The 116,938-nt window shown below is 33.8% G+C and overlaps 12 protein-coding genes and 3 long non-coding RNA genes across 16 annotated transcripts; 10 read left to right on the top strand and 5 right to left on the bottom strand.

Annotated features, from left to right (window-relative positions):
• Positions 1 to 2,578: 2,578 nt before the first annotated feature.
• LOC140036160 (E3 ubiquitin-protein ligase BRE1-like 1) lies at positions 2,579 to 13,854 on the top strand. The gene is made up of 13 exons (XM_072077461.1): positions 2,579 to 3,132; positions 6,808 to 6,969; positions 7,089 to 7,200; positions 8,032 to 8,289; positions 8,403 to 8,564; positions 8,987 to 9,180; positions 9,261 to 9,344; positions 9,447 to 9,566; positions 9,664 to 9,850; positions 9,948 to 10,108; positions 10,216 to 10,287; positions 12,000 to 12,076; positions 13,752 to 13,854. Exons 1-13 carry the CDS (start codon positions 3,022 to 3,024, stop codon positions 13,852 to 13,854), a joined length of 1,803 nt encoding a protein of 600 aa, XP_071933562.1. The 5' UTR covers positions 2,579 to 3,021.
• A 179-nt stretch (positions 13,855 to 14,033) lies between these two features.
• LOC140036905 (E3 ubiquitin-protein ligase BRE1-like 1) lies at positions 14,034 to 18,712 on the bottom strand. The gene is made up of 3 exons (XM_072080006.1): positions 18,152 to 18,712; positions 14,315 to 14,476; positions 14,034 to 14,195 (listed from the first exon to the last, which is right to left on the bottom strand). The coding sequence occupies exons 1-3, from the start codon at positions 18,260 to 18,262 to the stop codon at positions 14,049 to 14,051; spliced, it is 420 nt and encodes a 139-aa protein (XP_071936107.1). The 5' UTR covers positions 18,263 to 18,712; the 3' UTR covers positions 14,034 to 14,048.
• A 3,489-nt stretch (positions 18,713 to 22,201) lies between these two features.
• On the bottom strand, positions 22,202 to 28,626 carry LOC140036904 (uncharacterized). Of its 2 annotated transcripts, none has more exons than XM_072080004.1 (9): positions 28,257 to 28,626; positions 28,042 to 28,111; positions 26,499 to 26,631; positions 25,668 to 25,926; positions 25,112 to 25,240; positions 24,972 to 25,021; positions 24,366 to 24,463; positions 24,006 to 24,293; positions 22,202 to 22,854 (listed from the first exon to the last, which is right to left on the bottom strand). In XM_072080004.1, the coding sequence occupies exons 2-9, from the start codon at positions 28,090 to 28,092 to the stop codon at positions 22,366 to 22,368; spliced, it is 1,497 nt and encodes a 498-aa protein (XP_071936105.1). In that variant the 5' UTR covers positions 28,093 to 28,111; positions 28,257 to 28,626; the 3' UTR covers positions 22,202 to 22,365. The 2 variants fall into 2 exon arrangements, with proteins under 2 accessions (XP_071936105.1, XP_071936106.1); XM_072080005.1 differs by having other exon boundaries at positions 28,286 to 28,626.
• A 595-nt stretch (positions 28,627 to 29,221) lies between these two features.
• LOC140037237 (type III polyketide synthase A-like) lies at positions 29,222 to 30,432 on the bottom strand. The gene has a single exon (XM_072081423.1). It carries the CDS (start codon positions 30,324 to 30,326, stop codon positions 29,394 to 29,396), a length of 933 nt encoding a protein of 310 aa, XP_071937524.1. The 5' UTR covers positions 30,327 to 30,432; the 3' UTR covers positions 29,222 to 29,393.
• Positions 30,433 to 35,127: 4,695 nt separating this feature from the next.
• On the top strand, positions 35,128 to 38,179 carry LOC140036903 (uncharacterized). The gene is made up of 2 exons (XR_011840477.1): positions 35,128 to 35,703; positions 37,528 to 38,179. It is a non-coding gene; the product is annotated as an uncharacterized lncRNA (long non-coding RNA).
• Positions 38,180 to 39,422: 1,243 nt separating this feature from the next.
• On the top strand, positions 39,423 to 41,105 carry LOC113731735 (probable 2-oxoglutarate-dependent dioxygenase AOP1). The gene is made up of 3 exons (XM_027257138.2): positions 39,423 to 39,904; positions 40,024 to 40,345; positions 40,620 to 41,105. The coding sequence occupies exons 1-3, from the start codon at positions 39,531 to 39,533 to the stop codon at positions 40,863 to 40,865; spliced, it is 942 nt and encodes a 313-aa protein (XP_027112939.2). The 5' UTR covers positions 39,423 to 39,530; the 3' UTR covers positions 40,866 to 41,105.
• Positions 41,106 to 44,425: 3,320 nt separating this feature from the next.
• Positions 44,426 to 46,577, bottom strand: LOC140036902 (uncharacterized). The gene is made up of 3 exons (XR_011840476.1): positions 46,185 to 46,577; positions 45,970 to 46,039; positions 44,426 to 44,559 (listed from the first exon to the last, which is right to left on the bottom strand). It is a non-coding gene; the product is annotated as an uncharacterized lncRNA (long non-coding RNA).
• A 572-nt stretch (positions 46,578 to 47,149) lies between these two features.
• LOC140037236 (type III polyketide synthase A-like) lies at positions 47,150 to 48,360 on the bottom strand. Its single transcript, XM_072081422.1, has one exon. The coding sequence runs from the start codon at positions 48,252 to 48,254 to the stop codon at positions 47,322 to 47,324; it is 933 nt and encodes a 310-aa protein (XP_071937523.1). The 5' UTR covers positions 48,255 to 48,360; the 3' UTR covers positions 47,150 to 47,321.
• Positions 48,361 to 53,055: 4,695 nt separating this feature from the next.
• On the top strand, positions 53,056 to 56,107 carry LOC140036901 (uncharacterized). Its single transcript, XR_011840475.1, has 2 exons — positions 53,056 to 53,631; positions 55,456 to 56,107. It is a non-coding gene; the product is annotated as an uncharacterized lncRNA (long non-coding RNA).
• A 1,248-nt stretch (positions 56,108 to 57,355) lies between these two features.
• Positions 57,356 to 59,033, top strand: LOC140036900 (probable 2-oxoglutarate-dependent dioxygenase AOP1). The gene is made up of 3 exons (XM_072080002.1): positions 57,356 to 57,832; positions 57,952 to 58,273; positions 58,548 to 59,033. Exons 1-3 carry the CDS (start codon positions 57,459 to 57,461, stop codon positions 58,791 to 58,793), a joined length of 942 nt encoding a protein of 313 aa, XP_071936103.1. The 5' UTR covers positions 57,356 to 57,458; the 3' UTR covers positions 58,794 to 59,033.
• Positions 59,034 to 67,675: 8,642 nt separating this feature from the next.
• On the top strand, positions 67,676 to 69,245 carry LOC140004368 (probable 2-oxoglutarate-dependent dioxygenase AOP1). Its single transcript, XM_072080001.1, has 3 exons — positions 67,676 to 68,134; positions 68,251 to 68,572; positions 68,856 to 69,245. The coding sequence occupies exons 1-3, from the start codon at positions 67,770 to 67,772 to the stop codon at positions 69,099 to 69,101; spliced, it is 933 nt and encodes a 310-aa protein (XP_071936102.1). The 5' UTR covers positions 67,676 to 67,769; the 3' UTR covers positions 69,102 to 69,245.
• A 7,937-nt stretch (positions 69,246 to 77,182) lies between these two features.
• LOC140036899 (probable 2-oxoglutarate-dependent dioxygenase AOP1) lies at positions 77,183 to 78,766 on the top strand. Its single transcript, XM_072080000.1, has 3 exons — positions 77,183 to 77,681; positions 77,807 to 78,128; positions 78,397 to 78,766. Exons 1-3 carry the CDS (start codon positions 77,308 to 77,310, stop codon positions 78,634 to 78,636), a joined length of 936 nt encoding a protein of 311 aa, XP_071936101.1. The 5' UTR covers positions 77,183 to 77,307; the 3' UTR covers positions 78,637 to 78,766.
• Positions 78,767 to 84,820: 6,054 nt separating this feature from the next.
• On the top strand, positions 84,821 to 86,658 carry LOC113731736 (probable 2-oxoglutarate-dependent dioxygenase AOP1). The gene is made up of 3 exons (XM_027257141.2): positions 84,821 to 85,412; positions 85,532 to 85,853; positions 86,147 to 86,658. The coding sequence occupies exons 1-3, from the start codon at positions 85,039 to 85,041 to the stop codon at positions 86,384 to 86,386; spliced, it is 936 nt and encodes a 311-aa protein (XP_027112942.1). The 5' UTR covers positions 84,821 to 85,038; the 3' UTR covers positions 86,387 to 86,658.
• A 9,866-nt stretch (positions 86,659 to 96,524) lies between these two features.
• LOC113731737 (probable 2-oxoglutarate-dependent dioxygenase AOP1) lies at positions 96,525 to 98,323 on the top strand. The gene is made up of 3 exons (XM_027257142.2): positions 96,525 to 96,997; positions 97,133 to 97,457; positions 97,758 to 98,323. Exons 1-3 carry the CDS (start codon positions 96,621 to 96,623, stop codon positions 98,010 to 98,012), a joined length of 957 nt encoding a protein of 318 aa, XP_027112943.1. The 5' UTR covers positions 96,525 to 96,620; the 3' UTR covers positions 98,013 to 98,323.
• A 15,209-nt stretch (positions 98,324 to 113,532) lies between these two features.
• Positions 113,533 to 115,884, top strand: LOC113728729 (probable 2-oxoglutarate-dependent dioxygenase AOP1). The gene is made up of 4 exons (XM_072077460.1): positions 113,533 to 113,550; positions 113,806 to 114,191; positions 114,327 to 114,651; positions 115,636 to 115,884. Exons 1-4 carry the CDS (start codon positions 113,533 to 113,535, stop codon positions 115,882 to 115,884), a joined length of 978 nt encoding a protein of 325 aa, XP_071933561.1.
• Positions 115,885 to 116,938: the final 1,054 nt, after the last annotated feature.

The raw sequence follows: 116,938 nt of genomic DNA, 5'->3' as shown, positions 1-116,938 counted from the left end.
AATTATATATCCAAATATATTATTACTAAATACTAAATATATACATAAATTACAAAACACAAAAATACATCTAAAAACTCTTTCATGAGCTTTCTTGAGAGCCAATATTGGTAATGCATAACTAAATCTCTAATTTTTCTTATTGGTTGAGTAAATTTTTGTATTGGCATAATATTGATTGATTTTTTTTTGGCCTACAAACACAAAAATCATCAAGCATATTTTGATTTAAATCACAAGATTATAAAAAAAGTTTCAACTTTTAAAGATGTATTGGCTTATGATCGCATGTTTTATTACTATTTTTCATGCATTTTGAATGGATTAAATATAAATATTGTTGAAAATTTTTTGGTTTATATACGTTTTAAGAACTATTATTTGTTCATGTTTAGTTTTAATATTATAGTCTTGTAAATGTTAAATTAGTTTTACAACTTAATAGTTATAGTAATTATATTAAGAAAATTAAGGAATAATAAGTGAGTTTGGGCTAAGCCTGATTAAGGCTCACAACCCGAATATTATGTGAGTTGAGTATGAGCTTCACATTTACGAACCCGAAGCTCATAGCCCGAAGCTCGAAAATGATTCAAATTAAATGAGCTGAGCTTGAACTCATCAAAACCCGGCTCATTAGGCCCGATTGACAGGCCTACTTGCATCGTCAGCACATTTTTTTAATCATCTCTTTATCTCACATATATCACATTAAAAAAGTACTACCGTATTGTTTTTTTAAAAAATTATCCTAAATAGTCTACTATCTAAACACAAATATTAAAAAAAAGGATTATTATCACTTGACCCCCTTAACATTTGGTGTCACTATCAATTTCTCCTTTAACGTTATTTTTTAATCATTTTACCCCTAAAACTAATTGTCAAACTTAACAGAATGTATTAATTTAAGTGATAAGACATGTTTAACCTTTAAAATTATTATCACTTTACCCCCATAAACTATAACCTTATTATCAATTACCCTGCAGAGTTATTTTTTAGGCAATTTATTTCACCATTAATCCAATTTAATAAGTTAAAAAACTTTATAAGATAGTACCTTCTCTTTTGTATAATAAAAATAATAAAAAATTTAGAGTGGCTCTTCTTATTTTTAGTATCAAGAAAAAAAGTCAAAACATTAATCTCTTCCTTTTTGGTAATCTTATTAATATTGAAAAAAAATAGAAAAAGAGGGGAGGGAAAGAGAGAGCTCAATTCTTTTTATTTTTTAATACAAACAAGAAAGAATTCAATATTTTTATTATTTTAAAATGACTTTATTTTTCTGTTTATTACCCAATTCCAATCCTAATTTCGAGGATATTAAAGTAATACAATAATATTAGATTCTTCCTTATTTTCTTTATTTGTTAAATCTATTTCTGTTTTCTTCTTTCTTATCTCCTTTTCTTTTTCAAGTATTAATAAGTGTAGAAAAAAATTTGAAAAAACCCTTTTATTTTTATATTTTTGGAATCTTAGTGTAAAAAAAAGGAAGAATAATTATTCCAACTTTTTTATTTTTAATTATATACAAAAAGGTAAATACATTTAAACATTTTTTAACATACATTTTAGATTAATGATAGGGTAACATATGTAGAAAATAATGTTAGAGAGTAAAACGATTGCATTACTATAATGTAAAGGAATAAAGTGATAATAACAATGTAGTAATGCTATAAAAAATAAAAGGGTATTTGTCAAAATTTTATTAAGATGCTAAGTTGAATGACCTATGGGGTGAAGTAATTAAAAGATAATATTAGGTGGTAAATTGATAATTGTGATATAGTTTAAGAAGATAAAATGATAATAACCCTAAAAAAAAACTAAATTTCTCAAAGAATCAAATGATCCTAAGAGTTTAGGGTTTATTAAGCTTTTAACATTTAGTTATCAGTTTGGCTAAGGTGCTAAGTTTTTTGGAACATAATAGTTTATTTAAAAAGTAACTAAATATAGGAAATATAATAGTTATAATTATGTGTTTTTAAATACTGTAATAAATTATGTACAATATATATGTGTTAATTAATATTCAATGGACACGAATTAGCAAAAATTCTTTAACTGTGGGTCTTCATGTTGGGCCATTTTCTTCTCTCCTTACACGCCCATTGAAGTTCTGATTCCCCACATTAGGCCTGCCATGAGGCATAATAGTAAATCTCTTTTTTGGGCATAATAGTAAATTACTTAGCTACACTGGCACACTCAACGCTAAAACTGGATCACTGGAGTCGAGACTCGAGACCCAGAATTTTGACCAAAAAAAAAAAAAAGAGTCGAGACCCAGAAGAAGGACCCAATTGTGATTCCATTACTTTGACCAATCCCCTCGTGCGGTGACAGATATTCCATACCCAACATGTTACTTGATCGCCGTCCTTCGTTTACTGGGATTTCTTGAACAGCATCAAGCGAACAGTTCGTAAGGTTTGGCCCATTGGTCAGATTGACAAATTTACCCTTCCGAATATTTTTCAATTCCCTTCTTGTTCCAATCCGTTTTTTTTCCCGAAACCCCCCCTCCTTTTTATTTTTTTTTAAATGTCTTTCTTTTCCATATATCAAATCCTTTTTGGAGAGAGAGAGAGAGAGATTCTCACTTCTCAGACGACCTCTTCTCTGTAGAGAGAGATAGAGAAAGAGAAAGGACACAGATGAAAAGAAAGGCTACAAAAATATAAATTCCTCTTTTTTGCTTATTCTTTTGACAGCACTTAATCTTCAGAAACCTACGTTTTTTTTTCCTTTTTGTTTCCTTTTTTTTTTTTTGTAGTAAATTTGGATTAAGTTGAAGTTTTGACAGTCATAGGTAACCTATGCATGTATATATATGTTTGGTGTAAAGATAGGTACATATAGGTTTGAATTATATCTATCTAATTGATTTGGTTTAATACTTTTTAGGGTTTTTGTGAATTTTGGGTGGTTGAATGGTAGTTTTAGGTTAGGGGAAATTATTAGAAATTGCTAGGGTTTTCAGTTGGGATATTTTCTAAGAGTATAATGGGGAGCACAGGAGAAGCAGATAGAAAGCGGCGTCAATTTAGCTCCATATCACCTACTGGTGCTGCTGCCAAGAAGCATCCTTTTATGCCATTATCTGAGGATAAAAAGGTGAACTTTTACAATTTATGTATTTCTTTTATTTGGGCATCTTTTTTTTTTGTGGCTGTTTAAAGGTCTTGATTTTGCTGGCTTTTGAAGTGAATTTGGGTTGTTTCTGGCTCTTTTTGCTTAAATTCTTGAAATTTTTTTTGACTATTTGGATTTTAGACTAAATTTAGTTTGGGGTTTGCATGATATTTATGTTAAGTTGCAAAATTTCTTCCGAAATCTGATTGGAATTTCTTTGATTTTTCAAATTTTGTATGCCAAGTTGCTGTTTCGATTGAACTTGTTATAGGGTTTGCACAAAGTTCCATTTTGTGTGCTTCTCTATTTGCTAGCTTGAATACTCTCAGTGGTTGGAATGAGCAACCCTCCTCCCCCTTGTTTTCTTTTTCCAAATCTTGTTGCCTTGTTGTTGCTAGTCAGCGAGAATTGCTGGATGAACTTTTCAATTTGTGTGTTGCTTGGTTAGTATCATCTGCCATTGAAGTCACTGGGGGAGGCTATAAAATTTGTCCCTATTAAATTTATTTAGATGTGCTTCTTAGCTCTTTTTTTCCTGATCTGATTACTACTGACAGTTCGGAAATCATCTGTGGTAAATCTTGAATGATTTGACCTCGACAGTTGCTTTTGGTAGTGGTGAGATAGAATAGTAGCAGATGTTATGACATCACATTTATTGAAAGGATGTTAATGCTGAGTTGCATGCTGAGGCTGTAAACCAGTTTCTGTTGGCCAGGGCAATATTGTTTGATGTGATTGATGCACTTTTAGCACACAAGGGGTTTTGGTTATGAAGCTAGCATCTCCTTGTAAATATCTCATTACCAAAAATGGCATGAGTTGGATTTATTTGATTGTTGTTGCTGACAAGTTTGATTCGCCTGCTGTGAACAGCCATTTCCTTAGATTTTTGTTTCAGGAAGTAATGAGAACTTGTTTGAAATTAGAGTGAAATATTTTCCAGATCCTTTCTATTTCAGAAAATTTCAGAAACATGAAAAAATTTAGTGGAAAAGGTGTCAAGATTACATTTAGTCACTAAAAGGTAATTTCATTTTTCTTTAGTGTCAAAATCACATTTAGTGTTCTACTCTACTCCTTTTGGTTCTCTTCTTGTCATTTGCATGAGTTTGGAATTGTTTCTGATGCATGAGTTACCATGAAGATTCGCTGTAATCGCTTTAAATTTAGTATGCTACTGCATTTATGTAATGCTGGTTGGAGATCTCAGTGAACGAATGTTGACATTATGCTTATTGGGAGTTATTTTACGTTGGATTTCATTTTTGTGGGCCCAATACTATAGCTGCAAAATAATGACTTGAATTTAAAATAGAAGACTGGTCATTTGGAGATCATGAATTCAGCCATTTGTGGGATTTGATTTGATGACATGGATTATTAGTCTTCTGGTTACCTCTAATGGATTGGTGATATAATGCACTTGAGAGTGGTTTCAATATTGTCCTTTGCCATGGTCATTGTGTGAAAGCATTAAATGTTGGATTCGTCTGTGTTCATTGAAATTTGTTTATGATGTAACCTGGTGAAGCTCAAGCTAGTAATTGAAGCTTGCTTTCAAAGCATCCAATTTTGGATTTAAAGAAGCTGAATTTGTTTGGGCAAAGGGGCTAGTTTGTTTGTTTGCATTTTTTAAAAAAATTTAATATCCTCACAAGTGGTGAGCATTTTCTTGTGGGGTCCTCTGATACCTTGTAACTGGAAACAGACATTTAGCTGTGTCTTGGATCCTTCTATCTTATTGTTTGCATAGTTCTGGAAGCTGTAAAACGGATGGCCAGTTTTCAGTTTTCTTGAGGTTGAGAATAATTTTTTCCCAATTGAGTGAGTTAAGGAGTCCTTGTAATCTCTTGTAGCTTTGCTGTTATTCTGCAAAGCACATTCAAGTTTCAGTCTATGTTGTTTATAATTCAAGTCAACAATAGTTGCTCGTTTTCCCACCCATTTAGCATTTTGTGTGTCTTTTGGCTTTTATTGTTACCATGTGTTTTCTTCTCCTCCTTTACAGTTCATGAGTATCCCAATCATCTGTTTTTGAACTTTATAGACATCCCTCTCCCCTTGTAGTTTTGCTTATAACGTAGAACCATATTTGTAGGTATTGTTATTGCTAAATCCAAGACGTGGAATTGCGACCCATGTTTCTTATCCAATGAAGTTTCCTGTTTAATTATTTATCTAGGCTAAGTTTGTTTAGGGCTAGGGTGCATGATACTATTTGCATAAACAATGATATTGCTAGTATCCAGGACTTATACGTTAATAACAGTGGAATATGTTTTGGCTTTAGTATGCAATTTTTATTGCTTTTCACCTTTTAAGTTTACATATTCTTCTTTGATCTTCATTTATGGGGCATATGAGGAGGAATGCATGAGGACATGTGGGATTCTTTTCTTCTCTATGCATTCAGTGGAGAGTATTGGGTAGGCATTTGTATATCAGAGATGTGCATTCTGGTTCAGTGCTGAACATAAAATTTTCAGTTGGCAACTAATCCTGGTTGTAGTTAAACTCGGTCATAGATGTCTTACTGATTATGCTGGAAATTTATTACAAAGACCCCACATTGACAGAATTTCCACCCCATGGAGTTTTAGTTTCCCTCAGAAATCATTCTTGAGTTGGAGTACAAGGTTCACTTATTTAATGTTGCCGAATAGTTTTTGTTGTTAAAATGATGATTTAAAGGGGTGGTGAGGTTTAAAGGATGCAAAGAATTGAGCCTCAATAAATTGTTGGGCTTGATTTGTTTAAGGCCCTATCTGCAATTGAAGTTTTCCAGGCTCAAGCTCAAATGTGGCTTTGATTTTAGTTATCTCAATTATTGGAGCTGGAGCCTGAGAAAATAAATACTGACCGAGATGTTGTGAACCAGGATCTGGAGTCCTTTTGAGTGTTTTCTGTTGTAGATGCATATTTTCTAAGTTGTGTAACCTATACTTTCTGCATTTAATAGGCTTTAAGTAATAAATTAGATGGAATATTTCTTTTTATGAATAAAATTTTTAGGTTTGAACAGATAAAGAATGTCTTATGACTAATATAGAAGAAGAAAGAACTAAGTAGAGCATTCTTGGCCATCTTGTGCCTTAAAAATCTAATCTTGAATAGAACTTATGCTTTATTGAATTGGTAAAATTGAAGCCCCAGCTAATCTAAGTGAATTTGATTAGGATTGCTTAGGGTGTAAATGTAGCGTGGTCAGCCTTATAGATTTTGCTTTGCAACCCCGTGGCCCTGAAAAACACAGGACAGAAAAACGAGGGGAAGAGAATCTTATGCTACTGCTTAATTCTGTCCTTAATTGTTTGTTCCAATAGGGTCCTCTAACATGCATTATATGTTAACTCAATCAGTTAAAGTTTTGAGGACTTTAATGTGGGGAAGTCTGTCCCGTGTACATATGTACACATTTATATTTAAACAAACACAAACACAAACACCTAGACATGTATATGCCCACATGTATACATATGCATATATAGATAATTACGTGTGGGCACTTTATTTGTATATTTCACATGGCATGTGCGGTAATTGTCATAATAACTTTTGCTTACTTGTAAATTGCCAATTGCACCTTTGTTTATTCATTGTTTTGGCAGATGTTTATGGTCTTCCTTATTGTCCTTTATTCTTTCGATCATATAGCTGGATGCGGCAGTGCTTAAATTTCAAAATCAGAAGCTCGTTGAGAAATTAGAAGCACAGAAAATCGAGATTATTGATTTCAAGGAGAAAATTGGTAAGCTGACGGTGAAACAACTGCCATATGAGAACGTTGTTGCAGTTGTCAGTAATTCCTGGGAAGAGGTATCCATCTATCTAATGTCCTTGATACTACTTTTCCAGTGTTATGTCTCATATGTCTGGACTCTAGATGGTAAGGTTTGACTCCTATTCTAATCTTTTCTTTTTCTTCTGTCTTGCAGACTGTTAAGGACTTGGAATCACATTCTATACACACAAATGACTGTGCGAAATGTGAGCGAGGTGTCAAAGATCTACTTGTCAGAGATGGTGCAAATCCTTTGCCTTATAATGGTATCTTTCCCTTTTTCCTTTTGCCTTCTTCATAGTTGTTTCAAATATTGTCCCCATTCAGTATTGCTAATTGTTTAGCATCTCATAATCTATAATACTTGTTGGTTGTAAGAATATTCTGCCGTGTAATAGTTTGATCAGGAACTTGGAATTTGAATGGACAGTTGTCAGGTGTCATCTAATAACCTTCTTTCGATCTGTAATAGAGATTGATTTCAGGTATATTGTTTCAGGTTGTTTCAAGTTTCAAACATGCCAATTTAGGATAAGGGTTGAGATGTATTTTTCTCAAACTTGCTTGTTTGTTAAGGTGCTTGTCATGCTCTTAGAATTTGTGATATTTTCCAAATGGTTAATGTTGCTGAGCTTTGAGGATTGGCCATAGTAAATTAAAAACCATGCCATCAGATACCGACCCTGGCAAATTTTTTGCTGTTGCATACCTCTCACTGCCTTCTTTACCCCCACTCTATGTTGTAAAAACAGACAGACATCTGCACCACATATTATTGAATTACTAAATAGCATATCCTGTTTACCAGAAATTCATGCTTTGTCTCCAGTACTTTTTCATGTTTTCCGAGAGCTTATTATTTTCTTTTTTTTTTTTGGTTTTTGTTTTGGGGTTATGTATTAGTTTAATTTATTCTTCTGTGATACAGTTCATGGAGAATGAAAATAAATTATTTCTTTTCATGAACTTTCTGCTTATGTTTCTGATTTAATTAATTTTATATCTTCTTTAGTTTCATGTATGCTGCTTTGATGTTTGAGTGGTTGAGCTGCATACATAACAAAGCTGTTGCTGATGTGCATTGTTCCTTTTCTTAGGCGGTGGTTCTTCTCCTAGTGACACCTTTTCTTCAAGGGATGCTTCACCTGATGATGCTTTGTTAAGCCGGCTTTTAGTGACAGGAGCAACTGAAAGTAGTTCTACCTGTAACGTCACAAACAATACAGAAGAGGGTAATCATGAAGACAGCAAAAAGATCAGGAACACATTGCATACAATTCTAGCTGCCGTTGATCATCAATGGAAGTTAAAGGATAATTTATGCAGTACAGCTTTGAGTGCATTTTCTGAAGATGGTAAGATAAATTCTATGTACTGTTTTACTTGAAGATAATCCAACCATGTTGCTTTACCAAAATTTTCAGGGTTTAATGTGTTAATCAAGACTAGATGTCTCCCTCTACTTCAGGATCACACCGGCAAAGGACATCTCTAGACTTGCAGGCAGAAGTTAAGAATGTAAGAATGAGTATAGGCAATCTTCATTCAAAGCACAAATCATTGGCTTTTGAACTGCAAAAGCACAAGGATTCAGAGGCAAAGAGTAAAGCTGAACTGAAGCATTTAAGAGGTGCATTTTGTCTGTTTCATGGAGATATAGATGTTTTTCACTTTTTTGTTGGCAATGTTCCAAGATCTTTTTGATTCATCCAAGCGGTTTACTTACAGTTATACTTGGCTTTCTTTCTGATTATCCTTGTGGTATGGCATTGATGGATTATTTATGTTGAGAGTACCATGAATAGCTCTTTTTGGCTTTATGTTGTTCCTCGTTTATGATTATCTTGTGACCTACTCCATATAGATTGTTGGGAACATTGTATTCATAAGTTAGGGCTATTAAAGTAACTTTATTTCTTTTTTGTATAAAATGATTTCCTCCTTTTCTTTTTTGTTTCCTTTCAACCAATAGTTACAGGGATACATGTAAAATATCTTTTTGGTCACGAATCTTTTTTGTAGTGATTCATCTTTTTGTTTGTCTATGTAAAGAGGAGTTGGAAAGTACTATAGCAGAACTTGAGGAAAGTAATCATCAATTAGCAGTTCTAAAAGCAGAAAAAGATGCAGGAAAGGGGCCAATTTTCCCCATCCTTAATCTGGGTAATAAGGCTGTTGCTGTTGACAAGTCCAGAGATAAAGAAAAGGATCTGCAGGACATGGAGTCAGCACTTAGCAACTTATTGGTAATCCACCATGCTTTCTATATGACGTGTGGTATTGGGCAACTGGTTAATTATATTTGACTCATTTGATATGTGATCAGGATCAATCGTCTTGTCGGCTATTAGAACTGAAGCGTCTTCATGAAGAAAGGATAGATGTATTGAAGCACTTATCCACTTTGCAGGTTTGCTGGCTTTTTGTTCCACTAAGAAATTGCAAAATTTTGATCTTGTTGGTTTGCTCTTTTCCATTGTACTCACTGATGAATGGATTTTAATCTTAGCAGAACACTTTGAAAAATATCAAGTCAATTTGCTCTTCACAAGCTTATCTCCTTTTGAAAGATCAAGCTACGAAGGTTAAAGCAGATATAGTCCAATATCAAGCACTCTATGAGAAACTACAGGTTGTAGCTGGTCGGTAGTTTCATTTACATCTCATTTCCGTTTTTTATCAAGAGGAATTTGCTCTTATTCTGGTTCTTTACTTGTTCTGACTATTAGGTTGAGAAAGACAATTTGGCCTGGAGGGAAAAGGAAATGCATTTGAGAGTTGAATTGCTCGATATTAACCATCGATCTGCCTCTGTTGCTGATTTGAGGATCACTGAGCTGGAAAAAGGGATACAGAAGTATATAAATGAAAAAAATCTTATTGAAGTCAAGCTGGAAGAAGCATTAAGAGAACCCAGTATGAGGCATCCATTGTTTCTATGAAATTCATTTCTTCAGTGATTGGTGTGTCTTGTACAGCACAGATAATTCTGATTGATATTCATTCCTTTCAGGTAGAAAAGAAATCATTGCAAAGTTCAAAGCTTTGGTTTCTTCATTTCCTGTGGAAATGGGCCATATGCAGAGTCAGCTGAGTAAATACAAAGAGACAGCTACTGATATTCATACTCTACGTGCTGATGTTAAATCTCTGTCTAGTATTCTTGAGCAAAAGGTGGCTATTATTACATTGTAGTCTTGTACTTTCCTACCCCTCACATGCGCAAGGACCCCAAAATTTACCGATCGTTGAATTTTATATGTTGCCTTGCATTTATGTAGGCCAAACATTTGGGAAAATTGTCTGCTAGGTCAGCTGAGCAAGCCGCTAGCATTCTAAAGTTACAGGCCGTAGTAAGATATCTTCTTGTAAATTATGTCAAACTTACTTCCATTTCGTCAATATGTCTGGGCCAAATATATTCCTGCTGTGTGATTTCTGGTGCTAATTGTTGGGTCTGTCCTGGGCCTAACATTTGAATATTTTTCATTAAAGATGCTGTTGCCTGATTTACTTTTTGGTAATTCAGTTTAGATTTGGTCGATGCTTCTAAAATAGCCCGGTGATTTTATTGTACTCTTGCAATATATGTTTCTGGTTCTCTTGTTAGCTAATTTTTTCGTTAAAAGTGGTAAAAGAAACACTAACAAACTAATTCTGACGGGAACTTTGCAAATGATTTAGTTGCAATATATGATCGTCTGAAATGAGGTGGTTGTTACCGGTGTGTTGTTGATTATGGAGATAACCATGGTAGTAAACCTTCCTTAACATGTGGTGCTTTTGGTGAATTGAGTTACTGAATTACTGGGGAGCTTCCAAACAGATATTAAATTATAGAAAAAGAAAAACATAGTGTGTGTTTGGATATGAGATTATTTGGAATAATACTATAGCACTTTTGTGATGTGATATATTTGAGATAAAAAGGTTCTTGGAATTTGTGTTTTTGATGCGAGGATAATATTTAAAATATTTTTTTCCTAAATTATGCTATCCAAACAGACCTATAGTGTTGTACAAGTCTATGGAAGAGGCATGTTAAGGAATGTAAGCATGAAAAATGTTAATACACGTACTCATAAATTAAAAAGGAAAAAAAACTACTTGCAATCTTAAGTATGTATCGTAGCTTATTCATCTACATTACTTTTCCCCTGAGATGAGTTGGTTATTTGTATGACTAAATGATTGTGGATCCAGGAATGGAATTGCAAGTAGTCTTGGTCTAAGGTGGATTACTGAGAGGGGTATCTAACTTTTTATATTGCTTAGAGACGAAGGAACAGTTTTAATTGAAGGAACTTTTGAGCTGTAAACTTCACATCATTGAATAATTTTAGTTCCATGAAGGGTCTTGAAATCTGCCATTAGTTTGTGAAAATCTGTGCACTTTCCGGAATGTTGTGGATGGTCAAAGATGAGGGTGTTGTTCATCACAATGAATGTTCAAAAGTAATACAAAAATTGAAAGAGGCTTTTGGGCGGGTGTTTTTCCATCTTGATCTGAAATGGGCAGCCATCCTGATGTTGTAAATTGTGAGAGGGTGAGAGATAATTAAAATTAAGAGGCAATGTATGAAACATATTTGTCATGATATATATCTTTGATATCTAAATGCAAAATCTACCAGCCATGATGGTCTTATGAAAGAATGGAGATAAAGTAATTGTGGCAAGTTTTTTCAGGAGAAAAAGGAAGATAACATCAGTAGAGAATCATATCGAGTCTAGTCTTAATCTTCATTGCCAGTTTCTTTTGGTTTTTTAGTTCTGTTTTCGCGTTTAGTTTGTTTTTGACATGTTGCTTATGCTTGCAACCTCCTTGGGGGACTTTCTCCCTCATTTTTTCCCCGCTTATTTATGCATACCTCGTATATTTCTCTTTCAATGAGTTTTGGAAAAATAAGTTTCTTCTCTTTGGTTAATGGGATGTTGCTTTTCAAGTTTAAGGAAAGAGTTGAGGTTGGACAGTAGGTATACTTGCATTCATATTCTAGAACTTGTGGAGTTCCTTTTCAACAAATATTTCTTGTTGCATGTAACAGAAAGTTTCTTGTTGCAGGTCCATGATTTGAAGGAGAGTGATAAGGAATTGAAACTCATTTTGCAAATGTATAGACGTGAATCAATTACTTCAAGGTTAGTGTGTCTTGATGAGTTACTTTTCATTTTTTTATATCTCATTGTACTACATTGGAGGTTTTCTCTGCATTAGCTTTTTATCAGAAGTCAGCTTTTCTGATGGTAACTTCTATTCATTGATAAAATTAGAGAACTGAAAGTTCTTCTCCTTTTGAGATCAGGCAGGTCAAGTGTTAAGGCTTAAGGCATCAGTTTGGATGAAAATCAGATTGCACTCATCGAGATTAGTGTTCTTGTCAATGAAACGAGGATACAAGTGGCCACTTTGGTTTTCAATAAATATTTCAAATGATCAATGTGAAATCTCTCTCTCTTAGGGTTTCTATAGTTGGTTGTATAATGATTGCTATGCTGTCTATTGGGCTGCATGTTCTTATAGCTGTTAGGGCTAGATGGTAGCATGTTGGAGCTTCCTATAGATTAAGTATGAATTGATGAGGTAGCTTTGCGGTGATTAGCTCATGGAATCAATACATGCCAAGAGCCCGTGTCGGTAAAATGGGTTAAGGCTGTGAGAGTTTTCTTTTCTAGAACCCATGATATCTAAACAATGATGGCTATGCTGTCTATCGGGCTGCATGTTCTTATAGCTGTTAGGGCTAGACGGTAGCATGTTGGAGCTTCCGATAGATTAAGTATGAATTGATGAGGTAGCTTTGCGGTGATTAGTTCATGGAATCAATACATGCCAAGAGCCCGTGTCGGTAAAATGGGTTAAGGCTGTGAGAGTTTTCTTTTCTAGAACCCATGATATCTTAACAATGATGGCTATGCTGTCAATTGCCTGCATGTTCTTACTGCCAATGATATAGGGGCTAGATGGTAACTATAGAAGCGTCACAGAAATTGTCGAGTATGTAATTGATGAGGTAGCTCTGCAGGAGTAGTTTGTGGAATCAGTACTGCAATGACCCTGTGTTGTTATAAGTGGGTTAAGGCTGTTAACAGTTTGTCTTTGCTAGATCCCATGATTGTTTGAGAGGGTACAGGTTATCTTTTTAATGCTTTTTCTGGTCCTTTATTATAAGAAAATTTTCAGTGTTTGGCCCTGAATATGGTACTCGGTCTCAAATTGTGCTGTCGTCTGACCAGGCTGTGAGTATAAGCGAAGTGAGAAACTTGCTGTTTCCATTACAATAATTTGTTGAATTGAAAATCTATAGGTGTAGATGGTTGGCCAGTTACTGTTTTCAGCCCATAATTTGTACATGTAAGTGAATTCTGTTGCAAGGGATTCTATGAAAGGATAGCATGTTGATATCTGACGAATGAAATATGATATCAAATTTTTGAATTTATCACGGGGATGCTAGTATGATTCCTGCCAATTTTTAATTGACAAAATACATTTCTTCTATATCTTGGTTTAAATATTAAGTTATGGCTTTTTTCCCTTTGCTTATGATTGATGTAGTATGGTTGCATTGTTAACCATTCTGATGATATGCCTGAGGAAACCCTAATGGTCCAGAATTGACCTTTGCGTTGCTAAGCAACTAAGCGACATGGTGATCCAGTGTATAATCTGTTCCTAGTGGATGTTTGGATTATGCTTGATTTTACATTTAGAAGATCCATTTGGTTTTTTGTGAAACATACCCGGCTAGAATCCTCCTTGTGGTATTATTTTGGGTTTCCGTTAAATCGTGTGGTTGCTTTAAAATGAGTGCAGGGATGTCCTTGAAGCTAGAGATTCTGAATATAAGGCTTGGGCTCATGTACAGAGCCTGAAGACCTCTCCTAAATTGGCATGTTTGAAACTTGAAACAACCTGAAACAATATACCTGAAATCAATCTCTATTACAGATCGAAAGAAGGTTATTAGATGACACCTGACAACTGTCCATTCAAATTCCAAGTTCCTGATCAAACTATTACACGGCAGAATATTCTTACAACCAACAAGTATTATAGATTATGAGATGCTAAACAATTAGCAATACTGAATGGGGACAATATTTGAAACAACTATGAAGAAGGCAAAAGGAAAAAGGGAAAGATACCATTATAAGGCAAAGGATTTGCACCATCTCTGACAAGTAGATCTTTGACACCTCGCTCACATTTCGCACAGTCATTTGTGTGTATAGAATGTGATTCCAAGTCCTTAACAGTCTGCAAGACAGAAGAAAAAGAAAAGATTAGAATAGGAGTCAAACCTTACCATCTAGAGTCCAGACATATGAGACATAACACTGGAAAAGTAGTATCAAGGACATTAGATAGATGGATACCTCTTCCCAGGAATTACTGACAACTGCAACAACGTTCTCATATGGCAGTTGTTTCACCGTCAGCTTACCAATTTTCTCCTTGAAATCAATAATCTCGATTTTCTGTGCTTCTAATTTCTCAACGAGCTTCTGATTTTGAAATTTAAGCACTGCCGCATCCAGCTATATGATCGAAAGAATAAAGGACAATAAGGAAGACCATAAACATCTGCCAAAACAATGAATAAACAAAGGTGCAATTGGCAATTTACAAGTAAGCAAAAGTTATTATGACAATTACCGCACATGCCATGTGAAATATACAAATAAAGTGCCCACACGTAATTATCTATATATGCATATGTATACATGTGGGCATATACATGTCTAGGTGTTTGTGTTTGTGTTTGTTTAAATATAAATGTGTACATATGTACACGGGACAGACTTCCCCACATTAAAGTCCTCAAAACTTTAACTGATTGAGTTAACATATAATGCATGTTAGAGGACCCTATTGGAACAAACAATTAAGGACAGAATTAAGCAGTAGCATAAGATTCTCTTCCCCTCGTTTTTCTGTCCTGTGTTTTTCAGGGCCACGGGGTTGCAAAGCAAAATCTATAAGGCTGACCACGCTACATTTACACCCTAAGCAATCCTAATCAAATTCACTTAGATTAGCTGGGGCTTCAATTTTACCAATTCAATAAAGCATAAGTTCTATTCAAGATTAGATTTTTAAGGCACAAGATGGCCAAGAATGCTCTACTTAGTTCTTTCTTCTTCTATATTAGTCATAAGACATTCTTTATCTGTTCAAACCTAAAAATTTTATTCATAAAAAGAAATATTCCATCTAATTTATTACTTAAAGCCTATTAAATGCAGAAAGTATAGGTTACACAACTTAGAAAATATGCATCTACAACAGAAAACACTCAAAAGGACTCCAGATCCTGGTTCACAACATCTCGGTCAGTATTTATTTTCTCAGGCTCCAGCTCCAATAATTGAGATAACTAAAATCAAAGCCACATTTGAGCTTGAGCCTGGAAAACTTCAATTGCAGATAGGGCCTTAAACAAATCAAGCCCAACAATTTATTGAGGCTCAATTCTTTGCATCCTTTAAACCTCACCACCCCTTTAAATCATCATTTTAACAACAAAAACTATTCGGCAACATTAAATAAGTGAACCTTGTACTCCAACTCAAGAATGATTTCTGAGGGAAACTAAAACTCCATGGGGTGGAAATTCTGTCAATGTGGGGTCTTTGTAATAAATTTCCAGCATAATCAGTAAGACATCTATGACCGAGTTTAACTACAACCAGGATTAGTTGCCAACTGAAAATTTTATGTTCAGCACTGAACCAGAATGCACATCTCTGATATACAAATGCCTACCCAATACTCTCCACTGAATGCATAGAGAAGAAAAGAATCCCACATGTCCTCATGCATTCCTCCTCATATGCCCCATAAATGAAGATCAAAGAAGAATATGTAAACTTAAAAGGTGAAAAGCAATAAAAATTGCATACTAAAGCCAAAACATATTCCACTGTTATTAACGTATAAGTCCTGGATACTAGCAATATCATTGTTTATGCAAATAGTATCATGCACCCTAGCCCTAAACAAACTTAGCCTAGATAAATAATTAAACAGGAAACTTCATTGGATAAGAAACATGGGTCGCAATTCCACGTCTTGGATTTAGCAATAACAATACCTACAAATATGGTTCTACGTTATAAGCAAAACTACAAGGGGAGAGGGATGTCTATAAAGTTCAAAAACAGATGATTGGGATACTCATGAACTGTAAAGGAGGAGAAGAAAACACATGGTAACAATAAAAGCCAAAAGACACACAAAATGCTAAATGGGTGGGAAAACGAGCAACTATTGTTGACTTGAATTATAAACAACATAGACTGAAACTTGAATGTGCTTTGCAGAATAACAGCAAAGCTACAAGAGATTACAAGGACTCCTTAACTCACTCAATTGGGAAAAAATTATTCTCAACCTCAAGAAAACTGAAAACTGGCCATCCGTTTTACAGCTTCCAGAACTATGCAAACAATAAGATAGAAGGATCCAAGACACAGCTAAATGTCTGTTTCCAGTTACAAGGTATCAGAGGACCCCACAAGAAAATGCTCACCACTTGTGAGGATATTAAATTTTTTTAAAAAATGCAAACAAACAAACTAGCCCCTTTGCCCAAACAAATTCAGCTTCTTTAAATCCAAAATTGGATGCTTTGAAAGCAAGCTTCAATTACTAGCTTGAGCTTCACCAGGTTACATCATAAACAAATTTCAATGAACACAGACGAATCCAACATTTAATGCTTTCACACAATGACCATGGCAAAGGACAATATTGAAACCACTCTCAAGTGCATTATATCACCAATCCATTAGAGGTAACCAGAAGACTAATAATCCATGTCATCAAATCAAATCCCACAAATGGCTGAATTCATGATCTCCAAATGACCAGTCTTCTATTTTAAATTCAAGTCATTATTTTGCAGCTATAGTATTGGGCCCACAAAAATGAAATCCAACGTAAAATAACTCCCAATAAGCATAATGTCAACATTCGTTCACTGAGATCTCCAACCAGCATTACATAAATGCAGTAGCATACTAAATTTAAAGCGATTACAGCGAATCTTCATGGTAACTCATGCATCAGAAACAATTCCAAACTCATGCAAATGACAAGAAGAGAACCAAAAGGAGTAGAGTAGAACACTAAATGTGATTTTGACACTAAAGAAAAATGAAATTACCTTTTAGTGACTAAATGTAATCTTGACACCTTTTCCACTAAATTTTTTCATGTTTCTGAAATTTTCTGAAATAGAAAGGATCTGGAAAATATTTCACTCTAATTTCAAACAAGTTCTCATTACTTCCTGAAACAAAAATCTAAGGAAATGGCTGTTCACAGCAGGCGAATCAAACTTGTCAGCAACAACAATCAAATAAATCCAACTCATGCCATTTTTGGTAATGAGATATTTACAAGGAGATGCTAGCTTCATAACCAAAACCCCTTGTGTGCTAAAAGTGCATCAATCACATCAAACAATATTGCCCTGGCCAACAGAAACTGGTTTACAGCCTCAGCATGCAACTCAGCATTAACATCCTTTCAATAAATGTGATGTCATAACATCTGCTACTATTCTATCTCACCACTACCAAAAGCAACTGTCGAGGTCAAATCATTCAAGATTTACCACAGATGATTTCCGAACTGTCAGTAGTAATCAGATCAGGAAAAAAAGAGCTAAGAAGCACATCTAAATAAATTTAATAGGGACAAATTTTATAGCCTCCCCCAGTGACTTCAATGGCAGATGATACTAACCAAGCAACACACAAATTGAAAAGTTCATCCAGCAATTCTCGCTGACTAGCAACAACAAGGCAACAAGATTTGGAAAAAGAAAACAAGGGGGAGGAGGGTTGCTCATTCCAACCACTGAGAGTATTCAAGCTAGCAAATAGAGAAGCACACAAAATGGAACTTTGTGCAAACCCTATAACAAGTTCAATCGAAACAGCAACTTGGCATACAAAATTTGAAAAATCAAAGAAATTCCAATCAGATTTCGGAAGAAATTTTGCAACTTAACATAAATATCATGCAAACCCCAAACTAAATTTAGTCTAAAATCCAAATAGTCAAAAAAAATTTCAAGAATTTAAGCAAAAAGAGCCAGAAACAACCCAAATTCACTTCAAAAGCCAGCAAAATCAAGACCTTTAAACAGCCACAAAAAAAAAAGATGCCCAAATAAAAGAAATACATAAATTGTAAAAGTTCACCTTTTTATCCTCAGATAATGGCATAAAAGGATGCTTCTTGGCAGCAGCACCAGTAGGTGATATGGAGCTAAATTGACGCCGCTTTCTATCTGCTTCTCCTGTGCTCCCCATTATACTCTTAGAAAATATCCCAACTGAAAACCCTAGCAATTTCTAATAATTTCCCCTAACCTAAAACTACCATTCAACCACCCAAAATTCACAAAAACCCTAAAAAGTATTAAACCAAATCAATTAGATAGATATAATTCAAACCTATATGTACCTATCTTTACACCAAACATATATATACATGCATAGGTTACCTATGACTGTCAAAACTTCAACTTAATCCAAATTTACTACAAAAAAAAAAAAAGGAAACAAAAAGGAAAAAAAAACGTAGGTTTCTGAAGATTAAGTGCTGTCAAAAGAATAAGCAAAAAAGAGGAATTTATATTTTTGTAGCCTTTCTTTTCATCTGTGTCCTTTCTCTTTCTCTATCTCTCTCTACAGAGAAGAGGTCGTCTGAGAAGTGAGAATCTCTCTCTCTCTCTCTCCAAAAAGGATTTGATATATGGAAAAGAAAGACATTTAAAAAAAAATAAAAAGGAGGGGGGGTTTCGGGAAAAAAAACGGATTGGAACAAGAAGGGAATTGAAAAATATTCGGAAGGGTAAATTTGTCAATCTGACCAATGGGCCAAACCTTACGAACTGTTCGCTTGATGCTGTTCAAGAAATCCCAGTAAACGAAGGACGGCGATCAAGTAACATGTTGGGTATGGAATATCTGTCACCGCACGAGGGGATTGGTCAAAGTAATGGAATCACAATTGGGTCCTTCTTCTGGGTCTCGACTCTTTTTTTTTTTTTTGGTCAAAATTCTGGGTCTCGAGTCTCGACTCCAGTGATCCAGTTTTAGCGTTGAGTGTGCCAGTGTAGCTAAGTAATTTACTATTATGCCCAAAAAAGAGATTTACTATTATGCCTCATGGCAGGCCTAATGTGGGGAATCAGAACTTCAATGGGCGTGTAAGGAGAGAAGAAAATGGCCCAACATGAAGACCCACAGTTAAAGAATTTTTGCTAATTCGTGTCCATTGAATATTAATTAACACATATATATTGTACATAATTTATTACAGTATTTAAAAACACATAATTATAACTATTATATTTCCTATATTTAGTTACTTTTTAAATAAACTATTATGTTCCAAAAAACTTAGCACCTTAGCCAAACTGATAACTAAATGTTAAAAGCTTAATAAACCCTAAACTCTTAGGATCATTTGATTCTTTGAGAAATTTAGTTTTTTTTTAGGGTTATTATCATTTTATCTTCTTAAACTATATCACAATTATCAATTTACCACCTAATATTATCTTTTAATTACTTCACCCCATAGGTCATTCAACTTAGCATCTTAATAAAATTTTGACAAATACCCTTTTATTTTTTATAGCATTACTACATTGTTATTATCACTTTATTCCTTTACATTATAGTAATGCAATCGTTTTACTCTCTAACATTATTTTCTACATATGTTACCCTATCATTAATCTAAAATGTATGTTAAAAAATGTTTAAATGTATTTACCTTTTTGTATATAATTAAAAATAAAAAAGTTGGAATAATTATTCTTCCTTTTTTTTACACTAAGATTCCAAAAATATAAAAATAAAAGGGTTTTTTCAAATTTTTTTCTACACTTATTAATACTTGAAAAAGAAAAGGAGATAAGAAAGAAGAAAACAGAAATAGATTTAACAAATAAAGAAAATAAGGAAGAATCTAATATTATTGTATTACTTTAATATCCTCGAAATTAGGATTGGAATTGGGTAATAAACAGAAAAATAAAGTCATTTTAAAATAATAAAAATATTGAATTCTTTCTTGTTTGTATTAAAAAATAAAAAGAATTGAGCTCTCTCTTTCCCTCCCCTCTTTTTCTATTTTTTTTCAATATTAATAAGATTACCAAAAAGGAAGAGATTAATGTTTTGACTTTTTTTCTTGATACTAAAAATAAGAAGAGCCACTCTAAATTTTTTATTATTTTTATTATACAAAAGAGAAGGTACTATCTTATAAAGTTTTTTAACTTATTAAATTGGATTAATGGTGAAATAAATTGCCTAAAAAATAACTCTGCAGGGTAATTGATAATAAGGTTATAGTTTATGGGGGTAAAGTGATAATAATTTTAAAGGTTAAACATGTCTTATCACTTAAATTAATACATTCTGTTAAGTTTGACAATTAGTTTTAGGGGTAAAATGATTAAAAAATAACGTTAAAGGAGAAATTGATAGTGACACCAAATGTTAAGGGGGTCAAGTGATAATAATCCTTTTTTTTAATATTTGTGTTTAGATAGTAGACTATTTAGGATAATTTTTTAAAAAAACAATACGGTAGTACTTTTTTAATGTGATATATGTGAGATAAAGAGATGATTAAAAAAATGTGCTGACGATGCAAGTAGGCCTGTCAATCGGGCCTAATGAGCCGGGTTTTGATGAGTTCAAGCTCAGCTCATTTAATTTGAATCATTTTCGAGCTTCGGGCTATGAGCTTCGGGTTCGTAAATGTGAAGCTCATACTCAACTCACATAATATTCGGGTTGTGAGCCTTAATCAGGCTTAGCCCAAACTCACTTATTATTCCTTAATTTTCTTAATATAATTACTATAACTATTAAGTTGTAAAACTAATTTAACATTTACAAGACTATAATATTAAAACTAAACATGAACAAATAATAGTTCTTAAAACGTATATAAACCAAAAAATTTTCAACAATATTTATATTTAATCCATTCAAAATGCATGAAAAATAGTAATAAAACATGCGATCATAAGCCAATACATCTTTAAAAGTTGAAACTTTTTTTATAATCTTGTGATTTAAATCAAAATATGCTTGATGATTTTTGTGTTTGTAGGCCAAAAAAAAATCAATCAATATTATGCCAATACAAAAATTTACTCAACCAATAAGAAAAATTAGAGATTTAGTTATGCATTACCAATATTGGCTCTCAAGAAAGCTCATGAAAGAGTTTTTAGATGTATTTTTGTGTTTTGTAATTTATGTATATATTTAGTATTTAGTAATAATATATTTGGATATATAATTATACATAATATCAAAATATAAATATTATATATATAGGTAATTAAAGGGCCGGGCCTATATCGGGTTTGAGCCTAATAAGGCCCAAGCTCGGCTCACATTTAATTCGGGCCTAATTTTTAGGCTCAAGCTCAGACCGACTCACTAAATGATCGGGCTCATCGGGCTTTCTGTCGGGCCGAGCGAGCCGAGCTCGGGCTGGCCCAGCCCCATTGACAGTCCTAGATGCAAGTAAATAAAATTTGACAAATAAACTACAATCCAAACAATCAGTGATTGAAGTCATAAAGAGGAGAATCAAGGGAAAGAGAAAAGTAAGTTGAAAGTAGAAAGTATGAAGGTGAGAAAGCCCCCATGCCTAACTAATCTTCATTTTTTTTTCTTTTTGTAGCATTCACTTAAATTGACATGATAATTTTATAGTAACATTTAGGCTTTAGATGGAGTGGCATACGACCATTATCATTTGTTTTGAGTGGTACTGCCAAGTCTGCTTTACCTTTTTCAAAACAAAAAAAAATAACGTCAATTATTGTCGCCCAACCCATAGCTTATGATATCCTTCTCTATAGAAGTTTCCTAACACTCGCCAAAAAATGCATATTTTAGCGGAATTATGTTGACATTGGCGATGCCTTTCAAATCAATTGTTTTAATCGCAAAATTCATACAAAAATCATGCGTTGATGGAAGCAGATATGTATATAGATTGATGTTAAATCCATGGAGAGACAATAATTTTCTAAGAAAGAATAAGTTGGAGGATTACGTTTGCCAACAATTCTGGGATGTGAAGAAGCATGCACGTAGCCCGCCAACCCATGTAAGAACAAATGCATTGGTGACAACCAGAAGGTCAAATTAGATTATCAACCTGGGGATTAAGGGAAAATGCAAAATTATACCCTACTGCAAGAATGATTAACAATAAGAATCAATGAATTATAGATTAATAGTTAGACATGTGCCAAAGAGGTTCTGATTTAATAGCCAAAGTTGAGACTCTAGAGTTACAAATTCTAAGCCCTCCAGCTAAAAATAAGGGAGTATATCAACAAAAGTAGAAGCATTATTAAAATTTTGCTTCATTCATCCTTCATTGCAAGTTGATGTCTCTTCTTCTGTCCAACCTCAACAAGCAAAGTCAGTAGAGCTTCACATACTTGAGAGGCATCTGCTTCTGATTGATCATCATTCAATGACGAGTACACCATCCAGCCATGGTCTAGTTTACGCTTTGGTCGCACTACAATGGAGCCAGGAACCTCAGCATCACGGCAGGTAACAAGTCCATCACTCTTCTCACCATATCTGGTCTGAAGCAGTTGGGCACATGCAGCCATCACAGCACCACTAGGCAATACAACTGGGACAGTTGCTGGTTGGCCTGCAGATAGAGGTGCAAACATGGGTAATTCTGCCTGTGCCACCTGGGATAGCGTGGCCAAAGCCACAGCAGAAGTGTTGGCTTCTGTATGGAAAGATACAACTGGGAGTTCTTCAGGCAAATGCCACTTCCTCAAGAATTCCTTCCTCTTATCATAAGTTATATCTTCAAGTGCTTGCAGGTCACCCTTCAATACAGCAGCGAAAGTCATGCAAAATACATTACTTCATAAGAAAACTCTTGAAAACATACTAGAATTGCATAAAATATATCAAAAAGATGTTATGTCCCTTCTCTCTTGGACCAAAATTACAGAGGGTGTACAGTGACCCATCACAGCAAACTACAGTCTAAAACTTTTCCACTTTGATTTTTGCATTTGATCAGTAATAAAAGTAGTAAGTAGAGAAGTAAACTCAAAATATATTAATTTTGTGATCACCCCTATACATACCACCAGTATTTGTGTGTCAATCCATGAATAAATCCTGACACTAAGGAAAGATGTCAATTGGTAGAATTCCTATTACCTAATTCCTTGGCAACTCCAAACTTCTCCACTACTCTTTGACAACTTCTCAAGGTAAACATAATTCTCATCAAACCAGTTCCTATCAGTATGACATAGAATGAACTGGCTACCTCTAATGGTTCCGGCCCTCGCTACCTCTTTGAAGACCAATAACCACTTTGTCATTCTCTAGGCGGTTATTTTCTTGAAAACTGTAGAACTTTAGTCTACTTTGTCTTCTTACTCCGCAAAATGTATTAACTTTTGATCATCCCATCCACCCTTTTACTTTCCTTCTGCATTTTCAAATCTGATTTTGAAAATACTTTGCCAGCTTTTCCTCTTTCCTCGTCTCTTCAATTTTTCTTCCTTTTTACTAACAAAAGAAAAGGAGGACTAGATGAAGAATGATTTACATGCACCTAATGTAACGGAATAGGTCCAACATTCAAATGCACAAACTCAGAATGCATGAAAGTTTATTAGTCTAATGCATTGGAAACTACCTGAGAGTCATTGCTGACATCATAATTTTAGGACAAATTTCCACTTCTTTCCATTTCCATATTGACTTGATAGTTCCTTGCTGATTAGAGTTTAGAGATAGTTTGACATAGCAGATAACCTGTCTTCCTAGAAGAAGTGAATTAATTGCATGATCCCAAAGACATAATGTGCTTGTTGGTTACAAATGGGAATTCATGTGACGCAGAAGAATTGAAGAAATATTCGTCCAAAATGGAAAGCATATGTATTGCGACACAGAATCTGAAACACAATCAAATAGTGCAAGGAAGCAAAAAATGGACACCTAAATGCCGCCATACCTTAATCACTTTGCAGATCAGGATTTCCATAAGCTTCCGGATGTTAACATAATCACCAAGCTGTCCCTCACGCAGTATATCAGAAGCAATGGGAGTCCCACCATAAGGACTCTGTGCTAATGCCAACCCTGCAACCTTATCTTTCAAATCAGGCCAATACATGGACAATGCAGCAGCTGCATCTACTCCACCTTTACTGTGTCCAAGAAGCAAAACACGCTTCCTGGAGCCCCAATAGATTTCTTCAATATAGTCTTTTATCTCCTTGGCATTTTTTTCCACTGAAGCCTGAATAAATCATGTTCAGTAATGAATTCTAAATCCAAACCAGTTGCAGAAAAAGGTAGAGGCGCAGTGTACCTCACTATGGATTTTGGCAATATGACATGTAAGACCCATCTTAGAGAACCTAGTTTTTGTACCAACAAAATAGAGCGGACTGTGATTGCTGAAAAGACCTGCAGACACGGAAATAACTACTGAGGGCACTGCTTACTCAAATCCGAACCATGGAAGTGAAAGTCACACTTTAATGATTCCTTACTTGGAAAAATAATTTAAATATATATATATATATATATTATCATTCATAATTTTCTCTTTTTAGGAAAAAACATCTTAAACCATCTAGAATCTTTTGAAATCCAGCAGCTCTGTGAACAATACAATGAAGTATGTGAACCCAAAAATCAACTTTTCAAAGTTCTACGTCATCCTGCACAAAGTTTCAAAATTATATTTAAATTGAAGTCTAATTTTAGTTTTTATAAAAAAAAAAAATGGTTACTTCAATATCGTGCAGAATGAAGTGTAATTTGAAAACTTAAGTTTAAGCATGGTGAAGTAGGACTACAATTTTTCAGCATAATATTCAGTAAAATGATACTTAATATGAAGTATAACTATGAGTACAAACATTAATCTGCATAGAATTATCAAAAGTCACAAAGATACATTCTTTGCTACCTGGAACTAACAAGTAAACCACTGTATTTGGCAACCTGCGTAAACCATGCCTGATAGAGAATAATACAACCTGGATCAAAATCTGTATAAACAAGAAGGAAATTCCAATTTTATGCAAAAAAAAAAAAGGAAAAATTTACCGAATATCATCAAGGATTTCCACAAATCTTTCATTTCCATCCTCTACAGGAGGCAAGTCCGATGTACGTTGTAGCCATCCAATGTCGTCTGCTGAGCCACGAACAGTCCTCCTCACTCGCTCAATAAGGCTGCAAGAGAACATGATCAAGAATTCACAATGAGATATGAGAATTTTATAATTTCCGGTATGAGAAGCAAAATGGCCAGCCTCCAGGTAAAGCAAGAAAGGTTCCACAAGGAAAAAGTTGATTATAGTCACTAACCCATACTTTAAGATTCCAAGTTAAAATAGAACAATCTGCAAGTAATCTAATGAATATTGCTCCATAATGATTAAGTAATGCCACATTCCAGAATCAACACTTTAAGCTACTTTTTGTTGAGATGACAAGCACGTTGAAAACAGGGGAAGCAGAATAGTGATGACTTGTCACGTAAGTAAAGAAAGGTATCTGGGAAGAAAACATTGGGTATCAAGCAACCACTCAATTTGACACCAGGCAGAAAATGCAACTTAGCATAAAACATATTCTACTTAGACTGGAAAATCAGTACCCTTGGAATATAGGAATGCTACTTTGGCTGCTATTAGCTGTATTGACAAGCACACTAGAATTTTGAGATGAGTCACCAATTAAGCCAGTAGCTATCTCATCATGGACTGATGGGGCACCTTGAGCTGCATAAGATGATTCAACACGTGATAGAGTACTCCCACGTGAAGACACATAATTACTGTCTAATTGTCCCCTAGTTTCTTCAGACACCAATGTAACCATTTCTCTTCCACCAGGATCATCTGGTGCACGATCAACTGTAACACAGGTTAGAAAAAGACACGCATCAGATTTTGTAGTTCTGCTCATGACTGGCAGAAGTGGATAAAGTTTAGTAGTACAAGCAGATTAATAACACCATTGCAGTATACAGATAACAACACAGACAGAGAAATAAGTAAAGACAAGAAAGGGAAAGAAGTATGACAGGAATTAGATATCTAAAATAGAAATTAGCAAGCAAACCCTCAGTAAATCAAGGACTACTTTCTCTTACCAATCCTCTCAGACAAAAATTAAATGGGTAACCCCAGACCTTCACTGAGCTTATGAACAAGAAGGTTGAAAGAAGTGATTCAACATATCTCATAACTTTCACTGAAAGAATTGTTCATGTTGTCTAGAGATGCATATAGTTCGTGACTAGATACGTTGATATCGCAAACCTATAGTATCATATCTGCCTTTTACGAGGTTAATCCTTGGCATCTAAAGTAAGACAACTATAATTCAGCAATGCTTATACATGATAGCTGTACACAACACACAGGGACATGTATGTATACATAAAGGAAAAGGGCTAATTACAATTTTAAAAAAAAAAACTTACCAGAAAAATCAGAAAAACAGCTAGTAAATAGTGAAGTCGTCTCTGCTAAATAAGAGGCAGCTTCATTAAGTGATGGTACAGAGGTAAAAAGCTGGGGAAAGAGCCGATCATTTCTCAAGGCATCACCACTAGCCTGAAAAAATGACAGTTAGTAGAAAAGTTACACACCATGATTTTAGAGGCTTTATAGCAAACAGACAAGCACATGTACACTACCACAACTCTAGAAAAAGGTAAATATTGAAGATAACAAGAAGGAAAGAAATCTATTCTTTCACTAGATCTCCTTAGACCTACACTAACAGAAGGAAACAGGGAAATACCACAAAACTTGAAAAGGACAATTCAGGGCTCTAATATATCCCCTCATGTAAGGTCGCTAGAAATGTAGAATCAGTAGAATTTTTAATAATTAAGACAAAATCAAGTAGCGAGTATAAGGATTAATTGTTCCCTACAAGTGACAAACACAGTAACTTGATGACTTGGGTAATTTGAAGAACTTGTGGAAAGATAATATTCGGTTAGACACATGGCATAGTAAAATACTGTCTCATACGCAACCAACTCATTGTCAGCAACAGCTTGACAACTGGCAGTCCGCTGTCAAAGATTCTCTTTATACTCTCTGTTTCACCAAGCAGGCACCACAGTATGTGTTACTATACCCACTGCAGACAACTCATACTACACTAGTCAAGAGAAATGGTTCTCCCCTACCACTCTAGCAATCTAGCAGAGCAACTTCATGCTGGTCAGCCAAGAGGGCATGCTCAACAATGCGAAACACACCCAAGTGAAACACCACTGTAGCATCACCACATTATGTTAGTTCAAACCTAATCAAATCAGCCTACCAGATTTTTCCTAATAAATTTCCTCTTCTATTTTTCACATAACATTTCCTCCCAATAACTATATCCATACCAAGAGATCACCCTACCAATTTTCCTTTTCCAATAATGTACTCATGCACAAGACGATCCCCTCTTACCTACCTAAATCGCAGCACTACCCTAATGCAGAAGGTTCTTGTATACATTCAGGAATACTCTCTTGTTCATCTATGGAACAACTATACCTTCTTAGCACATCAACTTCTCATCCTAAGACAATTACTTTCTTTCCTCTTTCCCTCAGTAATTTGCGTTCTCACAAATTATTCTTCAAGTTCATCAAAGTTGCGGAATGCCTCTAAGACAAAGTAAATGCAAGGAGAGCTGATTTTGGAAGAAAAAAAAATTCCTGTTCAGCACTCACTAAAGTTTGTCAAAAGCCCCATTTTTCCTTCAACACTCCTCTCACTTCCCCTCAACCAGCATCACCAATTCTAAGGAAAACTCCATCAATAAGAGATGAACACGATCTTATCAAACTACTTAAAGTTGCAAACTGATGCATCAAGGGAGAATAATTATCATATCCATGAATTGCATCATCATGGCTAATTTTATCAGCAATAGCACGTCGTAAAGAAAACAACGAAGAAAGGAATTCAAAAAGGGGGAAAATTAATCTAGTAATGAACAAAATCATTAAATACCAAGAATGATGCACCACTTGATTCGGCGGCCCTTTGATTACTGCTGTCCATAATAATCAAACAAAATTTTCTGCCAACCAAAAATTGTTTAATCAGCTCATGGCAAAACCTCGAGAATATTAATTGCCAACCGAAAATTGTTTACATCCAAAAGAAAAGTAAAAAACAAAAATTTAACAGAACAAAGAACAAGAAGAAGAAGAAGTGATGGGTACTGGAAATTGACGCTAACGCTAATACTTGCTTGAATGTAAAGAGAATGAAAATTTAGCAGCAGGTGGGGCTTGGTCGGCAGTGAATGGCGGAGAAGGTAGTGGTCCGGCGAGAAACTTCCCGAATGTGCGGCGGATGCAGGTGGGTCGGGTCGGGTAGGACACCGGGTAGAATTGAGAGCCCGGGAAATGATCTCGTTAAGCGTCGTCGGTTTGTTACTTTGTCACCCTGCGCCAGCGGTGGGCTACTAGTACACGGAGAGCATAAACGCGCTTCAAAGAACAGAAGAAATGGTGGAATTTATAGACTTTGAATTTGAGCTTTGAAGAATAGAAGCGTTTCCGATTTTAAAATTAAAACACGACTACTGCTACTGCTACTGCTGCTGCTGCAACAAGAAAAGAACAGTAAAATACTAAGGCTTTGTTTGGAAAGTAAAATTACAACGTTTTCATGAACACATTTTCCAATCACCTTTTTATCTCACGCATCTCTAATTGCTACAATAATTTTTCTACAAAAAATCCAGAAAAATACAATCCAAACAAAGCCTAAATTTTCCTCTCTCTCTCTCTCTCTTTTTTTTTTTAATTTTGTTATTTCACCCTGCCATCCATATTTTGATTGATTTGTTAACTTTGGCATGTAATCTCTTTTTTTTTTTATTTTTTAATCTCCAATTTGGTATAAGCATTTTAGACCACCGTATTATTGGGTTGTCGTTTTGGGATTGGGAGAAGAATTTGTAACACATTCATCAATGACGTTGCGCATTTCAATTACAATGCAAATCCAATCCTGACTGCTCCGCTCCACATTTTACAGAAAGCCAATTAAGGTAGCATCACTTGGAGTTGGAGTTCCTATCGAAATTGAAGAAACTTTGAACGCTAGTTAACCTTGGATCATCAGGTTAAAGTTGTATAGGAAAGTGAAGCATAAATTAAGGTAGGAAACCACATTTGGGATTGCAAGTGTTATTATTAGGGTCAATTTCTCACCCCCTGCATGCCCTAGAACTTCTTGTTACATAGTCTGATAGAAATTTGAAGTTAAATCTATAGCAAAAGCTGTTATCAACTGGTAGGTATCAAGTGTTATCTTATCTCAAGATAGCTTTCATATGCTAGCTAGGCAGCTTAGAGGCTTCGAACGAGGATGCCTTCAAAGGTTATGCCTGGACCAAATGCTAAAGCAAGTCCCCATTCTTCACCACCCTCCTTCTGCAACTCTTCCCTCATGTACTCCATCACATACAATATAGTGTTGCTGCTAACATTCCCAAAGTCCATCAGCGTCCTCCTGCTGCATTCCAGCTTTCCAGGCTTCAACTTGAGGGTGCTTTCTAATCGGTTAAGGATAGCCGGTCCGCCAGGGTGGACAGCCCAAAACAAGTCATTGAAGTCTCCCAAACCAGCTTTGGCCATGAGCTTTTTGCAGAATGCCTCAATGTTGTCCTCAATCTTTTGAGGAAGGTCTCTACCAAGCCTGAAATTTATGCCCTCTTCAGAAAGCCGGCCATCAATGACGTTGTTGGTCCCTGGCAAGAATTGCTGAACTGCATAGTTTAATTCCATGAATGGAGATTCTGTTCCAATTATGGGATCAGCCCCAATGATCACTGCAGCGGCTCCATCACCAAAAAGTGCAGCACCAACCAGATCATAAGGGCGCGCCTTGCTTGGAGGACGGAAGCCAAGTATGGTAGTCTCAGAAGTAGCCAGGAGAACTCTGCTTCCTGGATTGTTTTCAGCAATGTCCTTGGCAACCCTGAGACCAGTAACACCCCCATAACAGCCCAGAAAGTACAGCATTACGCGACCAACATCACTCCTTAAGCCAAGTTCAGTAGCAAGGTAAAGATCTCCTCCAGGCAATCTTATCTCACTTGAGGAAACATAAACAACATGGGTGATATCATCAGCAGGCCTTCCCCATTCCTTGATGCAAGCCAAACTTGCTTCCTTTGCCATCTCTACAACTGCTGGATTTGCAATTTCAAGCCTTTGTTTGATGGTTGGTGAGCCTTCAGTTGTTAGTTCAGGGTATTGGTCAAGGATCTCCTTTGACATCACAGTGTATCTGGTCTTCACAGTAGTTGTTTTACCTGGCAGAAACAGAACAAGAAAGTGTTACATATTAGACGCCTTTCACTGTGCAAAAACATGTTACATCTCCGAAAATTCAGTTCAGAAGAAGTTTAATTATTTGACAGTTTGATAAAAGGAGAATTAGGCAATGATAGGGGGAAAAAAAATTTTCCTTACACAGGCGCTCTAGTTTCTCCTTGATGGCCGGGTCCACACATTTTGTGTCACGAACGTAACCCTCCACCAAACAGTCCTGAGGAACGACTTGCCTTGGGAAAGCCTTGCCAATTGAAAGAACTGTAGCTTTCCCAGGAGTTGGGATACGCCTAGAAGTACCGTTCTTGTTGAACTGCGACATGGCTAGTAAAGCAGCAAGAAAGTAGTTTAGACTTCGATGACAACTTGGGCAGTGTTCTATAGACTGAAAGCATATAAATCGACAACCTTTCTGGTTCTTGGAGAAGGGTTGGTGTGAAAGGGCTCCAGCATGAGCAAATTTATAATGCCCAGTTTGCGTTTTGAGTGCATTTTTTCAATTCATGGGCTGAATGTGTGAATTTTCTGGCTCCTTAATTAGATGGCGGACAATCTTTTACTTTCTTTAATTAATTGCTTGCAACCCAATTTCAACTTACCATCTTGATCGTCATAAAGAATTGTATAATTCTTGCATCAACAGGAATAGAGGATATTCCTAAGATAAATAGCAAATTCAAGCACAGGATGAAACCTAGTTTCCCACTACTGTCCCACGTTACTCCTACTGAGATTTGGCAGAATAAGTGGAATCTGAAAAAACATTAGCAAATGATGGTATCAGCTTCCTCTGGCATGAAGCTGGTCATTGGAATTAGTAACAGGTAACACCAATACTGATTAGGCCATTCATCTTCGGTAAACTTAAATCCAACAATAAAGCTACAGCATGTATTAGCATCCAGGAGGTTCGTTGGTGGATAAGAATGAACAAGTTTCACCTATTAAGTGTGTCTAGGAAGACTTAAGAAAACATCAGTCATCTTTAATCCTAAGTCCTTTACTTCCGCTTGTTTGTTAAAATTCTGACCATGCAACTGGAAATCAATTCGAAGCAAGATGACTGGTGCAAAATCTTGAACAAATGGATCGATTAACTTGTTTATTTAATTGAAGTCATGTGCACCTTTTGTCCATTAACAATTTCAGTTTTTTCCCTCGAGGAGCGGTGCATCGAGGCATTTACTTTCGGCAAAGCTCAAATGAGCATCGTTGCATGTTCTATTTATCGGAATTTAATTGAAATGGGTACACACTTTGCCCTCTAACGTTATTTTTTCTCACCTTATCCTTTAAAACCGTTAGTTTTACCACCGTTAGGTTAGTCGAATTGAGTTGAGATTTGGCCTAATCCAGTCAAGACTTAACTTAATTTTATCAAACTCGAACTCGACAAACTCGCAAAATTAACAAGCTAACAACTCAAGCTCTTACTCGACCCAAATTTGAGTCGAATTCGAACTCGAACTCGAGTTTTAAAAAAATAAAAATAATTATTTTATTTTTTAAAAATTAAATAAAATAATAATTTTTCTTAACAAATAATAAAATATTAGGCATATATATAATTTTACCATTAAAATAAAAATAAAAAATATATATATAAATAATCAAGCCGGCTCGCGAGCTAACGACTTGAATGTCTTTGAACTCGTGTTCGAGTTTAAGTTTGACTTTGTCAACTCAAACTCAACTCAAGCTCGTTATTGATTGAACTCGAGTCAAACTTTGATTCAAACGACTCGCGAGCGGTTCGATCATTTGCAATTCTAATTTGACTTTAATGATATGTAATGGTAATGTCAAAAAACTATTTATACCCTTAATAGTTGAATGCAGTGATTCCCCTAACTTATTTTCTTTAATTTATCTATTTGGCACTAAAATTGTTAATTAGGACTATCAATGGGGTTGGGTCAGTCCGAACTCGACTCGTTCAACCCGACAAAAAATCCGATGAGCCCGACCTTTTAGTGAGTCAGTCTAAGTTTAAGCCTAAAAATTAAGCCTGAATTAAATATGAGCCGAGTTTGGGTCTCATTAGACTCAAATCCGATAGAGACCCGATCCTTTAATTACCTATATATATATATAATATTTATATTTTGATATTATGTATAATTATATATTTAAATACATTATTACTAAATATTAAATATATATAAATTACAAAACACAAAAATACATTTGAAGACTCTTCTATGAGCTTTCTTGAGAGTCAATATTAGTAATGCATAATTGCATCTCTAACTTTTTTTATTGGATGAGTAAATTTTTGTGTTGGTACAATATTGGTTGATTTCTTTTTGGTCTAGAAACACAAATCATCAAGTATGTTTGGATTCAAATCACAAGGCTATAAAAAAGTTCCAACTTTTAAAGATGTATTGACATTATGATCACATATTTTATTACTATTTTTTATATATTTTGAATGAATTAAATATAAATATTGTTGAAAATTTTTTGGTTTATATACTTTTTAAAAATTATTATTTATTCATGTTTAGTTTTAATATTGTAGTCTTATAAATGTTAAATTAGTTTTACAACTTAATAGTTATAGTAATTATATTAAGAAAATTAAGGAGTAATAAGTGAGTTTGGGTTAGACCCGAATAAAGCTCATAACCCGAATATTATGTGAATTGAGTATGAGTTTCACATTTATTAACCTGAAACTCATAACTCAAAACCCAAAAATGTTACAAATTAAATGAGCTGAATTTGAGCTTATGTAAGCCCAGCTCATTAGGCCCGATTGACATGTCTATTGTTAATCAATTCCAATATTTTATAACACTCAGGACAAATAATGTCTAAAAAATCAATATCCCGAACATAATAATGAACAAACAATATATTTATAGATATGGTCCTAATTAAATTTCATCCCATAATTATACAATTTTTAGATTGAGAAAAATATCTAGCTAATTTCACGTAATAATGAAAAAATAACAAAATTTGTTATTAAAAAATTAATATGTGAAACTATTAATAAAAGTCTAAAAGTACTCGAATATTGTCAATTTATCTTTGTGAATGTGCATATGGTTGCACTTTTCTTTTAATATCTAGATATTTTCTTTTTATGCGAGTAAACATTTTTCGTTGGTAATACTTAAAAAAGAGAGAAACATAAGTGATTTGGACTTCAAAGTTTCTGGGGTCATTTTTTAATATAGCATGATTAGATGCTATTAAAATTTGTTTCGATTGCTAAATTTTTCTAAACAACTTTTTTGTTGCATCATAGGCACGCTTTTCAATTCCTTTTTTAATTTTTAACCACATTTTTATTCACAAACATCAAATCACAAAAAAATATTACATTACTATTTTTAAAAATTTTCCAAATAATTTTCAATCCAAACAAAACCAATCTATAGAACTTTAATAATGTTTTTATAGCATATTTTTGCACTAATATTTTTTGTTTTTTTCCCCTTATCATGTAAAATAAGCAGGATATTTTTCTTTATCTAAAAATCTGTAATTATGGACATAAAATTTAATAAGACCTATATCCATAAATATACAAGGAAAATTTGCTAATTGATCCCTAAACTTTTATACTAAAACCAATTTCATCCTTCATGATTTTTTTTAAACCAATTTAGTTCTTGAACTATTTTTTTACTTCCAATGTAAGACTTCCGTGGCGGCGCCACAACATTTTACATCTTAGGTATAATTTCAAAAACCTCTCCTGAGGTTTTTCATAATATGACTCAACTCTCCTAAGGTTTTTAAAATCCCACTTACCTACCCTGTCAATTTGATAAGACTAAATGTTTCTATTGAAGGTCATAAATTGACAATATTACCCTTACCCTTAACAGTTATTTAACCAGAAGTCAAAACAAAATAAAATTTTTAAACTAAAAATGTTGATTAAATCTACATCGAGGTCATAGTGGGACAACAAAGAACGTGGATAAATTAAATCTAATCAAAGTCAATTACTTACGAAAATTTTAGTAAGTAATTAACACCTTAAAAAATATCGTGAACAGTTATAAGTATTGGGTTTGGATTTTATCCCACAAACCGTGTTGGATTTGGGTTTTATCCCACCAACCTTTATTTTGCTGGATTTGGATTTTATCCTACCAACCTTTATTTTGTTGGATTGGGATAAAATTTTGTTGGATTTGGATTTTATCCCACCAACTTTTATTTTGTTGGATTTGAATTTTATCCCATCAACCTTTATTTTGTTGGAATTGAATTTTATCCCATTAACCGTTCACTTTGTTGGGATTGAATTTTACCCCACAACTCCTTTTCTTTTCTGGGTTTAAGTTTTCCTATTTATTAAGTTTTTGCTTACTGTTTCAATTGCAGCTGAGTTAGACAGGTGAGTAATTTGGTATCTACGTTTTTGTCTTGAATTTCTGCGAAACTCAGACAAAGAGGGACAAGTTGTAGACACCAAAAATTTTGCTAATTCATTCATTTTTATTTTTTTTCGTTATTTCATTTTTTTTCATTATTGTTGGTATCTTTCAAAAAAAAGGAGAAAATGAGAGAAAATGAATGAAAAGTTGTTTCCACAAAATCATTTTTTGTTTGGTTGGTTTTGTAGGAAAAAGCTGAAAAAGAAAAAAAATAGAAAAATAAATCAAAATCAGATTTTGTTAAAAAAAAAACAACTTAGGAACGAGTAAAAAACCAGCTGGTACAAAAACCAGCAACAAGCCAGTACTGAAAATTGTAGCAGCATCTTTGCACCCCATTCCATTCATTTTTCTTGTTTTTCTTTCCCCAAACCTTTTGCCACCTGCCCTTCATCTCAAACATTAAGAAAGTTCCAGAATTAAGAGCCATCTAGTGGCTCAAAGATTGCCAAGAAAGTGCGGCAAAATCTGCACCATTGATCTTAGGTTTTGGGATAAGTTTTGTTCCATATAAAAGCATAAAAAAGCAGCCTTAGGGAAGGAACAGGAGAGAGGAGAGGGCGAAAAAAGAAAAAGAGAAGAAAACAGAGGGAGAAAAAGGAAGAAAAAGAGCAGAAAAAATTTGTGTAAAAACCCTGAGTCAGGGCTGACCTTCAGGCCTAATTTTTGCTCAAAATCCAATCTAGATTTTAGTTATTTAGCTGATTTTTTTCTTTCTGCACCATATTCGTTCATCAATGAACAACTTTTGTTCAGACAATTCCTTGAAAAAACGCCAACATAGCCTTGAAATTCAAGCCTAAAGTCCGGGTCTTCACAGCTCTTCACCAAAATCTGCAATTTGGGTTTTCATACTTGGTGGAGCTTGCTCAGCTTCCTGCGGATTTCCATCACAATTTCGACTCCATAAGGTGGTGAAGGTAACTCTTAGTCCTCTTCTTGCTCATTCCAATTCATGTACAAGATTGAATCTACGGAACCAAAGCTTTTGGATGACTGCTTCATTCCCTTTCTGCTCTTCTTTGTTTTCTTCTACGGTTTCATCTTGCATTTCTTGTTTTGTTTTTCTTTCTTTTCTTATGTTGTTGGTTTCCTTAGATGTCTAATTATGAAAACAAAATCCACGGGTCATAAGGTCTTGTAGGTTTAGGAAATTAGCTGCGAGTGACTCTGGGTAATAAGCTTTCAAGATTGCAGCAAAAGCTCTTCTTTGAAGCTTGCGTGAGAAAAAACTGACAAATTGTAGTTTGACCCCTCAATTTTTATGTAATTCTATTGTAACCCAAAATCTGGAAAAATTCAGTCAATTTTTCCCCTTTTAAACTTTAATCTTCTCTTGCATGTTTTAAGTGGTTTTTTGGGTAGATTAATTCTGGGATTTAATGCATAATTAAGGCTTAGCATTTTTTTTTGTAGATTTATTACCTTGTTGGATTTTAATAAAATAGGTTAGTTTGTGTTAAGGGTTATTTTTGTTTGGATTTAGGGAATGGGTTGTTGGTTTATTTTGATTGGATTCTGACTTGGGTTTGAGAGTTGCATTTTGGTTGGGTTAGTTTGGACAAGAATGATGGTCTAGCCTGCATTTCTTTATTGGACTTTCCCTGAGCTTAGGAGGCTTTGGCCCAGATAAGAAATAAGGAATGACCCAAGTGGCCTTCATCTTGCAAGACCAAAAATGAAATTTGCATGTCTGGTCCCTGTATTTTGAGTAATTTCATTGTGGCCCCAAAATATTTTATTTTCTTTCAATTAGATCTCTAATTTAATTGTAATTTGGTTTCTGAACTTTAATTTTTATTTTGACCCCTAATTTTCTTAATGTTTTTGCACTTAGGTCCCTGACATCTTTGATTTCTTAAATATAAGTTGATTCTCTTTTTTAATTGTTAATTATGCTTCATTTAAATGCTTTTATCAGTAGATTTCATGATTATTTCCATTTCTTTATGATTAAATTGGTGCCTTGACTATTTTGTCGATTTTGGAATATAAATAGGACCAATTACACTCCATTTAACCATAATTTCAAGGGAGATACTTTTTTGTATTATTTTAAATCCTCTTATGTGCTCCTATGTGTCTTTTATGTGTAATTGCATGTTTTGAGTGTTTTTTTCTTTTATTTAATTATTTTATTCATTTTAAGTTTTATTTATTTTATTTATTTTTATTTAATTTTGATGATTATTTGAGAGATATTTAAATACCAAGTTGTAATAGATAGATGTTCAAGACAAGTTGTAATAAATGTCTCAAATTAAAACCTATCTAGACCCGATCTAGATATTATCCATTTATAAATCCATTTATTCGGATCCGATCTAGACCCGTTTATGCTAATTTAAAAACTGATCGAATACGGATTGCATTTTCCGTGATTTTTCATGGAAAAATTACTGTAGCGATTTGATGTATGTGAGGGAAAAAGGTAATAGGGAAATGTGATCACGGAAAACGACGTAATTTTTTTACGGAAACCGGCAATCCAAACAAGGCCAGTTTCGACTCAAATTTGACTCAAACATGTTTGAATAAGTAATTATTTTGATTATGTATTTGAGTATTTAATATTTGTTTGGATTTTTTTAGAAATTGTAATTTGTAGGGATTAGAATAATTACCTAAAGTAATTTGTGATTTTTAATTGAAATTTATGGTGTGCAATTAATATTTGTTTAGAAGATATTTTCTTCATTTTTTTGCCTAAAATTTTTGGCCGGAGATACCCAACTTGTATTCAGATCCAATCGAACCTGAATTCGGAAGAATAAGTTCAAGACTCGTCGGGTATTCAGGTCAAATTCAATACAAGTATAGCTAAGCCATCCGGCTCAACCCCAATCCGTTGACATTACACCTTCGCTTCCGCAAGGCTGATGCCACCGCCCTCTCTTCTGCAGTCATGAACCACCGCAAACGCCACCATTGTCGCTTCCTCTCGTTCTCCCCGATCGGTACCAGCATAAAACTCCTACAAATTGTCAAATCACATCCTGCCACAGCGCATATTTCGAGGTCCGTCCACGGCAACTGGCTAGCCCGCACCTATTCCCTCCCTACGAATTTCGCAACGGCAAACAACGTCATTATGCAAGGCAATTTTGGTGAAGGTGTGTGCATTGACAAGAGAACCCTTCTTATTGTCAAAGTCGTCGGTGGTGCAAGTGACTATATATTCTGAATCTTTCACGCAATGTGGTGGTCGATGCCGTCTCCAGACGGGATACCATTCCCCACTTGCTGCTCTGAAAGCGATCATGAGATGATGGTTTTGGCCCTTTCGGTCGCTACTCTTATTCTTTTTTTTTTTTTTTTGTCAAAAACTCGCTACCCTTATTCCTTCCTTAAAAATCTTCAAATAGAGAGTCAAAATCTAATTAGCAGATTAACATATCCCCACTTCACTTGATCGAACATAATGAATTTCACGAGCTGCAAATGTTATTTATGTCCCATTTATATAGTAATTCCATGAACAAAAACTTAAGATGTCAAACTATAACATAAATTAAGAACATTCAACAAACCTTTACTATGGTGATAATTAGTACGGGAGCAGGATCAAGGACAACAAGTATGAACTCTTACAGCCACCAGCAACCAAATTAGCAACTGGCTAACTCTCACGAATGGAAGTTACAAAATTATTGAGGCAGTTTATTTTGTGTATTTATTAGTGCGGCGCCAGTTAATTTTGTGTATTTATTGAGGCATTATTGGTAGGGATGGATCGCTTAACGAGTCTGGGAGATTGGCAGTGATGGGGAGTGTGGTTGTGACTATTTTTGGCTGTACATGTATACGATGGGTAGGAATGTGACCCGACAAGACAAATTTACTCCTGTTTGGTTGTGCGAAAGATGTAAAATGCAGCGATGCCGCCGCAAAAGTTTATATTGGAACTCAAAACATGGTTCGAGAACTTAATTGATTAAAAAAAAATTTTGAAAGACGAAATTGGTTTTAGTGTAAAAATTTCAGAATCAAATTGGCAAATTTCCCAATATACAATCTTTTTTATTATTATGTTAGGGATAATAATAATTTTAAATATTATATGTCTTGAAAGTAATTTTAAAGACAAACAGATAAATTAAGAGAAAAATGATATTAGAGTGAAAAGTGCAAAACGCGTTATACCTTAAGGAGATATATTGGAGTTAACCTCAAGGGATGTAAATGTCATTTTGACAGTTTTGTTAAAAAATGTTAGAGTTGACTAATGGTTTTGGAGATAAAGTGAAAAGATATAACGTTAGGGGGTAAAGTGTAAAATTGGTTAAACCTTAAGCAGAGCTTTTCTAATTAATCCAAAAAATAATGGTATTTAGAGGTCGATACAACTGATAATACATTTTTTTCCCATTTCAATCTCAGTTAGGAATAATTCAGCATAAATTATTTAAACTGACAAATTACTTCCTTCAACAAGAAAATACAACTTATTAATTATGTGATACACATGTTAATCACTAAGCAAGATTAGTATACTACTTATTTAGTGGCCTTCTGTAAAGAGAGACATTTGTCAAACTGCTAGTGCTTGAATTTACGTCTGACAAATGTATTACGTAATTGGAAAAGAACTCAGCTAGTTTTTCTTTCATTGTACTATATTTATGCTAACACAGACCATGAACTGTTCCTTATCAACTTCTTTGTCATATTATTCTGAACTGTTTAGCCTCTTGGCTCTTCAAATACCAGCACTGGCTAGCCCTTATTGTTAATTGGTCATAAAACCATGGGTTCCGCGTCAAATATCAGGCTTCCGGTCATAAATTTAACGGAGGAAATCCTACGATCTGGAAAAGATTCTTGGACTGAAGCGCGAAACACAGTCACACGGGCATTTGAAGAGTATGGCTGTTTCATAGCTGTTCATGATAAGTATCCTTCAGAGGTTAGTGATTCCATATTCTCTGAGCTGCAAGATTTGTTTAACCTCCCGTTGGAGATTAAAGTCCAAAACACTTCTCAAACTCCCCTCTTTGGTTATTATGGGCCAAATCCCTACCTGCCCCTCTACGAAAGCACGAGCATTGAAGATGCAATAAATCTCGAAGCAGTCCAGAAGTTCACAAATCAGATGTGGCCCTCCAAAAATAACCATTTCTGGTAAACCTGTTTCCATTAATATGCAATTCTTCTTATCGTTTATTGCTACTATGCATTATTCATATCCGAAGTGCTTACATTTTTTTTCTTTTTTTTGAATATCCTGTTTCCATGACTAGTGAACTGTTGCACTGCTATGCAAATCAAGTAGCAGAATTAGATAAAATGGTGAGCAAATTGGTGTTTGAAAGTTATGATGTGGAGAAGTACCACGAATCTCATGTGGGATCAGTGACTTATTTTCTTAGATTCACAAAGTACAGAGTACCCGAACAGAATGAGACGAAACTCGGTGCTACTCCTCATACTGACAAGAACTTCATAACCATACTTCAACAGAATGAAGTTGATGGTTTAGAAGTTCAGTTGAAGAATGGAAGCTGGATTCCTGTTGACTTTCCTCCTTCCTCCGTAGTAATCATGGCTGGAGATGCATTCTCGGTGAGATATTTTCTTTTTTTCACTAAATCTGCAAGCCTGAATCATATTAAACTTAGTTAGAACATTGCAATCTGGTTCAATTAGAAAACTGGATTCAATAATGGCTTCGCCATACATTATCTAAGTTGGAAAAAAGCCGCACAGATGTTTTCTACCTAAATCATCTAGAATGTTGGCATGGCATTTGTGCCATTAACTTTCGGTATTTTTGTTGTAAATACTGACATCTCTAGTGGATATTAATACATTGATTGTATACATTTTTGAAATGCAGGCGTGGAGCAACGGCAGAGTGCATCCCCCATTTCATAGAGTAACTATGAAGGGAAAAGGAAGAGGAAGGTATTCGATTGCACAATTTTCCTATTGCAAGAAATTGGTAGAGGCACCAACAGAGCTGGTTGACGATGAACACCCCTTATTATATAAGCCATTCGACAGTCTTGGTTTTCTACGATTCACAAGCACAGATGAGGGTCGGAAAACCCAAAATCCACTGAAGGCCTATTGTGGCATCTAAAACACGATTTTTAATGATCGTAAGACTGCATTCCTTTTGTGCAATAATGAGCTGTCATTTCTCATCCATTCGAAACCGTTGTGTAGACATGTTTGTCGAGATGAATGAAAAGCTTTTGTCTTCTGTTCCGTCGATGTATATACTTCTCCCCTTTTGTGCCCACTTTTTCTAGAAGATGTTATGGAGTAGCTTTCTAGAAGATGTTATGGATTATTCTATGAAATAATTTATTGTACTGCACTATCTGTTTTCTGCCGAGAAATAATAAATAAATCAATTTTCTTTCTGGCAAAAGAAAGAAATTCAATGTTTATTGGTAGGGTGCAAGAAACTGATTACAGCCTGAACAGGGCCTAAATTACAAGCAAGAGCCTCACTTATGCGCTCTTCCCTGTACAATTCAACCTACCTCTCCATCTAAAAATGTTGGACTCAAATTCTCATTTTACAATAAAAAATTATGATGAGTTATTTATACTTTGATATGAGTTACGAAAGTGCATTGAAGACATTGATCGAATTAAATTAGGCAAAAAATCTGAATGGCTCTCAAAATATATAGTTGATCAACCTTTAACCTCCAATTATTAAGTACATACACATATCCCCCAAACTTGTAAAATGGGTATATTTTTACACTTTTGGCTAGAGATAATGTCAGAAACCTCTCCCAAGGTTTGTAGTAATATCACTCGACACTTTTGAAAATTTTAAAATATCACTTAACTCTTATATCAGTGGGACGAGACTATCAATCACCATCATAGGATACAAAATTAATAAAATTCTCTTCACTACTTTAACAATAGTTAGGCAAAACATTATAGAAGAGAAAATTTTTAGGTAAAACATGTAAATCTTATATTATAGTCAACTTAGTAGAAAGTTCAATATAAGACAATACAAAATGGTGGAATTCGGAGAAAAATATATCTCTCTCCTATTAAGTGATTATTTTAAGAATTTTTAATAATACGAGGGTGAGATTATTACAAAGGCATAGTTTTATGGGAGGTTAGTGATTTTTTAAAACTTTAGAGATCCTAAATGATATTAACATAAACTTTAAGAGAGGTTTTTAAAATTATCTCTAGCCAAAAGGGTAAGGATATACAATTTTACAAGTTTGAAGGGGCAAAGGTATGTAGTTAATAGTTGAAGGGTTAAAAGTTGACCAACTTAATATTTGAAGGCCATCCAATTTTTTTACCCAATTAAATTATATTTACAAATCAAATAGATATGGATTAATATATAATGCTCAGACTTTTAACTCCTTTTATTCATAGAATAATTTATGTTTTTATAAAATAAAATTTTAGTTGATTAAATGAGTGTTATTTTAAATTGTAAGCACACTCGACAGATTAATAAATTTATTAATTTATTGATTAATTAATGCCTCTTTAAATTAATCAAATTTGTATGGTTCCAAGATTATTAATTTATAAAAATTTTACTGTACATCTGAATTCGCTGGTGCTTGTATTTTAAGTTTACAACATAAAAATCATCAGCTTTGAATCATATATTACAGAGTAGGAAGTATGTTGAAGTACGTGCTAAAAATCGTACTTTTTTCTATTATAAGTGCAATATTTTAGTTTGAAGACATATATTTTAATAATTTAAAGAGAATATAGGACGCATTTAGGATATGTTAACTTAATTATGTAGAGAGAGAGAGAGAGAGAGAAAGAGTTCAAAACAAAAGAAAGATAATAATTGTTGTGCCACGATTTTTTTTCCTTTGTTTTAAGTTGTTTTTTTTTTTTTTTTTTTTTTTTTTTGTCGACATTGGGGTGTCCGGGTCAAGACCCGAAGGCGGCCCGACTAATCCCAGCGGCCCGAGAGGAGAGGCCCCATCCCCTCAAGCACGGTAACCCTGCACGACTCGAACCCCTGGCAAGCGCTCCTAAGGAGGCGTGCGCTGCCAGACGAGCTGCCCAGGAGGGGCTCCTTTGTTTTAAGTATGGAAAGGGAGGATAGAATAATATGCATTTGTACTATTTATAAGTACGTTACATCCAAGAATTACTAGAAGGCCTTATTTATGGAGGTCCACGGACCCCTGTCTTGGAATAGGCTAATCTCTTCTCCTCCAATATATATTAGCATCCACGAGGATCATTAGTGGGAAAGAAGTGAAGGAGTTTTACCTATTAAGTGTGTCTAGGAAGACTTAAGAAAACATCAGTCATCTTTAATCGTAAATCAATTACTTCCACTTCTTTGTTAAAATCTGACCATGCAACTGGAAATCAATTCGGAATAAGACGAATGACGCAAAATCTTGAACAAATGGATTGATTAACTCGTTTATTTAATTGAAGTCGTGCACCTTTTGTCCATTAACAGTTTCTTCCTCTTTTTTTTTCCCTTTTCCCTGAGGCGTGGTGCGCGTGCTCAAGGCATTTGCTTTCGGCAAAGCTCAAATGAGCATCATGCATTTTCTATTTCTCGGAAAAAATATATAATTGTGTTTGGATAGTAAATTATTTGAGATAATTTTTTGAAAAGAATATTATAGTACTGTTTTAATGTGATATATATGAGATAAAAAGGTGATTAAAAAATATATTAATAAATAAATTTTGACAAATAATCTACCACCCAAACAAAAGTATTTGGAGGTTGACATAACTGATCTTCAAATCTTTGAATCCAAGCTCACAACAGCATGAAAATACCAGTGCTGGCTAGCCCTTATTGGTTAATTGGTCAGAGCTATAATTGATCTACGGGGAATTCAATACAAGGAAAGAGGCTACAGAATGCCATGGGTTCCGTGTCAAATATCTCAATGGCCCGGCCCCTTGACCTCCCTCTATCAATCTGACAAAACTAAGGCCTTGTTTGGATTGCTTGTTTCCGTCGGAAAATATTGTCGTTTTCCGTGATCACATTTCCCTATCACATTTTTTTCTTACATATATCAAATCGCTATAATAATTTTTTCATAAAAAATGACGGAAAATGCAATCCAAACTCAACCTAAGTATTTCTATCAAACGTCATAAATTGATGACATTATCCTTACACTTAATAGTTACTAGTTGGCCAGGGCTTCGCGCAGATTTTCAGGGATTGAGTTTTCAGGAATTTTCAGGGATGTTCTTATAATTATTTCTATTTTTACATTCATACATGAGATATATTTATATATGGCCTTTGGTAAGTATTCTCAGTAGGCCATCAAAAGTTAGCAAGAGCTAATTAGCCTCGACAAAAGGATTCTTCTAGCTGTTAGAAATACAGTGGATGGAGATGAGGCTTTTAAGTTTCACAAAAGCAGCATAAAGTGCATACTATACACATTAGCTAGGCAAAACCGCAAAAGTTGATCCCTACAATGTGATCGTGATGGTCGGAAGTTGATTTAGTTTGTCTTTGGTCACCTGGCCGGGGTGTTGTTGCGTGCAGGTGGGTTCTTGTTGATTTGCTGGAACTGGCAATAGTGCTCCTTCAGTTGGTAGGCATGCTGTTATGTTATACATTGTTACTATATTACTCCCTCCCTTTTTTTATAACTGACGTTTAAGTTTAAAAAAAAAAACTTACCAGAAAAATCAGAAAAACAGCTAGTAAATAGTGAAGTCGTCTCTGCTAAATAAGAGGCAGCTTCATTAAGTGATGGTACAGAGGTAAAAAGCTGGGGAAAGAGCCGATCATTTCTCAAGGCATCACCACTAGCCTGAAAAAATGACAGTTAGTAGAAAAGTTACACACCATGATTTTAGAGGCTTTATAGCAAACAGACAAGCACATGTACACTACCACAACTCTAGAAAAAGGTAAATATTGAAGATAACAAGAAGGAAAGAAATCTATTCTTTCACTAGATCTCCTTAGACCTACACTAACAGAAGGAAACAGGGAAATACCACAAAACTTGAAAAGGACAATTCAGGGCTCTAATATATCCCCTCATGTAAGGTCGCTAGAAATGTAGAATCAGTAGAATTTTTAATAATTAAGACAAAATCAAGTAGCGAGTATAAGGATTAATTGTTCCCTACAAGTGACAAACACAGTAACTTGATGACTTGGGTAATTTGAAGAACTTGTGGAAAGATAATATTCGGTTAGACACATGGCATAGTAAAATACTGTCTCATACGCAACCAACTCATTGTCAGCAACAGCTTGACAACTGGCAGTCCGCTGTCAAAGATTCTCTTTATACTCTCTGTTTCACCAAGCAGGCACCACAGTATGTGTTACTATACCCACTGCAGACAACTCATACTACACTAGTCAAGAGAAATGGTTCTCCCCTACCACTCTAGCAATCTAGCAGAGCAACTTCATGCTGGTCAGCCAAGAGGGCATGCTCAACAATGCGAAACACACCCAAGTGAAACACCACTGTAGCATCACCACATTATGTTAGTTCAAACCTAATCAAATCAGCCTACCAGATTTTTCCTAATAAATTTCCTCTTCTATTTTTCACATAACATTTCCTCCCAATAACTATATCCATACCAAGAGATCACCCTACCAATTTTCCTTTTCCAATAATGTACTCATGCACAAGACGATCCCCTCTTACCTACCTAAATCGCAGCACTACCCTAATGCAGAAGGTTCTTGTATACATTCAGGAATACTCTCTTGTTCATCTATGGAACAACTATACCTTCTTAGCACATCAACTTCTCATCCTAAGACAATTACTTTCTTTCCTCTTTCCCTCAGTAATTTGCGTTCTCACAAATTATTCTTCAAGTTCATCAAAGTTGCGGAATGCCTCTAAGACAAAGTAAATGCAAGGAGAGCTGATTTTGGAAGAAAAAAAAATTCCTGTTCAGCACTCACTAAAGTTTGTCAAAAGCCCCATTTTTCCTTCAACACTCCTCTCACTTCCCCTCAACCAGCATCACCAATTCTAAGGAAAACTCCATCAATAAGAGATGAACACGATCTTATCAAACTACTTAAAGTTGCAAACTGATGCATCAAGGGAGAATAATTATCATATCCATGAATTGCATCATCATGGCTAATTTTATCAGCAATAGCACGTCGTAAAGAAAACAACGAAGAAAGGAATTCAAAAAGGGGGAAAATTAATCTAGTAATGAACAAAATCATTAAATACCAAGAATGATGCACCACTTGATTCGGCGGCCCTTTGATTACTGCTGTCCATAATAATCAAACAAAATTTTCTGCCAACCAAAAATTGTTTAATCAGCTCATGGCAAAACCTCGAGAATATTAATTGCCAACCGAAAATTGTTTACATCCAAAAGAAAAGTAAAAAACAAAAATTTAACAGAACAAAGAACAAGAAGAAGAAGAAGTGATGGGTACTGGAAATTGACGCTAACGCTAATACTTGCTTGAATGTAAAGAGAATGAAAATTTAGCAGCAGGTGGGGCTTGGTCGGCAGTGAATGGCGGAGAAGGTAGTGGTCCGGCGAGAAACTTCCCGAATGTGCGGCGGATGCAGGTGGGTCGGGTCGGGTAGGACACCGGGTAGAATTGAGAGCCCGGGAAATGATCTCGTTAAGCGTCGTCGGTTTGTTACTTTGTCACCCTGCGCCAGCGGTGGGCTACTAGTACACGGAGAGCATAAACGCGCTTCAAAGAACAGAAGAAATGGTGGAATTTATAGACTTTGAATTTGAGCTTTGAAGAATAGAAGCGTTTCCGATTTTAAAATTAAAACACGACTACTGCTACTGCTACTGCTGCTGCTGCAACAAGAAAAGAACAGTAAAATACTAAGGCTTTGTTTGGAAAGTAAAATTACAACGTTTTCATGAACACATTTTCCAATCACCTTTTTATCTCACGCATCTCTAATTGCTACAATAATTTTTCTACAAAAAATCCAGAAAAATACAATCCAAACAAAGCCTAAATTTTCCTCTCTCTCTCTCTCTCTTTTTTTTTTTAATTTTGTTATTTCACCCTGCCATCCATATTTTGATTGATTTGTTAACTTTGGCATGTAATCTCTTTTTTTTTTTATTTTTTAATCTCCAATTTGGTATAAGCATTTTAGACCACCGTATTATTGGGTTGTCGTTTTGGGATTGGGAGAAGAATTTGTAACACATTCATCAATGACGTTGCGCATTTCAATTACAATGCAAATCCAATCCTGACTGCTCCGCTCCACATTTTACAGAAAGCCAATTAAGGTAGCATCACTTGGAGTTGGAGTTCCTATCGAAATTGAAGAAACTTTGAACGCTAGTTAACCTTGGATCATCAGGTTAAAGTTGTATAGGAAAGTGAAGCATAAATTAAGGTAGGAAACCACATTTGGGATTGCAAGTGTTATTATTAGGGTCAATTTCTCACCCCCTGCATGCCCTAGAACTTCTTGTTACATAGTCTGATAGAAATTTGAAGTTAAATCTATAGCAAAAGCTGTTATCAACTGGTAGGTATCAAGTGTTATCTTATCTCAAGATAGCTTTCATATGCTAGCTAGGCAGCTTAGAGGCTTCGAACGAGGATGCCTTCAAAGGTTATGCCTGGACCAAATGCTAAAGCAAGTCCCCATTCTTCACCACCCTCCTTCTGCAACTCTTCCCTCATGTACTCCATCACATACAATATAGTGTTGCTGCTAACATTCCCAAAGTCCATCAGCGTCCTCCTGCTGCATTCCAGCTTTCCAGGCTTCAACTTGAGGGTGCTTTCTAATCGGTTAAGGATAGCCGGTCCGCCAGGGTGGACAGCCCAAAACAAGTCATTGAAGTCTCCCAAACCAGCTTTGGCCATGAGCTTTTTGCAGAATGCCTCAATGTTGTCCTCAATCTTTTGAGGAAGGTCTCTACCAAGCCTGAAATTTATGCCCTCTTCAGAAAGCCGGCCATCAATGACGTTGTTGGTCCCTGGCAAGAATTGCTGAACTGCATAGTTTAATTCCATGAATGGAGATTCTGTTCCAATTATGGGATCAGCCCCAATGATCACTGCAGCGGCTCCATCACCAAAAAGTGCAGCACCAACCAGATCATAAGGGCGCGCCTTGCTTGGAGGACGGAAGCCAAGTATGGTAGTCTCAGAAGTAGCCAGGAGAACTCTGCTTCCTGGATTGTTTTCAGCAATGTCCTTGGCAACCCTGAGACCAGTAACACCCCCATAACAGCCCAGAAAGTACAGCATTACGCGACCAACATCACTCCTTAAGCCAAGTTCAGTAGCAAGGTAAAGATCTCCTCCAGGCAATCTTATCTCACTTGAGGAAACATAAACAACATGGGTGATATCATCAGCAGGCCTTCCCCATTCCTTGATGCAAGCCAAACTTGCTTCCTTTGCCATCTCTACAACTGCTGGATTTGCAATTTCAAGCCTTTGTTTGATGGTTGGTGAGCCTTCAGTTGTTAGTTCAGGGTATTGGTCAAGGATCTCCTTTGACATCACAGTGTATCTGGTCTTCACAGTAGTTGTTTTACCTGGCAGAAACAGAACAAGAAAGTGTTACATATTAGACGCCTTTCACTGTGCAAAAACATGTTACATCTCCGAAAATTCAGTTCAGAAGAAGTTTAATTATTTGACAGTTTGATAAAAGGAGAATTAGGCAATGATAGGGGGAAAAAAAATTTTCCTTACACAGGCGCTCTAGTTTCTCCTTGATGGCCGGGTCCACACATTTTGTGTCACGAACGTAACCCTCCACCAAACAGTCCTGAGGAACGACTTGCCTTGGGAAAGCCTTGCCAATTGAAAGAACTGTAGCTTTCCCAGGAGTTGGGATACGCCTAGAAGTACCGTTCTTGTTGAACTGCGACATGGCTAGTAAAGCAGCAAGAAAGTAGTTTAGACTTCGATGACAACTTGGGCAGTGTTCTATAGACTGAAAGCATATAAATCGACAACCTTTCTGGTTCTTGGAGAAGGGTTGGTGTGAAAGGGCTCCAGCATGAGCAAATTTATAATGCCCAGTTTGCGTTTTGAGTGCATTTTTTCAATTCATGGGCTGAATGTGTGAATTTTCTGGCTCCTTAATTAGATGGCGGACAATCTTTTACTTTCTTTAATTAATTGCTTGCAACCCAATTTCAACTTACCATCTTGATCGTCATAAAGAATTGTATAATTCTTGCATCAACAGGAATAGAGGATATTCCTAAGATAAATAGCAAATTCAAGCACAGGATGAAACCTAGTTTCCCACTACTGTCCCACGTTACTCCTACTGAGATTTGGCAGAATAAGTGGAATCTGAAAAAACATTAGCAAATGATGGTATCAGCTTCCTCTGGCATGAAGCTGGTCATTGGAATTAGTAACAGGTAACACCAATACTGATTAGGCCATTCATCTTCGGTAAACTTAAATCCAACAATAAAGCTACAGCATGTATTAGCATCCAGGAGGTTCGTTGGTGGATAAGAATGAACAAGTTTCACCTATTAAGTGTGTCTAGGAAGACTTAAGAAAACATCAGTCATCTTTAATCCTAAGTCCTTTACTTCCGCTTGTTTGTTAAAATTCTGACCATGCAACTGGAAATCAATTCGAAGCAAGATGACTGGTGCAAAATCTTGAACAAATGGATCGATTAACTTGTTTATTTAATTGAAGTCATGTGCACCTTTTGTCCATTAACAATTTCAGTTTTTTCCCTCGAGGAGCGGTGCATCGAGGCATTTACTTTCGGCAAAGCTCAAATGAGCATCGTTGCATGTTCTATTTATCGGAATTTAATTGAAATGGGTACACACTTTGCCCTCTAACGTTATTTTTTCTCACCTTATCCTTTAAAACCGTTAGTTTTACCACCGTTAGGTTAGTCGAATTGAGTTGAGATTTGGCCTAATCCAGTCAAGACTTAACTTAATTTTATCAAACTCGAACTCGACAAACTCGCAAAATTAACAAGCTAACAACTCAAGCTCTTACTCGACCCAAATTTGAGTCGAATTCGAACTCGAACTCGAGTTTTAAAAAAATAAAAATAATTATTTTATTTTTTAAAAATTAAATAAAATAATAATTTTTCTTAACAAATAATAAAATATTAGGCATATATATAATTTTACCATTAAAATAAAAATAAAAAATATATATATAAATAATCAAGCCGGCTCGCGAGCTAACGACTTGAATGTCTTTGAACTCGTGTTCGAGTTTAAGTTTGACTTTGTCAACTCAAACTCAACTCAAGCTCGTTATTGATTGAACTCGAGTCAAACTTTGATTCAAACGACTCGCGAGCGGTTCGATCATTTGCAATTCTAATTTGACTTTAATGATATGTAATGGTAATGTCAAAAAACTATTTATACCCTTAATAGTTGAATGCAGTGATTCCCCTAACTTATTTTCTTTAATTTATCTATTTGGCACTAAAATTGTTAATTAGGACTATCAATGGGGTTGGGTCAGTCCGAACTCGACTCGTTCAACCCGACAAAAAATCCGATGAGCCCGACCTTTTAGTGAGTCAGTCTAAGTTTAAGCCTAAAAATTAAGCCTGAATTAAATATGAGCCGAGTTTGGGTCTCATTAGACTCAAATCCGATAGAGACCCGATCCTTTAATTACCTATATATATATATAATATTTATATTTTGATATTATGTATAATTATATATTTAAATACATTATTACTAAATATTAAATATATATAAATTACAAAACACAAAAATACATTTGAAGACTCTTCTATGAGCTTTCTTGAGAGTCAATATTAGTAATGCATAATTGCATCTCTAACTTTTTTTATTGGATGAGTAAATTTTTGTGTTGGTACAATATTGGTTGATTTCTTTTTGGTCTAGAAACACAAATCATCAAGTATGTTTGGATTCAAATCACAAGGCTATAAAAAAGTTCCAACTTTTAAAGATGTATTGACATTATGATCACATATTTTATTACTATTTTTTATATATTTTGAATGAATTAAATATAAATATTGTTGAAAATTTTTTGGTTTATATACTTTTTAAAAATTATTATTTATTCATGTTTAGTTTTAATATTGTAGTCTTATAAATGTTAAATTAGTTTTACAACTTAATAGTTATAGTAATTATATTAAGAAAATTAAGGAGTAATAAGTGAGTTTGGGTTAGACCCGAATAAAGCTCATAACCCGAATATTATGTGAATTGAGTATGAGTTTCACATTTATTAACCTGAAACTCATAACTCAAAACCCAAAAATGTTACAAATTAAATGAGCTGAATTTGAGCTTATGTAAGCCCAGCTCATTAGGCCCGATTGACATGTCTATTGTTAATCAATTCCAATATTTTATAACACTCAGGACAAATAATGTCTAAAAAATCAATATCCCGAACATAATAATGAACAAACAATATATTTATAGATATGGTCCTAATTAAATTTCATCCCATAATTATACAATTTTTAGATTGAGAAAAATATCTAGCTAATTTCACGTAATAATGAAAAAATAACAAAATTTGTTATTAAAAAATTAATATGTGAAACTATTAATAAAAGTCTAAAAGTACTCGAATATTGTCAATTTATCTTTGTGAATGTGCATATGGTTGCACTTTTCTTTTAATATCTAGATATTTTCTTTTTATGCGAGTAAACATTTTTCGTTGGTAATACTTAAAAAAGAGAGAAACATAAGTGATTTGGACTTCAAAGTTTCTGGGGTCATTTTTTAATATAGCATGATTAGATGCTATTAAAATTTGTTTCGATTGCTAAATTTTTCTAAACAACTTTTTTGTTGCATCATAGGCACGCTTTTCAATTCCTTTTTTAATTTTTAACCACATTTTTATTCACAAACATCAAATCACAAAAAAATATTACATTACTATTTTTAAAAATTTTCCAAATAATTTTCAATCCAAACAAAACCAATCTATAGAACTTTAATAATGTTTTTATAGCATATTTTTGCACTAATATTTTTTGTTTTTTTCCCCTTATCATGTAAAATAAGCAGGATATTTTTCTTTATCTAAAAATCTGTAATTATGGACATAAAATTTAATAAGACCTATATCCATAAATATACAAGGAAAATTTGCTAATTGATCCCTAAACTTTTATACTAAAACCAATTTCATCCTTCATGATTTTTTTTAAACCAATTTAGTTCTTGAACTATTTTTTTACTTCCAATGTAAGACTTCCGTGGCGGCGCCACAACATTTTACATCTTAGGTATAATTTCAAAAACCTCTCCTGAGGTTTTTCATAATATGACTCAACTCTCCTAAGGTTTTTAAAATCCCACTTACCTACCCTGTCAATTTGATAAGACTAAATGTTTCTATTGAAGGTCATAAATTGACAATATTACCCTTACCCTTAACAGTTATTTAACCAGAAGTCAAAACAAAATAAAATTTTTAAACTAAAAATGTTGATTAAATCTACATCGAGGTCATAGTGGGACAACAAAGAACGTGGATAAATTAAATCTAATCAAAGTCAATTACTTACGAAAATTTTAGTAAGTAATTAACACCTTAAAAAATATCGTGAACAGTTATAAGTATTGGGTTTGGATTTTATCCCACAAACCGTGTTGGATTTGGGTTTTATCCCACCAACCTTTATTTTGCTGGATTTGGATTTTATCCTACCAACCTTTATTTTGTTGGATTGGGATAAAATTTTGTTGGATTTGGATTTTATCCCACCAACTTTTATTTTGTTGGATTTGAATTTTATCCCATCAACCTTTATTTTGTTGGAATTGAATTTTATCCCATTAACCGTTCACTTTGTTGGGATTGAATTTTACCCCACAACTCCTTTTCTTTTCTGGGTTTAAGTTTTCCTATTTATTAAGTTTTTGCTTACTGTTTCAATTGCAGCTGAGTTAGACAGGTGAGTAATTTGGTATCTACGTTTTTGTCTTGAATTTCTGCGAAACTCAGACAAAGAGGGACAAGTTGTAGACACCAAAAATTTTGCTAATTCATTCATTTTTATTTTTTTTCGTTATTTCATTTTTTTTCATTATTGTTGGTATCTTTCAAAAAAAAGGAGAAAATGAGAGAAAATGAATGAAAAGTTGTTTCCACAAAATCATTTTTTGTTTGGTTGGTTTTGTAGGAAAAAGCTGAAAAAGAAAAAAAATAGAAAAATAAATCAAAATCAGATTTTGTTAAAAAAAAAACAACTTAGGAACGAGTAAAAAACCAGCTGGTACAAAAACCAGCAACAAGCCAGTACTGAAAATTGTAGCAGCATCTTTGCACCCCATTCCATTCATTTTTCTTGTTTTTCTTTCCCCAAACCTTTTGCCACCTGCCCTTCATCTCAAACATTAAGAAAGTTCCAGAATTAAGAGCCATCTAGTGGCTCAAAGATTGCCAAGAAAGTGCGGCAAAATCTGCACCATTGATCTTAGGTTTTGGGATAAGTTTTGTTCCATATAAAAGCATAAAAAAGCAGCCTTAGGGAAGGAACAGGAGAGAGGAGAGGGCGAAAAAAGAAAAAGAGAAGAAAACAGAGGGAGAAAAAGGAAGAAAAAGAGCAGAAAAAATTTGTGTAAAAACCCTGAGTCAGGGCTGACCTTCAGGCCTAATTTTTGCTCAAAATCCAATCTAGATTTTAGTTATTTAGCTGATTTTTTTCTTTCTGCACCATATTCGTTCATCAATGAACAACTTTTGTTCAGACAATTCCTTGAAAAAACGCCAACATAGCCTTGAAATTCAAGCCTAAAGTCCGGGTCTTCACAGCTCTTCACCAAAATCTGCAATTTGGGTTTTCATACTTGGTGGAGCTTGCTCAGCTTCCTGCGGATTTCCATCACAATTTCGACTCCATAAGGTGGTGAAGGTAACTCTTAGTCCTCTTCTTGCTCATTCCAATTCATGTACAAGATTGAATCTACGGAACCAAAGCTTTTGGATGACTGCTTCATTCCCTTTCTGCTCTTCTTTGTTTTCTTCTACGGTTTCATCTTGCATTTCTTGTTTTGTTTTTCTTTCTTTTCTTATGTTGTTGGTTTCCTTAGATGTCTAATTATGAAAACAAAATCCACGGGTCATAAGGTCTTGTAGGTTTAGGAAATTAGCTGCGAGTGACTCTGGGTAATAAGCTTTCAAGATTGCAGCAAAAGCTCTTCTTTGAAGCTTGCGTGAGAAAAAACTGACAAATTGTAGTTTGACCCCTCAATTTTTATGTAATTCTATTGTAACCCAAAATCTGGAAAAATTCAGTCAATTTTTCCCCTTTTAAACTTTAATCTTCTCTTGCATGTTTTAAGTGGTTTTTTGGGTAGATTAATTCTGGGATTTAATGCATAATTAAGGCTTAGCATTTTTTTTTGTAGATTTATTACCTTGTTGGATTTTAATAAAATAGGTTAGTTTGTGTTAAGGGTTATTTTTGTTTGGATTTAGGGAATGGGTTGTTGGTTTATTTTGATTGGATTCTGACTTGGGTTTGAGAGTTGCATTTTGGTTGGGTTAGTTTGGACAAGAATGATGGTCTAGCCTGCATTTCTTTATTGGACTTTCCCTGAGCTTAGGAGGCTTTGGCCCAGATAAGAAATAAGGAATGACCCAAGTGGCCTTCATCTTGCAAGACCAAAAATGAAATTTGCATGTCTGGTCCCTGTATTTTGAGTAATTTCATTGTGGCCCCAAAATATTTTATTTTCTTTCAATTAGATCTCTAATTTAATTGTAATTTGGTTTCTGAACTTTAATTTTTATTTTGACCCCTAATTTTCTTAATGTTTTTGCACTTAGGTCCCTGACATCTTTGATTTCTTAAATATAAGTTGATTCTCTTTTTTAATTGTTAATTATGCTTCATTTAAATGCTTTTATCAGTAGATTTCATGATTATTTCCATTTCTTTATGATTAAATTGGTGCCTTGACTATTTTGTCGATTTTGGAATATAAATAGGACCAATTACACTCCATTTAACCATAATTTCAAGGGAGATACTTTTTTGTATTATTTTAAATCCTCTTATGTGCTCCTATGTGTCTTTTATGTGTAATTGCATGTTTTGAGTGTTTTTTTCTTTTATTTAATTATTTTATTCATTTTAAGTTTTATTTATTTTATTTATTTTTATTTAATTTTGATGATTATTTGAGAGATATTTAAATACCAAGTTGTAATAGATAGATGTTCAAGACAAGTTGTAATAAATGTCTCAAATTAAAACCTATCTAGACCCGATCTAGATATTATCCATTTATAAATCCATTTATTCGGATCCGATCTAGACCCGTTTATGCTAATTTAAAAACTGATCGAATACGGATTGCATTTTCCGTGATTTTTCATGGAAAAATTACTGTAGCGATTTGATGTATGTGAGGGAAAAAGGTAATAGGGAAATGTGATCACGGAAAACGACGTAATTTTTTTACGGAAACCGGCAATCCAAACAAGGCCAGTTTCGACTCAAATTTGACTCAAACATGTTTGAATAAGTAATTATTTTGATTATGTATTTGAGTATTTAATATTTGTTTGGATTTTTTTAGAAATTGTAATTTGTAGGGATTAGAATAATTACCTAAAGTAATTTGTGATTTTTAATTGAAATTTATGGTGTGCAATTAATATTTGTTTAGAAGATATTTTCTTCATTTTTTTGCCTAAAATTTTTGGCCGGAGATACCCAACTTGTATTCAGATCCAATCGAACCTGAATTCGGAAGAATAAGTTCAAGACTCGTCGGGTATTCAGGTCAAATTCAATACAAGTATAGCTAAGCCATCCGGCTCAACCCCAATCCGTTGACATTACACCTTCGCTTCCGCAAGGCTGATGCCACCGCCCTCTCTTCTGCAGTCATGAACCACCGCAAACGCCACCATTGTCGCTTCCTCTCGTTCTCCCCGATCGGTACCAGCATAAAACTCCTACAAATTGTCAAATCACATCCTGCCACAGCGCATATTTCGAGGTCCGTCCACGGCAACTGGCTAGCCCGCACCTATTCCCTCCCTACGAATTTCGCAACGGCAAACAACGTCATTATGCAAGGCAATTTTGGTGAAGGTGTGTGCATTGACAAGAGAACCCTTCTTATTGTCAAAGTCGTCGGTGGTGCAAGTGACTATATATTCTGAATCTTTCACGCAATGTGGTGGTCGATGCCGTCTCCAGACGGGATACCATTCCCCACTTGCTGCTCTGAAAGCGATCATGAGATGATGGTTTTGGCCCTTTCGGTCGCTACTCTTATTCTTTTTTTTTTTTTTTTGTCAAAAACTCGCTACCCTTATTCCTTCCTTAAAAATCTTCAAATAGAGAGTCAAAATCTAATTAGCAGATTAACATATCCCCACTTCACTTGATCGAACATAATGAATTTCACGAGCTGCAAATGTTATTTATGTCCCATTTATATAGTAATTCCATGAACAAAAACTTAAGATGTCAAACTATAACATAAATTAAGAACATTCAACAAACCTTTACTATGGTGATAATTAGTACGGGAGCAGGATCAAGGACAACAAGTATGAACTCTTACAGCCACCAGCAACCAAATTAGCAACTGGCTAACTCTCACGAATGGAAGTTACAAAATTATTGAGGCAGTTTATTTTGTGTATTTATTAGTGCGGCGCCAGTTAATTTTGTGTATTTATTGAGGCATTATTGGTAGGGATGGATCGCTTAACGAGTCTGGGAGATTGGCAGTGATGGGGAGTGTGGTTGTGACTATTTTTGGCTGTACATGTATACGATGGGTAGGAATGTGACCCGACAAGACAAATTTACTCCTGTTTGGTTGTGCGAAAGATGTAAAATGCAGCGATGCCGCCGCAAAAGTTTATATTGGAACTCAAAACATGGTTCGAGAACTTAATTGATTAAAAAAAAATTTTGAAAGACGAAATTGGTTTTAGTGTAAAAATTTCAGAATCAAATTGGCAAATTTCCCAATATACAATCTTTTTTATTATTATGTTAGGGATAATAATAATTTTAAATATTATATGTCTTGAAAGTAATTTTAAAGACAAACAGATAAATTAAGAGAAAAATGATATTAGAGTGAAAAGTGCAAAACGCGTTATACCTTAAGGAGATATATTGGAGTTAACCTCAAGGGATGTAAATGTCATTTTGACAGTTTTGTTAAAAAATGTTAGAGTTGACTAATGGTTTTGGAGATAAAGTGAAAAGATATAACGTTAGGGGGTAAAGTGTAAAATTGGTTAAACCTTAAGCAGAGCTTTTCTAATTAATCCAAAAAATAATGGTATTTAGAGGTCGATACAACTGATAATACATTTTTTTCCCATTTCAATCTCAGTTAGGAATAATTCAGCATAAATTATTTAAACTGACAAATTACTTCCTTCAACAAGAAAATACAACTTATTAATTATGTGATACACATGTTAATCACTAAGCAAGATTAGTATACTACTTATTTAGTGGCCTTCTGTAAAGAGAGACATTTGTCAAACTGCTAGTGCTTGAATTTACGTCTGACAAATGTATTACGTAATTGGAAAAGAACTCAGCTAGTTTTTCTTTCATTGTACTATATTTATGCTAACACAGACCATGAACTGTTCCTTATCAACTTCTTTGTCATATTATTCTGAACTGTTTAGCCTCTTGGCTCTTCAAATACCAGCACTGGCTAGCCCTTATTGTTAATTGGTCATAAAACCATGGGTTCCGCGTCAAATATCAGGCTTCCGGTCATAAATTTAACGGAGGAAATCCTACGATCTGGAAAAGATTCTTGGACTGAAGCGCGAAACACAGTCACACGGGCATTTGAAGAGTATGGCTGTTTCATAGCTGTTCATGATAAGTATCCTTCAGAGGTTAGTGATTCCATATTCTCTGAGCTGCAAGATTTGTTTAACCTCCCGTTGGAGATTAAAGTCCAAAACACTTCTCAAACTCCCCTCTTTGGTTATTATGGGCCAAATCCCTACCTGCCCCTCTACGAAAGCACGAGCATTGAAGATGCAATAAATCTCGAAGCAGTCCAGAAGTTCACAAATCAGATGTGGCCCTCCAAAAATAACCATTTCTGGTAAACCTGTTTCCATTAATATGCAATTCTTCTTATCGTTTATTGCTACTATGCATTATTCATATCCGAAGTGCTTACATTTTTTTTCTTTTTTTTGAATATCCTGTTTCCATGACTAGTGAACTGTTGCACTGCTATGCAAATCAAGTAGCAGAATTAGATAAAATGGTGAGCAAATTGGTGTTTGAAAGTTATGATGTGGAGAAGTACCACGAATCTCATGTGGGATCAGTGACTTATTTTCTTAGATTCACAAAGTACAGAGTACCCGAACAGAATGAGACGAAACTCGGTGCTACTCCTCATACTGACAAGAACTTCATAACCATACTTCAACAGAATGAAGTTGATGGTTTAGAAGTTCAGTTGAAGAATGGAAGCTGGATTCCTGTTGACTTTCCTCCTTCCTCCGTAGTAATCATGGCTGGAGATGCATTCTCGGTGAGATATTTTCTTTTTTTCACTAAATCTGCAAGCCTGAATCATATTAAACTTAGTTAGAACATTGCAATCTGGTTCAATTAGAAAACTGGATTCAATAATGGCTTCGCCATACATTATCTAAGTTGGAAAAAAGCCGCACAGATGTTTTCTACCTAAATCATCTAGAATGTTGGCATGGCATTTGTGCCATTAACTTTCGGTATTTTTGTTGTAAATACTGACATCTCTAGTGGATATTAATACATTGATTGTATACATTTTTGAAATGCAGGCGTGGAGCAACGGCAGAGTGCATCCCCCATTTCATAGAGTAACTATGAAGGGAAAAGGAAGAGGAAGGTATTCGATTGCACAATTTTCCTATTGCAAGAAATTGGTAGAGGCACCAACAGAGCTGGTTGACGATGAACACCCCTTATTATATAAGCCATTCGACAGTCTTGGTTTTCTACGATTCACAAGCACAGATGAGGGTCGGAAAACCCAAAATCCACTGAAGGCCTATTGTGGCATCTAAAACACGATTTTTAATGATCGTAAGACTGCATTCCTTTTGTGCAATAATGAGCTGTCATTTCTCATCCATTCGAAACCGTTGTGTAGACATGTTTGTCGAGATGAATGAAAAGCTTTTGTCTTCTGTTCCGTCGATGTATATACTTCTCCCCTTTTGTGCCCACTTTTTCTAGAAGATGTTATGGAGTAGCTTTCTAGAAGATGTTATGGATTATTCTATGAAATAATTTATTGTACTGCACTATCTGTTTTCTGCCGAGAAATAATAAATAAATCAATTTTCTTTCTGGCAAAAGAAAGAAATTCAATGTTTATTGGTAGGGTGCAAGAAACTGATTACAGCCTGAACAGGGCCTAAATTACAAGCAAGAGCCTCACTTATGCGCTCTTCCCTGTACAATTCAACCTACCTCTCCATCTAAAAATGTTGGACTCAAATTCTCATTTTACAATAAAAAATTATGATGAGTTATTTATACTTTGATATGAGTTACGAAAGTGCATTGAAGACATTGATCGAATTAAATTAGGCAAAAAATCTGAATGGCTCTCAAAATATATAGTTGATCAACCTTTAACCTCCAATTATTAAGTACATACACATATCCCCCAAACTTGTAAAATGGGTATATTTTTACACTTTTGGCTAGAGATAATGTCAGAAACCTCTCCCAAGGTTTGTAGTAATATCACTCGACACTTTTGAAAATTTTAAAATATCACTTAACTCTTATATCAGTGGGACGAGACTATCAATCACCATCATAGGATACAAAATTAATAAAATTCTCTTCACTACTTTAACAATAGTTAGGCAAAACATTATAGAAGAGAAAATTTTTAGGTAAAACATGTAAATCTTATATTATAGTCAACTTAGTAGAAAGTTCAATATAAGACAATACAAAATGGTGGAATTCGGAGAAAAATATATCTCTCTCCTATTAAGTGATTATTTTAAGAATTTTTAATAATACGAGGGTGAGATTATTACAAAGGCATAGTTTTATGGGAGGTTAGTGATTTTTTAAAACTTTAGAGATCCTAAATGATATTAACATAAACTTTAAGAGAGGTTTTTAAAATTATCTCTAGCCAAAAGGGTAAGGATATACAATTTTACAAGTTTGAAGGGGCAAAGGTATGTAGTTAATAGTTGAAGGGTTAAAAGTTGACCAACTTAATATTTGAAGGCCATCCAATTTTTTTACCCAATTAAATTATATTTACAAATCAAATAGATATGGATTAATATATAATGCTCAGACTTTTAACTCCTTTTATTCATAGAATAATTTATGTTTTTATAAAATAAAATTTTAGTTGATTAAATGAGTGTTATTTTAAATTGTAAGCACACTCGACAGATTAATAAATTTATTAATTTATTGATTAATTAATGCCTCTTTAAATTAATCAAATTTGTATGGTTCCAAGATTATTAATTTATAAAAATTTTACTGTACATCTGAATTCGCTGGTGCTTGTATTTTAAGTTTACAACATAAAAATCATCAGCTTTGAATCATATATTACAGAGTAGGAAGTATGTTGAAGTACGTGCTAAAAATCGTACTTTTTTCTATTATAAGTGCAATATTTTAGTTTGAAGACATATATTTTAATAATTTAAAGAGAATATAGGACGCATTTAGGATATGTTAACTTAATTATGTAGAGAGAGAGAGAGAGAGAGAAAGAGTTCAAAACAAAAGAAAGATAATAATTGTTGTGCCACGATTTTTTTTCCTTTGTTTTAAGTTGTTTTTTTTTTTTTTTTTTTTTTTTTTTTGTCGACATTGGGGTGTCCGGGTCAAGACCCGAAGGCGGCCCGACTAATCCCAGCGGCCCGAGAGGAGAGGCCCCATCCCCTCAAGCACGGTAACCCTGCACGACTCGAACCCCTGGCAAGCGCTCCTAAGGAGGCGTGCGCTGCCAGACGAGCTGCCCAGGAGGGGCTCCTTTGTTTTAAGTATGGAAAGGGAGGATAGAATAATATGCATTTGTACTATTTATAAGTACGTTACATCCAAGAATTACTAGAAGGCCTTATTTATGGAGGTCCACGGACCCCTGTCTTGGAATAGGCTAATCTCTTCTCCTCCAATATATATTAGCATCCACGAGGATCATTAGTGGGAAAGAAGTGAAGGAGTTTTACCTATTAAGTGTGTCTAGGAAGACTTAAGAAAACATCAGTCATCTTTAATCGTAAATCAATTACTTCCACTTCTTTGTTAAAATCTGACCATGCAACTGGAAATCAATTCGGAATAAGACGAATGACGCAAAATCTTGAACAAATGGATTGATTAACTCGTTTATTTAATTGAAGTCGTGCACCTTTTGTCCATTAACAGTTTCTTCCTCTTTTTTTTTCCCTTTTCCCTGAGGCGTGGTGCGCGTGCTCAAGGCATTTGCTTTCGGCAAAGCTCAAATGAGCATCATGCATTTTCTATTTCTCGGAAAAAATATATAATTGTGTTTGGATAGTAAATTATTTGAGATAATTTTTTGAAAAGAATATTATAGTACTGTTTTAATGTGATATATATGAGATAAAAAGGTGATTAAAAAATATATTAATAAATAAATTTTGACAAATAATCTACCACCCAAACAAAAGTATTTGGAGGTTGACATAACTGATCTTCAAATCTTTGAATCCAAGCTCACAACAGCATGAAAATACCAGTGCTGGCTAGCCCTTATTGGTTAATTGGTCAGAGCTATAATTGATCTACGGGGAATTCAATACAAGGAAAGAGGCTACAGAATGCCATGGGTTCCGTGTCAAATATCTCAATGGCCCGGCCCCTTGACCTCCCTCTATCAATCTGACAAAACTAAGGCCTTGTTTGGATTGCTTGTTTCCGTCGGAAAATATTGTCGTTTTCCGTGATCACATTTCCCTATCACATTTTTTTCTTACATATATCAAATCGCTATAATAATTTTTTCATAAAAAATGACGGAAAATGCAATCCAAACTCAACCTAAGTATTTCTATCAAACGTCATAAATTGATGACATTATCCTTACACTTAATAGTTACTAGTTGGCCAGGGCTTCGCGCAGATTTTCAGGGATTGAGTTTTCAGGAATTTTCAGGGATGTTCTTATAATTATTTCTATTTTTACATTCATACATGAGATATATTTATATATGGCCTTTGGTAAGTATTCTCAGTAGGCCATCAAAAGTTAGCAAGAGCTAATTAGCCTCGACAAAAGGATTCTTCTAGCTGTTAGAAATACAGTGGATGGAGATGAGGCTTTTAAGTTTCACAAAAGCAGCATAAAGTGCATACTATACACATTAGCTAGGCAAAACCGCAAAAGTTGATCCCTACAATGTGATCGTGATGGTCGGAAGTTGATTTAGTTTGTCTTTGGTCACCTGGCCGGGGTGTTGTTGCGTGCAGGTGGGTTCTTGTTGATTTGCTGGAACTGGCAATAGTGCTCCTTCAGTTGGTAGGCATGCTGTTATGTTATACATTGTTACTATATTACTCCCTCCCTTTTTTTATAACTGACGTTTAAGGTTTTGCACACCAATTAAGAAAAGTTTTTCATTGTTTAAATCTATACACTACTTTCCTTTTGTACCCTCATTAATTGTCCAATTCACCCATGTTTTCTCTCACTAGAGTACTAAATGGTGCTGTTTTACTAGGCCAAAAGCAATGCAAACTAACTAGGAGTAGTAATTAAGAACCCTGTATTGGAAAAAAGAGATAAAAGGGTAAAATTGTGAAAAAATAATTAATGCTGCATGGGGATAGTAAAACGACAGATAAAAGTACTTAAGAACAAATTTCTTAAACGTCAGTTATAAAAAAAGGGATGAAGTATTTCCGAGAGGATGAGTAAATTTCCTCACTTGGAGGCGGTAGATTTCTTTTCCAAGTCTTTTGCTGACATTAAGCACATCTGGTGGTTGTTGATTCCGTGACAGATTTTATTTGGACAATTGATTGAAGTTATAAAATTGATTGGGAAAATTTTTTACTGTAACAAAATATTACCTTTTGTGCCATCAGTAGTATATCATCTGCACTAATCCGTAGTATTTGATAGGCAAAATTTGTACCTAAAGATATATATGATATCATCTGCACTAATCTGTTGTATTTGATAGGCTAAAGCTATATATGAATGTTCTTGATAGGCAAAATTGGTACCTAAAGATATATATGATATCATCTGCACTAATCTGTAGTATTTGAAGGCAAAATTGAGACCTAAAGATATATATATATGAATGAATGTTCTTGATGGTCCTAATGAAAAGGGAAAGTTGATGAAATGTAGCATACAAAACCACGCAGTAGGAAGCCACTGCATAGGAAAAAGCGCAGCACGCCGTTTGCTCTTTGAAGACAATTCAAGAAGCTGGGCGATCAGACAAAAAAGCCAACCTTGGCTTTGATAACCAATTAGTCACTCGGGGGCAAAATTGGTACCTAAGGATATAATGGTCAATGGTCAGTATACGGTCCACAAACAAATTCTAGCCACAAATGTCTCCAATGGCACCGCTTTACTCTTTGGAAATCACTGCAAAATGACCAAAAAGCCCACACACTCAAGGTGCCAATGAGGGGCCAAATTCACCGTTCATTTCCTCGTTCGCTCTTTTATACTCTTAGGATTTAACCCAAAGTCAAAACAAAATAAAATTTTTAAACTAAAAATGTAGATTAAAAAAATAAACCGCTATCTAATAATTGTCCATATTTTTCTATATCGAGATCATAGTGGAACAACAAAAGACGTGGATAAATTAAATTTAATCAAATTCAATTACTTACAAAAATTTTAGTAAGTAATTAACACCTTGAAAAATATCGTGGATAGTTATAAGGAGTCAAGAAAATTTTTAGGAGATATATTTTAATACATGATGTAGTTTAAGTTGTGCTGAAAACTAAAATAATCTCCTAATGTGCATAGTTTGTAATATAAATCCTACTTCTAGAAAAAAAAACTTTCTAAATAAGTCAGAATTTAAAAATAATCAAAAAAATGATCTAATGACCAAATATATATTTAGGAATATCCTTTATTTTGTTGAACATCATGCATTATATTATATAATAGTTGTTGTATATCTATAAAATTACTCATTATTGCATTTTTAACCTCTCATATTTTCCTTTTTTATTTGTTAACCATATTTTTTTTTATTGTTCGTGTAAGCTTCATAAGTAGGATAACATAAGGGTAGTATTGGAATAAAAGTTTTGTCTTTCTTGTATTTTGTCCAAAGGGGTTAAAATGTAACAAAAAATGTCAATCCAAGAGAGATATATGAGATTGTAAAAACTTAAGGGACGTTGTGTGATATTATGCAAAACATTAGGAGAGATTTCTAAAATTATCCCTACATCTTATGAACAATCAGGCAAGGGTAAATTTGTCATATTGGGGAAATATGATGATATTTTTCCGAATATGGATATAGATATAATTTCATTTACTCGGATTCGATCTGGACCCGTTTATGCTAATCTAAAAATTGATCGAATATGGAATATTAAGTTTCGACTCAAATTTGACTCAAACGTGTTTGAATAAGTAATTATTTTGATTATGTATTTGAGTATTTAATATTTGTTTGGATTTTTTTAGAAATTGTAATTTGTAGGCATTAGAATAATTAACTAAAGTAGTTTGTGATTTTTAATTGGAATTTGTGGTGTGCAATTAATATTTGTTTAGAAAAATATTTTCTTCATTTATTTGCCTAAAATTTTTGGCCCGAGATATCCAACTTGTATTCAGACCCAATCAAACCCGGGCTCCATTTGGAGCCTAAGTTTTTTGGAAGTTTGTTTAAACTTTACTGTAGTGCACTGTAGAAGTTTTTGAAAAATTTTTTTAAGATAAAAAACTTTTTATTCCTTTTCTTTTTTTTTCTTTCTTTTTCTTTTTCTTTCTTTCCTTTTTCTTTTCTTTCCTCTCTTCTTCTTCTTTTTCTTCCTTCCCCCCTCCCCCTTCCCTCCCATGTCACCTCTATCTCAAACATTGAAGAACCAGTAGATGGTCCAAAATTTTTTTTCTTTCTTTCCTTTTTCTTTTCTTTCCTCTCTTCTTCTTCTTCCTTTCCCTTTCCCCCCGCCACCTCAGCCTCTAGCGTTGAAGAACCAGCAGTGGCCTTACCCAAAATTTTTTTTCTTTTTCTCTTCCCCTCTTCTCCCTCTACTTCCTCTCACCCTCCCTCTCTCCCTCCCGAAGGCAGAGAACTAGCAGCCATTATTTTTTCTTTTATTTTTATTTTTTTGCTTTTTCTCTCCCACTTTCCTCCTCTTTCCTACTCTCCTCCCCTTCCCCATTCCACTTTGTCCAATGTGGTTGCGTGACCAGATCGCAGATGCGGTTTGGCGACCAGATCGTAGCTAGAGGAAGGGGGAGGGTGGCCAGGGAGGGGAGGGGGAGGAGAGGGGAAGAGGGGAGGGAAGGAGAGGGAGAGGGAGAGAACAAAAAAAAAAAGAAAAGAGAGAGGTTGCAGATCGGTTAAAGGGAGAGGGGGAGGGGGAGAGGGAGAAGGAGAAAAAAAAAAAGAGGGGTTGCAGATCGATCAAAGGGAGAGGGGGAGGGGGAGAGGGAGAAAGGAAAAAAAAAAAAAAGGACGGCCTGCACCGGAAGCAGCGGCTGAGGTGGTGACCGGCGATGAAGGTGTGATGGATCCGGGTGGGGGAGAAAGAAGAAGAAAAGAGAAAGTTTTTTGTGTATTAGATCTTTTGAAGTGTGTAGGTTAAAAAACCTAATAAGTTTTTTGAGTTCTGTAGCTAAAGTTGTTAAAAAATTAGTAACTAAAAAACTTGATAAAAAACTCTGGTTCCAAATAGGCCCCTAGGTTTGAAAGATTAAGTTCAAGAGTCTTCGGGTATTCGGGTCAAATTCCATACAAGTATAGCTAAGCATCCGGCCCAAACCCAATCCGTTGATAATTACATCTTCGCTTCCGCAAGGCTAATGAACTACCGCAAACGCCACCATTGTCGCTTTCTCTCGTTCTCCCCGATCGGTACCAGCATAAAACTCCTACAAATTGTCAAATCACATCCTACCACAGCGCATATTTCGAGGTCCGTCCCCAGCAACTGGCTAGCCCGCACCTAATTCCCTCCCTACGAATTTCGCAACGGCAAGCAACGTCATTATGCAAGGCAATTTTGGTGAAGGTGTGTGCATTGACAAGAGAACCTTTCTTATTGTCAAAGTCGTCGGTGGTGCAAGTGACTATTATATTCTGAATCTTTCACGCAATGTGGTGGTCGATGCCGTCTCCAGACGGGATACCATTCCCCACTTGCTGCACTGAAAGCGATCATGAGATGACGGTTTTGGCCCTTTCGGGGAAGGAACTCGCTACTCTTATTCCTTCCTAAAAAATCTTCAAATAGAGGGTCAAAATCTAATTGGCAGATTAATATATCCCCATTTCACTTGATCAAATTCAAATGCCGTCAACCAGCTTGATCAATATATTCCCACTTCACTTTACAAAAACAATCACAGGCATATACTTCACGAGCTGCAAATGTTATTTATGTCCCATTCATATAGTAATTCCATGAACGAAAAAAGTAAGATGTCAAACTATAGCACAAATTAAGAACATTCAACAAACCTTTACTATTGTGATAATTAGTACGGTAACCAGCCACCAGCAACTAAATTGGCAACTGGCTAACTCTCACGAATGGAAGTTACAAAATTATTGAGGCAGTTTATTTTGTGTATTTATTAGTGCGGCGCCAGTTAATTTTGTGTATTTATTGAGGCATTATTGGTACGGGTCTGGGAGTGTGGTTGTGACTATTTTTGCTACACATGTGCACCATGGGTGGGAAAGTGACCTCAACGGATCTTCTGTCCCATAATTTGTGCCACTATTTGTCCCACTTTTTATTATATTGCTATTTCTCCTTCATAAATATCATGTTTTAGTTCTTTTTTATTTCCTTAAGATTCAATAACTATTAATTCAGTAAAAAATAAATACAACAACTTCAAAAAAGCAATATATAATAGAAAATTAAAAAATACAGTAGAAAATTCATAAAAAATCTCATTTTTTATGCATTTTGATTTTTTGATTTTGTTAAATTTTATGTATTACTCAATTAATAGTTATTGAATCTTAAGAAAACAAAAAAGAACTAAAACATGATGTTTATGAAGGAGAAATAGCAATATAATAAAAAGTGGCATAGAGAATGACACAGGATGTGAGACAGAAGATCCGTTCCAGAATGCGACCCGACGTGACAAATTTATTCCCATTTGAAAGATGAAATTGATTTTACCGTAAAAGTTTAAAAATAAAATTGACAAATTTTTCAATATACAATTATTTTATTATTATGTTAGAAATACTGATAATTTTAAATATTATATGTCTTGAGTAATTTTAAGGACAAATAGATAAGTTAAAAAAAATTGATATTTGAGTGGAAAGTGCAAAATGCGTTATACCTCGAGGACATATATTGGAGTTAACCTCAAGGGATGTAAATGTCTTTTTGATATTTTTATTAAAAAATATTTAACTATTGGTTTTGGAGATAAAGTAAGAAAAATATAATATTAGGGGTTAAACCTTAAGCGGAGTTTTTCTAGTTAATCCAAAAAAAAATATGGTATTTGGAGGTTGACACAACGGATAAGACATTTTTTCCCATTTCAATCTCAGTTAGGAATAGTTCAGCACAAATTATTTAAACTGACCAATTACTTCCTCCAACTAGAAAATACAATATTTCATCATTGATACAAATGTTAATCATTAAGCAAGATTACTATCCTTGACAGCTCTCAAAATATCTACTTATTTTATTGGCTGCCGACTGTTTTATCTTCTTTCTTGGTTCTTTAAATACCAGCGCTGGCTGGCCCTCATTGTTAATTGGTCAAACTAAATTGAGCTACGGGGAAGTGCGTATAAGGAAAGAGGCTGCATAAAACCATGGATTCCGCGTCAAATATCAGGCTTCCGGTCATAAATTTAACGGAGGAAATCCTACGATCTGGAAAAGATTCTTGGACTGAAGCGCGAAACACAGTCACACGGGCATTTGAAGAGTATGGCTGTTTCATGGCTGTTCATGATAAGTATCCTTCAGATGTTAGTGATTCCATATTCTCTGAGCTGCAAGATTTGTTTGACCTCCCGTTGGAGATTAAAGTCCAAAACACTTCTCAAACTCCCTTCTTTGGTTATTATGCGAACCTGCCCCTCAAAGAAAGCACGAGCATTGAAGATGCAACAAATCTTGAAGCAGTCCAGAAGTTCACAAATCAGATGTGGCCCTCCAAAAATAACCATATCTGGTAAACCTGTTTCCATTAATATGCAATTCTTCTTATAGTTTATTGCTACTATTCATTATTCATATCCGAAGTGCTTACCTTTTTTTTTTTTTTGAATATCCTGTTTCCATGACTAGTGAACTGTTGCATTGCTATGCAAATCAAGTAGCAGAATTAGATAAAATGGTGAGCAAATTGGTGTTTGAAAGTTATGGTGTGGAGAAGTACCACGAATCTCATGTGGGATCAGTGACTTATTTTCTTAGATTCACAAAGTACAGAGTACCCGAACAGAATGAGACGAATCTCGATGCTACTCCTCATACTGACAAGAACTTCATAACCGTACTTCAACAGAATGAAGTTAATGGTTTAGAAGTTCAGTTGAAGAATGGAAGCTGGATTCCTGTTGATTTTCCTCCTTCCTCCGTAGTAATCATGGCTGGAGATGCATTCTCGGTGAGATATTTTCTTTTTTGTCATTAAATCTGCAAGCCTGAATCATGTTAAGCTTAGTTACAGCATTGCAATCTGGTTCAATTAGAAAACTTGATTCAATAATGGCTTCGCCATACATTATCTAAGTTGGATGTGTTATGGTCAAATTATAGCGAGAAGGAAAAAGGCCTCACAGATGTTTCTACCTAAATCATCTAGAATGTGGGCATGGCATTCGTGCCATTAACTTTCGGTATTTTTTGTGGATATTAATACATTGATTGTATACATTTTTGAAATGCAGGCGTGGAGCAACGGCAGAGTGCATCCCCCATTTCATAGAGTAACTATGAAGGGAAAAGGAAGAGGAAGGTATTCGATTGCACAATTTTCCTATTGCAAGAAATTGGTAGAGGCACCAACAGAGCTGGTTGACGATGAACACCCCTTATTATATAAGCCATTCGACAATCTTGGTTTTCTCGGATTCATAAGCACAGATGAGGGTCGGAAAACCCAAAATCCACTGAAGGCCTATTGTGGCGTCTAAAACACCATACGCATGGATTTTTAAAATTCTGACCTTGCAACTGGAAATCAATCCGGAACAAGACGAATGATGCAAACTATTGAACAAATGGATTGATTAACTTGTCTATTTAATTGAAGTCGTGCACCTTTTGTCCATTAACAATTTCTTCTGTTTTGTTTTTCCCCTGAGGAGCGGTGCATTTTCTATTTATTGAAAAAAATATATGAATTGTGTTGGATAGTGAATTATCCATTAACACTGTTTTAATGAGATATATAAGACATAAAAATGTAGTTAAAAAATATGTTCACGATGCAATTAAACAAAAGCTCCGTTTAGCAAATGAGTTTTTTAGATGTTTATTTAAAATTTTATTGTAGTTTGCTGTAAAAGTTGTAAAAAAAAATTTTTAAATGTGTAAATTTTTAAATATTTTAAAGTGTATAATTTAAAATTTTTGAAATTTTTTTTAAAGTTATTATAGTTAAAATTGTTAAAAACTTGTAATAGATAAATTTGGCTAAAAATTTGCTTGTCAAATAGATCCAAAGTTTGGCAAATAATCTACCACCAATCAAAAGTATTTGGAGATTGACGCGACTGATGAGATATTTTTTCCCATTTCAATCTCAGTTGGAAATAGTTGGGCATAAATTATCTAGACTGACCAATTACTTCCTCCAACTAGAAAATACAACTCAATCATGAGATACATATGTAAATCACAGGACAAGATTAGTATCCTTCCAAAAAAAAAAAAAAGATTAGTATCCTTGTGGGCTCTCAAAATATCTACTTATCTGTGGCCTCAAGTAAAAAGCCAATTGTGACGAGACAATTGTCAAACTGCTGATAATGCACATTGCACCCTTATCTCATTGAAAAAGAAAAGAACGAGACCAGCCTGGTTCGAATTGATTTAGGGTTGGAAACGAATCGAATCGCTCGCAAGTGGAGTCAAGCTCAGCACGAGTTCGAACTCGAGTTTAAAATATTAAACTAGTTAACTCGCGAGTCGACTCACGAGTTCGAGTGTATATATATATTTTTTTTATTTTAATAGTAAAATTATATATATCTTTTAATATTTTATTATTTATTAAAAAATATTATTTTATTTATTTTTTAAAAATAAAATAATTATTTTTATTTTTTCGAGCTCGAGCTCGAGTTTCAAAATTGTCAGCTCATCAAGTTTGAACTCGAGTTCGAGTTTAATAAAATTAGATCAAGGCTCGATTTGATTATGCCAAAATTCGACTCGACTCTGTTCGTTTACGCCCTGGAATTAACGTCTCACAAATCCACTATGGAAAAGACTTGGCAGCAGCCCCTTAAAGAACTTACCAGCACAGCGTCTAACTCGTTTAAAAAGAGCGAGTGAGGCCAACCTGACTCGAATTCTAAGATTGAGGGCATCTAAAACACGACGATTTTTAATGATCATAAGCCTGCGTGCCTTTTGTGCAATAATGATCCATGTCATTTCTCATCCATTCGAAATCGTTGAGTTGACATGTTTGTCGAGATGAATGAAAAGCTTTTGTCTTCTGTTCCGTCCATATATGTACTTCTCCCCTTTCGTGTCCACTTTTTCTAGGTTAATTTCTTCGTTTATTGCTAAAAAAAATAGTGCAAATATTGATCTGATAGAGGGAAGGTATTAAACTATGCTTGCCAGACTTAAGGCTACGAATTTTTGTTTTTAAATTGCTGGGCTGTCAGGCTGAGTCAGTCCAGCAATCACCTGGATTTAAAAAAATAATAATAATATTGGAGTTCACACATCAAATAATATATTAACTCTCACTTGACACTTAATTCACAAACCAAATAAGTGGATTTCAAAAAAAATTTTAAAAGAAAATAAATGAAAGTCACTTTCTTCCGCTTTCCTTTTACTCCATCATTCTCTCTTACTCATTGTTTGGATGACTATGCAATATTTTAAATGTAAATTACAATAAATTAAATTTTGTTTATCTTTTATTTTTTATGATTATGATAAAGTGGGATATGATTTATTTGCTTATTTTGAATTACTTTTTATAATGATTGGTACAATTTAATAGTTTGCGCAAGGGTTGAGAAGATGTTGAAAAAAAAATGTAAATCGGTTTTAAGCATATAAAGTTAAATTGGTGCAAATCTATTTCTTTTCAAATATTTTTTTATTTTTTAAATTTATATTTTTATGAAGTATAGCATTATGATATGGTAATACTACAAGAGATTATTTTTTAGGGGATGAATTTTTTGAAGTGAATAAAGTGATTTAGAAGTATTTTTATTTAACAAGTGAATGGGTAGTTTGGAGCTTTTAAAAATTTTGTTACACAAATAAAAAAAAGTAAGGGAGGTAAGTGATATTTTAAAACCTTAAGGGTGCCAGGTGATATTAAGAGAGATCTTGGAGGAGGTTTCTGATATAATACTAACCAATTATAATTTTGCTCTCCTACAATGCTTTGCCTAACCATTCTGCCAAGGAACGTATTGATGCCGACCAACCATTTCCTGAAGAAAAGTTTGAATACCAGCCTGAACACCTGGACATGACCGCTGACATTTTTTTGGCCTTTTGATGATGGCAACCCCTCACTCAGCCAGCAGCCCAGCAATTTCAAAAAAAATAAAATAAAATAAAAAATTCATAAGCTGCCAGGGATAGTTTAATACCTTTTCCATGTCATATCAATATTTGCACGATTTTTTTTTAAAGAAGATGTTAGGGAGTAGCTTTCTCCAAGATTATTCTATGAAATAATTTATTGCAATGCACTATCTGTTTTCTACTGAGAAGTAATAAATAAATCAATTTTCATTCTGGCAAAAGAAGGAAATTCAATGTTCATTGGTAGGGTGCAAGAAACTGATTACAGCCTGAACAGGGCCTAAATTACAAGCAAGGGCCTCACTTATACCGTCTTCCCTGCACAATTCAACCTATCTCTCCTTCTAAAAATTTTGGACTCAAATTCTCATTTTACAATAAAAAAATTATGATGAGTTACTTATACTTTGATATAGTTACGTAAGTGCATTGAAGGCATTAATCGAATTAAATTAAGCAAAAAATCTGAATGGCTCTCAAAATATATAGTTGATCAACTTTTAACCTCCAATTATTAAATACATACAATTATCCCCCAAACTTGTAAAATGGGTATATTTTTTTACATTTTTGGCTAGAGATAATGTCAGAAACCTCTCCCAAGATTTGTGGTAATATCACTCGACACTCTTGAAATTTTAAAAATATCACTTAACTTTTATATCAATGAGATGGTACTATTAATCACTATCATACGATACAAAATTAATAAACTGTCTTCACTACTTTAACAATATTTAGGCAAAACATTATAGAAGAGAAATTTTTTAGGCAAAACATGTAAATCTTATATTATAGCCAACTTAGTAAAAATTTGAATATAAGACAATACAAAAGGATAGAATTGGGAGAAAAATATATCTCTCTCGCTAAAGAGAGGTATCTCTAGCCAAAAGGGTAAGGATATACCATTTTACAAGTTTGAGGGTGCAAAGGGATGCACTTAATAGTTGGAGGGTTAAAAGTTGACCAACTTAATATTTGAAGACCATCCAAATTTGTTACCCAATTAAATTATACTTACAAATCACATAGATATGGATTTATAATCCTCAGACTTTTAACTCCTTGTATTAATAAAATAATTTATATTTTTATAAAATAAAATAAAAATTTAGTTGATTAAATGAATGTTTCTTTGAATCGTAAGTACATTCAACAGATTAATAAATTTATTAATTTATTGGTTAATTAATACCTCTTTAAATTAATAAAATTTTCATGGTCCCAAAATTATTAATTTATAAAAGTTTTACTTTACATCTAAATCCGCTAGTGCTGGTGCTCGTATTTTAAATTTAAAACTTATCATCAGTTTTGAATTATATATTACAGAATACAAAAGTATGTTGAAGTAAATGCTAAAAATCATATTTTTTCTATCTTAAATGCAATATTTTAGTTTGAAGACATACATTTTAATAATTTAAAGAGAAAATGAAACACATTTAGGATCTGTTAGCTTAATTATATCGAGAGAGAGAGAGAGATAAAAAAAAATCAAGAATCGCGTTCAAAACAAAAAAAAAATATTTGTTGTGCCACAATTTTTTTTCCCTTTATATTAAGTATTGAAAGAGAGGATAGAATTTCCAAAAAGACAGCATTTTTGGGTCAATACGAGTGAAAGGCAACCTACAGTCTACACCGATATGCAGATGTTACCATCCATCGTACCTGTTCTCCAGAGGTTTGCAAGCTGATGCTGCAAGAGTAGCTAATGGAGGTTGATACCTTATTGGTGATTTATGGTTTGCAATTCTTCTAGTGGCATTTTAATGGACATGAAGTTCTAGTTTTTGTTGTTTATTGTATTATTTTGGTTCAACTACAGAAATAGATGGAGCAGGGCCCCTTGTAGAATACTAACGAAGAAATGCCTCTGGTGAACTTGTGGATGGAGATATTTGCTAGGTTGGTTAACGGAATTACCACTCTATGATTTAATTCCTTTGAAGGTAATAGAGTGCATAATGATTAGTAGTTTTAACACAAGGCAAGGATTTTAAGAATAGTAATCCTATCGCTTGTACTCTTGTTAAGTTTGTTGCATCTACACTTGTTGAGCTACTCTCCTTTCAAAAGATTTTTTCTGGTTTGCTTGTAACAATAATGGCAAACTAGAAATGATATCTTAGCTTGCTGATATCATGTGTAAATGTGCTGGATTTTTCAGACGTGCTAGCTACAGATAATTTTAACAGTTAAATAGGTGTTAGGTAAAAATTTTGCTATACACAGTTTGGCGCTTTGAGAGAACTTCAGAGACTCTACGACCAGCTGGTTGAAAATGCTGATGCTTGCCAGCTTGATCGATATGCGGCATATGAGAAACAGGAAGGTATAGTTTATTGAACTCTCTACCATCTGTCTGTCATGAGTAATACTTGTAGCTTTGTCCTTTCATATAGTTTGGGGATAATTTCAAAAACATCCCTAGAGGTTTTTAACAATCTCACTCCATTCTCCTGAGATTTCAAAAAAATTGGAGACCTCCCCTGATAGAATATTAGGTCCCAATTTTTACATCATCATGGGTGAAATAACTCAGATACCCGCATAACTTAGCAGATATTTCGCAATTATCTGGACAAATTTATTTAAGTTAATTATAAATATGATTAATGTAATTAACAATAATTTAAAAGTGCGATCTGGATCTATTCTTCCCTTTGTATTGCTAAAATGTCTTCCTTTTCTTTGGTTGCTCACCTCTTGCTCTTCGGAACCTTCATACTATTAAAAAAAATCTATAATTTGCTCATCAAAAGTATAGCTCGTGTGGATTCTATTCACTCTCGAAATTTTTAATTCTTGCTTTGCGATTATATCGGCAATATCTGTTTCTAATTGTAAATGATATAGGTGAATTCCAAAATTTACCTCTATTGCTTGAACTGGCTATTTATGTATGTGTTTGTTACTGCTGCAATTGCTTACTTCATTTGCTGCTATTACTTTTAGCTCATCCAATACCAAGCACTTTAATTGCATAAAGGCTTATACATAGAGTCCCAACTTGCTGCTTCATTTTTGCTCTTATAAATAGTTTGCTGAAATGGCCTGTGTACTGTTCATATGAAATTATCTCACTAATGCAAGATTTGAGGGCATTTGTGATATCAGGTTGTTTTCTCTCTTCGACTCCCAATTTTTTATTGTTTCTTCTTTTGAATTGGATTGGATTTGATACTACCTAATTACTTTTAGGGGAAGTCTTTGATATATTGAAAACTTTAAGGGAGGACGGTGAGATTATTAGAAATCTCAAGGGAGGTTTTTGAAATTATCCCTATAGTTTGTTACAAAAGATTTTCAAGCCAAGTTCTCATATAATTTATTCTTCAAGTTGCTTTAAGCATTTTATGGATCTTTGGTCCATTTCAGGAGTCGGTGGTGGTGGTAGCCAGCTTTTTCTTCCAGATTCCTGATCGTGACATTTTTTTTTAACCTTTAGCCAAAAAAAAAATAAAAATTTCCATAGCAGGCATAGTTCTATATCACTTTCATGTCAGATCAATATTTTTGTGATTTTTTTTCAGCAATAAACAATGGAATTAGCCATTATATCCAAGAATTACTAGAAGGCCTTATCTGTCTTGGAATAGGTTAATCTTTTCTCCTCAGAATATATTAGCATCCACGAGGATCATTAGTAGATAAGAAGTGAACGGGTTTTACCTATTAAGTGTGTCTAGGAAGACATGAAAAAACATTAGTTACCTTTAAAGTTCTTTGTCAATTACTTCCACTTCTTTGTTAAAGTTCTGACTATGCAACTGGAAATCAATTCGGAACAAGGTGGATTGATTAACTTTTTATGGGTAAAAAACCGTTGTGGTTCTCGAATTTTCAACTTTGTGCACTTTTAATCCTCCAACTAATAAGTGTGTAAATATAGTCCTTCAATTAATAAAAATACGTAGTCATAGTCCTTCCGTCTAATTTGGTTGTTAAGATGGACGAGATGATACAAAAATAAAGGGATAATTTCAGAAATCTCCCTTGAGGTTTTTAACAATTTCATTTAGCTCCTTTAAGGTTTTAAAAATTACACATAACTCGCTTATCATTTAAAATGATAATACTACCCTTAAATATTTTAATAAAATTTCCTTGTTTGATATGTGTATACTTAGAATGACTTTTAAAATTATTTTTTCATTCTTTTTCCTTCTTATTCCTTCTTATTCCTTTTTTAAAAAAATTTTTTTTGCCAATAAAACTGTAGAACTATCACTATCACCTCTAGTTTCTATTGTAACCGAATGTCCAACCAGTGATCTTTTTGACGAGTTAACTTTATATGCAATCCAATGTATTTGCTGATCTTTGTTTTCTATTTTTTGGTATTAAAATTAACAATAAATGGAAAGAAAATGGCCCAAATTTACTATTAAATTATGATAATCCAACTACTCGAAAAATTCATAAACTCTAAATGAATTATTTCAATATTTTTTTCTATCTTATAAATTTAAATCTATAATAAAATACCATCAAAACTATCCTATCATAGTGATAAAATTAGTATTATAGTTGTTTATCAAATAGTAAGTATGGACTTAAAAATTTTGGGACATTTTTCTTATAATTATACTAGATAATCTTATAATTATATAGGAAAGTAAATTAAAACTCATTACACAAGGGTATTTTTGGATATTCATTTAAAAATTTGAACAAGTCAATATTATTTGAAGGTTTTGTTACTAAAACAATCAAATCAAGGGAAGTAAATGTAATTTTTCAAATCTCAGGAGAGCTCAGTGACATTGTTAGAAACCTCTAGGGAGCTTTTTGTAATTATCCCAAAAATAAATGTCATGTGAGCAATCCGTGATGCGTTTTCCATCCATCTTAACGACCAAATTGGACGAAGGATTATAACAACACATTTTTATTAATTGGAATACTACATTTACGCACTTTTTAGTTGGAGGACTAAAAGTGTGCAAAATTAAAAGTTTGAGGACCGCTGCGGGTTTTTGCCCCTTTTTTATTTAATTGAAGTCGTGCATCTTTTGTCCATAAACAATTTCTTTTGTACATCAAGGCATTTTGCTTTCAGCATGTGCATTTTCTATTTATTGAAAAAAAAGAATTGTGTTTGGATAATTTTCTTGAAAAAAATTGTAGCATTGTTTTGATGTTATATATATAAAATAAAAATACAGTTAAAAAATATGTTAATGATGCAAATAAATAAAATTTGTCAGATAATCTACCACTAATCAAAAGTATTTGGAGGTTGACGCAGCAACTGATGAATAATTTTTTTCCATTTCATTCTCCGTTTTAAATGGTTAAGCATAAATTATCTAAACTGACCAATTACGTCCTCTAACTAGAAAATACAATTTAATCATGTGATACAGATGTTAATCACTGAGCAAGATTAGTATCCTTGTGGGCTCCCCAACACGTAAGCATGAATTGTTTAACCCAACACGTAATCTGAATTGTTTAACCTCTTGGCTCTTCAAATACCAGCACTGGCTAGCCCTTATTTCTGGGATTAGGTTTAGTTAGTCAAATTTCGTTTCCGTAAGAAGGCTAGCCCTTATTGCTACGGGGAAGTGCGTGTGAGGAAAGAGGCTGCATAAAACCATGGATTCCGCTTCAAATATCATGCTTCCGGTCATAAATTTGACGGAGGAAATCCTAAGATCTGGAAAAGATTCTTGGACTGAGGCGCGAAACAGAGTCACACGGGCATTTGAAGAGTATGGCTGTTTCATAGCTGTTCATGATAAGTATCCTTCAGAGGTTAGTGATTCCATATTCTCTGAGCTGCAAGATTTGTTTGACCTCCCGTTGGAGATTAAAGTCCAAAACACTTCTCAAATTCCCCTCTTTGGTTATTTTGGGGCAAGTTGGGACTTGCCCCTCTACGAAACCACAAGCATTGAAGATGCAACAAATCTTGAAGCAGTCCAGAAGTTCACAAATCAGATGTGGCCCTCCAAAAATAACCATTTCTGGTAAACTTGTTTCCATTAATATGTAATTCTTCTTATCGTTTATTGCTACTATGCATTATTCATATCCGAAATGCTTACCTTTTTTTTTGGTTTTTTTCCTTTGAATATCCTGTTTCCATGACTAGTGAACTGTTACACTGCTATGCAAATCAAGCAGCAGAATTAGATAAAATGGTGAGCAAATTGGTGTTTGAAAGTTATGGAGTGGAGAAGTACCACGAATCTCATGTGGGATCAGTGACTTACATTGTTAGATTCACAAAGTACAGAGTACCCGAACAGAATGAGACGAATGTCGGTGTTCTTCCTCATACTGACAAGAACTTCATAACCATACTTCATCAGAATGATGCCAGGGGCTTAGAAATTCAGTTGAAGAATGGAAGCTGGATTCCTGTTGATTTTCCTCCTTCCTCCGTAGTAATCATGGCTGGAGATGCATTCTCGGTGAGATATTTTCTTTTTTTTGTCATTAAATCTGCAAGCCTGAATCATATTAAACTTAGTTAGAACATTGCAATCTGGTTCAATTAGAAAACTTGATTCAATAATGGCTTCGCCATACATTGTCTAAGTTGGATGTGTTATGGTCAATTTAAAGCGAGAAGGAAAAAGGCCTCACAGATGTTTCCACCTAAATCATCTAGAATGTTGGCATGGCAACTTTCGGTATTTTTGTTGTAAGTACTGAGTTCTCTAGTGGATATTAATGCAGGTGTGGAGCAACGGTAGAGTGCATTCCCCATTACATAGAGTAACTATGAAGGGAAAAGGAAGGTATTCGATTGCACAGTTTGCCTTTTGCAAGAAATTGGTAGAGACACCAACGGAGCTGGTTGACGATGAGCACCCCTTGTTATATAAGCCATTCGACAGTCTTGGTTTTCTCGGATTCATAAGCACAGATGAGGGTCGGAAAACTCAAAATCCACTAAAGGCCTATTGTGGCATCTAAAACACGATTTTTAATGATCACAAGACTGCACGCCTTTTGTGCAATAATGAGCGATGTCATTTCTCATCTATTCGAAATCGTTGTGTAGACATGTTTGTTGAGATGAATGAAAAGCTTTTGTCTTCTGTTCCGTTCGTATATATACTTCTCCCCTTCCGTGTCCACTTTTTCTAGGCTAATTTCTTCGTTAATTGCTAAAAAAAAAATCGTGCAAGTATTGATCTGACACAGTGAAGGTATTAAACTATATGTTTGCCGGACTTCAGGCTACGAATTTTTGTTTTTAAATTGCTGGGCTGTCTGGCTGAATCAGTCCGGCAACCACCTAGATTTAAAAAAAAAAAAAAACTGATGGCCCGGTAGCCATCATCAAAAGGAAAGGAAAAAACGTCAGTGGTCATGACAAAATTCTGCAAATATTATGGTAATCATGCTTTTTGACAAGATTCTGCAGATATTATAGCCACTGGTGCTTATCTTCTGGTGGTTCATTTCATGCATCTTTAATAAACTATTTGTCTCCGTCTACATCCTCGACCAGTTTGAATACTTAGTGTTGCCCAAAATTCTACACAAAAAAAAAAAAAAAAAAAAATCAACGTAGTTGATATTGCTTCTTTACCAATTGGGATAATATTAGAAATCTCCCTTGAGGTTTTTCTTAGTATCATTTGACACCCTTAAAGTTTTTGAAATATCATTTAACTCCCTTAATAATTGTAAAAAGTTTATATTTACTCTCACTTGACACTTAATTCACACATCAAATAAGTGGAGTTCAAAAATTTTTTAAAAAAAGAAATGAAAGTCACTTTCTTCTCTTTCCTTTTTCTCCATCATTCTCTCTTACTCAGTGTTTGGATGACTATGCAATATTTTATATGTAAATTATAATAAATTAAATTTTGTTTATCTTTTTTTATGATTATGATAAAGTGGGGTATGATTTAATTGCTTATTTTGAGTTACTTTTTATAATGATTGGTACAATTTAATAGTTTGCGCAAGGTTGAGAAGATGTTGAAAAAATAATGTAAATCGGTTTTAAGCATATAAAGTTAAATTGGTGCAAATCTATTTCTTTTCAAATATTGTTTTTATTTTTTAAATTTATATTTTTATGAAATATAGTATTATGATGTGGTAGTACTACAAGAGATTGTTTTTAAGGTGATGATTTTTTTGAAGTGAATAAAGTGATTTAGAAGTATTTTTATTCAACAAGTGAATGGGTAGTTTGGAGCTTTAAAAAATTTTGTTACACAAATAAAAAAAAGTAAGAGAGGTAAGTGATATTTTAAAACCTTAAGGGTGTCAAGTAATATTACGAAAAATCTTAAAGGAGGTTTCTGATATTATCCTAACCAATTATAATTCTGCTCTCCTTCAATGCTTTGCCTAACCATTCTGCCAAGGAACGTATTGATGCCGAACAACCATTTCTTGAGGAAAAGTCTGAATACCAGCCTGAACACCTGGTCATGACCGCTGACATTTTTTTGCCCTTTTGATGAGGCAACCCCTGACTCAGCCCAGCAGCCCAGCAATTTCAAAAAAAAAAATTCATTAAGCCCGGCAAGCATAGTTTAAGATCTTTTTCATGTCAAATCAATACTTGCACAATTTTTTTTTAGAAGATGTTAGGGAGTAGCTTTCTCCAAGATTATTCTATGAAATAATTTATTGTAATGCACTATCTATTTTCTACCGAGAAGTAATAAATAAATCAATTTTCATTCTGGCAAAAGAAAGAAATTCAATGTTCATTGGTAGGGTGCAAGAAACTGATTACAGCCTGAACAGGGCCTAAATTACAAGCAAGGGCCTCACTTATACCGTCTTCCCTGCACAATTCAACCTATCTCTTCTTCTAAAAATTTTGGACTCAAATTCTCATTTTACAATAAAAAAATTATGATGAGTTACTTATACTTTGATATAGTTACGTAAGTGCATTGAAGGCATTAATCGAATTAAATTAAGCAAAAAATCTGAATGACTCTCAAAATATATAGTTGATCAACTTTTAACCTCCAATTATTAAGTACATACAATTATCCCCCAATTTGTAAAATGGGTTTATTTTTTACACTTTTGGCTAGAGATAATGTCAGAAACCTCTCCCAAGGTTTGTGGTAATATCACTCGACACTCTTGAAATTTTAAAAATATCACTTATCTCCAATATCAGTGAGATGGTACTATTAATCACTATCATACAATACAAAATTAATAAACTGTCTTCACTACTTTAACAATATTTAGGCAAAACATTATAGAAGAGAAAATTTTTAGGCAAAACATGTCAATCTTATATTATAGTCAACTTAGTAGAAAATTCAATATAAAGCAATACAAAAGGGTGGAATTGGGAGAAAAATATATCTCCCTCGGTAACAGATTATTTTAAGAATTTTTTAATAATACGAGGATGAGATTATTACAAAGGTATAGTTTTATGGGAGGTTAGTGATAATTTTGAAACTTTAGAGATCCTAAATGATATTAACGTAAACTTCAAGAGAGGTTTCTAAAATTATCTCTAGCCAAAAGGTGAGGATATTCCGTTTTACAAGTTTGAGGGTGCAAGGCGATATACTTAATAGTTGGAGGGTTAAAAGTTGACCAACTTAATATTTGAAGATCATCCAAATTTTTTACCCAATTAAATTATACTTACAAATCAAATAGATATGGATTTATAATCCTCAGACTTTTAACTCATTTTATTAATAAAATAATTTATATTTTTATAAAACATTTAGTTGATTAAATGAGTGTTTCTTTGAATTGTAAGTACATTCAACAGATTAATAAATTTATTAATTTATTGGTTAATTAATACCTCTTTAAATTAATAAAATTTGCATGGTTCCAAAATTATTAATTTATAAAAGTATTACTGTACATCTGAATCCGCTGGTGCTTGTATTTTAAATTTACAACTTATCATCAGTTTTGAATTATATATTACAGAGTACAAAAGTATGTTGAAGTGGATGCTAAAAATCTTATTTTTTTCTATCTTAAATGCAATATTTTAGTCTGAAGACATACATTTTATTAATTTAAAGAGAAAATGAAACACATTTAGGATCTATTTGCTTAATTATATGGAGAGAGAGAGAGAGAGAATCAAGAATCGCGTTCAAAACAAAAAAAAAATTGTTGTGCCACAATTTTTTTTCCCTCTATATTAATTATTGAAAGAGAGGATAGAATAATATGCATTTCTACTATTTATAAGAACATTATATTCGGCTAATTCTTTTGTTTATCGCTGAAAAAAATTCGAGAATATTAACCTGATATGAGAGTGGTATAGAACTATGCCTGCCAGGTTAGTAAGCTCAATAGGCAAGGCAATTTTTAATTTTTAATTTTTTTAAAATGTTGGGCTGCCGAGAGTTGGGAATTTTTCTAAAAGGCTGCCGGGCTGTCAGCCAATGTTGGGCTGCCGGCTTAGGTTGGGAACTTTTCTAAAAGGCTACGGAATTACCACTCAATGATTTAATTCCTTTGAAGGTAATAGAGTGCATAATGATTAGTAGTTTTAAACACACAAGGCAAGGATTTTAAGAATAGTAATCCTATCGCTTGTACTCTTGTTAAGTTTGTTGCATCTACACCTGGTTGAGCTACTCTCCTTTCAAAAGATTTTTTTCTGGTTAGCTTGTAACAATATGGCAAACTAGAAATGATATCTTAGCTTGCTGATATCATGTGTAAATGTGCTGGATTTTTCAGACGTGCTAGCTACAGATAATTTTAACACTTAATAGATGTTAGGTAAAATTTTTGCTACTTGTATTTCTCTTTCGTGGCCTTGTTTGGATTGGAATTTTCTATCAGAAAATTTTTATATTTTTTGTAACTATATTTTTCAATCAACCTTTTACTTCACATACATCAAATAACTATAATACATTTTTTTATATAAAAAAAATTTCTAAAAATAGCCATCCAAACAGCTGTAGCTGTAGCTTTCAAAAGTGAATAGGTTTTAAAAGAGAGAAATTTTGGATGATGTTTAAGCAAATCATTTCTATACTATGTGAGAAGTGTATGGTCAGAGTCATCTATGTTGTCTTTTAAAAGTTAAACACCTTCTGAAATGGATTTGTAGTTTGGCGCTTTGAGAGAACTTCAGAGACTCTACGACCAGCTGGTTGAAAATGCTGATGCTTGCCAGCTTGATTGATATGCGGCATATGAGAAACAGGAAGGTAAAGTTTATTGAACTCTCTACCATCCATCTATCTGTCATGAGTAGTACTTGTAGCTTCGTCCTTTCATATAGTTTGGGGATAATTTCAAAAACTTCCCTAGAGGTTTTTAATAGTCTCACTCCCTTCTCTTGAGGTTTTAAAAATATTAGAGGCCTCCCCTGGTAGAATATTGAATCCCAAATTTTACATCATCATTGGTGAAATGACTCAGGTACCCGCATAACTTAGTAGATATTTCGCAATTATCTGGACAAATTTACTTAAGTTAATTATAAATACGATTAATGTAATTAACAATAATTTAAAAGTGCAATCTGGATTTATTCTTCCCTTTGTATTGCTAAATGTTTTCCTTCTCTTTGGTCGCTCACCTCTTCCTCTTCAGAACCTTCATACTATTAAAAGAATCTATAATTTGCGCATCAAAAGTACAGCTTGTGTGGATTCTGTTCACTCTCGAAAATTTTAATTCTTGCTTTGCGATTATTTCGGCAATATCTGTTTCTAATTGTAAATGATGTAGGTGAATTCCAAAATTGACCTCTGTTGCTTGAACTAGCTATTTATGTGTGTGTTTGTTACTGTTGCAGTTGCTTACTTCATTTGCTGCAATTACTTTTAGCTCATCCAACACTAAGTACTTTAATTGCATAAAGGCTTATACATAGAGTGCTATCTTGCTGCTTCATTTTTGCTCTTGTAAATAGTTTGCTGAAATGGCTTGTGTACTGTTCAAATGAAATTATCTCACTAACGCAAGATTTGAGGGCATTTGTGGTATTAGGTTGTTTTCTCTCTTCAACTCCCAATTTTTTAATGTTTCTCCTTTTGAATTGGGTTGGATTTGATACTACCTATTTAGTTTTAGGGGAAGTCTTTGATATATTGAAAACTTTAGGGGAGGATAGTGAGATTATCAGAAATCTCAAGGGAGGTTCTTGAAATTATCCCTATAGTTTGTCACAAAAGATTTTCAAGCCAAGTTCTCATATAATTCGTTCTTCAAGTTGCTTTAAGCATTTTATGGATCTTTGGTCCATTTCAGGAGTAGATGGTGGTGGTAGCCAGCTTTTTCTTCCAGATTCCTGATCGTGACATTTTTTTTTCAACCTTTAGCATGGGATCGGTAGTCATCAGTTTTTTTAATTTCAGCTGTGCAGTCTGGCAGTTCAACTTTAAAAAAAAATAAAAATAAAATTCCATATCAGCAATAAACAATGGAATTAGCCATTATATCCAAGAATTACTAGAAGGCCTTATCTGTCTTGGAATAGGATAATCTTTTCTCCTCGGAATATATTAGCATCCACGAGGATCATTAGTAGATAACAAGTGAACGGGTTTTACCTATTAAGTGTGTCTAGGAAGACATGAAAAAACATTAGTCATCTTTAGTCCTAACTCAATTACTTCCACTTCTTTGTTAAAGTTCTGACCATGCAACTGGAAATCAATTCGGAACAAGGTGAATGATGCAAAATATTGAACATATGGATTGATTAACTTGTTTATTTAATTGAAACCGTGCATCTTTTGTCCATGAACAGTTTCTTTTTTCTTTTCCTTGAGGTGCAGTACATCAATGCATTTGCTTTCAGCAAAGATCAGATGAGCATGTGCATTTTCTATTTATTGAAAAAAAATATGAATTGTGTTTGGATAGTAAATTATTTAATTGTCTTGATGTTATATATATAAAATAAAAAGGTAATTAGAAATTTGTTAATGACGCAAATAAATAAAATTTGTCAGATAATCTTCCACTAATCATAAATATTTGGAGGTTGACGCAACCGCTGAAATATTTTTTTTCCATTTCAATCTCCGTTTTAAATAGTTAAGCATAAATTATCTAAACTGACCAATTACGTCCTCCATCTAGAAAATACAATTTAATTCATGTGGTACAGATGTTAATAACTGAGCAAGATTAGTATCCTTGTGGGCTCTCAAAATATCCACTGATTCGGTGGCCTTTTGTAAAGAGCCAATTGTGATGACACAATTTTCAAACCGCTAATTACTGTACATTCCACACCTACCTCCTTGAGAAAGAACAAACGAGACTGTGTACTTCTGTGTAATTGGAAAAGAACTTAGCGGTTCTCCCATCATCCCACGGGGAAATTGAACTACGGGGAAGTGCGTGTGAGGAAAGAGGCTGCATAAAACCATGGGTTCCGCTTCAAATACCAGGCTTCCGGTCATAAATTTGACGGAGGAAATCCTAAGATCTGGAAGAGATTCTTGGACTGAAGCGGGAAACACAATCACACGGGCATTTGAAGAGTATGGCTGTTTCATAGCTGTTCATGATAAGTATCCTTCAGAGGTTAGTGATTCCATATTCTCTGAGCTGCAAGATTTGTTTAACCTCCCGTTGGAGATTAAAGTCCAAAACACTTCTCAAACTCCCCTCTTTGGTTATTATGGGCCAAATCCCTACCTGCCCCTCTACGAAAGCACGAGCATTGAAGATGCAATAAATCTCGAAGCAGTCCAGAAGTTCACAAATCAGATGTGGCCCTCCAAAAATAACCATTTCTGGTAAACCTGTTTCCATTAATATGCAATTCTTCTTATCGTTTATTGCTACTATGCATTATTCATATCCGAAGTGCTTACATTTTTTTTCTTTTTTTTGAATATCCTGTTTCCATGACTAGTGAACTGTTGCACTGCTATGCAAATCAAGTAGCAGAATTAGATAAAATGGTGAGCAAATTGGTGTTTGAAAGTTATGATGTGGAGAAGTACCACGAATCTCATGTGGGATCAGTGACTTATATTGTTAGATTCACAAAGTACAGGGTACCCGAACAGAATGAGACGAATGTCGGTGTTCTTCCTCATACTGACAAGAACTTCATAACCATACTTCAACAGAATGATGCCAGGGGTTTAGAAGTTCAGTTGAAGAATGGAAGCTGGATTCCTGTTGATTTTCCTCCTTCCTCCGTAGTAATCATGGCTGGAGACGCATTCTCGGTGAGATATTTTCTTTTTTTGTCATTAAATCTGCGAGCCTGAATCATATTAAACTTAGTTACAACATTGCAATCTGGCACAATTAGAAAACTGCATTCAATAATGGCTTCGCCATACATTATCTAAGTTGGATGTGTTATGGTCAATTTAAAACGAGAAGGAAAAAGGCCTCGCAGATGTTTCTTCCTAAATCATCTAGAATGTTGGCATGGCAACTTTCGGTATTTTTGTTGTAAATACTGACTTCTCTAGGGGATATTAATACATTGATTGTATATATTTATGAAACGCAGGTGTGGAGCAACGGTAGAGTGCATTCCCCATTTCATAGAGTAACTATGAAGGGAAAAGGAAGGTATTCGATTGCACAGTTTGCCTATTGCAAGAAATTGGTAGAGACACCAACAGAGCTGGTTGACGAGGAGCACCCCTTATTATATAAGCCATTCGACAATTTTGGTTTTCTACGATTCACAAGCACGGATGAGGGTCGGAAAGCTCAAAATCCACTGAAGGCCTATTGTGGCGTCTAAAACACCAGACGCATCGATTTTTAAAATTCTGACCATGCAACTGGAAATCAATCCGAACATGATGGATGGAATAAATGGATTGATTAACTTGTTTATTTACTAGAAGTCGTGCACCTTTTGGCCATTAACAATTTCTTCTGTTTTTTTTTTTTCCCTGAAGAGCGGTGCATCAGGGCATTTGCTTTCGGCAAAGCTCAGATGAGCATTTTGCATTTTCTATTTATTGAAAAAAAAAAATATGAATTGTGTTTGGATAGTAAATTATCCATTAATACTGATTGTTTGAATGAGATGTATATGAAATAAAAATGTAGTTAGAAAATATGTTCATGATGCAATTAAATAAAGTTTGGCAAATAATCTACCACCAATCAAAAGTATTTGGAGGTTGATGCAACTGATGAGATATTTTTTTCCATCTCAATCTCAGTTACTTCCTTCAACTAGAAAATACAACTTAATCTGGAGATGCAGATGTTAATCACTAAGCGAGATTAGTATCCTCGTGGGCTCTCAAAATAAGATCTACTTATTCTGTGGCCTAAAGTGAAAAGCCCATTGTGACGAGACAATTATCAAACTGCTGATTAATGTGCATTGCACGCCTATCTCATGTCTTTCGCGAAGCTAAAAGATGGGCGGACCTTTTTGGCAAAAATGGGCACCGAAGAATTTGTTCTGTACCCCACCCCCCATGTGCCCTTAATTAGTCTTTTGGATGCTAATTGTAGGGGTCTCTTCTTGACCCGTCTTGTAATCGCTTAATCTTTATTATTGTCTATCTCTTTTCCTACAAAAAAAAAAAAGAAAAGAAAAAGGATCCTATCAAAAAGCTCCCTCAAAGTTTCTAATAATTACATTTTAATGCCCTCTAATATAGAAAATTACACTGCTCTCCTTTTTTAGGTAGATGTGACCGAATGTGCCATCGATAGCTTCCAAATGACCAAGGGTGTTTTATGGGAGATTAGTGATGTTACGAAGGGTGAGATTATTAAAAAGTATAGTTTTATGGGAATAAGGTGAATGATGCAAAATCTTGAACAAATGGATTGATTAACTTGTTTAGTTAATTGAAGTCATTTGCACCTTTTGTCCATTAACAATTTCATTTTTTTTTTCTTTTTCCCTAAGGCGCGGTGCATCAAGGCAATTTGCTTTCAGCAAAGCTCAGATGAGCATCGTGCATGTTCTATTTATCGAAAAAAATATTTGGGATAATTTTCTAAAAAATACTACAACGCTATTTTTATGTAATATATATGAAATAAAAAAATATGTTCGCGATACAAATAAATAAAATTTGGTAAATAATCTACTGCCCAATCAAAAGGATTTGGATGTTGATGCAACTGATGAGATTTTTTTTTTCCCATTTCAATCTCGGTTGGACGTAGTTCAGCATAAATTATCTAAACTGACCAATTACTTCCTCCAACTAGACAATACAACTTAATCATGTGATACACATGTTAATCACTAAGCAAAATTTAGCATACTTGAGGGCCGTCAAAATATCTGCTGATTCGGTGGCCTTTTGTAAAAAGCCAATTGTGATGCGACAATTGTCACACTGCCAATTAATGTACATTCCACATCTACCTCCTTGAAATTGCACACCCAGCCTGATTCGAGCTGAACGTATCACAAATGTACTAAGTACTGTGTAATTGGAAAAGACTTAGCTGTAGCCCGTCCCACGGGTCCGTCTACGGTGGCAAGTTCACTTTTCTGCCCTTGGCAGCAGAACAATGCAAGGAGGCCAACTGTGTTATGCGGAGAGGCACAAAACAGCAAAATGATGCACTGGGCACCGGAGAAAGCCGATTTTGAGCGGATGAAATATGCAATACACTTTAAATTACAATAAAACTCCTCTTAAAAATGTGTTCATCATCTAATGCCCAGTACTTAGAAAATATTTTGTGAACACTCTAGTCGAAATGTGGATCCCAATGAAAGGAGAAGAGCGAAAAAGTGAATGTTAAAGAAATGTGCAAAAAAAACACGAAAAGGTAGACAATATTGTTGTAATAAAAAATTGAAAAAAGTTTCAACATTAGTTAGTAAATTTTATGTATATCAATTATTGTCAAAGCAAATGTTGTAGTAGTTTTTCTTTTTTAATTGAGTTTGGTATTTGAAATAATTGAAGCGTAACTATAAAAGAAAAGTTGGGAACTCAACATGATTAAAAAAAAGGAAGATGTACAATTTTGGTCCCTTAATGTTTGGTCTATGAGTTAAATTAGTCCTTAATATTTCGACTAACATAAATATGGTCCCAAAATTTTTTATTTTAGGCAAATTTAGGACAAACTAATAGAAAATTAAAATATCTAACGGTCAAAAATCAAATTAGAATTATATTTTTTGGTCCCTAATAATTGAAAATTTAATCAATACGATCCCTTATATTTTAAATAATTATATTTCAAATGAAATAAAATGTGAATTAGATTAAATGCATAATAAATGTGTTCTCAAATCTCATAAAAATCCTTTAAAAGTACTCCACAATGTCAAAATACTATTATTTATTCTAAAGAGCATCTCTTCGTTAAATTAAATACAAACAAATGACAACACATGAATCATATATTAAAAAATTAGTGCAAAAAAAGAGAATTTTAATTTGGTATATAGTAACTTTCATTCTAAACAGTATATCACAAATTGTTACGTAGTTAGACATTATGATTACATTAACAAGTAAAGGTGATTACCAACATGAAGGATTCATATGTATTTTTTTAAAAATTTCTTGTTGTTTCTTGTTGTATTTCCTTCATATTAAACCAAATATTTCAATAATACAATTTAGTGTATTTATATTTACGTTCATCTAAAATTTATACTTTTGTTAAATAATTTAAACAATTATAAAATTTTTATTTCAATTGAAACTTAATTAATGGCTAGTTGAAACAACAAAAAAAAAGAAAAATATTATTGAATCAACTCAATGACATGTGATTGTTCATATTATAATATAATATTTAATTAACTATTTTAATCTATCAAATATCAGTATTGGACATTAGATGATGAACAAATTTTTAAGAGAGCTATTATTGTGATTCCAAAGTGTATTGTATTATTTCAGTCACGCACAACCGGCTTTCTTTAGCGCCCGGTACATCTTTTTTTTTTTTGCTGTTTGTCTTCGTGCGTCTCGACAGAATACAGTTGGCCTCCTTGGATTGCTTCTGCCCATCGTGGGCAACTTTCCACCGTAGACGTGCCCGTAGTCCCACATAGAACTGATCAGCACTATGTAATTAATGTCCACCCGTCTCATTGAAAAAGACAGAGTGAGATCTGCGTCTGACAAAAGTACACTAATAGTTAATGTACACTACCTCCTGCAAAAGAAAATAATTGATGAGACCTGCCTCGAATTGACGTCTGACATGTATTAATCCCAATTGCTATCTAACTTTTAATTTTGCAATCGATTTTGTCCTTTTGTTTCTTCTGCATTTTCCAGTGCTGCAATTGTTATCTGACTTTATTAATAAAAATATTAATTTATCGATTTCATTTATTAACTTCCTTCAAAATATAATTCTCACAAAAATCTCAATTTCCTAACTTCATATTAACGTGTCTTTCTTCAAAATATAATTCCCTTTGCTCTTTTATATTTATTAACTTTCTCCAAAATATATATATTAACAAAGATATTGATTTCTAAAAAATATGCGAATCGATAAAAATTCTGTGTGCATCTAATATATACAGAACAGTACAAATTCTATATGTTACGTTATGCTACTTCATATTAACAGATAATGAGTGTTATTCGAGTCTGCTAATTGTAATTTAAATTTCCCTTACACATAAGTCCATGTGCTATTCGTTGATTTAAAATAAGATATTGATTAATCAATAAATAAATTACTTCATCATTAAATAGATATTTATTCATGTATGCTATTCAATCAAGCATTATTAATTTTCGATATCAATGAACTAACAGACTCTTCGAAATTGTGTTATCTTTAGATTTTAGAATCTTATTAATTTTCAAAAAATTAATGCAAGTATTAAATTTTGTGTGCATCTAATAAATATAAATCAATTGTGCCGCTTTGTATTTGCTTGCATTAATACGACTAATTGTTTTTAAAAATACAGGATAATTTTCCTCTATTTCAAAAATGTTACTTCGATAATATTTCAAAATTTTCAAAATTCAAAAATATACCACTGAAAACCAAAATAAAAAGACAAACTTTTCTCTAAACTATAACAAAGATAACCAAACTACCAGAAATTTACAAACAAATACTTAAAACCGCACCCCTATATATATAGCAAAAATATACATGATGCAACTCAAAAAAAATTATCATATTGACACATGAATCACAAGACAAATAGAAACACCACAAATATAACAAACAAACAAAACTAGAAAAGATAGACACGCTAAGACAATATTAAACAATCGTACAAGCTCAAATAAAATATTAAATATACATACACATATATATACACATGTATAAATAAATAAATAATAAAAATATAACAAACAAACAAAACCACAAAAAATATAAACAATAAAAAATTAAACCATCATATCTCCTAAAATAAAATACTAAACACACACGCACATATATATATATATATATATATATATGCACACATATTACAAAATATATGATATACCTATATCTATATATTAATACAAAATTCACTACAACTTTGAGTACCATAAAATAAGTCGCATAAACATCAAACAATAAATATTTAAAAATTCTACTATAAATTACAATGATTAAACTCTATAATTTTCATGTGCAATCATTTCTATTTCTTATAAAAGAAATTTATACACATCACCTTACTTTCAATAATATCCATTTATAACTAAACTATGAATATAAAATCTCTTAGCTCTCAAAATTAATATTATCCTTTACCTATTCAGATTCTATTAATTAAAAAAATATAGCTTCCATATATTTCAATCACATTCATTCATAACTAAATCAACATCATATTTACTTATCGAAAAAAACCTACTTAATGAATAAACACATATTTTACCAAGCTATAGTATCAAATTATTCCAAATTATTAATTTATCTCATCACACAACACCCAAACTATATCAAATTTGGCCAAAAAAAATCTATTACCCATTTATTTTTCAACAAACTTCCCATTCTTTTATCTCCTTTTCATAGACTTTTCCACTGCAATAATGCACACTTTCTCATCCTAACTATCCAAATTATGAAATATCATCATCCTAAAATACATAAACTACCAACGCCCAAAGTACAATAAATTATAACACTCTCAATGTAATTCTCCACCTAATTTTCCATCCTATCAACTTTAAAAATTTAATATATATTCCATTAATTTAAATAATATTTACTTATCACTAAATTAAAATTTAAAAACAAAATTTTTTGAAATCAATATTATCCATCAAATCTTTAGATCATATTAATTTTAAAAAACACAATATAAATCACATCAATTTTACTATATCTATTTATAAATAAATCAATCCAATATATCACTTCTCTATCCACTATTCCAACTCCATTATCATACAAAATACTCTAAATTTATGTTATTAAATAAATCTTACATCTAAGACACTCAATAATGGGCACTTCCGCGGGTCACCAAGCCTAGTTGTTAATTGGTTGGTCAAAGCTAAATTGATCAACGGGGAAGTGCGTACAAGGAAAGAAGCTAAATTGAGGTCGGACCCTCATCCTGGATCTCTTCTCCTCTTGCATACTACTAATAACTTTTTGTTGTCCACACTCTTGTCTTTATTTTATTGGCTGCCGACAGTTTTATCTTCTTCCTCATTGGTCTGATTGAATTCACCTTATCTTCTTGGAATCTATCTTTTGTATTATCCGAGACCCCTTTTAAATTATACTCCATTTCATTCGGTCATGGTCCATCAAACGGAAACGGGTGTGAGCTGAAGCCAGCCGATGCTGCTGCGTCTGTGTCCTTTTGTCTTGTTTTGAGAAAGTTTACGTACTGTTGAACCATTTCTGGATCCTTCAACGTGTTCTTGAAAAAATCATTTACAGTACCAAATTTTGTTGATATATTTGTTTAGCTGTTGGAAGATTCTTTTTTTAACTTGCTATTGAAAGATTCTTTGAAAGGTCCATTTGAAGCCTCTTTAATATCTCATTTTAACTTTTTTCCACTTTGCAGAAATTTTAGGGATAATTTTAGAAACCTCCCTTGAGGTTTTTGATAATTTTACTTAGCTTCCCTGAAGTTTCAATAATTACATAGATCTTCCTTGATCCAATCAAATGACTAAGATATCCTCCGCTTAATATTTAATTCATAAAAGAACATTTAAAGTCAAAAAATATATCTTATTATTCTACTTGCCATTTCCTAATATCAAAGAATAATTTTCATTAATTTTCTAATTTTCATCTCTTCCTCTCTCCCTCGATCCCTCTTTCATACGTTTCTCTCTTTTCTCCCACAATCGCTTCTTCCTCTCATCAAATATCATACTCCATTGTTAGTAGTCATGCCACTATCAATTTTTTATCAGTTTCAAAATTTATCTGTGCTTTTTTGTTTTTCTGTCTCTTTCTTATTGTAAAAATTTTTTACCCTTTCTTTTTAAAAAAATAATTTTATTCTTTTCAAATGTTAGCTAATTGAAATTATCAAATTAACAAAGTGCAGACTATAGATTTTATTGTCAAACTAGGGAAAGATGAAAAAGGTGGCAGTGATATAGAAAAATAAAATAAAATTGAGAGTTGAAAGATAAAGAAGTGAATATTATGTTTGTTAAGCAAAAAAGTCTAGCAATTAAAAAATTTATTGGTTCTCTCTTTTATTTACCTATTGATTGTGGTTTTATTATAAAGGTAAAATTTTGTCTCTATTTCTAACAGTACTAGAGTAATAATGAATCATGTTCTTTGGGTCATGGGGGCATTTTTTGGTTCAGTATTGGTAGTGGTAGTAGTGAGTTGCATTAGTCAAGAATCAGCAAGTAATGAATTTTGAGATGAGTTGGAGTCACTGAACTATATTTGATTTAGTGAGTATGTCACGTACAAAAAATTAAAGATTAAAATCTTATTTTATTTTGTCTTGTTCTCTAGAAAAGGGGTATTTTAGGATATTTGCGAAAAATATAGGCTATTGGGTTTATCTTGTTACATAACCTTAAAAGTGAGGAAGGTAAGTGTAATTTTTAAAACTTGAGAATAGCTCTCTGTAATTGTTTGAAACCTCAAGGGAGGCTTCTGAAATTATCCTGAAATTTTAACACATTTTCTTGGGAACAGTAGTATTTTAATGAGATTCCTGTCAACCATTGATTTTGAATTCTCCTCACAAATTCAAGGTGCTGGCTAATTTTGTAACTCCAACAAAATATTCAAGAAACCTTGAATTCTAAATGAAATACAATTATATGTATTTCTACTGTTTTATAAGTACGTTATATCCATCCAAGAATTACTAGAAGGCTTTATTTATTGAGGTCAGTGGACACTTGTCCTGTACTAGGTTAATCTCTCCTCCTCTAAGATATTTTTCCTTAAAAAAAAAAAAAGAACCTAGAGTCGCTTTCAGCTTTGTAGTTGCTTATATTACTTGACAAAATGAAGCATTGTGCCAATGAGTTCTGCTAAGTTGTGCTTTTGGAACCAAAATGACTCATTTATAATGAAAATTTAAACGAATTATTGACACGTTAAAAAACGACGCGTTGATAGTGATACGTTCAATAATTTTACATATTAAATCCTTATATTACTTTTTTTTTCGGTAAAAAGTTTCGATAGATTCAATTGATCACCACTGTTGATCAAGACATATTTTTCCTTAAAAAAAAAAAAAAGAAAAGAACCCAAAGTCACTTTCAGCTTTGTAGTTGCTTATATTACTTGACAAAATGAAGCATTGTGCCGATGAGTTCTGCTAACTTGTGCTTTTGGAACCAAAATAACTCATTTATAATGAAAATTTAAATGAATTATTAAACGAATTATTGACATGTTAAAAAATGACGCGTTGATAGTGATACGTTCAATAATTTTACATATTAATACCTTAGATTACTTTTTTTTTTTGTAAAAAGTTTCATAGATTCAACTGATCACCACTATTGATCAAGACATATATTTTTTCTTTTTAAAAAAAAGAACCCAGAGTCGCTTTCGGCTTTGTAGTTGCTTATATTACTTGACAAAATGAAGCATTGTTCCAATGAGTTCTGCTAAATTGTGCTTTTGGAACCAAAATGACTCATTTATAATGAAATTTAAACGAATTATTGACATGTTAAAAAACAACGCGTTGATAGTGATACTTTCAATAATTTTACATATTAAATCCTTAGATTACTTTTTTTTTGTAAAAATTTTGATAGATTCAACTGATCACCATTGTTGATCAAGACATATATCGAATCATAGGTTGCTTATAAGGATTTTTACTTGTCGTCTACCAACACAATGTACACATCGACCGTAGAATTCAAACCCAAGATTTTTTTGTGCTAAAGTGACCCCTTCTTCTAACTGAGTTAACTTGTGTTGGATTAGATTACCTGCAAGATGCATTGACAAATTAATGGGGTAAAGACTTAGATGGAACATAATAAAGTAACATAACATTATTGTTCTTTTTGGTTCTTTTAAAAAAATTGTAACTCATTTTGTAGTCTTCTAAAGTAGTTTCTAACGTAATAGGGGTCTAAAAAATTTGTAATCTTGCATGTGCAGTTGAGAGTAAACTGGAATAGTTTGGGGGAATAATTTCCGTGCTAATTTGTTGATGATACGATGGAGTAGAATCAAAGTCGGCAACTGGTATTGTATAGTGAAATAGACAAATAGTAGTGTAACAATTATTCTTCAAGCTACACGTAACAACTAACAACAGCCTTGTCGTCTACATAGGGCTGCAAACGAACCGAATCGCTCGCGAGTCAAGCTCGACTCAAGCTCGATCAATATCGAGTTCGAGCTGGTTCGAGTCAAAATCGACCTCAAAATATTAAGCTCCGGCTCGCGAGCTAGAATATATATATATATATATATATATATATATATATTTTATTTTTTTAATTTTAAGTATATATATATATTTTTTATTTTAAGTATATATATATTTTTATTTTAATAGTAAAATTACATATATATATCCTTCATATTTTATTACTTATTAAGAAAAAAATTTTATTTTATTTTTTTAAAAAAAAAATAATTATTTTTTATTTTTTTGGAGCTTGAGCTCGAGCTTTAAATTGTCAACTTGTCGAGCTCGCGCTCGAGTTCGAGTTCGAGTTCAATAGAATTAAGTCAAGACTCGACTCGATTAGGACAAAACTCGACTTGACTCAGTTCGTTTGCAGCCCTACGTCTACACAATAAAATTTTTTTTTGACTCAACCAAGAATTATTAGCAATGCACACTAGAATATTCAATTGTGTACAAAGAAAATTTTGAATTAATGTGCTTAATACGCAAAGTTTTAGGTAATTATGTTGTTGTTGACAAACTTTTTCCATAACCACAACAAGGGGCTTCTCTCTCTCCGCAAACCTAATGGTTGCTTCATCCTCCTCAGCGCTATCATCTACGCAACCAACCCCTTGTCATCCGCCTTTTCTGTCTCCATTTCCTCTGCACCTTGGCCTTTCGCACCAAGATTGAAACCCTCAACCCCCAAAAATTACTGCCTCACCAATAAGTTTGGATTAGCTGTTTTTGGAGGTATTTTTAAAAAATTTTACTGTAACAGTTTATATGAAAAATTTTTACTATAAAAATTTTTTAAAATTTTTACTATAAAAATTTTTTAAAATTTTTTATATATTATATGAATGAGATATTTTTTAAATTATTATGTATTACTGTAATATTGTATTTAAAAAACTTATTTTTGAAAAAACGCCCGATCCAAACGGAGCACTGCAAAATGAGCTTGTTTTTGAAGAAGGCCGAAGGAGACTCTGCTGTCTTCAATATTAAATTGTCCACGTGGCAAATTAAATTATGGACCACTCTGCTGTCTGCAGTACTTCCCGTGGTCTACAGGCGAGACCGCAGACCGTACGGACCTACACAAGTTTTTGCCCTATGCAGCTATGCTATAAATCCACATCCTACACCCTTGCTGAGAGCAGAAGAGAACGCAAGATGCTCAATACACTTGAAGCATCGAGCTAGCTCTGCAAAATCCGTCTAGTTGAATTTCATGGATAGCCCAAAGTTGCAAAAACTTCCTGTCATCAACTTCGGCCAGGAGAATTTGCAGCATGGCACAAAAAGCTGGTCCTTGGCACGCAACGAAGTCCGCCACGCTCTTGAAAAGTGCGGTTGCTTTCTTGCTGTGTATGATGCAGTTTCTTTCAAGTTGAGGGATTCAGTATTTTCTGCGCTAGAAAAACTGTTCGATCTTCCCGTGGAAACAAAAAAGAAGAACACTTCTGATACGCTTTTCTTTGGTTATATTTGCGACGACCGTGACCCATCTATTCGTGAGAACATGGGAATCGAAAATTCAACCGACATAGAAGAAGTCAAGAAATTCTCTAAGCTCATGTGGCCCCAAGGAAATGATGACAATTTCAGGTACAACTTGATTTATTTATCCTCATCTCATCAATTCTTGCTAGTAAATCCAACAATTAATTAGCGCGCAATGTATTGAAATGATCCCAAGTGCATTGAACCTTCAATTTGTTTCCTTTTATGAATAATTGTTAGTGGGATCATCCATGAATGTGCAAATCTGTTGTCGGAGTTGGAACAAGTGGTGATTAGAATGGTTTTCGAAAGCTATGGGGTAGAGAAGCTGAAGTGTGATTCTCACATAGATTCAATCGTGTACGTGCTTCGGTTCAACAACTACAAGGCGCCTGGAGTAGACGAGAGAACCGTGATTGCTCCCCCTCATACTGATAAGTGCCTCATCTCAATTCTTGCTCCGAGTCAAGTTAACGGATTGGAGGTAAACTTGAAGGATGAGCAGTGGATCCCTGTTGACTTCTTGCCTTCATCATTCGTTGTTATGGCAGGAGATGCATTAATGGTAGGTTACATCCTCTGCCTTTTCTTAAATTTATTAATAACTAAAAGTTGGAATTTTTACCACTCGCGTGACTTTTAAGGTATCAGTAGTGTTCATGGTTTCTCATCGAATTCCAACAACTAGTGGTAAATGGTAAGGGTTTCACATGAATTAATACTGCTTGATTTGTAAATGGTAAGTTGAAGTTTGATATAGTTTTTCCTTTTCTCAAATCTATATATATATATATTTTTTGTCTCTAGAAAGCGTTTTTATTTTTTTTTTAAAACAAAAATCTAGATAATCAATCTAGTTTGGCAGGCATGGAGCAACGACAGAATACGACCTTGTCTTCATCGAGTTCAAATGAACGCGAACGCAAGAAGATCCTCAGTGTTGATGTCCTCTTACCACAAGGGGGTCGTGCACATTCCTCAGGAGTTGATTGATGATCAGGAAAATCCACAGCGCTATAAGCCATTTGATCACCTGGAATACCATAATTTCTTAAAGAAAGAATTGGAAACTGGGCAGCACGTTCAGTGTGACGCCATCAAGAGATATTGTGGTGTTTGAATTGAAGTACCATGATCCTTTAAGAGGGGTGGATCTCTTGTATTGTGCATATGGCTGCGGATCATGATAAAGCATGCATATCCATCTTAGCTAAACCATCCAACAATCATTTTCTCCTCTTCATTAACCTTCCAGTATTTGAATACCAGATGTCAATTTCCCTTCAGATCAAGAGAATCTTTCAGTACAAGTAAATTATATTCGCCCTTAATAAGCCACTAATTCTAGTCCATTAATGGTGAGGCGAACTCTTTTCAGCTTCATTTCTTTCTAAAAATAATACATTTATGTACTGCGTGACGGATTCTTAATTCTTGAGTCCAAGCTTTTTTGTCTTCTTATTTGTCGAGATGGATGAAAAGCTTTTTGTCTTCTTTTGAGTCCGATGTATATTCTTCTCCCCCATTGTGCCCTCGTTTTTGTAGAAGATGTTAGGGGAGTAGCTTCCTCCAGGAAGAAATAATTTATTTTAATGCACTATTTTTTTATACCAAGAAGAAATAAATAAATCAATTTTCATTCTGGCAGAAGAAAGAAATTCAATGTGCGTTGGTTGGGTGCAAGAAACTGATTGCAGTCTGAACAGGGCCTAAATTACAAGCAAGCGCCTAGAGACGCAGTCCAAAGTCCACGTGGCTATGACTTTTGGATCAGTGATAGACTGCCACAGTTGTAATCTTTTGTGTCAAGCACTATTCTCAATTTAGGCCCGATTCAAAGTTGGGAGAACTAGTCTGTCTATGCATCTGCGTTGTAACTTTTACCCCCTTTTCTCAGGCTTTATGGCCAGCCCCTTTAGCTAGAAAAGAGGCATACCCATTGCAATAAAACATTTGTAAATTAATACTTGATAAATTAATAACTATTGGTGTTGAAAATCATTATCATTTTTGGCCCGATTTAAGTTGGGAGACCTATTCAGTCTATTTGATCTCTGTTGTTTTACTCGCTTTCTTAGGCCCAATGGCCGGTCCCTTTAGCTAGAAAAGGGGCATACCCATTGCACTAAAATCTCTATACATTAATAATCTTTATCAAATAGTAATTTTTTCGGTCCTAACTTGAACTAAATTAATAAATCGGATGAAATGATAAGATAATTTTTTTTGAAAACCTTACATAATCCTTTGGTCCCATTTATATCATAAATTAATAATTCACTAAAATTACCTATCATATTTTCTTAAAATGAGTTCCTTAAAAATTAGATCTACCGGAATCTCATTTCTAATTTTTCTTATCAGATCTAAAAGTTTTGAGATTTTTTTAGTATAAGTGGGAAGTTTCGAACCCGTAACTTCTCACTTATATGCTCTCCCCCGTACAATTCAACCTATCCCTCCTCTTAAAAATTTTGGACTCGAATTCTCGTTTTACATTAAAAAATTATGAAGAGTTACTTATGCTTTGATAGTTTGATATGAGTTAAGTAGGTACATTGAAGACATTAATATAATAATCTGAATGGCCCTCAAAATAGGTATAATCATTCAAAACGTATCTCACATTTTGTAAAATGACTTTTTTCGTCCCCTATTTTTAAAAGTATAATTTTACGTCCCTTACAAATTTACATTGGTCAAATTTGGTCCCTATATAAGTTTCCGACTAGTTTTTTGTCAGAATTTATCACGTGCCTTGCATGTGATCATTTTTTAAGGGCAAAATTGTCAAATTAAACTTTATATAATCCGATCTATAGTCCCTTACATTTTACAAAATGAATTGTTTCGTTCCTCATATTCCACAAAATGAATTTTTTCATCCCTCATTGACCATGTGTACGAATAATTTTTTTTTAAATCCATGAATATATCTATTTAATTTCACCTGAACAATACGAATAACATGTAATATATCTCTATTTCATTTCACCTAAACTAACTAATTGTAGTTGTACATATGCTATTCAATAGATATATACATGGGTTTAAATCTAACAATTTTGTTTTAAACCTATATCTATTTGATTTTGTCATATGAATCTATTCAATATTTGTAGCCTTTTCTTTTTTAGTAATAATTCATTTATTGAGTTGTGTAATAAGATCATCTAATTAATCGGTTCTAATTCGAATTCTATAATCATGCTAACAAAATGCAGTTTAAATCTGAAATTTCTACTCACCACCTTTAAGACCAACAATTGAATTTCTTTTCTTGTGATTGTTTTAAAATTTGAAAGTGTCAATCACTTACTTCTTTTTGTCATACTTTTTCTTTGTTTATTTTTTATGCCCAAATTTAATTCGATATATACACTTACTAATGTTTAGAATTAAATGTCTTTTTTATTTTCAATTTTTGAGTAAAAGAAAATGAACATGAGTGAAAAACTAACAATTCTTTTTAAATTTCTATATATATCTATTTAATTTCACCTAAACAGTATGTTCAGACGAAATCAAATAGAAATATATTACATGCTATTTGTATTGTTCAGGTGAAATCAAATAAATATATATATGAGTTGAAAACAAAAAATTTATTCATACACATGATTAATGAGGGGTGAAAAATTTATTTTGTAAAATATGATGAATGAAGCAATTCATTTTGTGAAATGTGAGAAAAGAAAAAAATTATTTTGCGAAATGTGAGAGACTATGGATCAAATTACAATTTTACTCTTCAAACATGATAACGTGCAAGGCATGTGGTGGATTCAAACCAAAAATTAGTCGGAAACTTTGGCAGGGACCAAATTTGATTAATGTGAATTTGTAAGGGACGTAAAAGTACACTTTAAAAAATGAGAAATGAAAAAAGTTATGTTGCAAAATATGAGGGACGTTTTGAACGATTTTCCCCTCAAAATATATAGTTGATTAACCTTTAACCTCCAATTATTAACCTTTAACCTCCAATTATTAAGTACATACATTTATCCCTCGAACTTGTAAAACGGGTATACTTTTTACACTTTTGGCTAGTGATAATTTCAAAAACCTCCCCTAAAGTTTGTGGTAATATTATTCGACACTCTTAAAATTTCAAAAATATCACTTAACTCCTATAGCGGGGAGATGAGATTGTTAATCACTATCATAGCATACAAATTGATAAAATTGTCTTCACTACTTTAACAATTTTTAGACAAAACATTATAGAAGAAAAATTTTTTAGGCAAAACATGTAAATCTTATATCACAGTCAATTTGGTAAAAAATTCAATGTAAGACAATACAAAACGGTAGAATTTGGAGAAAAATATCTCTCTCTCATTAAGTGATTATTTTAAGAATTTTTTAATAATATGAGGGTGAGATTGTTGCAATGGTATAGTTTTATGGCACGTTAGTGATATTTTTGAAACTTTAGAGATCCTAAATGATATTAACATAAATTTCAAGAGAGGTTTCTAAAATTATCTCTAGCCAAAGGGGTGGGAATATAGGAGCAAAGATATGTACTTAATAGTTAGAGAGTTAAAAGTTGACTAACTTAATGTTTGATGACCATCCAGATTTTTTACGCGATTAAATTATACTTACAAATCAAGTAAAATGATGGATTAATTTATAATCCTCAGACTTTAAACTCCATTTATGAATAAAACAATTTATATTTTTATAAACTAAAATAAAATTTAGTTGCTTAAATGAATGTTTCTTTGAATTGTAAGTACACTCGACAGATTAATAAATTTATTAATTTATTGATTATTTAATACCTCTTTAAATTAATAATAATTTATTGATTATTTAATACCTCTTTAAATTAATAATCTTGGAACATTAAATTATTTAATACCTCTTTAAATTGATCTTTAAATTAATAAAATTTATGGTTCCAAGATTATTAGTTTATAAAAATTTTACTGTACATCCGAATCCACTGGTGCCTATATTTTAAGTTTACAACATAAAAATCATCAGCTTTGAATCATATATTACAGAGTAGAAAAGTACGTTGAAGTACCTACTAAAAGTCGTATTTTTTCTATCATAAATGCAATATTTTAATTTGAAAACATATATTTTAATAATTTAAAGATAATATGGAACACATTTAGGATATGTTAGCTTAATTATGTCGAGAGTGAGAGAGATCAAAAATCAAGATTCGTGTTCGAAACAAAAGAAAAATAATAATTGTTGTGCCACGATTTTTTTTCCCTTTGTATTAAGTATGGAAAGAGAGGGTAGAATAATATGCATTTCTACTTATATCCAAGAATTACTAGAAGGCCTTATTTATGGAGGTCCACGGACCCCTGCCTTGGAATAGGCTAATCTTTTCTCCTTCAATATATATTAGCATCCACGAGGATCATTAGTGGGAAAAAAGTGAACGAGTTTTACCTATTAAGTGTGTCTAGGAAGACTTAAGAAAACATCAGTCATCTTTAATCGTAAATCAATTACTTCCACTTCTTTGTTAAAATTCTGACCATGCAACTGGAAATCAATTCGGAACAAGATGAATGATGCAAAATCTTGAACAAATGGATTTTTTTTTTTGTCGAAACGATAGAATTCTTATAACTTAAGCTAGCCTATTCTAGGAGGAGGGGGAGGGGACTCGATGTGAGTAGAAACACCATCGAAACTGGTCAATGAAAACCGTCACATATTGTGACAAATTTTTGTGGGAGGTCAAGAAGGCTTGGGATGACCACTGGACCAAAGGCCAGTGGCTTGAACAATTGGATTGATTAACTTGTTTATTTAATTGAAGTCGTGCACCTTTTGTCCATTTACAGTTTCTTTTTTTTTTTGCCCTTTTCCCTGAGGCGTGGTGCACGTGCATCAAGGCATTTGCTTTCGGAAAGCTCAGATGAGCATCATGCATTTTCTATTTCTCGGAAAAAAAGAATTGTGTTTAGATAGTGAATTAGTTGAGATAATTTTCTGAAAAGAATATTATAATACTATTTTGATGTAATATATGTGGGATAAAAATATGGTTAAAAAATCTATTGATGATACAGATAAATAAAATTTGACAAATAATCTACTACCAAAACAAAAGTATTTGGAGGTTGATGCAACTGATGAGATATTTTTTTCCAATCTCAGATAGAAATAGTTCAGCATCAATTATCTAAACTCACCAATTGCCTCCTCCAACTTGAAAATACAACTTAGGGATAATTTTAGAAACCTCCCTTGAGATTTCTGATAATTTCACTGAGCTCTCCTGACATTTGAAAAATTACACTTACCTCCCTTGATTGATAGTTTTAGTAACAAAATTTTAAAATAATATTGACTTGGTCAATTTTTAAAATGAATACTCAAATTGCCCTTGTATAATGAGTTTTAATTTATTTTTCTATACAAGGAAAATGTGCCAAATTTTTCATGTTCATACCTACTATTTGATAAATAACTATAATAATAATTTTATCACTATGATAGGATACTTTTGATGGTACTTTATTATGGATTTAGATTTATAAGATAGAAAAGAAAATATTGAAATAATTCATTTAGAATTTATGAATTTTTTGGGTAGTAGAATTATCATAATTTGGTAGTAATTTTGGACCATTTCTTTTTGATTTATTGTTAATTTTAGTACTAAAAAATAGAAAAAAAAGATCAGCAAAAACATTGGATTACATATAAAATTAAATAGTCAAAAAAATCACTAGTTCGACATTTGGTTATAATTGAAACTAAAACAATAGTAATAGTTCTATGGTTTTATTAGTAAAAAATAAAAGAAAGGAATAAGAAGGAAAAAGAATGGAAAAAAATTTTAAAACTCATTCTAAGTATAAACATACCAAATAAGGGAATTTCATTAAAATATTTATGAATAAAATTATTATTTTAAATGATAAGGGAAGTATGTATAATTTTTTAAATTTTAAGAGAGCTCAGTGAAATTATCTGGAACCTTAGGGAAGTTTCTAAAATTATCCCTACAACTATCACACGTTGACCGCTAAGCAAGATTAGTAGCCTCATGGGCACTCAAAATATCTCTATAGTCTGCAAAAAGCCAATTGTCAAACTGCTAATTGATGTACATTCCACACCTACCTCATTGAAAAAAGAAAGAACGGGACCAGCAGTAGGGCCAGTAGGCCCACAAAGAACTTATCAGTACCATGCAATTGGTCAACGTACGCCTACCCCGTTGAAAAAGGAAGAATGAGGGCAGCCTCTCTCGAATTGACGTCTGACAAATGTATTATTTGGAGAACAACTTAGCAGTACTCCCACGTTTAAGCTAATACAATTCATGAATTGTTTCTAATACAAACGATTTGAATTGCTCACGAACAAATCGTTCGATCAATATCGGGTCGAGTCGAATTCGAAGGTAAAGATATTCGTGCGTTAATTAGTAAGTCGATTCGATTATATATATATAATTTTATTATTTATTAAGAAAAAATTATTCTTGTATTTATTTTTTTAAAAATAAAATAATTACTTTTTATTTTTTAAACTTGAGTTCGAATTTACACTCGATTCGAATTTGAATCGAGCTGAAGTTCGAACTTACATTTTGAATTCATAAAATTTGAATTCGAATTCGAACTTCATAAAATTAATTTAAAATTTAATTTGATTAGATCAAAATTCAATTCGATTCAAATCGTTTGTACCCTAATTCATAATCAACTTCTTTGTCATGATTATGGATTGTTTAGCCTCTTGGCTCTTCAAATCTTTGAATCCAATCTCACAACAGCATGAAAATACCAGCGCTGGCTAGCCGTTTTGGTTGATTGGTCAAAGCAAAATTGATCATAGGGTTACGTGTCAAACATCTCGAAGGCCGGGACCCTTGACCTAGAAAGGTGGCGTACCAATTACATCTAAGTCTGCTGGTGCTTGTATTTTGAATTTTACAATATAACCCTAATTTTTTTTTTTTTACAATATAAAGAGCACTAGCTTTGAATTACATATTACAGAATACAAAAGCATGTTGAAATACATGATAAAAATTGTAATTTTTCTGTCTTAAATGCAATATTTTAGTTTGAAGATGTATATTTTAATAATTTAAAGAGAAAATGAGACACATATAGGATCTGTTAACTTAATTAATTCAATATATATAGGGTGAGAGAGAGAGAGAGAGAGAGAGAGAGAGAGCAAAAATCAAGAATTGTTCTCAAAAGAATTAAAAAAAATATATATATATATATTTTGCTTTTCTGTTGTATTAAGTATTGAAAGAGAAGATAGAATAATATGCATTTCCACTGTTTTATAAGAGATCTCTTCTCCTCTAACATAATAACTTTTCGTTGTCCATCCTCTTGTCTTTATTTTATTGGCTGCCGACGGTTTTATCTTCTTTCTCCTTATCCTCTCATCTTATCTTCTTGGTGTCTCTTTTGTCTTTTGAAGTACGTCCTGAGCTGCTGCATCTGTGTCATTTTGTTTGTTTTTTTTTTTTTGAGAAAGTCTACGTACTATTTTTTTTGGAAGGAAGTCTCCGTACTATTTGACCATCTCTAGATCTTCCGTCATATTCTTGAAAAATCATTTAACAATGCCAAATTTTGCTGATGTATTTCTTTTAGCTGATGATTCTTTGGAAGTTCCTTTTGAAGCCCCTTTAATATCCCATTTTAACTTTTCTCCGGTTTGCAAAAGTTTTAACACATTTTCTTGAGAACAGTTCCTGTCAACCATTTGATTGTGAATTCTCGTACCAAAGGTATTTTGATAAAAGTTTTTCAACCTACGGGGTAATTTTGTACCTCCAACAAAGTATTCAAGAAACCTTGAATTCTAATTATATGCATTTCTACAGTTTTATAAGTACGTTATATCCACCCAAGAATTACTAGAAGGCTTTATTTATTGAGGTCAGGGGACCCTTAACCTGGAATAGTTTAATCTCTCCGACATTAACATATTTTTTGTTTTTGCCTAGGATTTGTGCTAACTTAACTGGATGGAACATAATAAAGTAATCTTATGTATTCGTAGCTCTGCGCCTGAATCATCTTTTTGTATGGGTATTGTTCCTTTTGGTTCTTCAAAAAAACACACTCCACGCCCTCGAATCATCTCCTCTAAAGTCTACGCCCTCAAATCATATGCTCTAAAGTCTAAATCCACATTCCACACCCTTGACGGGACGGGAGCAAACGAGATCGTATTCTCAATACACTAAGCATCGAGCTAGCGCTGCAAATTCCGTCTAGTTCAATTTCTTCACGTAAGACCGCAGACCTTACGGGCCTACACAAGTTTTTGCCCTATGCTATAAATCCACATCCTACACCCTTGATGGGAGCAGAAGAGATCGTAGTTTTCTCAATACACTGAAAAAGCATCGACCTAGCGCTGCAAAATCCGTCTAGTTCAGTTTCATGGATAACCCAAAGTTGCAAATGTTAGGGTGGTTATCTAAATTTAATCACTGGTGAAAACCATCACCTATTGAACCCAAGATCTATATTGCGATTATTAAAAATAAATTAACAAGAAAATTGCGGAAGCGTACCTGAATCCATATTGATAAACTTGATACTTGAATCCCTAGATATTTGGGGTGGCCTTCCAGGTCAACAGGTATTCACCGATCCTTTGAGAGAGGCCTTTAGTTTCTCTCTGGTATCTTTCCTGACGATGGGATATCAGGGAAGGGTATTTTGTGGTATTACAAAATACGACAACTAAAACGATGCCTGTGACCTGGGGACCATAACCCTATTTATAGGTAACATTCCTGTTACCTTTGGAGCCCTATTTCAGCCCATCATTGAAATAGGAGCCCATAAGTTTCTACACATAAAAGGGCCCACATCCTATTAGATACATTAAACCCAAACTATATTTGATCACTTTAATTGGGTTTAACCTTAATTGACAGTTTGCAATACATAATTATTCACATATAAGTCCAATGTTGGATTAAGGATCCAACAATCTCCCACTTGGACTATATGTGTAACCTTATAATTATGTTTTGCAATTAACCGTATGAGCTCAACTTTACTGTCATTATCACAATGTATATGTAACCAATTCGGTCCATCAATTACACCAATATAGGATCAAAGCGGCCTTTGTTACAATTTCGTAACTCGACCCATCAATGGTCACATATATCAATGCAATTGAATGACATGAATTATGATGTGGATGTGTAGCATGAAAATTTCATGTAATATGATCAAAACATGCCTATTTCCAACTGGTCCACCTTAAATTTTATGAGATCAAATCATACCAAAATTAGAGTGCAAATAAATCCAAAACTTTATTTATACATAAAATATCTTTAAATCCTTAATAACTGAAAAATATCATAAGAGCATTTAAAATAACAAACTCCCACTAAAACTATACATCGTTTAATACGACACCCATATGAGCAGTATGCTCATGAAACATTTTGGGTGGCAATCCCTTAGTAAGCGGATCCGCAACCATGGAGTTTGTCCCGATGTGATCTATTGATAACTGTCCATTCTGCACTCTTTCTTTAACAGTCAGGAACTTGATATCTATATGTTTAGATTTGGTCGAGCTCCTATTGTTATTGGAATATAAGACTGCTGACTTATTGTCACAGAATAATTTGAGTGGTCTTTCAATGCCATCCACTACACGTAATTCTGTGACGAAATTTCGCAGCCAAATTCCCTGGTTGGATGCCTCATAGCAAGCTATAAATTCTGCAGCCATAGTGGAAGATGTTATGAGGGACTATTTAGCACTCTTCCAGGATATGGCACCTCCAGCCAACAAGTAGACATAGCCTGACGTTGACTTCATAGTATATTTGCATCCAGCATAATCGGAATCAGTATACCCAATGATCTCCAACTCATCTGACTTCCGATATGTGAGCATGTAGTCTTTTGTTTTCTGTAGATACCGTAAGACCCGTTTGGTTGCTTTCCAATGATCTAATCCAGGATTACTCAAATATCTACCCAACATCCCAGTAATGTACGCAATATCGGGACGCGTACATACTTGAGCATACATTAGACTCCCTACTGCTGAGGCATAAGGAATCTTTTGCATCTCTCTTTCCTCAAAAGCATTCTTGGGACACTGCTCAAGACTAAATTTGTCTCCTTTAGCCACTGGAGTGTCACCTGATTTACAATTTTGCATGCCATAACTTTTGAGAACCTTTTCGATATAGCCCTTTTGTGATAGTCCTAAAATACCCCGAGAGCGATCACGGTGTATCTGTATGCCTAACACAAAAGATGCATCACCAAGATCTTTCATCTCAAAATTCTTAGTTAGAAATTTCTTGGTTTCATGCAATAGACCAATATCGTTGCTGGCAAGCAAAATATCATCAACATACAATACCAGAAAAATATATTTGCTCCCACAGAACTTATGGTATATACAATCATCCACTAAATTCATCTCGAAACCAAATGAGATGATCACCTGATGAAATTTGAAATACCATTGTCGAGACGCTTGTTTGAGCCCATAGATGGATTTTTTAAGTTTGCAAACCATATTCTTTGGATCTCCTGATACAAAGTTTTCTGGTTGCACCATATAAATTGTCTCATCAATGTTACCATTGAGAAACACTGTCTTTACATCCATCTGATGTAACTCAAGATCGAAATGTGCCACTAATGCCATGATAATTCTAAAAGAATCCTTTGAAGAGACTGGAGAGAAGGTTTCTTTATAGTCGATACCTTCTTTTTGTGTAAATCCCTTAGCGACAAGGCGAGCTTTGAATCTTTCCACATTGCCTTTCGAATCCCTTTTAATTTTAAATATCCATTTACAACCAATGGGTTTCGCACCTTCTGGCAATGGGACAAGATCCCAAACATCATTGTCCTTCATGGATTTAATCTCCTCATTCATGGCATCGATCCACTTTTGAGAATTTAAACTTTCTATGGCTTGACGGAAGTTGATTGGATCATCTTCCATCAATCCAATGTCATCCTCATGTTCTTGGAGAAAAATAATGTAATCATCTGGCACTGCACTTCTCCTTTCTCTAGTGGATCTTCTTAATGGCACTGGTTCTTGGAGAGGAAGAGTTTGTTCTTCTATAACAGTTTGTTCTTCGACATTGTCTTGATTTGTTATGTCATGATCTTGTTCAGGAATATGGTCCAAAACAAGATCAATGACATCTGTGGGAATATTAATGTATTCCTCTTTAAAGACAATGTCCCTTACTGTATTTTCTCCTCCAAACTCGACATCCTCAAAGAACCGAGCATTTCCTGTCTCAAAAAATTGATTTGGCTGTGGGATCATAAAACTTGTAACCTCTGGATCTTTCAGAGTATCCAACAAAATAACAACTAATCGTTCTTGAGTCCAGTTTCTTTTCATTAGGCCTGTAAGGCCTTGCCTCAGCTGGACACCCCCAAACATGCATATGCTTTAAACTGGGCTTTTTTCCTGTCCAAAGCTCATAAGGGGTTTTGATAGTTGCTTTAGTTGGAACTCTATTAAGGATATATGCTGCAGTCTTAAGTGCTTTACCCCAGAGTGACTCTGGTAAGGTAGAATGACATATCATACTACTTACCATATCCTTAAGCGTTCTATTTCGTCTTTCAGCTACACCATTCATAGTGGGTGAACCCGGCATAGTGTACTGTGGAACGATACCGTATTCCTCTAGGTATTTAGCAAATGGTCCTGAATGTTGTTCACCTGAACCGTCATATCTACCATAGTACTCACCACCACGGTCAGATCTGACGCTTTTAAGTCTTTTGTTGAGTTGATTCTCAACTTCAGCTTTAAAATTTTTGAACACGTCCAGTGACTGTGACTTTTCAGAAATGAGATATATGTAGCCATATCTTGAAAAATCATCTATGAACGTTATAAAATATTGTTGACCATTCCATGCAGATGTAGGAAATGATCCACAAATATCTGTATGTATAAGTTCTAAGACGTCTGAGGACCTATTGGCTTCAAATCTCCTTTGATTGGTTTGTTTCCCTTTTATACAGTTAATGCAATCATCAAAATCTGTAAAATTCAAGGGGCCGAGAATTTCATTTGACACAAGCCTTTCCATTCTCCGTTTGGAGATATGTCCCAATCTCTTGTGCCATAATGCAGCTGAATTCTCATTGGCTAATTTTCTTTTAACTCCTCTAGTACTCAAATGCAGAGATTCATTAAATGAGGTAATTGTGTCAATTAAATATAGATTATCGTAGTGCATTAAAGAACCAGAACCAACCAATTTTGAATCATGAAACAATTCAAATTTTCCATTTCCAAATGAACAAAAATAACCAAATTTGTCCAAAGCAGAAATAGAAATTAAATTCCGTCTAAAAGACGGTACAACAAATGTCTCATTGAGATCCAAATAAAATCCGGTCTTTAACAATAATCTAAAAACTCCAATTGCCTCAACTTGAACTGTTTTGCCATCGCCCACGTAGATATATCTTTCACTATCATTAGGCTTTCGGCAATTCAGGCAACCCTGCATAGACACACTGATGTGAGTTGTTGCACCAGAATCTAACCACCATGTGTGTCTAGGTACCGAAGTTAAATTAACCTCAGAACAAACCAAATTACTATATTTCATTGAAACAAGGCGTGTCAAGAGTGTACTAACTTCAGCCTTTTCGTTCTTGACAAACCTTTTTTCAATGTCCTGAAGGAACTCTTTAGTGGTTACAGTCGTTTCTGACATTGTTCCCCTGAATGCTTCTGGAACGGCCTTTTTAATGATCATCAGACACAAGCGATTTGATCTCTCCCACCTCTCATTATTTCTCTTTTCATCAGAGGTACTCTGATCTGTAAGAGGTGGGGGTGAATCATTCCTTAACGCAAGGTCGAGATTCATTACTCCAAGTACTATCAAGAGATTTTCTTTCCAGGACTTGAAATTTGTGCCATTCAGCATAGGAATATTATTGATATTGGAAGTAATATTTGTAAGATCATTCGCAACTGAACAGAAAACATAACATAATTAAAACAAGCTCACATAAATCAAAACAATAATAAATTCAAATAATGGCAGTCCCATCTCAAGATACCGATATTCCATTAATATTTCGTCTTTGGACAAAAATATTAACTTCTGAGTGATATCTTGGTGCAGTAATAAACACTGACAATAATAACATGTCAAAAAATAAATTTTCCTTTGGGCTAATTTATAATTCACATGTAAAAGCCGAATAATTATCACATGTTTATTACCACAAGTGCACATGTAATTTCATTAAATATTGACCTTTCTTTGGGCCGATCAATATTCATAAAATTACTAGTACCCAACCAGTTATATTTTAAAATAAATTAATTTCCATAATAGAAGTCACTTTGGTGGCATATTATTTCCACTAATTTATTCCAAAAAAAATATATAAGCATACCAATATTCAAATTTAAAATTATCCAAAATAAATAAAAATTTGAATCAAAGTCAACTTTGGTCAACTTTGATCAAAACATGGTCAAATATGGTGAAATCAATTAAATTGAATCATGAGTTATTGGACCAAAGGTCCATATCCATAATTTGACCCAAAATTATCATTCAAGCCCAAAAATTTCTTGAAATCCATAAGTACTTTATAAAAATTACACATTTAATGGGCCATACATATGGATTTTATAGGGCTTAAATGTCCTATTTAACTTTATTAGGGTTTACTTAAATTGAAGAAAACCCTAATTTCCTTAACATACAAATATATATGGAAATCTATTCTTAAACAAGGAATCAAGCCAAACAAAACAAAAATAACAACCAAAGTCCAAATATAATCTTCAAAACTCAAAAGTCAAAGTACGGGACAACAACTGTGAACTAAAAATTGTTAACATGAAATAAAATTAACTTGTTCATAATGGGGGAAGAAAGGACAAAAGACTTCCCGTGGCCAGAAGACAAATTAGCTTACATCATCACTTGATTCATGTTTTAAGTAAACAATTTCAAACAAAACCGAATGCTTGAAGTGCAGAAGTAAACAATCGTTCAGCAAATATTGCATAAAGAACCAATAGATCGGCCGAAAGAATGGAAAAGTACAATTCACGAATTAATCACTGCCATGAAGTTATGCAAACAATCATGACCAGAATTAGTATTTGACTAACATACCAAGAAAACTTAATGCGGTCACGTGCACAGACCAGAGCCACAGATTGTCAAGGAAATTGTACATAACATAAATTCCAGCAGGCAACCAGGTTTCATATGGACTCGGGGCAGGGACAAATTTCCTCTTCATCAACAGCGCGTAATTTCTTTTGTTCACCGTGTAATTTTTTTTCCACAGGTTGTATTTTCACAACAGATAGTGGTGGGTCCCACACTTGGCGCGGAAATCGAGTTACCACTTGTTATCTGAGCCGCACATTTTTTTGAGGTCCAATCTGGACCATGAACCGTGCAGGGACGGTCATACTGATGACCGTCCCTGCCCCAAATCCGGTTTCATATATCTATGGGGCCCATCATATATAATATATACTGTACCTTAAGGAACAAAAGAGTACGGTTACTTGTATAGTCTATAAGCCTTATGTTTTACGATTTATGAAACCTGCAGCTTTGGTCAACCGAAGACAACATACAACCAGTCAATCATTACTGCAACTTAATTGTAATTGACCGAATTGTTCATTGAATTACTAGGAGTGCGCATGACACAAAAGCAACGAAAAGATAAATTGCAACAACACATATTTCCGTGAAGGCCGAAACATGACTGGATTCATATCTATATACATAAATTACTGAAACTGAATTATTTCCCAATAATCAACCATATGGGCTCTGATACCACTTGTTAGGGTGGTTATCTAAATTTAACCACTGGTGAAAACCATCACCTATTTTCCTTCTTTCTTTTAAGTCCCTTACTTTTATTATTAGTGGTTGACACCAGATGGGCACTTTCTGTCTGCTCTTGCTTCAACCTTTCCTCTTCCTCTACACAGTGTGAGATGAGTTCATTTAGAGACCAAGTCTCCTTTTGACAGTTGTAACTCACCTTAAACTGGCTAAACTGTGTAGGAAGAGATATTAAAATCAAATGCACTAGTAACTCTTCAGAGAGTTTCAATTTAAGTGCATTTAATTTCGAAGCAAGATGAGACATCTCCATGATGTACTCTCTCAAAGGATCGGTGCATTTCAATTTAAGTGCATTTAAACTAAAGGCCTCTCTCAAAGGATCGGTGAATACCTGTTGACCTGGAAGGCCACCCCAAATCTCTAGGGATTCAAGTATCAAGTTTATCAATATGGATTTAGGTACGCTTCCGCAATTTTCTTGTTAATTTATTTCTTAATAATCACCATATAGATCTTGGGTTCAATAGGTGATGGTTTTCACCAATGGTTAAATTTAGATAACCACCCTAACAAGTGGTATCAGAGCCCATATGGTTGATTATTAGGAAATAATTTGGATTTAGTTATTTATAGTAAATTTGTACGGCTGATTTAGTGATTTGCAAGCCTTGGTTGCTGATGGTTGATACTTGAATCCCTAGAGATTTGGGGTGGCCTTCCAGGTCAACAGGTATTCACCGATCCTTTGAGAGAGGCCTTTAGTTTCTCTCTGGTATCTTTCCTGACGATGGGATATCAGGGAAGGGTATTTTGTGGTATTACAAAATACGACAACTAAAACGATGCCTGTGACCTGGGGACCATAACCCTATTTATAGGTAACATTCCTGTTACCTTTGGAGCCCTATTTCAGCCCATCATTGAAATAGGAGCCCATAAGTTTCTACACATAAAAGGGCCCACATCCTATTAGATACATTAAACCCAAACTATATTTGATCACTTTAATTGGGTTTAACCTTAATTGACAGTTTGCAATACATAATTATTCACATATAAGTCCAATGTTGGATTAAGGATCCAACAGCAAAAACTTCCTGTCATCAACTTCGGCAAGGAGAATTTGCAGCATGCCACAAAAGGCTGGTCCTTGGCACGCAACGAAGTCCTCCACGCTCTTGAAGAGTGCGGTTGCTTTCTTGCAGTGTATGATGCAGTTTCTTTCAAGTTGAGGGATTCAGTATTTTCTGCGCTAGAAAAACTGTTCGATCTTCCCTTGGAAACAAAAAAGAAGAACACTTCTGATAGGGATTTATTTGGTTATTTTGGCATTGACGGTGACTCATCTAATCATGAGAGCATGGGAATCGAAAATTCAACCGACATAGAAGAAGTCAAGAAATTCTCTAAGCTCGTGTGGCCCCAAGGAAATGATGACAATTTCAGGTACAACTTGATTTATTTATCCTCATCTTATCAATTCTTACTAGTAAATCCAACGATTAATTAGCTCGCAATGTACTGAAATGATCCCAAGTGAATTGAATCTTCAATTTGTTTTCTTTTATGAATAATTGTTAGTGGGATTATCCATGAATGTGCAAATCTGATGTCGGAGTTGGAAGAAGTGGTGATTAGAATGGTTTACGAAAGCTATGGGGTAGAGAAGCTGAAGTGTGATTCTCACCTAGATTCAAACATGCACTTGCTTCGGTTCAACAGATATATATCGCATGGAGTTGACGAGAAAACCGTGAGTTCTAATGCTCATACTGATAAGACCTTCATCACAATTCTTACTGAGAGTCGAGAAAATGGATTGGAGGTAAAATTGAAGGATGGGCAATGGATCCCTGTTGATTTCTTGCCTTCATCATTTGTTGTTATGGCAGGAGAAGCAGCAATGGTAGGTTATATATATCCTCTTACTTTATTAAATTTAATAGCTAAAAGTAGAAATTTTGTCAATAAAAATCCACTCGCGTGACTTTTAAGGCATCAGCAGTGTTCATGGGTTCTTATCAATTTCAACGACTAGTGGTAAGTGGTAAAGGGTTTCATATGAATTTATACCACTTGAAAGATCGATAGTATTAGTAATTGAACCAAATTAGCATGCATGTATTAAGCGTGCAAAGTGTTTAAAGTAAAATTTCAGCTCACGATGTAAATTTAAGGGTCAAGAGTCTACTTGTTATACGGTGGGAGCAAATGCTCATAATAGGAAAAGAAAATGCTTACAATAGGCTTTGAATCTGTTTGGAATTACAGTTTGTGCTCCCACTGAGTTCTGAAACAATTCTTAGCATCATGGCTGTTATAGCAATTTGGTCAAAAAAATAAATAAATGAAAAAAATCAACTATGGAGCAATTCTAACATCATTATTAAGTTGCAAATTGACTTTATTTGGCCCACAACATTTTTTACCGATCATTTGAGTAACTTATTTAGAAGTATTTGCTTAGAGGGATTTTTTTGGGTTAATTATTGCCCCAACTGAAAAATATTTTTAGCTCATTGTCTAAAACAAGGTGAATATTTTTGGGTTGGGAGCAAAATTAAATAAATTGAAGAAACATAAAAAATGCAAGGTGAAATCGTTCTTATTATAATAAACAAAACAGTTGCACACCACAAGAAAGAGGAAAAATAAAACAAGAATAAGAATGCGATCGCATGTGACGTGAACATGTATATCAATGACCTCATTGTAGTAGCGACAATTGTTCTCTAGTAGAAGAACTTTTATATTTGTTTTCTAAAATAATTTTGATATAGTTATTCTTTTTTGTCCTCTATATTTTTTAATAAACGATATTTTTTGTCCTCTAGAAAGCGTCTTTATTTTTTAAAACAAAAATCTAGACAATCAAGCCTTTTTTTTGCAGGCATGGAGCAACAACACAATACAACCTTGTTTTCATCGAGTTTTAACGAACGCGAATGCAAAAAGATTGTCATTGGGGTTGTTCTCTTTCAATAAGGGGGTCATACACATCCCTCAGGAGTTGATTGATGATGAACATCCACAGCGCTTTAAGTCATTTGATAACCTGGGGTTGCTCGATTTCTTTCTCGAAGAACAGCGAATGGGCCTGCCAACTGATTCTACCACCAAGAAATATTGTGGTCTTTGACTTTTGAAATCTCTCTTAAAATTTCACACCCGCGCGCGCACACACATATATATAAATATATACACCAGTAAGATGGCCTGCACTATGCGCAGGGGGACTAATATTTCCGTGTTAATCGTGTTTTATTGTGTGGGTTTATTAGTATAAATCTCTGTTATTATCTAATGCATGCACATCATTAGGGAATTATCATTTTATTAAAGGTTAACAATTATGAAATATATAGAATGCATGAGGACAATAATATATAGATTGCATGAGAGCGCTTACATAGAATGCTTAAGGGCAATGTTATTTTGCATTTGGATCAGGATAATTAGAAATTATAGAGTAAATGATTCCCAAAAGAGTATTAATCATGGTTGACACAAAAAAGAAGGGACCCTGCAAGCCAATTAAGCACTTAAACCATAGAATTAACTTGACATTGCTAAAAATTAATCACCACTAATTAAGCACGTAACCAAACAAACCCAAATTAAACGACGTGTCAATCTGATCAAAGCAATCAACTTTTTTATCCCAATCTCCGACAATTTATTTTCACATTCAAATGAGAACCCAAAAAAAATTCCATTATAAAAGAAACGAAATTAAATTACTCTAAACTGAAAAAAAACCAATAATAATTCGCTGAAAATTAAGAAAGTGACCAGCCCTACTCAGCTACTCATATGCATAATAGGAAAAGTAAACTTTATTTTATTTATATACAAATATACTAGAAATTTAAAATAGAAAATGAGGCAGTATTATTGTGAAGGGAAAAGGTCCCAATGGCCATCCAACTTTTGGCCGCGTAAAGTTTTAGCCCTTTAATAATTATGAGAAAACTTTTGGCCCTTGATCTAGTAAAAGTACAAATTCTTGACCTTTCTGTCAATTTCAATAGTTATGAGTGACGGAGAATCATCATGTGCGACGCACAAGAAAATAACAAGGCATTCTTGTCCATGCGAGAGTATTAATCAAGTAAAAATTTGCTTGCTTCTTCTCCTATCCACCTTCAATCCCTAGGGATTTGGGAAAGAGTGAATGGCCCAAAAGGTCACTA

This window comes from Coffea arabica, chromosome 2e (assembly GCF_036785885.1).
Source record: "Coffea arabica cultivar ET-39 chromosome 2e, Coffea Arabica ET-39 HiFi, whole genome shotgun sequence".
Taxonomy (NCBI): Eukaryota; Viridiplantae; Streptophyta; class Magnoliopsida; order Gentianales; family Rubiaceae; genus Coffea; species Coffea arabica.
This window is presented reverse-complemented; position numbering and strand designations above follow the sequence as displayed.

Bases quoted from the DNA above. Each gene is read 5' to 3' on its own strand.
- LOC140036160 (XM_072077461.1), top strand. From the start codon at position 3,022: ATGGGGAGCACAGGAGAAGCAGATAGAAAGCGGCGTCAATTTAGCTCC. The intron at 3,133-6,807 runs GTGAACTTTTAC...TCGATCATATAG, and splicing joins CATTATCTGAGGATAAAAAG to CTGGATGCGGCAGTGCTTAA. The intron at 9,181-9,260 runs GTAATCCACCAT...ATATGTGATCAG, and splicing joins CAGCACTTAGCAACTTATTG to GATCAATCGTCTTGTCGGCT.
- LOC140036905 (XM_072080006.1), bottom strand. From the start codon at position 18,262: ATGGGGAGCACAGGAGAAGCAGATAGAAAGCGGCGTCAATTTAGCTCC. The intron at 14,477-18,151 runs GTGAACTTTTAC...TCGATCATATAG, and splicing joins CATTATCTGAGGATAAAAAG to CTGGATGCGGCAGTGCTTAA. The intron at 14,196-14,314 runs GTATCCATCTAT...TCTGTCTTGCAG, and splicing joins TCAGTAATTCCTGGGAAGAG to ACTGTTAAGGACTTGGAATC.
- LOC140036904 (XM_072080004.1), bottom strand. From the start codon at position 28,092: ATGGACAGCAGTAATCAAAGGGCCGCCGAATCAAGTGGTGCATCATTC. The intron at 26,632-28,041 runs GTATTTAATGAT...TCATTTTTTCAG, and splicing joins CAAGTGGTGCATCATTCTTG to GCTAGTGGTGATGCCTTGAG. The intron at 24,294-24,365 runs GTACACTGCGCC...TGATTTATTCAG, and splicing joins TTGCCAAAATCCATAGTGAG to GCTTCAGTGGAAAAAAATGC.
- LOC140037237 (XM_072081423.1), bottom strand. From the start codon at position 30,326: ATGTCAAAGGAGATCCTTGACCAATACCCTGAACTAACAACTGAAGGC.
- LOC113731735 (XM_027257138.2), top strand. From the start codon at position 39,531: ATGGGTTCCGCGTCAAATATCAGGCTTCCGGTCATAAATTTAACGGAG. The intron at 39,905-40,023 runs GTAAACCTGTTT...TTCCATGACTAG, and splicing joins TCCAAAAATAACCATTTCTG to TGAACTGTTGCACTGCTATG. The intron at 40,346-40,619 runs GTGAGATATTTT...TTTGAAATGCAG, and splicing joins TGGCTGGAGATGCATTCTCG to GCGTGGAGCAACGGCAGAGT.
- LOC140037236 (XM_072081422.1), bottom strand. From the start codon at position 48,254: ATGTCAAAGGAGATCCTTGACCAATACCCTGAACTAACAACTGAAGGC.
- LOC140036900 (XM_072080002.1), top strand. From the start codon at position 57,459: ATGGGTTCCGCGTCAAATATCAGGCTTCCGGTCATAAATTTAACGGAG. The intron at 57,833-57,951 runs GTAAACCTGTTT...TTCCATGACTAG, and splicing joins TCCAAAAATAACCATTTCTG to TGAACTGTTGCACTGCTATG. The intron at 58,274-58,547 runs GTGAGATATTTT...TTTGAAATGCAG, and splicing joins TGGCTGGAGATGCATTCTCG to GCGTGGAGCAACGGCAGAGT.
- LOC140004368 (XM_072080001.1), top strand. From the start codon at position 67,770: ATGGATTCCGCGTCAAATATCAGGCTTCCGGTCATAAATTTAACGGAG. The intron at 68,135-68,250 runs GTAAACCTGTTT...TTCCATGACTAG, and splicing joins TCCAAAAATAACCATATCTG to TGAACTGTTGCATTGCTATG. The intron at 68,573-68,855 runs GTGAGATATTTT...TTTGAAATGCAG, and splicing joins TGGCTGGAGATGCATTCTCG to GCGTGGAGCAACGGCAGAGT.
- LOC140036899 (XM_072080000.1), top strand. From the start codon at position 77,308: ATGGATTCCGCTTCAAATATCATGCTTCCGGTCATAAATTTGACGGAG. The intron at 77,682-77,806 runs GTAAACTTGTTT...TTCCATGACTAG, and splicing joins TCCAAAAATAACCATTTCTG to TGAACTGTTACACTGCTATG. The intron at 78,129-78,396 runs GTGAGATATTTT...ATATTAATGCAG, and splicing joins TGGCTGGAGATGCATTCTCG to GTGTGGAGCAACGGTAGAGT.
- LOC113731736 (XM_027257141.2), top strand. From the start codon at position 85,039: ATGGGTTCCGCTTCAAATACCAGGCTTCCGGTCATAAATTTGACGGAG. The intron at 85,413-85,531 runs GTAAACCTGTTT...TTCCATGACTAG, and splicing joins TCCAAAAATAACCATTTCTG to TGAACTGTTGCACTGCTATG. The intron at 85,854-86,146 runs GTGAGATATTTT...TATGAAACGCAG, and splicing joins TGGCTGGAGACGCATTCTCG to GTGTGGAGCAACGGTAGAGT.
- LOC113731737 (XM_027257142.2), top strand. From the start codon at position 96,621: ATGGATAGCCCAAAGTTGCAAAAACTTCCTGTCATCAACTTCGGCCAG. The intron at 96,998-97,132 runs GTACAACTTGAT...AATAATTGTTAG, and splicing joins GGAAATGATGACAATTTCAG to TGGGATCATCCATGAATGTG. The intron at 97,458-97,757 runs GTAGGTTACATC...CTAGTTTGGCAG, and splicing joins TGGCAGGAGATGCATTAATG to GCATGGAGCAACGACAGAAT.
- LOC113728729 (XM_072077460.1), top strand. The intron at 114,192-114,326 runs GTACAACTTGAT...AATAATTGTTAG, and splicing joins GGAAATGATGACAATTTCAG to TGGGATTATCCATGAATGTG. The intron at 114,652-115,635 runs GTAGGTTATATA...TTTTTTTTGCAG, and splicing joins TGGCAGGAGAAGCAGCAATG to GCATGGAGCAACAACACAAT.